The sequence below is a fragment of the Anopheles arabiensis genome, chromosome 2 (assembly GCF_016920715.1).
Source record: "Anopheles arabiensis isolate DONGOLA chromosome 2, AaraD3, whole genome shotgun sequence".
Taxonomy (NCBI): domain Eukaryota; kingdom Metazoa; phylum Arthropoda; class Insecta; order Diptera; family Culicidae; genus Anopheles; species Anopheles arabiensis.
Genome location: NC_053517.1, coordinates 14525894 through 14653259, shown reverse-complemented (window position 1 = coordinate 14653259; position 127366 = coordinate 14525894). Strand labels below are relative to the sequence as shown.

The 127366-nt window shown below is 48.1% G+C and overlaps 11 protein-coding genes across 17 annotated transcripts; 5 read left to right on the top strand and 6 right to left on the bottom strand.

Moving 5' to 3' along the window:
• The first annotated feature begins 23624 nt into the window (after positions 1–23624).
• Positions 23625–41081, top strand: LOC120896074. Of its 2 annotated transcripts, none has more exons than XM_040299904.1 (9): positions 23625–24025; positions 26180–26224; positions 28382–28546; positions 29117–29237; positions 30396–30543; positions 30884–31266; positions 34440–34595; positions 37058–37196; positions 37811–41081. In XM_040299904.1, exons 1-9 carry the CDS (start codon positions 23955–23957, stop codon positions 38692–38694), a joined length of 2112 nt encoding a protein of 703 aa, XP_040155838.1. In that variant the 5' UTR covers positions 23625–23954; the 3' UTR covers positions 38695–41081. The 2 variants fall into 2 exon arrangements, with proteins under 2 accessions (XP_040155838.1, XP_040155836.1); XM_040299902.1 differs by having other exon boundaries at positions 30881–31266.
• A 1867-nt stretch (positions 41082–42948) lies between these two features.
• LOC120896080 (sex-regulated protein janus-A-like) lies at positions 42949–43658 on the bottom strand. Its single transcript, XM_040299913.1, has 2 exons — positions 43535–43658; positions 42949–43460 (listed from the first exon to the last, which is right to left on the bottom strand). Exons 1-2 carry the CDS (start codon positions 43593–43595, stop codon positions 43066–43068), a joined length of 456 nt encoding a protein of 151 aa, XP_040155847.1. The 5' UTR covers positions 43596–43658; the 3' UTR covers positions 42949–43065.
• Positions 43659–43731: 73 nt separating this feature from the next.
• Positions 43732–45663, top strand: LOC120896077 (mitochondrial mRNA pseudouridine synthase Trub2). The gene is made up of 4 exons (XM_040299907.1): positions 43732–44087; positions 44166–44357; positions 44435–44788; positions 44859–45663. The coding sequence occupies exons 1-4, from the start codon at positions 43958–43960 to the stop codon at positions 45116–45118; spliced, it is 936 nt and encodes a 311-aa protein (XP_040155841.1). The 5' UTR covers positions 43732–43957; the 3' UTR covers positions 45119–45663.
• A 256-nt stretch (positions 45664–45919) lies between these two features.
• On the bottom strand, positions 45920–50416 carry LOC120896075 (heat shock 70 kDa protein cognate 4). The gene is made up of 2 exons (XM_040299905.1): positions 50280–50416; positions 45920–48624 (listed from the first exon to the last, which is right to left on the bottom strand). The coding sequence occupies exon 2, from the start codon at positions 48622–48624 to the stop codon at positions 46654–46656; it is 1971 nt and encodes a 656-aa protein (XP_040155839.1). The 5' UTR covers positions 50280–50416; the 3' UTR covers positions 45920–46653.
• Positions 50417–51026: 610 nt separating this feature from the next.
• LOC120896076 (striated muscle-specific serine/threonine-protein kinase) lies at positions 51027–53668 on the bottom strand. Its single transcript, XM_040299906.1, has 6 exons — positions 53439–53668; positions 53294–53347; positions 53149–53217; positions 52115–53084; positions 51931–52037; positions 51027–51858 (listed from the first exon to the last, which is right to left on the bottom strand). The coding sequence occupies exons 1-6, from the start codon at positions 53552–53554 to the stop codon at positions 51210–51212; spliced, it is 1965 nt and encodes a 654-aa protein (XP_040155840.1). The 5' UTR covers positions 53555–53668; the 3' UTR covers positions 51027–51209.
• Positions 53669–53710: 42 nt separating this feature from the next.
• Positions 53711–55034, top strand: LOC120896078. The gene is made up of 3 exons (XM_040299908.1): positions 53711–53803; positions 53899–54470; positions 54539–55034. Exons 2-3 carry the CDS (start codon positions 54048–54050, stop codon positions 54908–54910), a joined length of 795 nt encoding a protein of 264 aa, XP_040155842.1. The 5' UTR covers positions 53711–53803; positions 53899–54047; the 3' UTR covers positions 54911–55034.
• LOC120896079 lies at positions 55008–56491 on the bottom strand. 3 transcript variants are annotated; one of them, XM_040299910.1, is made up of 4 exons: positions 56286–56466; positions 56114–56161; positions 55971–56052; positions 55008–55906 (listed from the first exon to the last, which is right to left on the bottom strand). In XM_040299910.1, the coding sequence occupies exons 3-4, from the start codon at positions 55974–55976 to the stop codon at positions 55433–55435; spliced, it is 480 nt and encodes a 159-aa protein (XP_040155844.1). In that variant the 5' UTR covers positions 55977–56052; positions 56114–56161; positions 56286–56466; the 3' UTR covers positions 55008–55432. The 3 variants fall into 3 exon arrangements, with proteins under 3 accessions (XP_040155844.1, XP_040155845.1, XP_040155843.1); XM_040299911.1 differs by lacking the exons at positions 56114–56161; positions 56286–56466 and adding an exon at positions 56473–56491; XM_040299909.1 differs by lacking the exon at positions 56114–56161.
• Positions 56492–56549: 58 nt separating this feature from the next.
• Positions 56550–58349, top strand: LOC120896643 (E3 ubiquitin-protein ligase RING1). Of its 2 annotated transcripts, none has more exons than XM_040300910.1 (3): positions 56550–57786; positions 57877–58049; positions 58160–58349. In XM_040300910.1, the coding sequence occupies exons 1-3, from the start codon at positions 56730–56732 to the stop codon at positions 58202–58204; spliced, it is 1275 nt and encodes a 424-aa protein (XP_040156844.1). In that variant the 5' UTR covers positions 56550–56729; the 3' UTR covers positions 58205–58349. The 2 variants fall into 2 exon arrangements, with proteins under 2 accessions (XP_040156844.1, XP_040156843.1); XM_040300909.1 differs by having other exon boundaries at positions 56551–57786; positions 57877–58052.
• A 5116-nt stretch (positions 58350–63465) lies between these two features.
• LOC120908848 lies at positions 63466–77623 on the top strand. The gene is made up of 4 exons (XM_040320294.1): positions 63466–64013; positions 74492–74827; positions 76079–76259; positions 76364–77623. Exons 1-4 carry the CDS (start codon positions 63994–63996, stop codon positions 76802–76804), a joined length of 978 nt encoding a protein of 325 aa, XP_040176228.1. The 5' UTR covers positions 63466–63993; the 3' UTR covers positions 76805–77623.
• Positions 77624–77885: 262 nt separating this feature from the next.
• Positions 77886–93925, bottom strand: LOC120908847 (ATP-binding cassette sub-family D member). 2 transcript variants are annotated; one of them, XM_040320293.1, is made up of 8 exons: positions 93795–93925; positions 91019–91827; positions 83256–84087; positions 79864–80275; positions 78923–79800; positions 78758–78847; positions 78565–78690; positions 77886–78490 (listed from the first exon to the last, which is right to left on the bottom strand). In XM_040320293.1, exons 3-8 carry the CDS (start codon positions 83861–83863, stop codon positions 78370–78372), a joined length of 2235 nt encoding a protein of 744 aa, XP_040176227.1. In that variant the 5' UTR covers positions 83864–84087; positions 91019–91827; positions 93795–93925; the 3' UTR covers positions 77886–78369. The 2 variants fall into 2 exon arrangements, with proteins under 2 accessions (XP_040176227.1, XP_040176226.1); XM_040320292.1 differs by lacking the exon at positions 93795–93925 and having other exon boundaries at positions 91019–92184.
• A 1457-nt stretch (positions 93926–95382) lies between these two features.
• On the bottom strand, positions 95383–124822 carry LOC120896721 (RNA polymerase II degradation factor 1). 2 transcript variants are annotated; one of them, XM_040301087.1, is made up of 2 exons: positions 124159–124822; positions 95383–97439 (listed from the first exon to the last, which is right to left on the bottom strand). In XM_040301087.1, exon 2 carries the CDS (start codon positions 97421–97423, stop codon positions 96185–96187), a length of 1239 nt encoding a protein of 412 aa, XP_040157021.1. In that variant the 5' UTR covers positions 97424–97439; positions 124159–124822; the 3' UTR covers positions 95383–96184. The 2 variants fall into 2 exon arrangements, with proteins under 2 accessions (XP_040157021.1, XP_040157020.1); XM_040301086.1 differs by lacking the exon at positions 124159–124822 and adding an exon at positions 99640–99970.
• Positions 124823–127366: the final 2544 nt, after the last annotated feature.

Here is a 127366-nt window from a genome sequence, read left to right as displayed (position 1 = left end):
TAATCTGACCTCGGACCGATCGGACCTGAATATGACACACATACACGCGTGGCTGGGCAAGTGTATCTACCGTATGCAGATCTGGCAGTGTGCATGGAGAAATCGGGAACCAATATTTCTGGCGCCAACCTAACGTCAACATTGAACTCTCCGATGCATGGAATGAACGGCAACAAAGGCGAGAGATGATTGAACTGGATTATTGAATTGCGCATTTGTACAGCACGGAACAGTTGAATGCTTCTATCGCAAAGGCTTTTATTAATGTGATTTTTATAATCCAAATTAAATGTGAAGTCAACGCGTATCTGCCGTATGTACGGGTATACACTATTAGCAAACGACAGTCCGTTCAGTGATGATCCAAGCTCAACCAGCGCTTTAGCACACGTGCGAGAGCTTATGCATCTTTAATGTACCACTTACCACCGATAAAGCGGGTTTTACAGCTACAAGTAAGCTTCGGCTATAGGTTTTAGTGGTGTTTAACCCCCACCGGCTTTGCCGTTTGCACACTTTGGCATCAGCATTCCCAGCAAACGCCATCAGCTACCGATTCATTGATCAATAAATGCACTCTGCACCGTCATCACTGCCACGGGAGCACGAAGCTGCCCATAAGCAGCAGCCGTCGGCCATCGTGCGCCTTCGTTTAATTGGAAAATGCATTCATCCGCTGGAAAATGCAACCTGTCAGCTTTCTGCTTCTCCTCCTCTTCCTGCTGCTCAGTCAGCATTTCCTACACGGAAGCTTTGCTCGTTTGCTGGTGCCGTTGCCGCTGTAGGTGAAGTGTGATTTAATGGCATGAGCGGCTTTACCAGGAAAGCACAGTACACCACACCTCCCTCCCCTCGTGCTGTGGTCATTGATTTAATGGATAGGGTAAATTAAGTCCATCGCATAAGCCATTTTGTCCCAATTTTCTCATCGCTGTTTCTCGTACACGAATCTTCAATTGTGTTGGTGGTTTGCAAAATTGTTGGGAGTGCGTTTAATCTGTTTAATCACCTTGCAAACTAGCAAACAAAGCTACTGTTAAGCCGCACGGAAGTTAAAATGAAGCTTAATTTCCAGCACTAAGCGCCTACAGTTATACCATCCGCATGACGCCACTGTTGGTTTTCGTTCTTATTAGTGTGCTGTGGCGGTTTCATTTTCCAAAAGCACGAAAAACAAACAATGTCAAAGGGGCATCATGTTCGCGACGTGAACGAAATGTCGAACTCTCTCTCTCCTTCTCTCACCCTCCCTTGTTTATCCCGACCCAGTCTCCTAGGCCTACTATTGATCGGTAGCTTTTGACCTGCGTCACGGAAGCACCACTTACCTTGGCCTTTTACATTCTTCCCCGATCACGGTGGCGGTTCGCTTTTGTGGCCCGTTGGTCAGCAAAAGGACGAGGGGGGGGGGTGGAGGTGAAGGGAAGAGTGCCCTTCAGCACCACAAGTGCTTCCGTGAGTGAGTACGTGCTTCAAAATGCCTCCGTACCCGCCCGGTTGACCGTTGTCGATTGGTGCGGATAGACAGGCGGAAAGTGTAGAACCAACCATTAGGATCTCCATCAAGTGCCCTCGATTGGGAAACTTGCGACCCACTCGGGTGCACGGCAGGGAAGACAGGGGACACCAGAAATGTGTGGAGATTTCTTCGAAAGTCAGTAGCGAACGAGCAAGCGGAGGAGTGTTCAATAGCGCAGCAACTAGGCAGGGCAGGAAAACAAATCTGTTGCGAAAGCAACTTATTTTTACCGGTAGTCTATAGTAAATTAAATGACACGTTTTATAAAATTTGGTTGTGACAATAAGCTATAAAGAACGTGTCTTTTTTATTCCGATAACGATAGAAAAAGGGCGATGGCGTACCTCACACCTGTACTTATACCCTTCGCACTATAACCGTCTTCGCTTCGGCTTCGTGTCGCGATCGCGCGAGTCGACCTGCGAGTCGATGTTGGCCCATGCAGCAGAAAGCGTTAGGGCATTATTACACTATAATATTCTCCCCATCAGTGATAGAATCTCGTTTCACTCATGTTCCCGCGACGCTTTCTGTACCTCTTTATCCTATCCCTCACAATCCTTTGCTGAGATTACAGTCCTTTCATCGTTTTCGCTTCTCACATCCAAAACCGCGAGTTTAACCGCTGGACGCTCCAAAATTCCATTTGCGGTTTGCACTGTAGCTCGTCGTACTTGTCCGTCCCCAGAAATTTTTACTGCCAACACACGTCCCTTTGGCCAGCTGTTGCGTGGCAAGTTGGCGTCCACGATAAGGACGATGTCCCCTTCCTTTATTGGCCGGACTGGCTGAAACCACTTCGAGCGGCGCGTTAGAGTAGGTAGATAGTCTGCGACCCATCTCTTCCAGAAGACGTCAGCGTTACGTTGCGCCGTCCTCCACATTGATGATACCGCTGCTGGTGAATCTTCGAAAGGGGCGAGGGGCTTCGTACCGTCAGAGCTGCCCAGAAGAAGGTGGTTCGGCGTTATGGGCATATCCATCTCATCGTTGAGGGGAACGTATGTTAACGGCCTTGAGTTAACAATCATCTCCACTTCGGATAACGTAGATTGCAGCACTTCATCCGATGGGAGCCGTGGAAGGTTGAACTCGTTCAAGACTCGTTTAACGGATCGCACAAGCCGTTCCCAACATCCGCCAAAGTGAGGAGCAGCGGGAGGATTAAACGTCCACCTAAAAGTTGAACTGGAGAACTGAAGTATTAGTTCATCTACGTTTACCTTCGATATATCCTCCTTCAGCTCCCTTGATGCTCCGACGAAATTTGTTCCACGATCACTGATGATTTCCCTTGGTGAACCACGTCTCGCCACGAATCGACGTATCGCTAGGATGCAAGAGGACGTGTTAAGCGAATGCGCTACCTCTAGGTGAATGGCACGGGTTGTTAAGCACGTGAAGATAGCTCCCCATCGCTTTTCCGTCCGACGTCCCACTACCACGTACATTGGTCCAAAATAATCCAGGCCCGTATACGTAAAGGCCCGTTGTGCGACCGCTGTACGACATTTCGGTATGCTTCCCATCATCGGTGGATTCGGCGCAGCTTTGGAGTTTTTGCAATGTTGACAAGAATTCCTAACCCTGTTGTACTCCGCCAGCACTCGCGGGATGTAGTATCTTGCGCGAACCTCGTTGACGACCGTGCGGTGGTTACAGTGACGGTATTTCACATGATATGCGTGCAGGATTAGTTCGGTAACGTGATGTCGTCTTGGCAAGATAATAGGCCTGCGTAGCGCTTCGTCTGCTAGTGAGCATTTATCCAAACGCCCTTGCATCCTAATTAAACCATGCTCGTCCAGTTCTGGTGACAATTTATAAAGGGAACTATCTTTCTTCAACGGTCTCCGTAGCCCTTCTTCTAGTTCAGTTCGTTGGTTGAGCGACTTCATTTCGTCTGGGAACGCTTCTAGTTGAACTTGCATGATTATGAAGCATTCAGATGCAGCTAGCTCTTCCTGCGACAACGGCCCCCGTGTAGGCGGTAATCCAGATATCCGGTGTCGAGCGTTGTTGATGAATCGTACCACATACCCTATCGATCGTACGAGTCTCGTCCACCTGGAAAATCTAGCAAACGTTATTGTAGGTTGTGTGACAACGTGATGAAGTACACAACGCCGTAGTTCTTCCGATATGCCTTTCGATACGAGATTTTCTGCTGGCCACTCATCCTCGGATTTCCATATGAAGCTGGGTCCACGAAACCATCTACTAGATGGACTCATATCGGGAATTTTCTGCCACTTCGTTCCTTCGTCTGCAACGTTTGTTTTGGTGGAAAGCCATCTCCATTCGTTGACGTCCGTCTTTTCCAGAAGCTCGCTTACCCGAAAAGCTACAAACGGGTTGTACTTCCGATGGTCTGATTTTAGCCAGCTTATCACATTTCTCGAGTCCGTCCAGAACACCCTTTGCCCGATCTTTAGCCGATGTGAAGCTGCAATGCTCGTGGCTAGTCGGGCGCCAATCACAGCGGCTTGAAGCTCTAGCCGAGGAATCGACAGGAACTTCAGCGGAGCGACGCGCGTTTTCGATCCGATCAAGGCGCACTCGATCACGTTGTCCTCCTCGAAACGGAAATATGCCACAGCTGCCATCCCGTATTCACTGGCATCGCAGAAAACATGCAATTGTATGTTTGGAGTTGCGGCGGACGTTGACAGGCGATAGCAGCGTGGAACCATGACGGACTGAATCGTTGGTAAAACGTGGATCCATTTTCGCCATCTCTCCGCACAACCTGCATCGATCGGTTGATCCCAGCTGTAGCCTGAGCGCCAGATCTCCTGCAGTAAAATCTTTATAAACATTAAAAAGTTTCCAATGAGGCCAAGAGGATCATATATTAGCATTAATGTGCGCAATACTTCGCGTTTCGTTGGGATTCTCGCACCGGACAAGAGGCTTTCATCATGTTTAATGTTGAGGCGGAATGTAAAGGCGTCCTTAGTGGTTTCCCACCACATGCCTAAAACCTTTTCTGCAGAGGATGACTCTAGATCCATGCCTTTACTATCTTCGTTGTTAACTCCCCACCGTAGCTGCTCTAAAACTTCCTTCGAATTCGAAACCCAGTTCCTAATCTCGAACCCTCCCTGTGCATGGATATACCGAACATCCTTAGCCAGCTGTGCTGCTTCTTCACTTGTCTCTACGCTGGCAAGCATGTCGTCCACGTAATGCTCGTGCTTTATGCACTCAGCTGCTCGCGGGAACTGCTGGCTAAACCTGTCAGCATTAATATTTTTAACATAATGAGCAGTACCTGGTGAGCACGTTGCGCCGAACGTCATGACTGTTACTGCATACGTGGAGGGTTCTGCATGTTGCGTTTCGTCTTCGCCCCAGAAGAATAGTTGGCTGCGCTGGTCTTCAATTTTCATATTCACTTGAAAAAACATCTCACGGATGTCGCCTGCCACAGCTACACGATACTCTCGGAATTTATACAAGACGCCAACCAATCCTGAGAGCTGGTCCGGTCCTGAGAGTAGAAAAGAGTTAAGGCTGATGCCATGTACTTTTGCAGCTGCATCGAACACCATGCGGAGTTTACCCGGCTTGTTTGCATTAAAGACCGGACATATTGGCAAGTACCAGTCCCGTGGCCCATGTTCTGCTATCTCGTTTTCTTCTAAGCGTCGAATGTATCCCTTTCTTTCATAGTCTCTCATTTTTTCCGTAATGGCTTCTGCTAATGCCGTGTCCTTTCGCATTTTCTTTTTCAGGCACTCATAACGACGAAGAGCCATTTGTTTGTTACAAGGCAACCGAACATTGTCGTATTTCCAAAGAAGCCCTGTCCTATATCTCCCGGACTCATGTTTAGTCTCTTTTGATAGTATTTGAATTGCCCTGGTATCGTCAGCGGACATCAGCTTATGGGACTGACTTTCGATCCCCAGAGACTCTATAGCAAAGTGTCTCTTGACGGCTTTGGCCAGAGCATCGTCGCCGGATTCTTCGCAATCACATATGTGAAAACAGTGTTTGCTGTCACCCTTCGATAAAGAGGCGATCGAACAAGGACCATAAATCGTCCAGCCAAGTCTGGTTTTTAATGCTATAGGCTCGTCATTACTTCCCTCTTTAGTTCTTAACGGCGTTCCCAGTTTACTGTTATCCGTGCCGATAAGTATACGAGGCGCTTGGTTATAGTACGTGCTAAAGGGAACGCCCCGAAGGTGACCATAATTCGCTATGAGCTGCTTGGCGGACACTGATTGTACGGGAAGGGACAAATTGCACAGAGTGTGAGCCTTCGGTATATCATATGTCACTGCCCCTTCGTGTGTGCCGGAGATACGCAGTGATACTCTTAACGATCTTGTCTCATTCCTAGTTGTGTTTCCCGTCCATTTTAGACAAAGGGGACTGGGAGTGCCTTCAATATCAAGTTCCTCTATCAACGAATGATCAATAAACGTTGATGATGATCCGTTGTCTATAAACGCGAAAGTACGGATCGTTTTATTTGGGCCATGAAGAATAACCGGCAAATACTGGAAGAGTATACCATCACTCGTACCACAATGCGTAAAGCAATGCCCTTGATTTAATGCGGTCGCTGGTATGGTCTCACCTGCTTCATGTAATAGGGGATGGTGCATTCCATCACACCCTTCTCTTCCACACTCCTTCTTAACATAGCAGCCATTTTTATGAGATTTTAAACATTTTCGGCACAACTCTTGTCGCTTTACGAAAGCTCGCCTATCAGTAGGGGTTAGATCTAGGAAGCGAAAGCATTCACCAAGACTTCTGCAAGACCCACGACACATTAAGCATAGTCGTTCCGTTGCTACTTCGTTCCCGGGTGAGGTTTCATGAAGATTCATATACGCGCGTGTTCTTCTTGGCGGTTGTGATCGGCTGGTACTTTCGCGGTTAGTATAGTCGGAATCAGTAGTAAGACTCACCTCTAGTTTGGCACCTGCACCTACTTCTGCAATCCACTTACCGAACTCCATCAGTGTAACTTCGGGGAGCCGCAGTTTGTACCGCCCCCATTCCAGGCGAGACGTCGGTGGGAGCTTCGCCGACAGTTCCTTCAGCAAAGCCACATTGCACTGGTAATCGCGTAGACCGGAAACACGAATGGCAGCACACATTTTCCGCACTGCTGACCCGAACGCTGCCATCGTCTCGAGCTTCTCAATTCTGGGAGCAGGCATTTTCCTCACCTTTTCGATCATGCTGTCAACGATCAGTTCCGGCCTTCCAAATTCGGTCTCGAGCACACCTAACGTTTCCTCCAAGCTATTGGGGAGCAGCAGCAGGTCTTCCACAGCCTCCAGCGCAGGTCCACGTAGCGCCCTTTGCAACCGTAGCAAATTTTCCTCTTCAGTAAAGCCACATGCAGCAGAAGATCGCTTGAAGTGCGCGTAGAATATTGGCCATTCCGTAACGGTTCCAGAAAATATCGGTAGATCGTTTCCGATAGCTTGACGTGCATTTCCATGGCTTTGGTTCAACGCTGTATTTCTGAGACCACTGTTTAAGGATGTTGACACGCGACTTGGACCACCATTTTGTACATCGGTTGACTCAAGATGGTGTCGTCTGGGATGATGATTTTCGCGATCCTTTGTAAAGGAGTTTTCCACCGCACGCCGCCACACCACGTATTCTTGTTCCTGCGCCGCTCGTTGGTCACACATCCACGTCGGATCGTAGTGCGGGGGAAAACTCCCACGGCTTCCCGTTGGTGTAAAGGGGGGCTGACTGGGTCGAGGGTACCCGATGCCGCCGCCATCGCGTTGCGCCCCAGTCGCCATACCGACACGGTCCGTATCGGCCAGCCACGCTACTGCCTTCTCCGCCTGGTTCGGTATGCACGCATCTTGTAGAGCAAATTGCCGCGTGATTTCGAGCTCACGCTCCTCAAACTCAAGCTCCTTACGCGCCTTCTCTGTTTCAAACTGGAGCCGGTCGAGCTCAAGCCTTCTCATACGCACCGCCAACTCACGAGAAGCTACGATATCTGGGGTCGATGACGCGCCCACCTTTACCGGTGCAGCGTTCTTTGTCTCGCTGCTCCTTACTGTCGATCTCGTCGACGGTCCAGCTTGAGGCTGCTGCAGGTCAATGATCTGCTCGTGGTGGTCTTCTATTGCCGAACTGTCGCTCATCGGCGGTCCCGCTAAAGACTCCTGCTGATCAACGATCCGCTCGCGGGGGTCTTCTACTGTCGACCTGTCGTTTAACATTTTCACTTTGCACTTATTTAATGTTCGCGTCACTTCCGCACCGTCTTACGCCACGCTCCGGAGATTTACTTAACGTTCCCTAATTACGCTTCACTCCCGAGGCTAACACAACGTTTTGCGGTGACTTACTAAAGCGATTAACACGAGTGATAATGTGAATATATAATGTACGGACGCGGTAGAAGATTCCCTAACACACTGGGATACACGTTCTTTATAGAATGTTGCGAAAGCAACTTATTTTTACCGGTAGTCTATAGTAAATTAAATGACACGTTTTATAAAATTTGGTTGTGACAATAAGCTATAAAGAACGTGTCTTTTTTATTCCGATAACGATAGAAAAAGGGCGATGGCGTACCTCACACCTGTACTTATACCCTTCGCACTATAACCGTCTTCGCTTCGGCTTCGTGTCGCGATCGCGCGAGTCGACCTGCGAGTCGATGTTGGCCCATGCAGCAGAAAGCGTTAGGGCATTATTACACTATAATAAAATCAATATTAAATTACCCAATTAGATCGCAACACTGAGCGGTTATGCGGGCGCGGTAACTAAAATTCTTACGTTATTAAATCTTAACAGCTGCCCGGGTTTCGATTGTTAAAAGCCGCGGCACCCGAACCATAGCTGTGTGAAAGCTTTCTAGAATTACTCAGAGCTGGGGCCACTCAAAAGGAAACCGTGTTATATGGACGTGTTTACCGCGAATTACCAGCGATTTTATGCTTTCTTAGAAGCGAACTTTAAGTGCTTTCTTTCCGCCATTTTCCATTGCTGCAGATGTTGCTAAAAACATTCACATTCCAGCGCCGTTCTCTATCGAGCCTGGAAGCAAACGGCAGCTGATGATATTAATAATTTCACACACCGCATCGCATTGCACAAACGCTCTGGCAGTGTCAAACTTTTCCCATCGATCAACTGGGCGGCTCCACCAGAGCACCAGGAGACTTTCCAGCGGCCTTCCGGTCCAAGAAGTGTTTTTGTTCGCAATACATTTACACCAGCTCGTAAGCGAGGACGCTCCATTACGTACGTACCGTACCTCTGTGTGTGTATATTAAAAAAGTTCACCACACAGACAGTTCACCCGGAAAACAAAAACAAAACAAGAATTTGTGGTCCGTACAGCTCGGGCCGCTCATTAGCGAGGAAGAAAAGCTTTTGTGCTCGGTTTTGTTTTCTCAAACCATTGTGTTTGTGTTTTCGTAAGTGAGCTCTGGCATCAATATAGCAGTAAAATGGACCATCTTTAAGGATACGGAGGGAAGAAGGGGTACTCAAAATAGGAAAACAACTAATTGTTTCACTCATTTAGGTTGTAGAAAGGCAGTTTTGTTCCAAATCATTAAACTGTAGCCATTTCGATGTTTCCCATAGGAGCATTCGGTAGAGGGTACACCATTACTCTATCCCTTACATTGCCTACATGTAGCCCTAATAATTTACACCCAAAAATTGATAGGAGAGAGAGAGAGAGAAAGACAGGACAAGTATCGCTGCTCCATCAACGTTGTAGTTCATGTTAATTTTATAATTGCTACGCGTTCCATTCCATTACATTCGATTAAATTACAAATTAAATTACAGATGACAAAATCAAAGTAATAAAGCCATTAAAGTGGCTTAATTAAAGCGAAATGGATCCCCATTAGCTAATGAAATGTGTTCAATTGAACTGGAATTGTATTCAATTAGGCTGAACATTTCAAATTTCAACAGTGAAAAAACGCGTTTAAATGTACCGCACACAACAACACACTGTTTCACTCGTTTTATTCATCTTTTGAACAAAACTTTACGAACTCTCTATCCCAACACGACGGCAAATCGAATGGACGAACAATCATCCACAACGCTAAAATCGCACCAGCAGTACTGCAAATGACATGAGGCAAATTAATTTGTTTTATCGCTAAACCAAGCACGTCCGTTCAACAAGTGTTTGGAGAAACTTTTTTTTATTGCATATTTGTCCGGGGTCGGGCACGGCTTATAAGCTATTCTGTGTGTTTGTTTGACACGAACTATATCGCGCGGCACCTGGCGTGCGGTTAGAAAAACAAAACAAGGCCCCGACACATCCCCTTCAGCGTGTCACCTGTCCGCTTTCCCCGTGTTAGTGCAACAGGTGATGTTTAGCAAAGTTTTATAAAAAACGAACGAATTGCGAATCGCTCTCCCGTACCACGTTCGGATCGGTTGTGCAAGGCGTATGGGAATGTGTCATCGGCAGCGTTGCAGCTCCACAATTATCGTGAAGGAAAAACTTTGCGATGGGATTGCTTCTCCCCTTTTTTAATGAGCATTTGCCTAGAGTGGGAAAGTGTGCTTGTTTGTTCTTTTTGTCTGTTTTGATAGCGAAATAGTTGCTTCAGACAGCTTGTTACGCCAGTGCCATTGGTTGATGTGAGAGAAAAACTGTGTTATTCCACTGAAAATAATCACCACGTACTTCGAAGCAATATTTGAATTTCTTCCACTTAGAAATGAAAGCTTTTTCCCCATATCAGTTTCAATTTGTTGCTATGATGTAAAATCAATCCTACATTCCGTATCGCCTCCAGTACCCAGAAGTCAACAAACACATCACTTTTCAGTAAATTATTTCTCAGGCTCATCGACGCGCACTGCGATCCATGTGAGAAGTAAGGTTGAAACGTTCCGCCCACAGTGGAAAACATGTCCATTGCGCCCGTCGAGAATGCAATAGCTTTTTTCCTGCAAATGAGATGAAAGCAAAGTTTTCAACAAACTGCATGCTTTTTATCATGCCCCTGCTGCGGGCGTACCGGTCAGCGACCGTGCGCGAGTGATTCGATCGAATTGCGCAAAGGATCATAAGCACCGCAGTAAACTGGGGCATCGCATCGGAAAGTTTTTACCATCATCGAACTGCCAGGACAGTGAGATAGCGATTGCGAACAATCGGGCCAGGGTTGCTGGCCTGCTGTACGGAAGCTGTACCCCAACCCCACTTACTTTGCGCCCGTGCGCATCGCCCGATAGGGTCAAAGAGATTCCGAAACTTTACGATTATGTGATAATAGTGCCGAGTGTCTTCGTTTTGTCGTCGCTTTGCTAGATGCTTTGCAGCACGGGTAGAAGTGGCAGTGAGAACGCTTGCTTACAAAAGTCCCATCAAAGACGAAGGACGAGGATTCCATTACGCGCCAACCGCCCGGGATGGGAGGGTTAACAGGCAAAAGTTTTCCACCTATTTGACCGCCAACTGCATGTGACATGATACATGAAAATCCTTTCTCCTGCTTTCGGCGGATAAGAGCGCGCTTCATCGGTTCGAGTATCAAAACTTCCCGTCGGCAAGCTCCGCTCGCTTTCCTTTTTGACTGGTCACCTCCTGCTCGGCCTGGCCACCCGCCACTGAAGTGTGGCAAAACTTTCTCATCCCACCCGCGCACATAAATCGTGCGCTTTGGCCAAATTCTTCGTGGTAAAACAAGCGGTAATAAATTCAGTCTCGCTGCGCGCAGCCTGATTTATGCACCACGGGAAACGATCTGGGGCTCCAAAAAACGGGGAATCTTCCCTTACACACCCTCCCAATACCCCACTCCACGCCGGGGGGCAGTAATTTTTGACAGCAACCGCTCCAACAGGAAATGTCAGCTAGAATTATCAAGATTGATTATGGTCTCTAGAGCGGCCCGAGTTCGTGTGTGCGCGCGCCGGGATGCTCCAACAAAACTTCGCGCCGGTTGGGTGAACGGGCGAAAGGATTCAGGGCAGCAAAAGGACGCTCCAGGCAAGGGGTTTATGAAAACCCGCCGGAGCAAAACGGATTAGCGTTTTATTGCGAGCCGGCACCATAGGATGCGCTCTCCCGTGTCGGGTTTCTGAGGATGCTGCCCACTAGCTGGGGCGCGGTTTGGGCCGGGAAGTCACATCATGTGGTGATAGACATCCTGCCAACCCTGCTGCCGGGCGAACAAACCGAACCCGGTTAGACCCGGACCCAACTCCGATGATGGACGGGTGCTAATCCTATCGCGAGGGGGTCAAACTGCGCCACATCTCTCTGCCGCCAAAGAACGTTGCCTTCGTCATAATCGTGATAATAGTGCTCGTTCAAACAATGCCCCGAGCACTGCCACAAAATGGCGACGATTGACGGGGCGATAAAAACGGGCGCACATTGAAAGACGCGGGTGACGATGGCTAGATGAGTTTGTGTGTGTGTGTGTGTGTGTGACTGTTTGCGAACACTCGTGACAGCCAAATGTCAGCGTTCCGTGACACTTTTGGAGGCACTCAGCGCTCATCACATATGCCACACGTGCTTGCGTACACACAAAACAGCACACACACCCACACATAGAAGGGAACATAAAATCTTGTCATTAGTGTCTTTCGGAAGCGCATCTCACCCCCCCCCCCCCGTTTGGGTGATAAGAGACGCCGCATATGAAGTCGCGCATCGTATGGGGAGATGCTTTTAAACCGAGAAGTCATCGGTCATCCATCCATTGTGTGGCGTTGAGTTTTCAAGTGACGGTGAGCATGATAAATGATGTGTCGCCAGTGCGATAAGCTCACGCCAAACTGACAAAAAACATACGCACACATAAATCGAGACTCACATTAGCGTGGCTTTGGTACGGTTTAGTGCGGCCGATTTCACCGCCGCAACGTCCATCGAAACTGCACATTCAAATGTACGTTTTACTTTTAAGTATCTTCCGCGCGCAGCTGCCATTCTCACACCTGCCATCAGTCTTCATTAGGCAGGCGAACGTGCAAACTGACGTGAGACGAAATCTTGTCCGCGTGTTTACCGGTTTACGATCGAAAGCATCAGAAATCTCTGGTTTTTTGTTCATTTTTACCCCGCGCGCCATTCTGCATCATCCAAAACACACACACACACCACTAAACATGGGATGTATGTGTATGTGGTGTATGTGTTACTGTTTCGTTCGGAAATGAAACATATTCATCGAGAGCTTGTATGTAGCGCTTCCGGCGCAACGGCGGGAACAACACTAAACCACACGAGCTCGGAAATGAAACACGCAAAAGCTACGCGAGAGCACACCACCAAGCATCTGGTGGCCTGGCGTGTGAGTGTATGATGATGGATCGTGCCCCGTCAGTAGGGTCAATAAAAGCGATTCCGTCCCGGCCGCTCATGGGTTGCCATTTGGATGCCATCCTGGCCGCCACTTGTTGGGCAAGGTAACGCCTTCCCATGCGATACGGAAAAGACGGTGGTATAAATAGCTTTTGCTGCATAATAGAAATTAAGTGCATCGCTCGTCCCTCCCGGTCCAAGTCTACTCCAAGTTTTAACAGTCCGAGTTGTTTTTTGCGACAGGAAGTCGCTTTACGATTGGGAATTTGTTTGCTAATAAAGTCGTTCGAGCGTGGACGCCGCACAACACAACACAAAAGGCACAGTTGTGAATGCGAAACATGAGGCAAAATCAAATCCCTACCAAGCGTGCTTTATTTGCTCCTCCGTTGCTCCTAGCGGACCTATCCCCCCCCCCCTTGTTTGACGGGCTCGGGAGGATCTAATAAAACCCAGAACCATATTAAAACAAACAACCATTTTGCCATGCTTTTATGACGGCTAGTAAACTGTCCGTCGCTTGCTCGAAAAAGGTCGCAAGCGTGTTAGTGTAAAAAAAACCGTTTATCTACGATTACACTTCGTTTCGGGATTTCCTGCCCGTCTCATCCCGTTACTGCACTCACTCGATATTGGTAGCCTTTGTTTGTGCTGGCGAGTGAACGGTTCGTATACATTTCATCGATGTATATCGCCAAGTAATAACGTGTGTAACGGTGCGCGCGATACATTATTCATTTCGTATAAATCTAATAAAAAGTAATATAACAGTAATGCAATTCCAAAAACCGGGGAACGGAAAACAGTCCCTTAATTGAACAGTCTGGCAGCAACAGCGGCCTCACAGCGACAAGCGGACGCGTATCATATGGCATTAGGCAACCCGTAGGCACTTCAATACTTTCTTGTGATGAATTTCTTTCGCGTGCTTTGCGAGTGAAACAAAGAGATGATGGGTGCACAATGTTTACAGTGGTCCTAACAATAGCGAAAACATATGAAGCGTCAGAGTAAAACCTCTTTACAGCCTTCGGCAGCGATACGGCGGCGGGGAGTAGAAATTGAAAATAAATCAAATTTTCAAGCCCATTGTGTTTGCTTTCTAGGGGAGTTTTTGTTTTTCTCCATTTTGAAATTTCCTCCATTTCCTCTCCACGACAGAGTCCCCGCGTACGTAAGCGGCATCATGTGTAAAACGCGCCAAAGTTGCTGACTTGCTGCTGGTTCTGCTGCTCATTTTTTACCCCCTTTACGAGACGAAGAATAACAAGCAACGATGCAGTGAAGCAACGTTTTATCTTCTACCATCTATCTTGCACCCCTGAATCCCAAGAACAGTATGAAGGGAGTGTGTATCGATTACGGTCATTTAAAATTATGGCATAATTCCTTGCCAACGGTAGCGCTGGGAAACGGTCGGTTTGGATCAAGGCAACTGAGACGTTACCGCCGGTACCGATGATGCATGAGTCGCCGACGACGACGATCATGCCGATGATGATGATGATGTTCTTCCTCATCCTTGTGTATTCCACCCCATTTGCATCGCTCCGCACCCACCCGCGTGGAAGTAATTTTTCATCGTGCTCCACATCGTTTATATTAAAATGTGAACACGGCGACGGTCCCCAACCGACGCGGGCGCATCCGATTCCACACGGTGGTTGCGCTTATTGCGGTACGAACGGTGGAGGCGCCCGGTTGCTCTCTGATATGTGTGTGTGTGTGTGCGTGTGCCTTCCTCCCGCTGGTGTTTATTTTTAAACCGCCAAATTGGAATGCGACGTGCCGCTGCGATCCGAGCGCCGCACGTGACGAGTGAAGCGTCGGTGCATGTACCGGACGGGGGAAAACAGCGTAGGACGAGCGTTTTCTGTAGGTGGTTCCTTCTGTGCCGATTGGAGGTGCGCTCCATCGGTTGTTTTGTTTTGCCCGCCCCGTCACTTTAGAATGGGCTATATAGCCGTTCCTGGAGGATAGAGGATGAGCCTTACTGCTTCATTGTGCCACACAATGGATGAGTGTTATTTTTGAGTAATTTTCCGTCGTTTTTTTTGCGACAAACTTGCGGGAGACAAATTGCTTCAAAATGACCTGATTCTATGGCGTGCCAACAGCGAAAGCAGTACAAGCCTGAAGTAACGCAAACAAAAAATAATAATGCTCTTTCCCTGGTTCGCACGTAATAACGCATACCCGTTAGTCTTTCAGACTCATTGTGCGCTTATTGAGCGTGAAAAGAAAATTCAGATGAAATTGGCTCATACAAAAAATCAACTCCCCCCGAATGCTCGGTTTTCGCCACGGTGCATTTAATAAATTTAATATTCACGTTCATTTGTTTGCACGTTTTGTCCCTCGGTCTATTCTTTTTCTACTGCTGCTGCTGCTGCGTCACCACAAAAGAAACTAATTAAATGCTACCTTCGCTGTGCCACACGCTGTGACTTTGCGTTCTATTCTGCATCGCGCAACGAGATCCCGCCGAAACGACGCACCGACCGACGTTGGCGTGCACTGCGAAAGCGTCCCCAAATCAAAAAGCAACATCAACAAAAGCCAGACGACGCCAATTTACCGCAGCTCATCAGTGCCAGCGGCACGTTCTTCTGCTGCGCTTTGCTGCGGATGGTTGCTTGTTGTGCGTTTTTCTCTCGCGGCTAATTTCTTACAGATGAAAGCTCGCCCAGATTCTGAAACGGCAAAAGAAAAGCTCGCTGCTGCTTATCAGCTTCAAAGTTGGTGGAGTGAAATAAAAAAACTGAAACAATCTTCAGACAAAAACACACACACACACAGCTGAATTGGGGTTTCCTTTCAAGACCGTCTTGATGTCTTTTTATTTGTTCGTCACAATGGTACACACTACGGGAGCGTGAATTGGAGCAGCTTTTGCCTGTGGTCAGCTAGGGGAACGTAAATGAAAGCTGCTGTTTGGATTAAAAAATCGGCTGCTAGAAAGTCTTGTCCTATTCAGCATCAATGAAGAGTCATATATTTAGAACTATTTAAACGCGCGCATTGCAAAGAAACGCTCTGCTGAGCACAGTTTCAATCGATAATTTTAACGAAAATCTGTTGTAACAGATTACACTCACCACTTTCCCTCTTCAACCAACGGATTACGCTAAACTCGTCAAACGAAATGGGAGAAATTCCACAATCTCTTAAGAGCTTCAAGGTGATAAAAATATTATTGAACCATTCACACGCTTACAATAAAAAACAAGCCCCCTCGGAAGTCCCGGTCCAGCCTGTGGAGGCAATTCGTGTGCCTTCCGAGAAATGTCTTTTGCCAGAAATCGTCAATGCCAAAAATGGGTTGCCCTGTGCCGCGGAGAAGGTTGAATGAAGGGTAAAATGTTTACGTTTTTCTGCGAATTTCGGTTGTTACCGTAGACAAAGCTTTTTGTAAGAAAAGTGTAGCAAATTGATGGCCGCCAAGAAAGGCAGGGGAAGGAATTAAGCTGAACAATCTGAATTAATTTATCCAAAGAAATGAATAAAAATAAGACATAAATTCACACTAATCGAGTGCAATCGCCGGTACAAGCAGCTGGCTCCCCAGAATTTAAGCTTTTTACTGCTCAAAAAGCAGTTAAATTGTCCTTTCCATCGCTGTCGATGCTGCACTAATTGGAACAAACTGATGAAAAGCACTACCACTTACACGTGCGCTTTCCAAGAAGCAGAGCATAGTTTTTTTCTCTCTCGTTTTTGTTCAAGATGGGGTCCAGGTGAGCTATGTCACACTTTTTTCCCGGAATGTAGAAAACCCATGCCCACACATGCCCTGGATCGCTACACGCGACACGGAAGGGCGGGAGCGTAGCAATGCAGCCTCTCCATCGTCATTATGCTGTAATTATGCTTCCGAGTCGGCGGACACTTTTGCCAACGAAGCCACCCCAGACGCTGTCTTCATCGGCAAGCAAAAGGGGGAATAGGAGAACGCCGAGTGCCTATAACGGGCTTGCCACCCAGTGGCACGTACTCCAAAGCGCTGCCATAAATTCCACCGGAGTTAGCACCAAGAGGCCCAGATGGTGGCCACTGCTCGCAGCCACATCCACCCCGGGCAGAACGCAGCAGAGAGGCGTGCAAAAAAAGAATGAAACGCTGATCACTTTCACCATGGTGGTCGTGCGCTCGGTTTGACGTCACGCTGCAACTGCATCTCGGCTGGAATCGACGCTTTCCGGTACAATTATCAGGAAAAACACTTCCACACCGTTGCGCGAGGGTGCCGCCGCATTCGTTCGTGGTGCTTTTAGCAATTTGGGACGAAGCTGCCCACAGCTTCCGCAACAGGGGAAGGACGAAATAGGGGCTGAAATGGGGACTGGGGCGAGGGAATTTAATTTCCATACACCTTCTAATTGCGATCCTCTCGGTTATGGGATCGGCTAATTCACCCGGTGCATTCCCGGCCCGGTCCAGCTGGTGTAATTGGAAATTTAATCCAAACCGAAAAACACGCACACATACAAGTGACGATGGTTCGGATAGGTAGGGTAGGATTACCCGGCAGCACAACGGGGCTGTTAAATTGTTGAATGCTTTTGTTGGAAAATGTGTGAAAATGACCGCAATTAGAGGAGGTGCTGTGTTGGATGGATTATTCAGCTGAGTGGTGTGTAGTGTGCAACAATTTCCACTTGCACACACAAATGTTGGCGACTCATCGTGTGCATAGTCCATACAATATGCAACTGACCCATTACTTCCAATTTCTGAGTCGTTCTTGTTCTAAGTTCAAAAATTCAAACGAATCAAGCTCGTTTAAACACATTCAAATTACAGAAAGGTGTTTCTAACATTATTTTACGACACCAAAAGCGCCCAAAACCGTTCATACTCAGCTATCCAGCGTCGCCATTTTTGACTCATCTATAGTCCTGGTTTTTCCTTCAGGCAGTATCGATTCAAATTTTGAGCTTCAATGTTCCACAGCCACAGCCAAAAAACTTTGCAAAACAGATGTTTGCGAGCGATTACGCATTTTTGTTTTAACATCCAGCTTCTGCTGCTTGCCTGGAGCGTACTTTTGTTTGCTTTTGCTGCCAATCAGCATCCTAAATTTTCATCCATTCTCTTTTGCTTCAATAAAGTTCTTTTCGCGTGATTTTTCTTCCACTCCCGTTTTAAAATCAATCACCACCAGTTTCTGCCGATGCGCCCCAATTACTGCTGTGCGAAACAAATCAACCTCATCGACCGACAAAAAAAAACCCCTCAAGCAAGGGAGGTAAGTAAGTAAAAGGGAAAGACATGTTGAATTTTAAGCAGCAGGCCACCGCTTGTTGAATGATGATCAGTGTGTGCGGAAGCATTCATCCATCAACGGTTGGGGCGACATTTTTGGCAACCGATAGGGACCGACTTTTCCCGACCCATTACACCCATTACAATTACAACCTTCCAGGCGCTGCACGTGCCATCGGCGGCAACTCGGGTTTATTGAGTTAAAACACATCCCCATCCCCATTCGTACCACAGCTGGGCAACTTTTACGACCTACGGTTTGTTTATGCGTCGGCAAACGGGGGGGGGGGGGGGGGCGGTGGCGGTCGCATCGGCCAATATTTGCACAAAGCACACAGGTGCAGCTCATAGGAACATATGTATTTATTTGTGCTCGAGTCGTCGTTACACATTACATGCCTACACCTCTCCTGGCCGCCGCATTGATGAGCCATGGTGAGGCCAATTCGCACTCGAGTAGCCGTCGCCGCATCGGCAAAACACTTTTACCGCAGCGTGTATTGTTTTGTAATGTTTTCTTCGTCTTCTGCTTTGATTGTACAAGACTCTACCAACGGCGAACCGTCACGTGAAGGTTGTTCCGACCGTCCTACAGGCAACCTATCGACACTTTTCTATCGCTTTTTCAAGGGCCCTTCACACGCGCCCGATGCACTGAGTCAATTTGTGCGCGAAAGTAATCACATTTTTGCGATAAAAGCACATTTATTACTTCCTCGGTGCTGCTGCTGCTCGCTCGTCCGACCGGTGGTTGCCTCTGTGGTGTCGTGTCGTGTGATAAGTGGCATATGACAGCAGCAGCAGCAGCAGCTAGGGTCGACTCCAGCAAAGGGGAAAGACAACACTCACACCCCGGTGAACGTGCTTCAGCGATGAACAGACCGTAAGCAATCGAGTTGACACATGCACCTTTGGCAACGTTTAGCCAACGCTCTTCTGTAGGTAAATGGTGAATGGTTAAAGTTGGTTCTATTCAAAGCAGCTGGGTTGGTTCTATTCAGAGCGTGCCCAAACTATCAAACAAACTTGTTTATTTGCCCGAGCTGGTAGTGCTGGTGTTCACAACATTAGTCCACATCTTCCTTGCAATACGACAGCAAGCTTGACTTTCAGCAGCACAGAATTCATGCTGCCTTCCACTAACTGCTGCAGACTGTTTTACCGTCGGAAGCAAACGTGCACGACAAAAGATCATTTCCGGCCTGGGGGGCACAATCGTTTCTGCACAAAAGCAATGCTTTTCCAACGCAAAGAAAACACATCCACCCAACCAACTGCCACACACGCACACACAGAAAACCTCGCCACGATCGTCGTGATACGGCAGGAAGCAAATATGCTTCGCGTCAAGCGGTCCCCATTGAAACGTGGGAATGATTGAAACGCTCGGCTCTCCGAACGTCGAGAAACTATTCTTAGCAAACGGAAATCTCGGGTCGAACCGTGCCAAAGGGAAGGGGAGAGTGCACAGTTTCCGTCTTTCATCTCATTAGTCATTGGATTTCCCGTTTTTGGGCCGACGCAGCCATGGAGCGAGAAGGGTTTAATGAGGGATGGAAAGTGATGGCGCTCATTTCCCGAAGCATGGCCAGGCTTGACAGCTGTGTGTGATGTACGAACATTCGCACAATGAAAGTAACCGACAAACGGGGGTCAGTTTGGGTTCAAACCTTTGTTTATTTTGACAAACAGTTTGGAAGGTCCATTCGGTCTGTGTGTGTACTTTTGGTTTGGTTCTAATGCGTCTTCAAGGGCCGCCCGATGTTCAACTGACGATGACGGCACAACTGTATGACGAGCATTGCTTGATGCTGCGTTTTGTGAGTTCTTGCAATTTCATAAGATGTTGTATCTCGAAACACAAACAAAAAACCACACACCGAATACACCGAAACACAATTACGCTTACATTGCGCTTCAAGCGTGAACCGGCGTTTAACATCAATTGTCAAGTATGCTCCCCGCCATTGTCCCACCGAGCAAACCAACAGCGAATGCTAAGGAGGGGGGAGGCCGCTCTATTGATCGCTTGCTTTGCGAGGCTGTTTATTTGCACAAAAACCCCTCCGCCAAACCCCCAAACAGCCCCTGCCAAACCGAAACGACGGAGTGTACATTTCCGGAAACATCGGAAGCTACCGAGTCGGGTGGGCAAAAGTTTATCGTTGCCTCCTCGTTCACCGAGTTTGTCGCTGCTGCCGTTGACAAAATTCGGCATACTACCACCACTACTACTACTACAACTAGCACGACTGTTTGCCGAGAGAGAGAGAGAGAGACAGAGAGTCAGAGAGATGTCACAGACAAGACAAACTTGCTGCATCCTCACCACACACAGCACAATCGCAACAATGCACGGCGTTTAATGTAATCGACACAATCGACTTCCAAAGCACGTTTGATAACGTTCACCATCTGGTCGGCCTGCCGGTTTGTCGACCCTTTTCCCTCAGTTTCCATCACCCCCTGCCGTACGGCACAACGGTGACGCATTCAAGCCATCCGATCCATTGCGATGGGATTGACGTTTGCGTGCGTGACCACCGCCGGTAGATGGTTCGCAAAAGCAAACTTACCCCATCGGATGGTGGGGTCGATGCTTCCGAATGCCACTAACATGCAGGTGTTACTATGAATCGCAAACAGGCGGGACAGTCTTCGAAGGTCAGGCGAAACTCGGGGCCTCTCGTTCTGTGAAACCTTAGCGTGTGTGTGTGTGTGTCTGCGAAGCAAACGAGCAACTTCTAAGACCGCAATGGTGGTTTGCTCAAGCGAACTTTAGACGCTGTGGGTCAATTAAAACTTTCGCGGCACGTACTGGGCTGAGGGGCTAAAGAGGTTTGCGCGATGAGCGATAGTAAACTTTGGCCCACGTTTACGGCAACGCTGTCATCGGTTAGCAGATGTTTCTTTTTATTGTGATTCAATCGATCGATTTCCACGGTGTTGGAACATATACGTTGATGTTTGTATGATAGAGTAAGTTAATCTTTGTCATCGGTGTCGTGTGTGAGTCTATCATGCATGGATCAGTTAACGTATAATTTGTGTGGGAAAAGAATCATTCTCGTAGCTTTTTTGCAGAGGTTACACTCTTTCAGCTTTGAGCCAGTAATATAATCAGGCAATAAGTAATTAGCTTAAATCATGCTATGGATATGCAAGGTGCCCCGTCATACTGTTGAACATATCAAGAATCATTACCAAAAAACCCAAAATTTAACTTTTACTTTCAAGCTATCTTCAAGCACTCCTGTATACCGACGCTTTTTTTAACCACTTAAACAGAATAAGATTGTAGCGGAATTTGGGGCAAGTGTGCCACCTTAAGCATTTCAAGTTATAACTCACTAAAATGTGTTTTTCAAAAGCCGATTTAAATCTCATAACCATTTTACATTTATTTCCTCACTTATAAATGAGTTTCGCTTGAAAAAAGTGCAAACAAAACAGTTTTTGAAGCGTTTTAAAAAGGGTCCAAAAAGATGTTGTTTTTTGGGCTATGGGACAAGAGTGCCACTCGTATGAGGCAAGACGGCCACCTGGTTAAAATAACCGTATTTCTTAGATAATTGGAAATTATTACGTTTGTACCACTAGTGTATGTATTCCTACATGTCTCGAGTCACCAATGAACCCCTTTTCATCACAAATTGTATCGCAATATGGGTTGTTGCTGGTCTCTTTTTCTGGAGTAGAATCCGCTCGTAAAAGCGCACCATACCGCTGAACGCTACAACAAAGTTTACATTTTTGACAGCTCGCGCCTATGAAAGATGGTGGCACACTTGCCCCAAATAGAGATGGTTCTTTTGCCCCAAAAGTTGTAACTTTTTTGAAATTGAATTTTTAAGTGACAAAATAAAAGTTTTTTTCAACCAACCCCACAACAAATTTCACGTTTTCTCAGCTATACGGTGGTGTAAATATTTTCTCGGTTGATTGTTCGCATGATTTTTAAGAGCTTATTTGGTTGGATTCAAAAATTATAATATTCTGCTCAATTTTGAAACTCAACATAAATCAGTTCAAAACAATGGGAAATATCGATTAGTCTATAGGAAATTCGTCTCAGTATACTTAGTCACTGGAAAGCAGCCAATTGTATACACAATTGATCATTAAACTAAAGTTTTTAAGGAAAAATGCTTGGTGGCACTCTTGCCCCGTATGGCACACTTGCCCCAAATTTCACTACTGCTTAAAACGGAAAACATTCCAGATAAGATCCAGAACTCTCAACCCCCAATTAGACCGTAACGAGCACTTACCATGGGCCTCTGGTGCAAAACGGCTCTTTCCTAGTAACGCTGTAAAAATGTAATAACAACGTACATACAGCAAATAGACGTGTTGAACTGTGTTTCAACAAAACTCCCAAGCGCCTGTACTCCTGTACCGAATGAGTGTACCTTTGTGCCAAACCAGATGCGAAGCTTTCTCCTTTCACCATACGTTGCTATGGTTTTTTTTGGGGGGGAATATTTCACTCTTAATAAGCAACCCATTTTGCGGTTCAAATTAAACAACACTGATGGACGTGCCATAGCATAGATCCCGAGACCGAGCAGTTGCCTTATGACTGTTGATGTAAGTTTGAGCTAAAACCGATACCCAGAAAAGGCTCGTACGCACAGCAGGTTTACAATGCGACCAACCTTGTACAACATTTCCTCGAAATTCCACCGCACACAGCACAAGATTTAAGCTGCTGCTGGGAGTTGTTTGTGTCGGTTACGCATCCTAACCACGGTCCGGCTAGTACCACCCATCTGGCCCAGCAACTCACGGGAGCTCTGGTTTGGACTGGTTTGGTAAAATATTACTTCCAGCTGAAAGGCAAAATAACCGTGCATGCTCGTTGAATGATGCTATGCATTTTTATGTTCTGCCCCTTCTGAAACGCTTCTGGCAGTCATCAGCATCACTCAGCTCAGAAATTAGGCAGATAAATTTAATTTCAACCAACCGTTTGGCTCGAATGGCTAATAAATTAGTCAGCTCCCAGAGGCCTGGCCCTAACAGGACTCATGCTACACACCGTGCCCACCATGCCCACCCTCAATTAGAACAAATGGCAACGGGAGCATCGCGTTAATTGTGTTACGCCGGACGCATCGATCATACGAGCCGAACGGAGAAAGGCGCAGACGAGTGCCAGACGACCGTTCTGCAACAGCCGAAAGTGTGCGGGTGGGAGTGTCATCTTTCATCCATTCTTACACACTGTCACACTCTTCTCTTCCATTATCTTTACAGCTTCATCGATCGTCCCAGTCCATCTGCCGGGGTGAGCAAAATCGATACCGCTGCGATATCATCCTACACGTTTCCTGGGCTGCTCTGGCGGCGACTTCCTTCCTTTGGTACCTTTGTACCATCATGAAATGCTGACTTCTTTTATTGCCGGCAACTGCTGCCGCCTTTGCCGCTGCTACAATGGAAGCCGAGTTGTCCAACCATCGCTAGGCGGAAGAGCAACATAGTGCACCATACACACACACACACACACACACACACACACACACACACACACACACAAACCGCTATCCCAAAGGACGGCGCAATGCTGCAACCTGTACCGTCGCCGTGCACCATCTACCGACGCCTGCAAATGTCTGTCAGCATTTTATCGCGCCGGCATCAGCACCTGAAGCAACAGCACCGGCACGACGGTGCACGCCTCAGTTAATACCGTCTCCAGCAACGTGAACGTCGCGTGAAGGACACCAGGCCGGACCCGGCGGTAAGGCTGCGAAGAACGAGACGCCCTGTGCACCCTTGCGTCATCTACGGGAGAGGCCGGCACGCTTTAAAAGGCTATCCATCCAAAGCAAAGAAGTGCACGGCGCAACGATGTTGAAGGAACGGGACGACCAAGATCAGGAGATATGCAAAGCACCGTCACCATCGTCGACGGAGGACAGGTAAGGACCGTGAGATATAGGTGCATCGTTAGCGTCTAACGTGCCTATACCTTTGGGTGGGCCCAAGCGGGATGGTGCTCAAATTATGCTTAACCGTGCTCGCCGACGCTTGATGCGTGTTTGGAGAGGGCGTGTGTGTGTGTGTGTGTGTGGACAAGATGCTCGGTTGCATTGAAAAATGTGACCCACATTATCACACGGTCGCTGTGTCGGTGTGCCGCTGCGGCAAAAAGCGTACATTGCCCCATGCTGTACCAGGTTCTGCAGCCCGGTTGAAGCTGTTCTGCAAATTTGCTTTAATTAGCGTGGAGTGTTTCCAGTGCAACGGACATTATTTCTAGGGTACTAGTTTATCGCAGCATTTCCAGTGCAGTTTCTTACGGGATTAGTTGAAAACCATGCAGACACAGATGCCCTGGAGACGATGCACCGACGATTCTATTTCATTATTTCTTCGAAGAGCGCCATTCCGTAATCTCGCACAGCCTCCGGAGTCTCCAGCCGGCAAACAGTTTCTTACCATAAGTGTGCTGCTGCTCAGTGGAGCAGCTCCAAAGAAGCATTTATCCTCATTGCCGTCAACTCCCAGCCAGCTCGTTAGCCGTTAGCAAAACAATCAATAATGTATCCGACGCCCCCTTGAAAGCTTATCGCCGTCCGTACGCTGGTAACACGCGCCCTGGGAGCCCCGGGAACGGAATTAAGGACGCAACACATTCTCTGATTTAGACCAGGGCCACTTCGCAGCGGGCATACCGGTGCCATAAATTGCACTCGGTCGCTGTATGTGCCTGTGTGTGTGTGTCGAAGGACAGTTTCGATGCAATAAAAGCAGACAGTAATATTTCCTTCCCATTCCCCGGTGCTGAACGATTCGTACGTCCTTTCCCCTCAATAGATGATCATTCATTCTTGGGGTTCCCTTGGGATGGGGGGTACCGCGCGGGTGTTACCTCCACAACTCCACAGCCGGCAACAAACGGTGCATGTAAATTTAATTCCACAACACAGCGGCAAAGAGGACTATCTAAGGAGACAGACCTAGAGACAGGCCTTCCATATCGGATCGGAAGCAAAGCGTCACGTTTCAGCGTTGAACATAATTCTTGCGAGTGCCACCTTTTTGCCATTCCTTTCGCTCGCCGGATCGTTCGCATCCGCCTGCCTCCTGTGTATTGGACTGTGTGTGTGTCTGTGTGCGACTCTACCTGTCCCTTTATCTTGTTCGGCCTGCTTTTGGGCCCATTTCGGGATTCACATCCGGCAAACCGGATATAAAAGACACATATCTGTCTGTCTTGGCTGCTAGCGGAAACTTAGCGCCGTTTTGCAGACGTTCGACAGCAGAATACAACGAACAAAAACACACACACACACGCACACAAAACCGATGACAGCACAGGTGGTGTGGTGTGAAGGGCAGCAAAGGTTATGAGTAAATCTTCAAAAGGTTCGGTTCGGCGGCAATATTTCTGGAAGCGCAAACCACTCCGAGCACCGCCGTGCTGCTCGTTTTTACGAAGAAAGCAGCTGGGCAGAGTTTATAGGCTGCTCCCTGGCGACGTCTTCTTCTGCTCGATCTCGACCCATCTCAATCGCCAAGGGAAAGTGCCTGCTTCCGGTGGCCGACTTCCCTAATATCCTTCGTCAGCGAAAGCGGTGCTTATATTGGTGTGCGTATGCCTGTTCCATCGTCTTGAGAGTTTAACCTAATTCTTGCCGTTGGTTCGGTTTTCACCAAGCAACCCGTTTGCCACGATGAATTAGATTACGAAACCGTTTCGTTTTGCACACCGGCCTTGGAACGGAACGCTCCGGGTTGGTTTGATTTGTGTGCGGTGATAGCAATGATGACTATCAAATATCAAACACCGCACAGAGCCGAGACGAGCGCATTCGTTCGGCGCTGTGGATTACCGGTTTGTGCCACTAACGAGCAAATGGTTGAGCAAAACTTTCCCAAGGCTGTCTTGTTAATTACTGTAGAAGCATATTATTTATCCTTCTCCATACAAAGTGGCTCACGTTGAGCTGTTGGACTTCATTTTCACTAAGGAGCAAACAGAAAACCCCCCCTTTACCTAAACCGAAATTGAATCGGAAACTGTTTGACATTCTTTTTTCTTTCGACTTCCTTTCTTTTGTATCCCACAGAAAGCTACACGATGCGTCCGATGCGGATCCGGTTGGCTCCCAACGGTAAGTAAATGAAGCATCTGCGCCTTACCATCACCTTCTAGCCGGACGCCTCCTGTGCAAACCCAATTCCGGTTTGATTAAGCTCAAACAAATAAACCAACACATGGAGGGAACAGTTTCCCTTCGGGGCAAACCAATCTGACAGTAAATAAATTGTAATCCAGCTTAAATTCCTGATGCCACCTTTGCGGTAGCTGTGCGGGCCAAATGTGAGTGGGGACAAAACGTCTGCATAAATGCACCAGGAAACGCCACAAATAATGGAGAACCGACCACTGTGTTGAGCCAGTGTGTGTGTGTGTGTGTGTGTGTGTGTGTGGCAAATCTTTCGCTTACTGCAACAATGGGCAAACATGAAAAAACACAACATACCACCGCTGCACACCAGAATGGGCTGATATGCGGGCCAGCCACATTTGCCACCACTCGTCGTCACCCTTAAAACCATCCACTGCGCTCCTGCCTCCCGGGTGAAGAACCAAAGGAATGCAACCGGAGTCAGTGTTGATGTGTGTGTATGTGTATATTCCTGTGGTTTTGGGTATTCAAGGGAAAATGGTTTACTATTTTCCTAGAGCAGTAGCAGCGCGCGGTAGTCCTCGGCTCCCCATTTTGGAGTATCGGATAGGATTGGACACAATCTGTACCTTCCACGAGAGGGTCGAGGGTTTGGCTGGATTACATGCTTACACCACCCGATCGGAGTGAACAGCTTCGATGCTTGGCTTAAGCTTTCCCCTTCCCTGCTCATTCGGATAAGTGGCGTGTAATGCGGTAGTTTTGATAGCACACGCTGCACACGGGCGCTTTGTGCCATTTTTCTTCCTCAACGCTAGAAGTCACACTGGCGTTACCGCTCGCTGTTTCAGTGCTGCTGGTTGTGTTGGGTTACGTTTTTCATTTTGTTGTTTTTTTACTCATCTCCTTTTTCTACTCTATTTTACCATGGTGAACTTACCTTCCACTTCAACTGCAATTTACTGCTAGAATGACTAGCGAAGGTTGTGTTTTCCTTTTTTCCACTGAACTCCCAACCCAGTCCAAAGCACCGTAGATGGTGTGAGCTCTCGCGAGGGCTCTTAAGGTATGGTTTTTGCACGAACACGAACGAAATGAATGGAACGACCGGATGGGGGGAAACGAAATCTTTAAGGCTTCTCTTGCGATTGCAGGATTTAGGTTGGTTGGGCTTCGAAACTGGATTAATCCGTACCGAGCGGGAGTATCGGCGAGCGAGGGTAACATATTTCGTGCATTAGATAAATTGAATTGTGTGCGCGATCGAAAGCCGCATTTCGATTACTTTCGCATACGTTTTTTTTTTAATTTTGTAAATCCCATTTGAAACATTTGATGCTTTTATCAACGGCGAAACAATACAGCAGAAGCCCAATAACCTTTTACGCATTAAAAAAAAAAAACAAACTAATTACACTGCCAGGCACGGTTCGGTTCCAAAAATAAACTCCCACCGAGTGCCTTAAGCGGCAGCTTCCGGATTAGCATAAAATATCACTCCCCCCTCGATAAGCCAACCAGTTTTGCAAACACACGCACAGTAGCATAATAAGCTAAAGCTTATTTATGTGGGCGTTCGGCGTTAATTCGTTTCCGACACGCAACAAAGTCCCCAAACGGTATACAACAGTTTGTAATATGTGCGGAAAGAGCGATAAAAACCGTCCCATAATCCAAAACGTTAACTTATTCCCCAAGAGTGTTCGGTCCGCTTGGGAAAATGAACAGGTGCAACATGTCTCCGAGTCGCGGCTTAAAGCTGTTAAAGAGATTGGGTTTTAAAAACAATTGCTCTGTACAATCAATGCAGAAGATTTGTGGTGCCGTGACCAGGATACACCTATCAAAAAGGCTCTCCCGTAGAGGCCCTATCGACTTTTTTTACAATTTAAATCTACCCACACAAAAATTACTTCCCATTTCGTGCTTTCAATGCAATCAGGCTTATTGGGGACTCTTGACTGTTGCGGCTCACATAAAAAAGAAAGTAAAAACGAGACATCACATTTTTTCGATTTGCTTCCAGCGCGGAGCGGCAGACCAACAAAGCTTTCCACACCCAAACGATCGATTGCTTCGTACGAAATTGATTCCAACCCGATAATACAAACCACCACCGTTTTCCGTTTCCCTTTTCAGGGTGTACAAGAAAACTTCCTCCAACCAACTGCTGACGCTGTACCTGGGCAGCCGGGAGCTGGTGGCGCGCAAGGGCGTCATCGAGCCGCTCAAGGGCGTGCTCTACATCGATTCGAAAATCATCAACGAGGCTAAAATTTACGGCCAGCTAACGCTAACGTTCCGGTAAGTCCGTGGGATGGGGGTGTTGCTCATAAGCGGGACCAGCGGTGTTTTAATCGCTCGTCAAACCGACCTCAGCTTGTCCGGTTCAAACCGGCACCAACCGGCAGTGTTAGTCTGGGGGAAAGATTTCAACACCCTAAAAGGGATAGAACTGACGAACAAAACTTCCGCCATGCTGTAGTGTCCCGCATTTCTTTCACTAGATAAAAAACTTGCCCCGGAACGACCACTTCCGAGCAAGTTTGCCCTGTCCCGTCACTCCGCCCGGACCGTTCGGGTGACGCATTCGAGCCGGGGGGAGAGATAAGAACAAAAAGAAGATCTTACATCCTGAACAGCAACAACAACAAAAAAGTCACACAAAGAAAGCAAAAAACACACAGTAATTAATTTTCCCTCCAATACCGTGCTTTATTAAGTTTGTGTCTGCAATTTTTCTTCCCCGCTCTTTCTCTAACACGCCCTGTGCCACCCGATGGATCCATGCAATTACGCGCCCGTGTATCCTGCTTCTTCGGTAACAATAATCGCTCCCGAAACACAACGACCCCCCTCCCCTCCCCCACCCAGGTACGGACGGGAGGATGAGGAAGTAATGGGACTAAAGTTCTGCAATGAAGCCGTTATTGCCCTGCAGCAGTTTTGGCCACGACCGGTAACCGCCGAAACGGATTCGTTAACACCCCTGCAGGTATATGAGTTAAAGGGAAAAGTTATGCTATAATTAAGCGACCACCACCCATCGCACAGAGGGATGTAAGCAGGGAAAAGCATGATAAAATACAGCTTCCAGAAGGATTATAAGAGCGATTTCTTTTCCATGTTCTAATTTTGTGTACGGGAAAATACGTACAAATGGTTACATCCGTTCCACTTCGCTACAAGGAAATGCTCTTCAAACACACACACACACACACACCCTTATCGAATGTCTGACTTTTTTTTCTTTTTACCTAAAGATGCATCCTTTCTACGAGATCTGGAGCAGTTTTTCCAAATATTTTCAGTTAACTCTGGAGGGCAATATAATGTTCCCACCCTTCGGTTTAGTGTATTCATACGTTCCTTTTCGGTGCAAAAAAGCCATTGCTTAAGGCATGGTTCACAAATATGTTTTCCCATGTGAGGCGAGCAAAACAGATACGTTGTTTACCGTGCGCAGAGAGCGCAAACACAAACAGGGACCATTTCACGAAATTAATATTTTTTCTCCCTGCCCGGCGAGACTTGGCAGGGTTTCTCAATATCGCCCAACGCGGTGGCGCTTGATGGAGCTCAGCTCCTCAGCAAAGTCAGCTAATAGTAAGTTCCATGAAATCGAGCCGAGAGCGTAATGTTGGTTCGTTTTGTTTTGTTTCCTTCGAACGAATGTTTTGAGGAACCAAACCATGAACCAAAAAAAAATCCATACCACAACAATAGCATCAAGAGGTACCACGTTAAGTAGCTTCCTTTTTTCGACTTTAACAGAGTAGGGAGCGAGAAACAATTTTGTTTTGTATTTTTTGTATTTTTTTCGCTGTAATTGAACACTGGCTATGTAGTGTCCCATGCGAAGCTATGTATTTTTTACATTGAAATTTGATCAGTCTCTACAATCAACCCAAACCCCGATAAGCGCAACAAGCGCACAAGGCTGCCATTTTCGTTCCCTCCCCTGTACATCTCCTTTGTTGCGCTAAAAATAGCCATTCCGCACACGTACTGTTGTGCCTTTATCACTCACCGATAACCGAACTAACCTAACCCCTGTTTTGTCTGTGTCCTGTGCTTTTAACCTGTGCCGCCGGAATATCCGCCGGGCTGCAACAAACACCACCACTGCTGCAACGAAAAAAAAACGCCACAGGAAGCACTGCTCGAGCGGCTGGGGAAGAATGCGATTCCCTTCGCGCTGGAAATTGGCACGCTGGCCCCACCGAGCGTGCAGCTTTTACCGGCCAAGCGGTACACCGGCGCACCGATCGGGACCAGCTACGACGTTCGCGTCTACACAGGTAAGTGCTCCCAATTTCCGCCTCCATGCAATGTTGCGCGAAATGTGGCGTAAAGTGTTTAAAAAAAAAACAGAACCATCGCGCTGTAAATATGACGTGGCCAGCGTTGAAGGGCGATCCCAAAGCCATCGTGTGGCAGTCGGTCGAATGTGACACCTTGTGTCCTGTTTTTTTTGCTTTTTCCTGCACAAGGGCTAATTGATTTACGATGTCCCTTCCGGTGAGGTTGATTGTGTTTCGCTTTTTTGTTTCTCTTTGTTGCAAACAATTTCCCAAACATGCGACCGGGAACCGTCGGGACTGGGACGCGCCCGCACGCCACTGCAAAAACGCTCAGCAGCCGAAGCATCCGGTGACGAACGTGTCCAGCGGAGATCAACTGTGAGATTAGGTATAAGATTAATCCATAAGATCTGCCTTGATAGCACCAAAGCGCCGGCCGCACTCGAGACGGCCACCGTCAACAACTCGTACGGCGGCGATGCGTCCGGCGGGCCGGCCGGCCCGAAAAGCCCGCCGGCGCTCATCCCCCAGGCCTCGATCGGGACGGACACGAGCGCGCAAAGTGCGACCACCATCCCCCGGGCGCTCCGGTTGCGCCTGTCGCCGAAATCGCTCAAGCTGTCCTCGCTCCACCGGCACAGCAGCAGCGTGGACAGCACGAACGGGGGCATCAAGTCGTACGGCGATCATGCCATCATCGAGCTGACCGAGACGAACAAGGTGAGTGTGTGTACGTTTATTTACGTGTATGTGTGCGTGTGTGTACGTGTGTGGCAATGTAATTTATTGCGAAAGCCTACGAGGAAAGCCTTAACGGCTGGCTAAGCTCTACGCTTTGGGGTGTGCAGGATGCGGGAAATGAAATGAAGGATAAAATGAATCCAATACAAACTGCAATCAATTCTCGGCAAAAACAATAAAGAATACGGGAGGGGGAAGGGAGGAAAGAGACGTTGTCAAACCGTTGTCTCGGGATTGGATTGGAAGGTGTGTGTGAGGTCGGTGTGAGAAGGTTTAACTTACCCAAAAAAACCGGCTACCGAAGAAAGAAGTTGCTACTTCGGCGAATTGTTCGGTTTCGAAATGAGCCCAAATTTAGGATTTTTGTTTTTTTTTCGTGGCCATATCCCTTCTATGTTTTATTAACGAGAAATGTTTTCGTACACAGTTTAGCAAGAAAAACACATAACGGTTTAGTGAGAAGATGGATGTTTTATTTTTTTATTTCTTTGCCTTACGCTTTACGTCACATTACAGAGCTTTCTGAGGATTTTTGACACTTTTCCATGATTTCCAAGTATTGTTGAAGTAATGTTGTGGGGTGTTTTGCTTGAAAACCGGTAGCTTGAGACGCATTCAAAGACATGCAAGCAAACGATTGGCGCTGGTTTTTTGTTTAACACTCAGGGCGCTGGCATTTTGCATCAGCTTTCTGCAGAGAAAACAGTACAAGATAAGAGAGCGATGAGAGCGTTTCATTGGATTACGATCGTTCACTCTCTTTCCGATCCTCACATACGATGCCACTTCTGCACTATGCGCTCTCTCTTTCTTCCCGCTGCAATGCGCTCTGCTGAGAGTTGCTGAGAGACCAATCACAGAGAAGAGGAGTGAACAAAGCTGTGATTCCAAAGCGAGCCACACAGCGCCCAGAGTGTTAATTTTATGTCTCGCACACATACCCTCCTTAGAATCTTTAACATATCTCCACTGCCTCTGCCGAACAACTGTTGAGTCTGTGTGTATTTAAATATCGAACCGAAATAAAACGCTCCCACAAACATTGGGGACTGAGCAGGTAAAATGAGCCCACACACGCGAACAACCCTCGAAAAGGTCGTTGTCTAAAACACGTCGCTGTGTATGTTCTATGGCCGCAAAGTAAATCATTACTAGCTGTCAAAATGTAACCACACACTACCGCGAGCACACCCAACAACAATCACACACAGGGCCAGTGACGCAAGCGTAACGTCTAAAATTAAGGTGATTTTCGTAAACTACCATGCGCCTCCATGAAAAATGGCAATCATAGTGCTGCTACCGGAAACCCATACATTCTGCTACTTTATTGCCAAACCGATGGAATTGTGACGCAGGCAGGGAGACTTGACCCCGGTTGGGCAGCAGGCCAACAATGTACGGACATAAGCACGCAGATAGTTATCATACATCGGCCCAAATGAGATGCGACAGGAGATCTGACTGGAACGGCAGGTCAAAAATACCCGCTGCCCTCGCTAAACAGGATAAATTGATGACAAGCACTTTGGCCGACAGTTGCGTCAGTTTCGGGGAAATAGTAACTACCGTACGGGAAGTAGTGCTCGCGGGTAGTAGCAGCAGCAGCATCATCATCACCGTCGGTATGTGCTTGGCCCATCGCGCACAACGTTGCGTATCATTTATTCATGTCCAGTGGGACCAAATTTAGCGCACAAATGCTACACACGCTCGATAATGACAGTGGCATAAGGGACAGAGGCAAGGACAGTGCGTGCACGCACACACACTGTCACTTTTAGCGGTAAATGGTTGTAGTTTGTTAAGGGTGGAGCTATTTTTAGGTCGCCCGAATAGCACAAAAGATCGGCACAAACTTGCAATACGAACAATAGTACACCCGTACCGGATGAGGGTGACAGCAAACGAAGCCAGCCAGTCGGTTTTCTTTTCACTTTTGCTTTCCACCACATGCGACGAGATCCTGTGCGGCTTGTTTCCCCAAAATCTGCGGCGCTATCCAATTATGAAGGTCATTATTTGCCTTTATGATGAGGGATGATTCCGGATGCGTCCTCTGCTGGACATGCTTCCAGCCGGGTCGGGGCATCTCGGGCAAAAATGGAGGAGGAGCAGCAAAGCGTGTACCAAGAATAAACAAAAAAACAAACACTCCAATAAAAGCTGACCGCATCTCAAGAGGGATAACATTCCGGGCCCCACTACAAGGGCTCGATAGCCACTCGGAACGTTGGCACAAGAACAGAACATTGTCCCTTCTGTCCCTGGGTGAGATCTTCCTCTACGAAACACTAAGCCATCAGTGTTACCATGAGTACGGTACGTTCGAGACGTAAATAATTGATACCGAACAGATGCTTCTTCTTGGGTGGCTACCAAGTAAACCAGCGTCACAATCGACGCAGAACGGGTTGTGTTTGTAATGCTGTAGAGAATTGCTTTTTTAATTTACACACAATCTAGCATCTTTTGTGCTTCGCTTTCCTAGAAGAAGAGCCTGCAATACTTCAAACAAATGAACGTGAGAGAAGGTTGTGCTTAAAAGAAGAGATATGTTGATGCGAGAGGGTATGAAATTGAAGAGTAAAAATCAAGAGCTGTTCGAACGATCGGCAATTAATTCTTAAAAGGAATTTGGTGCCAGACTTAACACACACACAATTGCCAGAGAATCCATTTTAATCCTCACAAAATCCTACCCATCCTTTTTCATTATTCCATTCCAGTCACTAAGCCTATTACGAGTATTGTTTGCTGAATTGCATACTTGTAGGCGCCTTTTTTGTGAATGAATATTTGCAGTTTAGCAGAGCCTGCGCCATCATACGCTACATCAATGGGTGCAATTTTAACAATGGGATTATCTTTTGCGTTTTGAGCGGTATTTCCAAATCTTCAATGCATTTGATGCCGTAAATAGCTTTGGACTTTTTTAGTGCAAGAGTGTTAATAAGCAAAATTGCCGATGAAAGGGGACAATCCATCCAACATGTCGAATATTAACCTTTTACTATTTTAACATTTTATAGGATTTTTATTTATCTGCTAAATAAAAAAAAATACGTAAATTTTTATCGAAAATCTCTCTTTACTTACACGCATATTTTCTCCTTCTTTTTGCTGGATTGCTGCCATAAATTTTCCTGCAGGGTCCGCAAGTGTCCGTCGATAAGCCGTTCCTGTGGGCGGACGGACGCGTTAACCTGAAAGCATCACTCAACAAGGCTGCCTACGTGCACGGTGAAAACGTTACCGTCACGCTCGACATCAAGAACGACAGCAGAAAAATTGTGCGGAAAATTCGGGTAAGCAAAACCTAGAACACACACCCACACGCAGAGAGAAACGCAGAAAACGCAGAAAAACAGAGCGCAACCTGCAAAACCCACATCGTGTATCTTTGGCCGTTTTTTGCAGTTATTTTTTTTAAATGGATTTTTAATAGTTTCTGTACGGGGATTTACATATTCTACGCTTCTCTAACTGCCTATGATACAGCTACAGGTACAAACTCATACATATGAGCAGGATGGATGGGGTGTGGGACCATAGTTTAGTCGGGCTAGTTTTGAAACCGTCCTCAAAAAAAAGGTTATCAGGAATCGTTTTCCATCCCTCGAGCGAGCGTTACTGTGGAACATGATGTACAACGGTTCCATAAATTCAACACGCACACAGAGAAGCTCTACAGATTGTTCCTGCCAAGTGACAGAACAGTGACATATTTCTGCCCCAGCGTACTCACAGTATGACGATAAAGGCTAGTTTCTGTTAAATCGTTCGTACATCCCAGGAGTAAACTTGTTCTACGAAAAAAAAAATACACAGCTTTTCTGCAGCGCAAGCAGTAAAACCACAATTTATGGCTGATTTGTAACAGATTTTCGAAATTCACATGACTTTTTTCCGGGCAAACACGGCAACGCTGTGTTCGTTTTAACTATCCGCACATTGTCACGATACGCTTTGTCCAGCATCTCGGCATGGCACGTGCTCGTGGAACATTTATATGATTTAATTTACTCCAACAATGGTCAACAAGCTGAGCCAGCGCCACCCTTTTGTCCTTTTTGCTGCTCAGCAAACAATGCACGATTGTTAAAATTTAATTATGATACAAAAATCCATGCTACCACACTGTTACTGATACATTTTCGATCCACATTTCTGGTCTGCCCGATCCCATTGTTCGGTGCAGTTTTGTTCCCGCCAACAATCAGTATATCAGTTTCCATGCGGGTGCCGTTTTTTTTTAATCGAAATGCAATTGAATATTTGAACATGTATGTATGTATACGTGAATCCAATTGGAGGGTATTAAATTAAATTCATTACACGCATTTATCGTGCATATATGCGTGTGCGTGGCTCACGGCTCTGTTCGGGTTGGGGAAGGGATTTCCCAACGGACTATCGGATTTAATTTCACGTAATGATAAGATTAATGCGCTGCGTACGAACAAGCCCGAGACGCTATTTTATCTGCCATCTGCACCAGCTGCCCTTCCCTCGAGGAAGGTCACGGGGGTTAGGGGTCAGTGGACGCGTCCCAAGCGTCGCAGCCTGGACGCTGAACGTGTCCTGAAAGAATCGCTAATGATAAACCAACAACGTCTCGAATTAATTAACTACGAGCACAAGCGAACGACGAAACCCAACGACGGGGTCGGTCGGACACGACGAAACCGTCCTTAATGCATACTTAACAGCATTTAAAATTCCGTGCGCCGTGTTCGTAACGCTGATCCGTTAATGTGCTTTATTAGCTTTTTTTCTGCAGCTTTCCTAGGTTTCCGCTTTCCTTTCCGAACAACCAAGCCTGACCCTTTGAATTGACAGCAATTGAGCCCATCGCAAAGGCACACTTATGGAAGAGATTTTTCACTTGCTGCGCCTAACTCCCGGGCGTGTCTGTTTCCATTAACCGGAACGGCAACTATGTCATAATGTTGCCTTCGCTTTTCCGCTCTCTTTCACCCTATTTCGTACGTCATCTGTCATCCGGGCTAGTACATGCATGGGAGCCCCTTTGCCGCGCGAGGCAAAGCGACATGAATATTCATGAGAAACTTCATCAAAACGGACACCGGATTTAGACTTTGGAGTTTTGCAAAGAGCAAAAATGAGGGAGCGATGTTGGAGGCGTACCGGCTGGAGGCTTTTCACACTGCAAGTAGCAAGCATACTCCTATCTTCTTCTAGCGATCTTCCTAGCACGGATAAGCCTATTTTTAAAAAAAATGTTAACATTACGCCCATTACACACATTGAAGTAGATGTGAAAGGATTCTCTCGCCAAGCCTGCAAGCCACCACAGCCGGATGTCTGGGAGGATGCTGACCCCCCCCCCCAAGTTAATCTGGTTTACTGTATCAGCATGTTTATCCATTGCCGACAACAATAGACAAAACTACACCCTACAGTAATGGGGAAGGGGGGGGGGTGAAACGGTATTAATACAAAAAGGCAGAATGCAGCTGTAGTACACCTTCCCGGTGCAATAAAAGCGAAACGAATACACTGCTACACGGTGGAAAAAGGAATGAACGCTTCAGACCCTCGCACACACACACAGCAAACTAGGCAAACAACCTGTAAGCAATGTATCAAGCACCATCCTACAGGACATTCCTCGATGAGGGAGGGATTTTTGCTTCTTCTTCTTCTTCTGCTTCTGCGTACCTTCCTCTACAAACAACAAAGCATACTAATGCACCCTTCGTGCTTTCCTTCTTCCCTTTTCCGTGTCTTCCGAACGCCCCCTTAGCTGGTCGCAGTACAGCACGTCGACGTGTGCATGTTCAGCAATGGCAAGTTCAAAAACATCGTCGCCGAGGTGGACGTCAGCAAACACATCGGGCCGGGCGATACGCTTCACGCGTCCTACTCGCTGCTTCCGGTTCGTGGTAAGTGATATTTATGGGCAACAGCGGATGGGATGTGTGTGTGTGTGGGTTGAGTGTTTCGTAGATGTATCCAACGCACCAAGGATGGCACACTTTGAAAAGTGCTGGCGTGTTTGGTTTGCGTTTTGCGTGAAACGGGCAACGTGGAACGCGCCCGGAAGCGAGCAAATGTAAGCAGACATACTCGCCCCCCCCCCCGTTCTGGCGGCAATAATGCATGCCCCATGGTTTTTTTGTATTCTGCATGAAAGTATAAAAGCAAACTGCGTGCGTGTGTGTGGCAACAGAAACCATCAAAAGGTCAATCTTTGCGGTCCTGGAATATGGTCGATAAATTATAACCATCCGAGATGACGACGGTTGGGGATGTTTGGTTTGCAAACATTGAGGGGAGACCAGCAATAGCAGCAGTAGAATGTCCTTATTTAACTCCGCACCATTGGCGGCGTTTGTGTGAGAAAGAAAAACGACTGCTCAAGGGGTCGTTCCGGTTGATGTATGCGTTATAAATTGATCTTTCATGGGGCCTGGATTGTTGGGATTGGCGTTGTTGGGCATTCCTGTTGCTTTCCGTTCATCCGTTAACCGACACACACACACACTCCCTTTTGCAGGCACCACCAAAAACTGGATCGCTGTGGAAGGTGCCTTATTCAGCAGCAACAGTGCCGACCCGAGCTCCTCCGCCTACAACTCGAAGCTGGCGACGAGTGCGCCCCGCGGCATGCTGTCCGCGCCCGCCACCACCGCCGAGGAGAAGAACGTGTTCGCCATCTACGTTTCGTACTACGTCAAGGTGAAGCTAATACTCAGCAGCATGGGCGGCGAGGTATCGCTCAAGCTGCCGTTCGTGCTCGGCAACGTGGAGCTGAGCAGCGCGGACGCAACGAAACCGCCCGACACGCTCAGCGGGCTCAAGCGGCTGCGCGAGCTGCGCCGCAAGTCGTCGGCCATCGCGACGAACGGCGGCGTTGGCGGCAGTCTCGACTTTACGCCCTGCCGGTCACCGCTCTCGAAGGAGCTGAGCCTGCGGGACGTGGACGAACCGCCGCTGGAGGTGGACGAGGGCGGCGCGGCCAGGGTGCGAAACCTCAACCAGCACAATCAAAACCTCTCGCCCGGCAGTCGGCGGAATGTGTCGCCGACGATCGCAGCCGATCGCGCGACTGCCGGCGGCGGCGAGCAGGAGCAGCAGGCCACCATCAACAGCCGCCGGGAGCTGTTCAAGAACTCCAAGTTCAACGACAACCTGAACAGTACAATCGACATCATCACCGAGGACTTCCAGACGATCACGGCCAACATCTCCAGCCTGATCGCCAAGTCGGACTCGAGCAAATCGAACCTGAATGAGGCGGGCGTGTCCTGCTGCAACCAGGAGATTAGCGTCGAGGCCCAGATCCACTGTCCCCAGTCGGTGGGTCCGGAGCAGGCGCCGGAGGACCCCGGGCCGGGGGGTAGCACGCCGCAACGATCGCCCCAGCGGGAAGAACATTGATAGCGAAGGGCAGAGCCCGCGCCCAGCAGCAGCAGTACGCTCTACTCGTGTACGGTTTACGTGCTTTTCGTCGGTGTGTTGTTTCACTGTGTACGTGTAAGTGTTCGAAGGATCGGAAGCAGCGCACAAGAAGCTTCTGCAGTTTTCTATTACAAATCGAAATGTGACACAAACGCGTACTTCGCAACAACAGCCTAAGAGTCCCCGTTAGCCAGCGGCGTTGTACTGAACGGAAGGCTGATAGTGGAATTGTACTGTGTTTTTAAGATAAAATGTAGACTAGAGCGAAGATGGCAGGGGTAGAGGGTAGAGAAACACAGCAGCCAAGACAGCAGAACCTCCTTCCGCCAACCCGTTCCGCTAGACTGCCTGCGCCAAAGCAATCAGTCAAACACGGCCAAGCACCGAACGGAACCGTTCCCGTCTTCTAACTTTCGCAACGTTTGTCAGGGTTTGTAGGGCGCTGTAGTAGCTTTAACAGTTTACAATCACGGCACGCGACAAAACGTGCCCTCCTCGGTACAACACTATACACACATCCTTTACAGTAGAGGTAGCGGAGAGATCGAAGCACGTGCCCCTAGTCACACTTGTCTCCGGAGGCGAAAACGTCAATCAAACCCGCCAAAAAGTAACCAAACAAAAAAACCTGTAACAGTCATCATCCTGTGTGCCTACAATTTTGAACTGACTCTCGGGAGAAAGTACCGCACGTGCACTCCCACAACGAGGAGGCAAAGAAAGTGAAAGTATCTTACCCACCACCTCCCCGCTACATAACACACAACACGTACAAATATTGCTCATATTGGATCAAGCCACCTTCCCCCGGATTCCCCGAATCCCGGCAGCTACCGCAACACGCACCAAATCTGTGAGTTCTATGAACTTTTTAACCAACTTTTGCATGCGTCTGGAACAACACTGGAGGGAGTTTTGGGATGTTGACAAGAAACGTCCCGCAGAGGAAAATGAAGCGATATTGCGACAAGACAAGTCGACTGAATGCTCTCAAAACAGTTTCTTCTGTTTTCCCCCATTTGGGGCTGGCGGATGTTCCCCGGTGGAGGATCTTTACATACTTATAAAAGCCCACTACTGTGTGTCACTGATACATATCGATACATAATATAGAGAGAAAATAGAAAATAAGGGACTTCAGGCAAAACGGGAATGATAGACAGAACGCTTGGTTGAGTAATTATTTTTATGTTTTTTTACAGTCTTTCAACGTTCTTCGCGATCGCTTTCAACATTTAATTAAATTATTTTCTACCATTCATTCGTTGTTTCAGCAAAATCGAGCTGATTGCTATTACTAATGAAATTATTCCTTTATTTAACTCGGTTCGGTTTAATTCACTATCGATTGCCAATAATGTCAATGGAACGTCCTGTGCACAAAAGAGCCTCTTGTAACTCAATTGAATGTTTGTACATGTAATAAGTAGTAAGAGCATTATATGAAACACTAAACAACTAAAACGAGATATATGAAGCAGCAACACCGAGGACTGTATTGTCTGATAAGTAGTTTTGCTAAATGCTAAACAGCAATTTGATAAGTTGCAAAACCAGGGCATGCTAGACAAGTTTAGGCAATTATAAACACGGATGAAAGAAGGTAACTGTGAAAGGACGACTAAATAGGAATTAGTAGTAGCGCTAGTAGTAGCATTTAGCAGTAGTAGCAGTGGCGTATGGGAGATTGGTTATGTTACACTTGTTGCTTTATTTATGCCATTCCAGGTGTGTGTGTCTTGCACATGCATAGGACACAACCCAAGTTGGGACAAGCGGGCAAACTCTTCCACCAAGCTGGGGAAGTTCCTTAGATCGTGCGTGCATCATTGCGCATTACGGTAAGACATTGTAAGCAAAGCAGATTCCTGTGCTTAACTCCTTAAGACCATACCTTCCCCCTAAAAACCGGAATAGAAATAGAAAAAAAACATGTCGCAGATGCTGTGCGTCTTGCGTTAGTATTTAGTGTCCAGCGTGTGGGAAAAGGGTAGAAGAAGGTAACCTTCGCTGTACGTTGCTATATATACGATGCTCTAGACTAATGTTCGGGTGTATACTAATAGATATTGTGACACTATCATTAAATGTAGAGAAGCAAGTGTAGCGAGGACATACATTTAGACCGGTTTGGAAGGGGAAGAAAAAATGGTGGAGAAGAGGGGGGGAAATAATGCACCAAACCAGACGCAACTGCAGTGCAATCAGTGGGCTGGACTTTCAAGCATAAGCTTTCCCTCACTTCTTCCCAATGCCGTTTGTATGTGTGTGTGTATGTGTGTGGCTGCAGTGTGTACTAAAAGTGGCATAAAAGAGTTATTTAACACGAACGAGTAAATAAATCGATGTTTTGTATGAAAAACTAATCCCCTTCCGATCGTTTCATTGTTTGCCACCAAACTGGAATCTCCTCAAACAGGCATCGGAAAATAGATCGAATTATTTTAAAGGGCAAAAGCGTTAAGCTAATAGTACCTGATATTCGTTACACTAAAGACATCGGGGATTGAGAAAATCGGACTTGAATTGAAAAGATCATCCTTCTCGGATATGCAGCCGATAAACGATCATTAATACCCTCAACGAGCTTACGGCTCCCCCGTCCATGTGCTACAAAGGTATGTAAAACCCTTGCGGTGTGGTATTTGTTGTTTTTTCTGTTTTGTTTTTCCAATCCTTACTCACAGTAGGCGCTTCTATTTGCCATTCCTGTCGAGGCCTTTCTGCGAAACACAACAATCTTAAAACCCACACCCGACCCAATCCATCAGCCAACAATCGAAGCAGGCTAGAAAAGGGCAGGATAAAAAGAAAACCGTTCGACGTGAACGCGTTCACTGTTTTAAGAATTGCACGAGAGAGACCTCCTTTGCCGCTGCCAGTCGGCTGGGCCGGGGTGGGCTCGGTAGCAAAAGGGAAGCATGGCATCCCGTGAGGCATCCGCGTATAAATATTTATAGAACAGTGGAAAGAAAACCGAAAATCGAGCCGATGGGCGAGAAGAAAACGTGGGAAAAGCTCAACCTTCCTCCATCTCGCGTGCGCCCCATCTTTGGGTTGGGAGGACGAGAACAGACGAAAAACCCCATCGGAGAGAAGAAAAAAAAGGTGAGTAGCATATGAGCTTGGTGGGTTAACAACAAAAAAACGGATCTATTCCTCCTTCCCTTCCTACCTATGGGTGCCTGTGCGAAGGTTTCTTGTTGTTTATTTGAAGAATGTGCCGAACACGAAAACGACAGCGAGATACGGTGTCCCGGGTTCACGTTTCGATGGATGTTGGGCATGTTGGGCGGAGATATCCTCGCTAACGTGAGATATCTTCTAGTGTTTTCCTTTCTTTTCCACCATTACCACCGAACGCGGTGTTTATTCAAAAGGGTGGCCTTTTTCCCGAGGATTGTCTTTGTTAGTTTTTCGCGTGGTTGGTTCACCTTTTGCCACATTGTGATGCGAGTTAACGTTTCAATACCGTATTTGGGAAACGGCGATGAATCGGCCGTATTGAATTGTTATGTGCACCACCTTCTCGACAGTGTATAAGTAGATCAGCAGCTTACCATGGACAGTGTGGTGTGGATTCGAAAACAGGGTTAGCCGTTTCGTTAATATTACACCAAGTAAAGCGCCTGTAAATGCGCTTTTAATTTATGTCGCTTTTTCTGCTAATCGTTTAAACATGTTTGGTTTCGCCCAGAAGGACTGCTTAATGTTCCCCAGAAGGAATAGAAAATGCGTTGCGGGATTTGTAGCATATCCGATTGCCGACCGATTTAATCAATCGTTCAAATTCGAATAAAATGACCTTTCCCCATACCGATAGGGCTTCTTACCCTTTTTTTCTCCAAACCGGTAACTGATATTTAATGTAATCCCTTTGAGCGAAACAGAATCGATTTCCACTCCGCCTATCATCGTTAAGATGGTTACTTTTCATTGCCTCCTGGTCTAGTCGCTTACCCTTCTCAGTTGTGTCCGCTGGTCCGTGTGCTCGAGTGGTGATGTTAATTGGATTGAAAGGGTTTTTGTGATTTGTTTGATACAATTTTTAGAGAATTTTGCAACAAAAAAAAATGTTGTCTAAGTGCTATTTGAATCCTGATTTAGCTCAGGTATGCGAAGGCAGAATCGATAATCCCGGCTATCTCTAAGGATTACAGATTAACAGCTAATCGTAAGTTAATACCATCGGTTCAAACTTACCCTCAAGACGTGAATGCAACACAACTCCCATTTCGTCTCAGCTACTACGGACAAGTTCATTACGTGTATTCAGTTCCAAAACTTTTTGCATATAAATATAAAGCTCACAAGGTGTTTGGTTTCCACCCTCCCCTCCTCCTCCGTTCTTCAGTATCCTTCATCGGAGCAGGTTATGTTGTGGTCCGGGTACTTGGTCAGCAGTAGCATGCGCGTTTCGATGTGGTCCGCCTTGCCGTACCCCTGCGAGTACCCGTACACTTTGATCTGCTTCAGGTCGGACCGGTTCTCGATTCGCCCACCACCAAGACACTCCGTCTCGAGCCCGAGTCCGAGCAGGGCCGAGCTGACCTCGTCGTAGATGTCCGAATGCCACTGGGCCCGGTTGAAGCCGCGCACGATCAGCTTGGACGGTGTGGTGCCGTCCGTCTGCTCCTGGCCGTACACTTTGATCAGCACGTACTTGAAAATGCCCTCGTCTATGTCCACGACCGGCACGGCATCCAGCTTGGCGTCGACCATTTTGGCAAAGGTTCTGCTAACGACTGCAATCGGAACAGGGGAAAGTTAGGCCAAACGATCCTCCGGGGGTTTCACGCACGGCTGCGAAGATATTTACCGTTTCCGGGAATAGTTTTCCGCAAAATATGTTTGGCACCAAGCCGGCAAATTGGGTTCATTCTTGGCGTCAACTGTCAATCTCGCCTGTCAGCGGAGGGGTTTTATTTTTCTTCTCGCACGGCGCAACTGCCGCGCAGAAGCGTAGAACGAATGATGGAAATCATCGAATCAAATGGGGAAAATTCATACCATCGCATTTTCTCTGCATAAAGCTAGTAAAGCAAGGGGAAAACCGTCTGAAAACTCGAATTTCTATCATGGCGCATCCAACCCTGGGTGTATAAACACACGGTAAATTAGCTAAACGTCAAATGCGGCACATTGCGGGGCCGCGCAAAATGTAAACAAAACGCAGAACGGAAAATTACAAAACATAAACCGAAAAAATACACTGCACTACTCTCGGTAAAACTCAATTTCCATGGCACTGAAATTAGTCAAGGACGCTCCAACGGTATGGAACTATTTAAACGGTGTGGTGAATCTGTACAAACCCGCCGGAGTAACGGTGCAGCAAGTTCGGAACACCATCATTCACAACTTATGCCGAGGTAAGGTGTGTGTGTGAAACCTACCACAATGTGACTGTTTTTATGCAGTAAAAAACCATACTTTTGGACTTCTTTTAGATTTAAACCAACTCGAAGTGAGACCTTCGCTTCAGCGTGTCGTTATTGAAAACAATCTCGATGCGAAACTGGTTGTGCGAAAGGTAGAAGACCTTTCCGACAACGTGCTGGTCACGGGGCCACGCTACCAACCGGACGATATCAAGTGTCGATTTTGCGCTAATCATGGACGCTTCACTAGTGGTGTAATAGGTAAGTAAAGCTGGAATATTGCTGTCCTCTGTGTCCTGTGTGCATGATCTAAACCGATCCCATCATTCATTTTGCAGCGCTGGGCATCAATAATGGCACAAACCTTGCCTTCCGACTGCAACAGAACCGGCCGCTGCGGGTGTACCGGGTTACCGGATTCCTGGGAAAGGCCACGGAGACACACTTCGCCGATTCGCGAGTAACGGCACGGGCCACCATCAGTCACATAGGTTCGGAAAAGATCGGCCGTTTGCTGGCCGCAATACAGGCGTCACATCAGCGCAAAATGTTCGAGCTGAGCGGTATCGACATACAGTCGCAGGCCGCCTACGAGCTAGCGTGCAAAGGCACGATACGACCGGCGGACAATCGGCTACCAATGATATACGGCATACGGCTGGCAGAGTATCGGAAACCTTTCTTTACCATCGGTAAGAAGCAATTAGTTGAATGAAAAAGTTTCTACCGTTCTATTCACACGCAATGGTTATGAAATTTTAGAAATTCACGCAATCAACGAGACGGAAGCTTACCTCGGCGAACTCATCCACGAGATTGGCATCAACCTGAAATCGTGCGCACATTGCACCGGTGTACGCTGTATACGGCACGGCCATTTTCTGCTGGAAGATTCGCTGCTTAAAAAGGACTGGAATCTGCAAAACATCCTCAGCGGCATGGCACACACGAACAAGCTCGTAAATCAGCATCCAGACATGTTGCAGCAAAGTAGCTCATCCTTGCAAGGAATGGAAGAGTAGCCCAGACACCGATCGATAAGTGGTCGAGAACTAAGTCCGTGGACTGTGGGCGTAACACCCACGACAGCACACACTGCACACCATTTGTGCAGCTAGAAAGTTAATGGTAGCTCAAGGAAAGTGTGAGAACAAGTTTCTTTTACATGCGTTCATTGTTTATGGTCTTCTCTCTCGGTTGTATGGCCTTATTGGCTTGCGTCTGGAGCAAGTTGACCATTGTCACGTGCAATAAACGATCGAGGTTGCGGCGTCCGACCCCTGTGACGGCACGCAAAGTTGGCATTGAGTTGTAATTTAAACAGTTCGTTCATGCATTTGTTACAAGGTTCGCGCAGTTTGCCATGCCGACAATGTTTCGCGCGCACATTGCATCGAGTTAAAAATAGAAACTCCGGTGAGAAACTGAAATAAAGTGCCGGTAAGCGCCCAAGAACGAGCCAACACACCAACCACCCACGCCATTCACGGAGGTCACTTGTCTTGGAGACGAAAATTCCATAAAAGCAATCGGCAGCTCGTAAATAAACAGCGGAGACACTGTTGAAGGCCAAGCGTATCTTCTGATGTCCTGTTACCTCTATCCCATCCCATATACCGTGCTTGATGACATTCTTTCCGGCTATAATAAAAATAAATTAAGAGATTAAGAAACATCCTACGCGTTGAACAGTTCAAGATTTTAAACTAGATTAAGATTTCCATTCAATTTCCATTCAAAATTTCATTCAGATCCATTCAATCCCAATTCTTATTTGTCATCATTTCCCGTTTCCCCCAGAGCCCCAATGAAGAGAACTAACGTTTTTCTAATTTCGCTCCAATCGAGATGTTGTTCATTGGAGTGTTAACAGAGCTCTTTCTTTTATTGATCTGTTTGGTCTATTTCTTGTTTCGTTTGTTTAAAATTTCAATCAGCACTTACGCGCGCATATCATTATTGGCTGGGCAAGAGAAGAGCAAGTGTTCGCGTGTGCAATCGTGTAAACTGGGTTGCGCGACCTCTCCTCCTCCGCTCCCATCGCAGGAAGACCCGAGAAGCGCAAAATAAACTAACATTCAACATTAAAGTAAAATACTTGTCAGCATATATCACGCGAGCGCACGTGCGCACACACACACACTCTCACACAACGATCGCTGAAGTAATGCCTTTCCCTACCGAACTACAATGATAAATGGCCACTAATCGACTGGCTGCTGAGGTGGTGGTGTTTTGGTGAGAAGATGAAAAAGATCAAAAGAAGACTGGCAGAAGAAAAGAGGGCTGGTGCTGTCGGGTTTGAGTTTTCACTGCGAAAAAGCTAGCTTTCAAGCAGCGTACGACGTGAAAATACAGTGGGGGCAAGATGATGTGTTGTCCAGGGGGGTAGCGCCGCTAGCTGAGCCAGAGAGGGAAGATGACACTGGTGGTAAATGGTTTTGTTGAAGCACGGAGATGCGATGGCATTCCCGTACTTTTCCCTCTCTGCCGACAGCATAGTCTTGTGGTACACACACACGACGACGCGCCATCATCAGTCGGAATGTAGAGTGATTTAGTCGACCTCCTCGATGGTCGGTCCCGAGCCGGAACCGGCACCACCGGCAGCACCGCCGGCCGCTCCGCCCGCACCCGGAGCACCGCCGGGGAATCCGGGCATGCCTCCCGGGGCACCACCGGCGCCCTGGTACAGCTTGCTGATGATCGGATTGCACACCGACTCGAGCTCCTTCTGGCGGTGCTCGTACTCCTCCTTGTCGGCCAGCTGGTTGGCATCGAGCCACTTGATCGTGTCGTTGCACTTGTCCAGCACCAGGGTCTTGTCGCTGTCGGTGATCTTGTCCTTCAGCTTGTCGTCCTCCATGGTGGCCTTCATGTTGAAGCAGTACGACTCCAGCGCGTTCTTCGCGGAGATGGTCTCCTTCTGCTTCTCGTCCTCAGTGCGGTACTTCTCGGCCTCGTTCACCATGCGCTCGATGTCCTCCTTGCTCAGGCGGCCCTTGTCGTTCGTGATGGTGATCTTGTTCTCCTTGTTGGTCGACTTCTCGAGCGCCGTCACGTTCAGGATACCGTTCGCGTCAATGTCGAACGTCACCTCGATCTGGGGCACGCCGCGCGGTGCCGGCGGGATGCCGCTCAGCTCGAACTTGCCGAGCAGGTTGTTATCCTTCGTCATGGCGCGCTCGCCCTCGAACACCTGGATCAGCACGCCCGGCTGGTTGTCCGAGTACGTGGTGAACGTCTGCGTCTGCTTGGTCGGGATGGTCGTGTTGCGCTTGATCAGCACCGACATCACGCCGCCCGCCGTCTCGATACCGAGCGACAGCGGGGTCACGTCGAGCAGCAGCAGATCCTGCACCTCCTCCGACTTGTCGCCGTGCAGGATGGCGGCCTGGACGGCGGCACCGTACGCGACGGCCTCGTCCGGGTTGATAGACTTGTTCAACTCCTTGCCGTTGAAGAAGTCCTGCAGCAGCTTCTGCACCTTCGGGATGCGCGTCGATCCACCCACCAGCACGATGTCGTGGATGCTCGCCTTGTCCATCTTGGCGTCGCGCAGCGCCTTCTCGACCGGCTCCATCGTCGAGCGGAACAGATCGGCGTTCAGCTCCTCGAAGCGGGCGCGCGTGATCGAGGTGTAGAAGTCGGTTCCCTCGAACAGCGAATCGATCTCAATGCTCGCCTGCGTCGACGACGAGAGCGTGCGCTTCGCGCGCTCGCACGCCGTGCGCAGTCGGCGCAGGGCGCGCTTGTTGGTGGACAGATCCTTCTTGTGCTTGCGCTTGAATTCCTGTGCGAAGTGGTTCACCAGACGGTTGTCGAAGTCCTCACCGCCCAGATGGGTGTCTCCGGCGGTCGACTTGACCTCGAAGATGCCATCGTCGATGGACAGGATCGACACGTCGAAGGTGCCGCCGCCGAGATCGAAGATCAGCACGTTGCGCTCACCGGCGGTCTTCTTGTCCAGACCGTACGCGATGGCGGCCGCGGTCGGCTCGTTGATGATGCGCAGCACGTTCAGTCCCGAGATGGTACCGGCATCCTTCGTCGCCTGGCGCTGCGAGTCGTTGAAGTAGGCTGGCACGGTGATGACGGCGTTCGTCACCGTCTTGCCCAGGTAGGCTTCGGCCGTTTCCTTCATCTTGGTCAGCACCATCGAGCTGACCTCCTCCGGGAAGAAGCACTTCTTCTCGCCCTTGTACTCGACCGCGATCTTTGGCTTGCCCTCGATCGACTCCACCTCGAATGGCCAGTGCTTCATGTCGGCCTGGATCGCGGGATCGTCGAACTTGCGGCCGATCAGACGCTTCGCGTCGAAGATGGTGTTGGTCGGGTTCATGGCCACCTGGTTCTTGGCAGCATCGCCAATCAGACGCTCCGTATCAGTGAAGGCCACATACGATGGCGTGGTTCGGTTGCCCTGGTCGTTGGCGATGATCTCGACCTTGCCGTGCTGGAACACTCCGACACAGCTGTAGGTCGTACCCAGATCAATACCGACTGCTGGTGCTTTTGCTGCTGCCATCTGCGAACACGCAACACACGTGCGAGGGAGAGAGAGAGAGAAAAAAAGAAACCACAAACCATTTACAATTTATTCACAGTATGGAGTATACACATCTCAGATAAATGGGAGAATCGTGATGTTAAAATAAAAATGTACAACCCATGACCCTAACCTGCGCCTCGTTCAATCATTCGCAACACAACACATAAGCTTCAAAAAGCAACGGGGCATTTTGCCATATACAAAAAGGCGCTCGTCGCAATACAAAAAAAAAAACCCGGACAGCTGCAACCAGTCAGCCAACAGCTGCCCGTTGTCGCCACTGTCGCCGCCGTCGCCGCCTGAGACCTAACGCATGATGCGCGCGCGGTACTTCCATCGCCTTCTTTGGGCATCATGGAAACACACACGTTCCATCATCTTTTTGTCTCTTTCGCTCTCTTTCTCAGCAAAGGGTGGCCGGCCATGACATGTGCTATTCTTGGCGAAACATCTTTGTAAAAGTTCGTTGGAATTTATCCAGTCACCGACGCGAACAACGCACGTGGAACCATTTCTAACAAAACGCATAAGTGCACCATGAGAAAATCACTTTTCAACCAACATGTGAGATTTAGTTGCATAAGCCTCCATTTTGTTTCCGCTATTGCCCTTCACCGCCTTCTTCCAGTAAGTTTCTTCTCACTCCACCCCGCTTCTCTTCACACGACCAAAGCGGAAGCGCAAACCATGCGCTTGGGGTGCCGTAGATGTTTCCAGAATCGACTGGAACCGGGGTAAAACACTGCGCGACAGCTTCCAAATAACGTATGATTCCGATGAATTCGTAGGATAATTAATTTGAACAACCGAATCTATTTTGCGAAAATTGTGTGGTCGATTTGAACACCACGTTTTTTTTCTTCGATTTTTTTCCATGACATCTGTCAAACTCCCCAATGCGGCATGATACGGCAAAAAATTAGGACATTTCACACGCGCTCGGGGCATGGGTCCGTCCTATTTCCCTCGAATATTAGTTTAGTTTTATCGAAATGCATTTAAAAAAAACTATAACACTCTAGAGGGTATAAAATAAAAATTAATTCACTTCAATTCCATGCCAAACTCCAAAGCACGCATTTTTCTAAGCGCATGCAGCGTACTCGGCGAAATGGATGTGAGTCATAGGTCATCCACAAATTCCTACAAAATGTGCTTCGAATCATTGAACTTAAAAAAAATACAGAAAAAGGTACTAAATTGTAAACCTAACAGCAATGCTAAGAACTTCAAAATCCATACTGCTTTCAGGGGAGCTGACTCCATTTTGTTTCCAAGCGTTCCGGCTCGTTCCAGAACATTCCCTCTTGCTCACTCCCATGTACAAGCATAGCACGCTAGAACACCACGCGCTTTGCTTCTGGAATTTTCCAGAACAAACCGGTCACCATTCCGGTGACTCAGAGCGTATTTCGTGTGCAGTTTTGCATCAGAAACTTCATCATGCTACTGAATATGAAAGAAAAGCTACAGAAAGCAATGCTTTGCATAATTTTCACCGCCCCTTTCTCAACAAATTCCCTGAAAGGCACCACCCAAAAGACTGGATGCCGCAAGAAAAAACCGGCCCATTGGACTATCGCCCTTTTTGAACACACTAAATTGCTTTAAACTTCTGAATTATGACTTACCTTTGATTATAATGTGTTTTTTTCCGATTTACTGGTCACTGACTTGCACTTGGAACGAACTTCTCGCGATTTTCTGCTCGCACCGTCTGCTTCTTCTTCGCTTGGATGTTAAACAAGAATTAAACCAAGTGCCGCTGCAATCGTTCCAACTGCTGCTGGAAGCGCGTAAAATCCCTCCAAATCAAAATTATATGACGTTCGGGTTAGATCATTGCGCTACGTTTGACAGTTGAAAGGAAGTCAAAGAACGTGGTCTTGTGACGTTTGCTCCTAATCGATTAGCGTCGCTATGACCGTACGTGTCGCTCATAGCTAAATTCATAGGCCAACAGCTACCAAATGAGGGAATAATTTTTTCTTTAATTTTATATGCTGTTTATCTAATTTCCCGCGTAACTTTACTTTCGAATCAATTTCCGATGTCATTCGGTCCAGTTTGTGGAGTGATAGAACCTGTTCTTTCCACACTTTTCTAGAAAGGGCTGTTGTCTGACAGTTCTGCGCTGCGTTTATACATGCCCGGTTCAGTAGTTGTGTGAATGAAAATGAAATGTGTCGAAGCATTGCCCTGAATCAAAATTGAATTGTACAAAAGGGTTAAACGGATTCATTGGTTTCAAACCAACTCGGAGCAATTCTATCTTTCTTATCCCCGAAACTTGCTTATTGAATGCCAAATATGTAGATATTTTGAAGCATACAATAAAAAAGAGAATATGTAGTTTTGTGTAGCACCCAATACCTATGTTTTCGTTCGTCATTTATGTGGTTTATTCGATACAGTATTATAAATCCTCTTAATAATGCGCTACAGTTGTTAGGGTGAAAGTGTAGTATACATAAAAAAATCATCAACAGTATAAATAGAATACCAAATACAAACGTACGCTGAGCCAGCCAAGCCATGCCTGTGAAACATTTGTGACCATCCTATTTGTTCAGCGGGATAACCATATGATACGGATACTCTAGCAGATCCGCCGTGGAAGCACGCGATTTGGCGTCGTACCGTAGGCACCGTTTCAGAATGTCCAGCAGCATGGACGGATAGTAACTGGCCAGCGGTGGATACTCAATGACCGTGTTCGGACTCGTAATAACGTTCACCTTCGTCACGACGTTTTTGATGTGCGCGAACGGGGTCCGCTTGTAGAGCAACAGGTACAGGATGCAGCCCAACGACCAGATGTCGGACTTTTTCGACATTTTAATGCGCGGCTGCGAGTTGGCCGGGCTCATTTCGCTCGACGTGTCGATCAGTGCCTCCGGGCTGATGTAGTTGAATGTGCCGGCCTGGGAAAATTTCATAATACTGGTCGAATCGAACGAAATGCTGCTCGCAATGCCAAAGTCGATCAGTTTCAGCCGGCCGCGAATCATTAGAAAGTTGGCCGGTTTCAGATCGAGATGGATGACGCCTTCGCCGTGGATGTAGTGCACGCACTGCACCATCTGATACCAGATGCTCATCAGCGTGTACAGCGGAATGTCCGATGTGTACCCTTGCAGGATTCGATGCAAATCGCTCTCGCCCCGTTCCATCACCAGAAACAGTTGGCTTGCTTCAGGGATATGGGCACTGTAAAGAAAAAAAAGCATGTTCCCTTGTCAGTTGTGAAATTCTAAAAAATCGCAGGGACTTGTTACTCACTAATCGTAAAGAGCAATCACATTCTCGTTCGTCTGCAGCTTTGCAAGCATTTTTGTTTCGTTTAGATAGCCTTCGACCAGATTTGCATCTCCATTCAAATTGACGAGCTGTTGGGTGACAAATAAACGGAACAAATCAAGCATTTTGTGATTCATATAATATATCGGCTATCGGAAGCACATACCTTAACAGCACACTCCAATCCCGTCGCAACCTGTTTGGCAAGAAAGACGGAACTCGATCCACCAGATCCTAGCTTTTTCATCACCAGATATTCCTTCCCATTGATTACGATTGGCCGTTCCTTTGGTTGCTGTTGTTGTGCTTCGCCGGATTCAACCATCCTTTCGACCGGTACCGGGGCGGCCACAGCCGGTACGTTCGGCGCAGCCACCTTATCAGGCACGTCCAACCCGCCAAAGAGCTGGTGCGTCGATCGCTTGGCCATATTTTGCTGCTCCTTGATGGGTGACAAATGTTTCGATCCCTTCGCCCCGTCCGGTGTGTTGACCACCGAGTAGTTCAGACTATCGTCGGGGAGAAAGCTAACCGGTGGCCGTGACATTACCACCGGTGTCGCGAACAGAACCTTCTGCGACTTGAACTCATTTTCGATCGTGTTGCGTGATTTGCGCACCGTGGTTGAGGTAAACATCTTTGAGCCAGTTTCCCGCAGCTGCCCGAGCGGAAACTTGTCGCGTGGAGTCACGAACTGATGACGATTCTTTTCCACTTCCATCCGTTCAGGTGCTGTCTCCGGCGGTGTCGGGCTTTGCACGCCGGCCGGAACGGGTCTGTTGGTTGGTCTGCGTAAAGATCCCGCCAGCTCGCCGATCGTGTCGACTGTTGCGCTTGCACCATACCCGGAATCATGGCTGCGCGTGGACTTGGTCGGTGACGAATCGTTGATCAGCTTGGGATCGAGCTGGGTGCGTTCAACCAGCGGTGCACGCTTGACCGTTTTTGGATCGCCTTCCGGCGCAGCGTAAGCGGCAGGAAGCTTGTCTTCCAGCTTAATGCGTGACCTCGGCACAGCATCCGTCACCGTTCGGAGGGTTGCTTTGGCAGGTATCTTCTTGTCCACACTGTCATCCTCTTCGATGCACTTCGACGGCGTCAGTAGGAATGAATCATTCAGGATCGCACAATTTAAGCTGAAAGAGTAAGTTGGTCAGAGAAGCATGTTTGTTTGTCAGCTTCCGCTTGGTATTCGCTTACTTTCCATCTCCGTCGGAATCGGAATCCGATTCAAGAGGGGGCAACTCGGACACTCGCTTTGGTTGAAAGCTGAAACACAAAGAAAAACATTACCAAACGGGTACCGGACCAGACAGCATACTTTGTTTGTGATTGCGAAATTTACCTTCTCGTCGAGCGAAAGCACCGTGGCGATGTTTCTTCACAAGATTCCTTCTCCCTGTACCAATTCATAAGGAAAGCAAAGTTATAAACGTTTCCAGCATTGGCTAGAATGGTCATCGCACTACGCAAACCTGCTTTGATCGTACATTGTTATGTTTACGGCGTGTTGCTGCAACCCTTCCGCTGCATGTTTTTGGCTTTCCAGTGTGAACGACGATGCTGCCAGCGCAACTGCAGGTGCTTTAGTTTCCGTCTGCGGCATGCCTAGCGATTCGTTCCATCGATTTCGGATATATTGTAAATGAAAAATTTGTTTGCCGCCTGCAACACCAACTTGCCGCAGAAGTCCGCTAAAAGCTGTTATTATTTTGTAAAATTCAAGTGACACAAGGCTTTGACAGACAGTTGCGGCTTTTGAAAAAGAAAAATGGCTGCCGAGGTGGCCAAGGTGAAGAGTGTTGCGGTGATGAACATTCAATTTTGCAGACTCCAAATTCAGAGTGCGACATAGGTATGTTGAGGAGTTTCTGTGGCTGGAATTACAAAATATAATCGCGTAATTTAAATATCTTCATTTTCATTCGATTTACCCTTCTTTTGCGGTAGCATGAGGTCCACAATCAAAATCAAACAAATCAAACGGGAAGCTTTCAACTGCTTCGTTAAAATCGAAAATTCTTCGTTCAATCGAAAGTAAACAAAACAACCCTTACGAAGCAGCCCTGCAGTTGTAGGATTTGTTTGACGCGCTAACGATGGCTGCGAATAGTTTGCGCCAGTTTTATACGGAATTTATTTTATTGTACAAAAGTTTTCCCTGCCTGTGGGACATTACCTCGAAGGCGTACATCGATCGGGCGGAAAAGCAGAAAGCGTACGACCAGTTGGTACAAAAGTATAAAGAAATCGACAAGAATGCGACACGCCATACGGTTACAAAGAAGATCAACACTCTGCGAACGTGCTACCGCCGGGAGTTAGTCAAGATTAGCAAATCCATTCGATCCGGTGCCAGCGAGGAGAACGTGTACCAACCGACGTTATGGTACTTCGATTTGTTCACCTTTCTGGACGAAGGCAAAGGTCAGGATGAGGAATTGCCATACGATGGCTGTGATACAAGTGCTGCGGCACAGGATTCCGCTGTTGAAGAAATTGTAGAGCATATAGAAATAGAGGTGAGTGGACTGGCTGTTATACGATCTGAATATTAAACATAAGATTGACTGTTTTCTTTCCCATTTAGTACATTGACGATGAAACACACCAGGACAGAAACGATTATGATTCGACTGGAGATGAGGAACGGCTCCTTTCGCCGTGCAGTCTGGACTCCAGCAACGTAGCTGAACCGTCCTCTGGGAAAAGAAAATACTCTTCCATTGATCAGGGAGTAGATACACGCGCCAGCAATGGCAGTGCTAGCAATAATGTACCATTTACTTCGAAGCGGGAAGATGCATTTGATATTTTTGGCAAACACGTTGCGTACAAACTGCGTTCCCTGAGCAAGCAGCAGAATATTCTGGCGCAAAAGCTCATTAACGACGTGCTGTTCGAAGGTGAAATGGAAACACTGAACCGACATTGTAAAATATCCATTCCAAACGATCGGTGACATAGGGTAGCATGCACTAAACACGAAATTTAAGAGAGTTCAGAGAGTTAAGAGAGAAAAGAATAAGTAATATTTTGTAGAAAAAGCGAGAAAAGACTTAAAATTTAAACGTATATTCATTTATTTATTAATAAAAATAATTGTAAGCTGCCCAAGTATCTTCTTCTTCTGGAAGAGATGCGAAGTTCTAAAACGTTAATACAGAAACTCAATTTTAAGTTCGGCTCTAAAACGACAGTTAAGACACATTACTGGTACATTGGATGGATAATAATTTAAGTATATAAAACACTGACTGACATGCGCGTACTTTAAAGTGCTATTAAAGATGGAAAAAATAAAACGATTCAGTGTGATGCATCCAAGGGATAACGCTTCTTAATGCTTACAGTTCAGCTAAGTCTTCAAAAAGTCTTTGGTAAACTAAAGTAAAAATGCGAGTTCGAGACATAGTTTAAATAAAATAGAGAAGCATACTATCCGTAAGTATGAAGGGTATACACGAATAAAGCACATATTACATCATTTTTCGATCTTGAGCTTCCCTTCGTGCGCTTTGACTAACTTGCTTATAAACTTTTCGTAACACTCTGTCTCGCACAAGCGGTTACTATATTCCCGCACGATAGCTTCCAGCACTTCAGTGCGGTTAGCGGCAGTGCTTTCGTCCAACCGTTCGGCCAATTCCATGTCCATGTATCTATGGTTTGCCAACTCTTCGACAGCCTCATCGCTCAAATCCGCCTTCTTCATGAGCTCCTCACACTTTTCGATGAGTTCGAGGTACTTGATGGCCTGGGGTTTCGGTCTCTTTCCCACGGGGCGTTGCCGCGAGCCGGAAGGTTGTGATTCATCCTCCTCGGGATAGGTTAGTCTGCGGAAGACACTGCGTGCTGTTTCGTTTTTTAGAAAATCTTTTACACGATCCGACGAATTGATGATCTGTTCCAGTTCTTCCTTGCTGAGTCTATCGCAGCCACAGCTACATTTAAGGCACTGTAAATACGATGAAACATAGCATCATTGAATGGGCTTTCTAACATCGATGAAATATACTAACATTCATGGTTTCCGATAATGGGTATTTACGAAACTCTTCTAAATGGTGTGTAGGTCGCAAAATCTTTGATCATCCAGTCACGCTGCAATGGTTATGGTGTAGAAGAGAAACAAGTTTACAATGTTGCATATTATATCATTAACATTTATAAAACGAGCACACCATGTGCCGGGGTACATCGCCATATGAGGCTGCAATAAAAATAGTACGAATCAATCTAACTCTCTCTTATCTAATGTCCTTATCTATGTATAATAATTGTATGATTCTTATCTATAGTTCAGGAACATGTTTTACACTATTCCGTACACGTACCACATTATGTAGAAGATTAACCAAATTTAAACTTTTAACACTGTACACACGAATACCGTACACGAGGGAATCCGTAATATGAGTAAAATTCAAGGAACTACTTAAAAAAGCCACCAAACGATACGTGCATTTTTATCTAAACAATAATATTCACACGCCGGGCTCACAGGAGCAGATGTTTTTTTACCTTCCGTTCATCACCACTCGATCATCCGTGTTTGACTGCGAATGTCAAAGCACACTCTGTCACCCCGTCTGTACATACCTTGTGCTTTTGGTAACAAATCTTGTTTTGATGCCATTTTTTCTCTTGCCTTGTTTGTTGCTGTTTTCGTCACAACATTAGTGAGGGTGGTGCGTGTAGAAGAATAATAAAAAAAACTGCACCCGTGCGTGCAAAAGTGACCAAGTTAAGGGAAGTGAACTGCACAGAACCCGCTAAGCATGGCGTCCATCGAGCCCTTGCAAAACAAAACGTGGGATCTGTCGCTGTACGAACTGCACCGTACACCGCAGGAAGCCATTACGGACAACACGGAGATTGCGGTGTCACCGCGCAGCCTGCACAGCGAGCTGATGTGCCCGATCTGTCTGGATATGCTGAAGAAAACGATGACGACCAAGGAGTGCCTGCATCGGTTCTGCTCCGACTGCATCATTACGGCGCTTCGGTCCGGCAACAAGGAGTGCCCGACCTGTCGCAAGAAGCTCGTCTCGAAGCGTTCCCTGCGGCCGGATCCAAACTTTGATCTGCTCATTTCGAAGATCTACCCCAGCCGGGATGAGTACGAAGCGCACCAGGAGCGTGTGCTGGCCAAGTTCAACCAGAGCCATTCGCAGCAGGCGCTGGTACACTCGATAAACGAAGGTATCAAGCTCCAGTCACAGAACCGACCGAACCGGAAGCAAAAGGGAGAAAACGATGGATTGGCACCCGCCAATCCAACCTCATCGTCCAATGCAGCTGCGGCCCCAGCATCGGCGGCTGCCCCAGCAGCGACAGCGAACGGTACCGGCGAGCCGGGCAAAGATAATCAGGTTGCGGGAGGTAATGCCGCCCCGGCTGGAGCAGGTACGGGCAGCACTGGATCTGCGACAACCGGTAGTGGTGGTGGCGGCAATGGTGGAGGTGGAGGCGGAAGCGGGGGTTCAACAGCCGGTGGAGATCAGATGCGCCAGTCGTCGAATCCACCATCGGTGCGGAGCACCCCGTCGCCGGTCCCGTCCAACATAAGCTCCGCCAGCAAGGCCAAGCGTGCCCGATCGGTGCTGACCTCGGAGCGGTCGGAAGAGTCGGAAAGCAACAGCGAGATGGATATGCGGACGGAAGAAAACGACTCGAATCTCGATACGGAGGGCGAGGGCAACTCCGAGCATGGTAGCGACGAGATCGAGCTCGTCTTCAAGCCCCACCCGACGGAAATGGCCGGTGATAATCCGCTGCTGAAAGCGTTGAAGGAAAATTCGATCCGATACATCAAAACTACATCGAATGCCACTAGTAAGTCATTACTTTTATTAACTTTATAATCCGTGACACACACACATACAAGCCGACCTTTTCACTTTAACACTCTTCTTTTGCTTACAGTTGATCATCTCAGCAAGTATCTGGCGATGCGCCTTACCCTGGACCTCGACCCAGCCCTGCCAGAAACGTACCGGTTACTGAACTTTTGCATCTACATCGCACAGCAGCCGAACCAGCTGGTCGTGCTTAGCGGCAATCAGACGCTGCAGCAAGTGAATGAAAAGTTTTGGAAGGTAGTGGTACATAGGCATATAGCGAGCACAACTTTTCCTACCAACCAAAACGGCCAACTAACCGGAGTTTCGCTTTCCTTTTTCTCTCTCTCCCTCCCCTTCTACCGCAGGTCAACAAGCCGCTGGAGATGTACTACTCCTGGAAGAAATCCTAGAACAACCGCACATGAAGGTGGTAGCAGTAATTACTGCTATTTGCAGATGACCATTCTACGCTAGCTATTAATCAGATCGAACCTTATTATTGTGGGATAGTGTTAAGGTAATGAGTAAATAAACAATGAGTAGTTTGCACAAGTACGGCACTTTGCGTCCTGTCGTGCCTTACCCCGGCGGCCCATTTCCACGAAAGAACCGAAGCCGAGGCGCACGCGTGAGCTTAATTGTGGCACTTGGCACGATTTTTCCCACCCGTTTGCAATTTTTGCACCATCAATCAACGATGCAACCGATTATAAAATGCTGTAAATACTTAGAAAGAAACAAATTGCTCCGAAGCGAAATGTGCAGCGATGTACCCGTCATACCCGTTGCGGTGCAAAATGCAAAAAAAAGAAGATGAAGCAGACAACAACAAAAAAGTCCATACACACCCGCGTGAGAAAACTCTTTCTCTCATTAAATTTTTGCTTATATTCAAACGCACACGACGAGCGGCGGATGGTGCAGCAAGCATTCGAGCATACGCGGGCGGCCTTTTTGCCCCTTTTGTCTCCTTAGACCTTAACTTTGAACCAGTTTTCGTTTCTAGCTGCAAATAGTAATAAGTTTGGCTTTCTCCTCGTTGCCGTTTATGCGAGAAAAAGGTGGCTTTTTGCCTTTTTTCCTCCCTTCTTTCTACTTGCAAAATCTCCCTACTGCTATGCATTATTCAGTAGCAGCAGCAGCAGTAGCTCGCGGGGTGCATTATGCATGCTGCACGGTACGAATGCATACGAATGCATCCCGGATTGGCGTTACCGTGCTGCGGGCGTGCGGGAACTAAGCTGCCATTTGTGTTCGTAGGGGGGAGGGGGGTGGGGGTAATAGGGGAGGGTGGGTGACCTAATGGGAAGCGGATGAAGAAGAGGTGTCGTTGACTTGCCGGCGACATTGACTGATATATTTTGACTTTCATTGGCGGTTCCATTCGGGGACAAGGTTGGTTGGGGCTAGATAAAGTGGGTTGCGTGTTCTTTTTTGTATTTGGCCAGATCCGGTGAAAAATAAACAGTTACACGTTGGATACAAATTTAAATGAATTATCACACAATACGGTGCCGGCTGCTTTGATACAAACTACAAGATCAAGGACCAAACGCAAACACGAATCCGTAGCTTGAACTTAATTAAGCCGTAAATCAACAACTGCCTCTGCGTACAAAACTACCTACGGATCGTATAGAAATAATGAGCCATTAGATGGCCACACGATGTACGCGTACGCCAAAATGGCACATAAAAATTCGCAAACTCGCCCCTCAAACGACTCAAAAAATGCTGTTCCTCATTGTCAGAATGATCCCACCATTCCCCCGACCATTCAGAACCTCATTTGCAACCCCTCCCCATCCGCGCACGTGATTGTAATGACGCCCGGGACGCATCGAATTGCAATTAACGCGCGTTGGAAGGGGAGCGGTCAAACCACCCTTAAAAGGATTGAACATTGTTGTGAACTAGGTGTACGGGAAAAGAAAAGGGAGGAATGCCGCAGCCCCGCCTGCCTGTCTGACCTCGCTAATCAACCGGGGCAAGAAGTTCTCGTGACGCTCGCTCTCTCCACGTTCGCTTTTTCTACTTGTTTCTATTTTAGTGCGCCAAATCGATCGATGATCGTTCGAATATGTATGTCCTTAGACTTTTACCACAGATGACCACGTCGGGTGCACATCATTCCATATAATCGCACACGCGCGCATGTGTGTGTGTGTGTTTGGCAGAAAGGTAAAGTCATTCCATATTTCAAACCCCATTTGACCTTTTGCTGGCGTACACGCGCACTGTACATGCGGCCACACGAGCATCGTGCGCGAGCATAGAAGATGAACGAGGATCGAAGTGTCGGTCATATCGATCAATCTTTGTGCGGTGGAAAGGGAGCCCACGGTGGAGGAGAACCGCGGGTAGGCAGAAGAAAGCACACACACACATACAAGCGCGCGCGGCAATCCAAACAACCGATCAGTTAAGGGTTGCAAAGCGTACCAACATCAGCATACGGCAAGCAGAATCGCACACGATCGATGAGGATCGTCACCCGATAGGGGTAAATCCAACCGGAGGAAGGCAAGGGGAGTAGATAGAAGGTATGGCAAGAAGTTCCATCTTCAGTACGCTGCTACACCTTGTTTCATTGATCCAACGTACAGTCGGGAGGGGGTCGTTTGGCGCTCCCAAGTGGTGGCGAGAAAGTTTTGCCTAACCGTGTGTCGAGCGTCCGGCGTGTTCTCGTCCGTGTTCGACAGCTTCGTCGAATCATCGCTTCTTCACTTTTGCAACTTGTTTCGGAATGGAATGGTAAGCCTTCGCTTGCCTTTCTCACTCACTCTCAGTGTGCTTCGCTCTTTCCGCGCTCTAAGCCCTATTCTTGGCGACCGTTTCGTGTCCAGCGCCCGGGAAAGACACTGCCATGCGCGGAGATCGCTATGAGAGGATCGGGGGCTAAAAGTCGTACCTCTTGGGAAACGAAAAATTCCTCCACCACCTAACCTCCCTAACCCCTTTTACACACTCCCCCCATCGCAATCGGATAATCCTCGCAAATCATCCCAAAACGCCATTCTTGGAAGCGCTGACCGCATTTCGTGATCGCTTGCGCTGCACCTAAATGCTCATACATCGGTGCCAAAGGGGGAAGAGGAGAGGAAGCTCAATCTAACCCCCCCCCCTCCCTGTACGGCAGCGGTAATCTAAGCCATTGGCAGCACCCAACCACTTGGTGCCCACTCGGTACTTGTCCTAGTTTTGTGGGCTTCTCCAACCATCCCAAGCCGCAGGAAAGTATTACAATGGGACGTCTTGTCCGACTGCGGGGACAGTGGGGTGGCCAGGTGCGGGGGGACGTGCGGGGAGGGGGGTTGCACTCCCAAGATGCTGGGCGGTGGTGGTGTATGAAAAATGCAGAAGCGCCATCGTGTTGTTCGAACAGCGTGCTGGATTGTGCATCGCGCTGCGCGGGGGCTACTTTTGGTTTGTGTGTGAGTTTTTCTTCAACCCCCACTCCTCCTCCTCTCCCATTGCCCTCTCCGTGTCATCCCATGCCCTGTGTACGTGTGCGTGTGTGTGGGCCTACGCGCTTGGGATGATGCATTTTGTTTTCGGGATGCGTTTACTTTCCTTCTCACACACCTCTGGGCGCTCTGCCGACCCCACCGTGGCTAACCCACACCTCTCCCGTGCCGGGCAGTTGGCAGCAGTGTACGCGTTAGAAGGGATCGTTTGTCTTGCGTGGTGTGATCGTTTGCTTTTCTGGGATGCTTTTATGCCACCCTTGCATGCCCACCCCCCCTCCCCCCCTCATCCACAGTGGGTGCAAACAGAACGACCGAACCGGAGAAGCGGAGAGCAGCGGAATCAGAGAGAAAGAAAAGCGAAACATAAAATTGGCCGACTGTCGACGAATGGACGGAGCGGAGCAGCAGGGCGATGAGAACAGTGCAAAGCGCGCTAGAAATATATATGTATGTACATGTGAAGATCGCGAGCGCGCGCGTCTTTTTTTTACGCAGAGGAAGATGATGGCTGGTACTCACCTGCGCCACGGTCATAAACGACCGACAGCGATGATGATGGTGATGATGATGGTGATGATGTACGCGCCCATCACATGCGCCCAGGCTCGTTCGGTTGGGCTCTCACATTTCATTCCCCGATGGACGGGCGGAGAGCCACCTGCAAGAGTCAGCCTTGGCCCTGGGAACGAGTTGCATGCCTGCCATGTCCGTTCGCCGATGGAGGGGGCTTTGGAGCTGAGTGGCTTACGCTCCTCACTATGGGAAAGATGCTGCTCAGTGGAAGGTAATATGATGTTTCAATTTTAGTATTATTCTTGGGTACAGCTGTGGAAAAAGATCAAAGCGTTGTGTTAAGTAATATCCCAATATATACGAAAACTAACTAGTTTAAACCTGGGGCATTTGAAGATGTTATGATCATCATTTTGCTAAGGCATCAACTGTGCAGGAAGTTGCCTTAGCTATCCGTTACAACTCTATGTTCCAATACTGTATAAGGGTTAGAAAAGCGATATGATCTGACCGTTCTTCTAGAATGGCGAATTGGATCGAGACTAGAGCGAAACAGATAATTTCTATTGTATCCTCTAGGAAGTAGGAAAGCATGAGACTGTTGTATCAAATCCAGTGGCGGCTTAACACGATTGGAGGACCTAAGCTGTCACACGAATGTAGGCCTTTCTGGCGTGTTAAGCGAGAAGTTGTACGAGTAATTTTAAACTAGAGAAGGATTGAGAAGCAAATTTACTTATGAGCGAGTGGTGGGTTCCTTTTTCGGGGCCCCACGCGGCCGCTTAGTTTTCGTAGTGCTTAATCCGCCCCTGATCAAAGCTCTTGAAATTCAACGACTTGCGAACTCAGTAGAAGGTTACGATTATCTCCCCCAGAAAAATATTTAAATATAGAAGTTACAAAGTTTGGCGAGATAAAATACATAACTTTAAAATACCTTCAATTCCACGCATATTTAAATTCAATTGAGTCTTATTGATTATGATGATGATCCGATACTTCTTCTTCTTTAGCACAACAACCATTATCCGTATCAAAGACTCTGCCTGTACCACTAGTGAGCTTGGTTTTCAGTGACTTATTGATTTCCCATAAAGCAGGATAGTCAGTCCTACGTATGGAGGCACGGTCCATTTGGAGCTTGAACCAATGACGGACATGCTGTTAAGTCGTGCGAGTTGACGACTGTATCACAAGACCGCCCTAACGATGAAACGATTCAATAAATTTTAAACCCTACAGCCTTAAGCTTCTGCATTGTAGTGTTGAAAACGATGAATCGAATGCTCAAGCGGATCCAACTTTGAACAGATTATTATTTGAAGTACAACATTACCAATTTTAAACAGGATAAGACTAAAACTGAGGTACAATCAAAGATTTAGTAATATTGAACCTCAACCAGAACAGCCAATTCCTTGAAATCTCGACAACATTCCCCTTATGTTGAAATTCATTTTGAAAACGCCAATCCCATTGTGCATTCTGCGGGAACTTACCTTCCCGATGACTTTCGCTCGCTTTGCCGATCACTCGCCACTCGTTCGGGACTCCACATCACCCTTTCACCCTCAAACGCACCCCTATAATAACCCCTCACATCCCCCTTGCATCGAAAACCCTCCGCGCAGCATCACGGTGGTCGCCACCCGAAGCTGACCACGGCCACTCACGCTCACTCACCGCGCTCTCTCAGTCGTCAGTCGTCGAGCGAAACTTGATCCGTGCACGCCGAAACGTTTCTACGCGCGCCGAACGTTACGCCTGCTATCTGCGCATCACCATCGCCACCACCACCACCGACCCGGCCGGTGTGCGTTACCAGCGAAGCTTTTCCTGCGCAGACCAACCAGTGCGATCACTTCATTCTGTCCGGTTCCGTCAACGCGAACGGATTGCACGATTGCTGTGCAGAGCGCGATTTTCCATTCAATTTTTCCGCACGTGAGCGACAGCAAAAGAGAGTGTGCAAAGAAAGGTGTCTGGGTAGCTTTTTTGGTAGGCTTTTTTTTAGAATTGCTGTTTAATTAAAGTGAGAAAACAAAGTGTTGGCAAGTGGTTTGCAAACGGTTTGAAGTGCAAGTGTTTTCCACCGCTTGCTTCGATAGGCGAGCTGAGAGTTTTGCGTGTGCTTTTCCTGTGCTTAGTGACAGTAACGTTCAAGCAGAGCAGCGTGGCAGCTACTGGGAGCAGTTACCCATCTTCGGCACGACACGATGTTTGGCAATCGATTTTCGTAAGTACCCGTTTAATAACCGTCCAAATCCAGGAACAGCTTGCACGGAAAGAGGCTGGCAAAGGGGGCAACTGTCTATTGTGGGAAGCCACTGGAAGAAGAAGGCAGCTTCCGAGGTGCGTGCCTGCTCGACCCGAACGCGTTCTGCTTCGCGGTGGTCGAAAATTCCGAGGAAATTTGGTTCCCTCCGTCCGTCCGGCCGGAGATGATGGTGATGCTGCGCAAAAAAGCAAGTAAGCCATCCCATCCTTCTACCATCCGTCCGGCGTGGCGCTCCACACACACACGTACACATGCACACACAAAAGCAGATGATTCATTGGTCCACGAGTTCCAGTGGACCCAGGTTCTTATGCTTTCTCACTGTGCTGCAGTGCAGCGAATCATCTCCAGTGTGCAATGGCGCCCTCGGCACAACACCAAACACACACACGAAACAGAAAAACACAAAACTCGAAAAGCAGGCTTTTGCGCAAACCGGTGGTAGTGGACGGGGCGCCGCACCGGAACAGGCCACTGGCAGAAGAAGAATTGGCGATTGCACATTTCCAGAATTTAATATTCCAAAACGCAACGCCCCGGAGTGCGCCTGCCCCCCCCCACATGCATGGTGCTGCACCAACGAAATGCAACAAACGAAATCCATAAATTTTGCGGTCCCAACGGTCAGTCGGCGGAACGAATCGGTCCGGTGCCGCGAGGGCATTAGATCTTTCCTCGCCCCCCCTTCGCTTGCCCCCTTTTTCTCGAGGGCAGTTTTGGATGCTTGCATCTCGAGCCTTGAGGACGCATGCATCGGTTCTTCCCTTCGGGTGGGTTATTCCGAGAAAAGCAAAAAAGCAAAAAAACAGATTGCAAAGAAAGGGTAAAAACGCCACACACACATGCATGCAAACACACGCAAGAATAGACGGTATATGCAGAATGGTATGCGCAAAGGCACCCTCTCGTTGCGTATTTGCCATTTTCTTTTGCATTCCTAAGGGGACCGAGGGATGGCGGAGCGACCGGGAGGAAGGGAGGCACCATACCCAACGGTACCGTTTAGAAGTGTGCGGTGGACGGCGGCTTAATGGTTATGACCGGTGCAGCTACGGACGGGTATCAGGTTTTGTCCAAGCCAAGGGAGGACAGGTTGACAAGTTAAAACCCGGTTCCTCCAACGAGAGGAAACTGATAAGTGCGAGGGGTAGTTGGGGGGGAGGGAAGGAGCAACTGGGATGGGTAAGGCATGCTTGGGCAGAAGAATGTGAAGATGAGCCAACCCCGTGGGGTCGACAAGTGAATTTTGAGCTGCACTGCCCCGTGAGTCACATGAGCCAAGAACTTCCCATCGGCTGGCTTGCCCGGGCTTTCTTGCCCCGCGGGGTGCGTGCGTTTGATGGCGTTTTGATAATGGTTTTGCTTGCGCTGCTCGTCAATTAGATAAGCGAGCGGCCTGGGCCGGCCCCCGCACCGACTGTGCCTCCGGAAGTGTGCGGAAATAGCAGCACTAGCAGTTGTGGTAAAGAATAAAAACGGCACCGCGGGCGGGCGGCTCCAGGGTGGGAAAGCGGTCGGGTTTGAAGGTTGCAGGTTCACACGCCGCGTGCGCCAAACGTACGAGGGTCATTGTGAAGATGCGCCAGTGTGATGGCGATGATGGCGTGCTCTAACGAAAGATGCGGAAGCACATCTTAGCCCGCTCGCGGACGGGTGAGAAATCGCGGCTAGAATAATGCGCTCGTTTCGTTTGTTTGTGTGCCGTGGAGGACGCATTCCGTGCTGTTGGTGTTGGTGTGTGACGCATCGCCCAGCGCCCACCTTCCCCCGGAGTCCGGAGCTGTTGATGGGTGTTTGGATAGAGACTCGTATATTTTGGGCGTTGTGCTGTCTGCAGCGTTGAGAGGAGTTTTAAACATTTATAAGTCTTTCTCCTGCATTGCACAAGACGCAACCCGTCCCCAGGCGAATGTTACTCGTTTCTATTATTCATTTTTATTATAACAAACTCACATACACAACCACCCTCTTTTATAATGTTTGCACAACAGAGTGATTGTGTTGTACAGAGAAAAGCGAAATTTATAATTTTTTTGCTTCCCTCAAATAGTTTTTCATTTTAAACCCACCAAGTGTAACGAACAGTTTGCTTCTTTTTCCCCCTCTCTCTCTCTATCTCCAACTTTATCAATTATCTCCTCTGTGCGGACATTTTCAGCGAGTACTGTGGCACGCATTTGTAATTCCAATTGTTTTACTAAACGTTTTATTTTGTAAATAGATACTTCCTTCCTTTCTTCTATTTTGTTTTTAAATTACGGTTACATTCACTGCTGGAGCCGTCGCTCCTTCCTTGTTTGTTTATTTAGAATGAAGCAAAAACGACAAAAAAGAGCAGAAAATTGACGATCTGTTTGGTACGATCGCAATCGCTTCCTTTCTCATCAGTCAGCCTACATTCTGCTGCCTTCGTTTTAAATCTCCCTCGTTTGCTAGTTCCCGCGCATTAGTTGCTATGATTAATCCGTCTCGTCACTTCATTTGGTGGCCTTTAAACACTCACCACCACCACCACCCTTTTAACGAGCTAACCCCATGCACAGAGCTAACGGGATGGATGGTGCGGGACACAATCGGAAGTTCCGATCGAGGGCTGGGCGATGAAGCGACCAGCGTCACGATCGCTGTCCACCGGTTTCGGGACGCTAGAATTAAATAGAAAATCGTTTTCGAGAGTTTTAGAAACACGAAAACAACCCCCTCGGACCGTGCTGAAGATGAGGCTGATGTTGCTGCTGCTGCTGCTGATGATGATGATGATGATGGGGTATCTCCCGCTTCGGTGGCTCCCGATCCCGATAAGCGAACCCCATTCCGGCCGCTCGCTTGCTCCGGCCTCCCATCGCAGCGGGGGGTGCTTTTATCCCAAGGGGAAAACGGGAGCAAAAACTCGACTCGGCTCTTCTATCCCTCCCGGGGGTAAAGGGGTACTACCCGATTTGCCAATTATTTTCTGCGTCTAACCGGGCTCGATCAAAACTCGTGATTTTTCAAACCCTCATCGGCAGGGGCAGGGAACTGCATCCCAAAGCGTCCCCAATTTGTGCACATTTGCACACGCACCGCTTGTGACCCCTGAGGAAATGGGCCGCAATTGCAATTTAAGCCACGGGATCACGATCAGCCACGATCAGCGAATGAAAAAAACAACACAACATTAAACCACCCAAACCCGCCCCATTTGGAGGAATAAATTGGAGTAAAACAAACTGTGCAAAGCTGTTTGCTCTCTGTATGTATGTGTGTGTGTGTGTGTCCCGCCGTATCAGACAGTGCAAATTAGACGCCTGGTTGTTGGTTTATTTTTTTTTTCTTTCTTGTTGCTTTTGCGTAGTCGCGGGGCGCTGAATTTGGGCGCTGTGAATTGTGCTGTGCTTTCACAGGGCCATCACACCCCGCGGGAGCTGGGAGTGAGATAGGAGCAAAACAACAAAAATCGAGAATCATTATTTTTGACACCGAAAATTTCACCCGCAAAAGCATTAATCATTGGCACACTCAGGGTGGGTCAGGAGTTGGGTGGTTTTTTTTTACGTTTTCGTTCAAGGAAGGTACGATCCACCGTGGGGAAACGTGAAAGAACGCGCACAGCATGATCGCAACATAGTTTTTTTGTGTGTGTGTGCTTTCGTTTTAATGTTGCCGTTGTTGGGTGGGTTCTTCACCTGCATAAAGGATCGGGCAATTTCGCCATCCGTGTGTTTGTGGTCCGCAAGGCGGTGGACGCGTGATGCGCGATGGAACAAATTGAAAAACCAGAACGTTGGGCTGTGTGTGATGAATATTTATCGTCCGAATCAGGCAGCTGGCTGACAACGAAAACGGGATTGGGAAATTAATTGCATTCCGGTTGATTCTTTTGCACGATAAACAAAACAGACCCAATCTGCGTATCAGACTTCAGACGTATGATTTGTGCCTTATTATTTAAATCATTTAGCTACAAAAAGTTGCATAATTTGAAACAAACATTCAGAGTGACATTTCTTTAAAAAAATGGAGAAAATGATTAATTCTTTGCTTTTCAAATTGATGCTCATTATGTTATGGGCGATCTCATCGTACAATAAGCAGCAAAATGTCGTAAAATGCAACCTGTAAGAAAATAAATCAATAAACATACGTAAGATCGATCAAAATGTCCTATTTAACAAGCAATTCCGGATGTACCGATTTACGATGTGACTATTAGCGCTAATGATGCTCGAATGATGTCTAATTTGAGGTTTAATGGCGCTCATTAGCTATTTTCCTAAGCATAGTTATTCACACGGCTCTGTCATGTCCAGCCACCGCTTGGTTTATTGTATACGATTATACAATATATGATCGTAAAATTTAAAGAACGAACACAAAAATTTACATTAAGTTTATATCAATATTTCATATAATGGAAGTCATTTCATAAAAATAGAAGAATCATCTTCAGTGTCGACAATATTATCCGTTCCGTTCCTGTTCTGCTCGCTCGTTGAAGTCTTTCGCGCGCTCAAACCGCACCACACTGATCGGCGACCTCATTAGAAAGCTCGCAAAGGTAATTGCGCGTTTATTGAGCCGCATGTAGGCGTCAGCTTGTAGATGGGTGCAGGCCCCAGCCCAACCACCCCAAAAAGGGAGCCAGCCCGGTAAAGAACCAGCTGGTGACGATGACGATCAGCAAAAAGTCCCATTAACGCACCTGCTGTGACGCGGCTCGCTTGTATGCTCATCCTAATTTCATCGCCTAATTGCAACTAGCTTCCCCATCCAGCCCTTTCCTGCCTGCCATTCTGCTCCCTGTGCCAACCCTAATAGCTTTACCACTCCTTCTCTCCCCCCACCTGAATGGATCTATTTTGCGGGTTAAAATCGTGAATCTTTCCTTGGGGTTTTTTTTGTATTATTTTCTTCTGCTTTTACGTTATTTTGCCATTATCTCCCGTTTTACTGACGAAGAAGTAAGTGGCTGCGCAAAACGGGAAGGTTCTGCCTGGCTTTTTTTTGCTTGCCGGCCAGCGAGATTTTACACGAGATATCATGCATAGATACCCACACACACACACTCACACACTCATACACTTGAGAACGTCGCTAACGGTTTAGATTTGGGGGTGCGTTTTCGTAACGGCAGGCGGCGACATACAGGTGTGCCGGTGCCGTGGTAAAAGATAAGAACGAAAGATCTCGAGCCGGCCGGCGAAGGAGAACGAACCGGGACACGACGGTTTCCCCGCCGTGACGGACGATTTTATCCACACTACCCGGTGGGGGTATTCGGGGGGAAGGGGACCCATTTTTTTACGATCACCAAGATTCATTAAAAGCATACTTATTGGGGGGCTACGGCGAGAGCTTCAACATCTCCCATCAAAACCCCATTGACCCGTTTTCCCGACGATCGCTTTATTTGTTCGCCATCGTGGTCGTTTTTTTCATTTAATTTATTGGTTCGGAAGAGTAAAATGAGTCATTAAAGTGTGTGATGGGCTCGGTTAGGATGCACGGCCAAGTGCATCCTCCGAGAGATGGAATATTTTTACGATCATGCCGATCGTTGGATCGTTAAGTGAAAATCGAAGGAAGAACCGACGAATTGATGTTCCGTCCCGTTTCGGCGGGACGTTGTTTGATTTAATGGCCGTCTTGAGATGAGTGGCCGGGGCGTGCCTCAGTGTGTTTGCTCTCTATTACGCACGGAGCCATACGAGAAAGAATTTCGGTAGCACTCGCTGCCCTTTCGTAGCTATCGAAAATCTGTCATAAAACCGACAACCACCGCCACTGGGAAGCTGCGACGCCCTTTCATACTGCGTCTGACCGCATTCTCAGACAGGAATGTAACAGTTGGTTAATTGTGAACTTAATAATAATAAAACAACTCACTCTCGCCGCTAACGCTAATGAGAAAGTCACTAAAGCTTCGGGATCGATTGACCAATCGAAATAAGTGGAGGGTTTGGGCCGCTTGTTACCCATTTAGCGCTGGAAAGCTATTGTTCGCCGTTTTCCCATTATTTATTTGTCTTTTAACCGGTGGAAATCTGTGCCGATTGAGGGATGGGATTGGTTTGATTGATTTTTCCTCCTCCAATTACTATTACCTTCCGCTCGTGTGTGTCTGTTTGTTTGTTTTTTTGTTTCGTTTGCTTCCACCGGCAAAATAGCGAATAAAATGCGTACGAAAATCATCGCGGCACGGCTAAACATAAGCCACAGTAAAAGTGGAGTGATGGTTTTTTTTCTTCTTTCTCCAGCATCGAGCCGTTTTTTGATGTTTGCATTGTTTTGCAAAACCGCAAAAAAGTGAGTGGAAAAAAATGATTTATTTAACGGAAAAGATTTCCACTTTCTGGTCAAGCTTGAAAAGCCCAATTCCGGAAAAAAAACCTTCCTCCCTTGCTTCCTATCGGCTTAGCTTTCTCTATCGATCGCGTTCTCCTCCGCCGCAAAGGAAATTAGAGCCCCGAAAAGAAAAAAAATCCAAACTAGCTTCTCGCAGCCCCCGCTCCAACGCCCCGAAAGGGTACGGGGAGTGGACCCCCGAGCGTCTACCTAATTGGCCTAATGAATGAGCTTAGATTAGCTTAGCATTGGTTTGGGGAGAAAAGTAGTGGCCAAAACGGCAAACAAACGAAAGCCAAACCGATGTGTCCCAGTGTCGATGTACTTTTTTGGCCTTTCTTATTTTTTTTTTCTGGTGTCCCCAATTAATGTGAACGCGACACCAGAACGGGCCGTCGGAGTTGATATTGGAAGAACTGTGGTGAAATTTCTATCGTCTCCTTAGTTCACCATCGTACCTCCCCTCAAGGGTCGATCGTGGTGGTGTCGAATTAGGTTGGGCAGCTAGATAGAAATGTTAGTTTTCGGGGCCGTGAGACAATTATTCAAACAATGTTGACAGATGTAAATTTCGCACCGGGCGCTCCCCGACCGCAACAGGGTGGGTTGGGTGAATATTAGCCAACGGGCCACCGGTGGTGTGTTTGAAGTAGTCTTTCATGCATAATTAATTGGCGAATGAGATTGCCGATTTTTCTTGCAGTATTAAAGGTCGTGTTTACATCGGTTCGGCGATTAATCTGTTGATTTTAGTGAACCAATGTGTGCAGGCACACAAACGATTTCGGTTAATCTTTAGCAAGCTTTATCGGAATCTAGTTTCATTTTTCCATCAAGTATATCTTGATTAAGTTGATATAATTCAGTTTGGACATATCGTTTTTGCTCCAGAATTACGCCATACTTCTGTAAATGTGTTTCTTATTTGCGCTGCTAGGCTTGGAAGTATTAGAATTATGTTTTCTTCAGCTTTTTTACATCCAATCTTGTAGTTTATATTAAATTAGACTCTTACTCAAAAGAAAAGTTTATTTATTGCATGATCATGATGTAAAACATTACAAGTAATATTTCGCCATCTTAGCTAGCCATCTCTTCCAACTAAGGTCGTTAAACTTTAGCGGACTGGTGGATCCGTAACTAATGGTTTTGCAAAAGCATGCAATTAGAAGCCATTTGTGGCTATCCGAACACAAATCTTTTCAGCTAGTTGCCTGAATAAACTGTAAACTGGATATGATCTTGTGCTCATGCCCTAATATCTACTAAACAACATTCATTCTATTTCGTGAACAAAATCATACTATCTACTCTAATTTAAAGCGATCTTTGAAGTTTGAATTGGAAAACTCCTCAAGCAGTGCCCGTTGAGCGTTATCGTTACAAATTTATTCAAAAGCATTACTCATAGGGTTTTTTTTGTTGGTGGCTATTCCAATGTTAGTCGACAAATTCCGATCATTCTGAATAACTGAAACAATCATTGCAACGAATCGGTAAAATTCCATCATCCGTACTTCCAGTGCGCAAATGGGAAGAACTTTTGATTTGCGCCAAACCCGAACGAAAAAACCTTATCCCCGCTCACCATATTACTCATCAGCCGAAGCAGAGCAACTTAACAATGATAAATTTTTATCGCATGACATCATCGCTGTAATTGCACCATAAAACGCACAAAAATAAAACTTCAGGACACGGCACGGCAATTGCGCCGCACAAATTCCAGCCCCGTCAGCGTAGCTGTGTCGTCGTTCAAATTGATTCCTCACCAAACGCTCGGCGAACCGAAAATTGGGTTCGGTGACGATGACGGGTCAGGTTTTTGTTGCGGAGCTTTCGTGAGGCAATTATCAAGCAAACTTCACTTCACCCACTGGTCACCATTTACAGCATGAGTTCATGCTTCCCGTAGGTTGTTCTAACTGTAGTAGCATCGGCCTGACCGGGCATGCCGCTGGAACCACCCAAGCAGCGCTAGCAAGAATGATGAACAGGTTTACCGGGCAGGGAGACATGGCTTGCCAGACAAGTACCGGACCAACAGCAAAGGTCAATAGAACGGAGGCACTTCCGAGCGTTCTATTATTCCGAGCAGACCGCAACCACAAGAAATGAAGACGACCCCAAGACAACAAAAGCACCACACACAAGACCGCACAATGCGGAAAGCGCAATAAACAAAAAAGCAGAAACAACAAAAAAAAAAAAACATTCCAAAATAGAAGCAAACGATGACTGAAGCTGTTTTCTAGCTTACAGTGGGTAGAAAAGCGTACAGAGGAAAACAGCAATTCCCCCTGCAACCCTTTCCCTTCGGGCGGCTGGCGCGAAAGCACCTCGCACGCGTCCAAACAATACACCCAGTTCTCCGTCCCATGGCCCAACACTTGAAGAATTTGGCCCGCTCCAAGAACGCCAACTCGTTACGGGGTGATTTCGCGCAATCCGACCGTATCGCGATAATTGCCAGAAAAGCGCGAAAATCCATCCGCACGGCGTTGTGTGCAGGGTACGTTTGGGTGGACGATAAAAACAAAATGGTCCAGCGCCGCGCTTCGGTTGAGTTCGCTGACAGGTTGGGGGGGTGTTGATGTGTTCTAGTAGCGCAATAGTAAGGGGAAGAGAAGGGAGAGGATAGAGGGCGGTAGAGAGCGACCATTGTGAAGTTTGCCGCTAGAACAACGCCGCTCTAGTCGGAACAGCTTTTTTTATGACCCTTTGGCTTTGGTTTTCTGGAACAGATCGATCCGATCGATCCGAACAGCATTGCAGTAGATCCGCAATAGAAATGAGTCCACAGACGGGGTGCACGGGGGTTTATTTTTTGCTTCTAACTTTTCTCACTCCCAGTTCGGTATCGAACAGATATGGATACGCGATGTACACCGCGCCCTAGCCGGTACCATACCTGGACAGTATGTGGACAGAGTGATCGTGATTCCCACCCCGAATCGAATCGGGAACCAAAACTGGGACCTCTTCCGCAATAGGGTGCCTTCCCACACACACACACACTCATGGGCGGTATTATGACCGCAAATGGTCAACCCCGTTTGGAATGCACACATCCATCTCGGGACGTCCTCGATTTACTGTTTTCCTCCTCTCACATTCCCATCTCGATCGTGTACCGAAGGAAACAGGAGGGAGGCCTAAAATCCTCCCCGATCCGATCAACTATCGACGCACGATCACGATCGCGATGCTTCGACTCTCCTTTGCACGATCTCGATGCTCCAGGTGCTAATGTCCTGTGCGACAGCAGCTTATCAATAATACATAACAGCTACGGATTATACGCTACACGGTCAGTCGCGTATTATAGAGAGCGAGAAAGAGAGACACACACACGCGCGTGCGCGATCTTGCCGTAGAACGCAATACGGTTCTGTTGGCGCAGGTTCTTGCACCGTAAGCGGCAATCCATTCCGGCTGATTTAATGACGATCTGGGCACGGCAAGAAGCCAGCAAAAAGAGCAAAAACGCACACGCTACAAAGAAGAGCGCAAACAGCGAACCCCTTATCGTCGGGCAGCGGGCAAATGATACTAACGGTACCGGCCCGGCCGGTGTGTGTGTGTGTATGGGGGGAACCAGCGACCGTGTCAGTGTGCACTGCACGAGGCCCCAGCCCAGCGTCTCCAGCCTATCCGACAGTCGGTGGACATCGTCTTGCGTTCGTCATCGTCTCGCATGACGCCATGCTTCACGACATATTGCCGGTGTTCCGTGCGAGTGGCGTAAAATGGCAAATTTCCCGTCCTCCGGGGCGAATGGCACGCACTGATGAGATGCTTCTTTCGCCCTCCCGACCGAGGCCTCTCCCCTTCGCTAGCCCGTTTTGCCGTGCTCAGAATTAACCACACCTGCCCGCTGCAGGCGGACCTTATTTTCTCCCGCCTGCCTACCTACGAGCCGCACTATTTAGTACCATTTAAGGCCTAAAGACACTAAAGTATTCATTTCTCATCCGTTTCAGTCCCCTTCCGCTTGGGGACGTGGGGACTGTGGGGTCGTTCGACAGCCGACAAAATTTATTCATACGCGAATAACTATTTATTTTCCAACTCAACTTTTCTTTTTTCCCATTTTCGTGCCCGCCCGGCAGACTGTTGCTGCTCGGCGCTTCCCTCGTGCTTGGGTGCGCACTGGCGGAGAAGGCACCGGCCACCGTCGCTAAAACCATATCGACCGACCACGACACGAACGCGAGCCCCGGAGCGTCCCTGGTGACCGGAAAAGCTGTCCGGCTCGGCAAGGCCAGCAAAAAGGCCACCCCGATCACGTACATCAAGACGCTCGCGATGGACAGCAGTGCAGCGCAGTCGAACGAGCTGGACGCAGGAGCGCACCATCATGGGCCGCACAAGAACGCTAATCGGTTCGCGCCGAAATCGCTGGACGTTTCCTCCAAGAAGGATCTGAGCAATGCGGAGCTGTTCGGGTGAGTAAAGTGGGCGATCGAACGGCTTGGGGTAGGGGAGATCTATTAATAGAACTCGTATCGTTGGCGAACAAGACAAGCAGGCATAGCGTGAAACGCCGATGGCCGATCGCGATCGCTGCGAGATCTGTTCAATTCGAGCTGATTTTGGAGATCATCATAAACCTATCATTATGACGCCTTTGATGAGAAGATCCGATGTTTAATGCAAATTTGGGAAGGTGATAGATCTACAGTGGTGTGCAAAACAGTGGCAGCTGTTAGATGGTTTAATATTGAAAGCCTGGATAATCATCATACGCAAGGCTCTTATGATAATAATCAGGCAGCTTTTTATTGAAATCGTCTGAGTAGAAGACAATTTAGTCTAGAATTCTAGAAGGAAGTGTTACTTCTCGAATGGTCCAAGTGTAAATGTGCAATAATTAAGAAAGGAGGCCACTCAAAACTAGTAATAGGCGTAAAAATCAACAAAAATGATGGACGTGAATCAATCATAGTTTTATTAGGAGAACAAGCATTTCGCACGTGTAGGTAGCACAGATCTTGTACAGCATATTTGCAGCCAAAATCGATCAATTCATGTCATAAACTTGCATTTCCTTCAATGGAATTATGGGTCAACTCTAACAATACCAACAGTGAACGAAGAAACTGCCACTGGAATTATTTTGCACACAGCTGTACGCAAAGAAAGACGCACAGATATACCTGTTTTCGTGGTGGCACATATTTGTTTCACTATTGGAAACTGCTCAAAACACTCCGGCCGAATCGTGTTTGGTGTTGGCCTTTTTTTTGGAGCTCATCTTTCATGCGCAAAAACCTACCCTGTAGCAAATTATCGATCAACGCCACACGGCCAGAGAGCAAAGAGCGAGAGATAAACACAAGCAAAACCCCAAAATCACATCTCCACATTCATGCACACTCATGCTTATTGTATAGCTATGGCTTCAAGACGTCGTTTCGGTAGCGAAATAGCGAAACAATCTTCGCTTCTGCAGCACACCCGCCGTCAGCATCGTAGAGCTATGCCTCGTCTGCGTCTTGGACGAGTCTTTAAATATTGATTTTTCGATTGATCGAGAATCCTCATTCCCCGAGTACCCCGACAACAGAATGTGCGTCATTTCTTCCTGACGCTGGCTCGTGGGCGAATGACAGCAATTGTGAATAGGTTTCTCCAATTTCGAAATTGCGCGTTGCTAACGCTGGTTCGACATTTCGTTGCATGTACTGATTTTGCAGCAAGCTCGGTCTGGGCAAGGTACGTCCCGCGACCAACCACCACAAGAAGCGGCTGGCGGAGGAATCCCGCCACTACGGCCGTCCGGACGATTCGCACATGTATGTCATCAAGCTGCCCCCGAATCCGTACTACTACACGAACAACGCCCCGCTGAACAGCATTTCGGACGTCGGCAAGCAGGTAAGATTGGGGAGCCTCGGCTGCTGCTCTCTCCCGCACTATGTCCTCATTTGCTAACCCTGCGGTCTGCGGTCACTGTGTGTGTGTGTGTTTTTTTTTTGTAGGTCCCGGTTGGATTCAAATCGAACGGCAAACCGGCACGCATCTACCACTGGAACATTCCGGTGCTGAAGAAGATGCTCGGCGCGAAGCAGAGCCGCCATCCGAACTCGCGCCGCCACGATGACATCGACGAGCTGATCGACATTAAGGAAATTCCGACCTGGAGCAAACCGTGGGAGGCGGCACCGCGCGAAAAGTCGCTGCTGAAGATGGGCTCACACGAGCGCGACGGGTCCGATGGGTCGGGGCGGCTGGGCAAGCGCAAGTTCCCGACGTACTACGCGCCGGCCAAGAGGCAAACCGGCGGCGGCAAGTCGAAGAAGCACGCCAGCGGCAAGTACAGCACGGGCAGCAATGGCAAGCCCCAGAGTTTCTACATTCTGGGCGACAAGGGCAGCAAAACGAAGATCGTGAGCCACGAGAAGGCGACAGCGGGGGTGTAGTATGGGGCCGTGGATAAGCGATTTAAGCTTAGCAATAGGTATTAAGCTTCATACTAACTAAGCATGAGGAAGAGCATGAAGGGAAGATAAGAAACAGTAGGGTAGATCGGAGAGAACCTCAACCAAACACCAAGCTGCTGTGGCGGGTGGCTAATGCTTTCAATTGCTTCCAAAGGACTGTCACATTTCTTCGACATTTATGTATGAAATTGCAAAGATATATTTGTTTTTAAACCATATTCAAAGGAAGACACTTGTATCTTACACAATACTCCTACACTATCGCAAGCAATCAAAATGAAAAAAAAAAGATTAAAAAAACTAGTTATAGGTTTTAAAACGATCCACCGTGCGTGTCTCTTCTTACACGATGGTGGAAGTCAGGGTAACGTCGTCTCCTTTGGAGGAACTTTCGCTTATCGCATTAATTCTAACGCACTTGGTGCTGCTACTGCTTTACTATTTACTTGTACTTAATTTATTGTTTAGACCAGCATCACATTCTTCCCGCTATGCTGCACTTGGAGTCTCGCATATTGCGAACGGCACGTGCACAGCGTAGGGAGCGTTATTCATAAAACGCACGGCATATGTATGTTAATGTACGATTTTTATACTAGATCTATTCTCTTGAATCAAGCCAGCAACCAGCAAACAATTGATCGTATTTCCAGGTGTTGAATGTTTAAATTAACGATTGTTTTTAAAACGAAACAACATTCCAAACGAACTGTGCTGGATTGTGCGAACTGCGCAGAACGTTGTGGTGCTTATGGGTTGATTAAGCAAGTGCTTGTAAATAAACATATCTTAATCTTATACGAAAGGGTTGATCTGTACGTAAACCACTCATCCGAACAGAATATTTCAATGGCGGTAGAATATCGGATAAGCTGTAGTTGCCATGCGGACTGCATAACTGTAAGGCGTTTTCCTTTAAGCGATGCTTACCCTAGACTCGATTCGATCTAGTGCGCTTGAGAGGTATGCAATCTGCTATACACATCCATAAGGGGTGAGTAGTAAACTTGGACAAACATACTTACCGACCATCCAAACATAAAGTATTGAAAAGCTATGCTTACAATTCGTTTGGTTAACTTTATTTAAGATTGCACTAAGTACGAACAAATTAAAAAAGTAACATTCAAATTGACATATTCACAAAAAAACAGTGTCCAACTCGATTCTGCGCATAGCCTACGTAGCAGTAGTACACGTAGTCGTAATATTTATCCCATCCTACTCCCTTAATGCTGCACTGTCCAGCAAACTCACAAATTTTCTTTGTTTTTACCATTACAACCACTTAAAATAAACCTCTCCTGACATCATTATTATATATTTATCCACGGCTTCCTTCCAAAACAACGTTTTGACTCATTTTTGGCGTGATGCTTGTCTGTTTTTGCGTTATTTTTACAAAACCGAACGATATAGAACGATGCTAAACGCAAACACTTTCAAATAATCTCATCGTTCGTATGTCTGCTGCTTGCTCTGCTCTGTTTGTGTTTTGCTTTTCTGTACAATTCTGTCCTATAGTTTGCACCCGAACAGACGATCTAGCTGCTGGACGTGGGGTTGGCTTTCACCGTAGGAACTTTTTGCTGGGCACCTTCCTCTAGCTTCTCAAACACCCATCCACCTTGACCATCGAACTGCAGGATGTGCGTGTGGAATTTCCTGTTCAACAAAAACGATAAATGGGGGTTTGTGGTTAGAATGCATTCTAAGTTTGGTTCTTAGCCTCTACATACCACAGCGTTGGACGATGAGTGATGGTTAGCAGCGTGATATCCATCGATTTGGCCGTTTCGTAGATACAGCTCTCCACATCGATCGATACGGCACTGGTACACTCGTCTAGCAGTGCGTACTTGGGTCTGTAAGGAGTATTTCAAAACGTTTGTCAGGATCTCGTCTAATTGACATAGTGCACGCTTCTCATACCTATGATAGAATAGTCGCGCAATCGCCATACGCTGCTTCTCACCGCCCGAGAGCGTATCCTTCCAGTCCCGTATCTCATCGAAGCTGTCCCTGTAGGAGTAAAACATTAACCATTAATGTCAGTAAGCTTCCAACCAATGCATCCTTCCCATCCCCGAAACAAACCTGTCAAGAATGTGCTCCAGCGACACCATGCGCATAATTTCCCGCAGTTGCGCCTCGCTGATCCGCTTCGCCTCCATGTCCTTGCGCGTGTCCGGATAGATCACCTGATCGAGCAGCGTCCCGCACGACATGTACGGCCGCTGGGGAATGTAGAACATGCTCGGCCTTCCGTCGAACGATTTCGGAATGCGCAACGTGCCCCCGTAGATCGGCCACAAGCCACTCAGGATGCGGAACAGGCTCGATTTGCCGCAGCCGTTCGGACCCGTAATGAGCAGATGCATGCCGGCCTCGATCGTGAGGCTGATGCTTGGCACAACGATGTCACAGTTTGGCGTCACCACCGGCACATTCTCCAGCGAGATGCTGCTGTCTTTGGCGTCAACGGAGAACACGATCTTGCCCTTGGCGACGGGCTGCCCGTCGCGGAACTCCAGTATGCCGTTCAGGTTGCGCTCCTCGGTGTACAGGGTCGTTTTGCGATAGATGCCCCGGTTTACCTCGTCGAACACCTCGAACATGCCGGCCACGCGGCTCGTGTATCCGGCCAGTGCTACAATCTCTTTGTACGACGACATCAGCCGCTCGATCGCGTCCGCACCGCTCAGGAGCAGGTTTCGGGCGGTGGTGAAGTATTGCGTTCGTTCGCTCACGCCCTGCTCGTCCGATTTGATCAGATTGCTGTGCTCGGGGCTGACGGGTGTGGCCGTTGCTCCGACGGTCAGGATCGGCAGCGACACCATCACCATACCGGTACCGGACCACACGTACTTCATGAAGAACTGTTCCAGCATGATGAACCACAGCTTCTGCGTGAAGATCGTGTTCATCTGACCGACCAGCCGACCGTAAGCTTCCTGCAGCTGTGTATGTTCCACCTGTGAGGGAAAACGAGAGGACATTATGAGACTGCACGCGAGTTTCCGGCAGGATCTACTCACCTTATGACCGCCGTAGAACGCGATCTCCTCCGCGTTGGTGATGATCTTCGAGTGTACGTGGCGCAGATAGCCCGTCCGGTTGGCTTCCTCCGCCACGAGCTGGCCGAACTTGGGCGACACTATCCGCAGTATGTGAGCGGTCGTGCCGATCACGACGGTGGCCAACGCCGGACCCATCACAATGTTTGCCTTCATGCGGCGGGACGAACGGGCCATTGCTATGCCGATTAGCAGCAAATCGAAGCAAGGCTTGGTCAGGGAGCTGTACAGATGGGCCACCGAACTGGAGAACGTCGAGATGTCGTCGGTCAGGCGGTGGTCCGCGTTTTCGATACGCCCGTCCAGGTTGGACACTTTGTAGTAGGTTTCGTTTTTGAAGTACATGCCGTACGCATGCTTCACTAGGCGTGTGCTGGAAGGGAGGTAAGGATATGGAAAACGTTATTGATTAGATCATCAATCAATCATGAAGATTATGTACAAGAGGAATATTGTACATTGAACTCGTTTTTATAAGTTTCAACTCGAAAATGAAGAAGTCTTGTACTACTTCTTAGACAGTCATTGCTATCGTACTACGTCGAGGCCATGTAGAAGCTGTCCAATAGATGACGAGGCTGTCCTTGAGCACTCACTGAGAAGATCATAAATGAATTGGAAGCGGTCAACGTTCTGGACATAATCCTGGCTTTGACTCCCGTGACTGTCTCTATTTTATTATTCCAATTACCTTTTAATTACATGCTCTTGGCCTTGAACTTACTTTCAGTTTTAGTCTGAATTCATTGTATTCCCTGATTAATATTGCTTGGTCCCTTCCTGATTAAAAGTCTTACAGAACCCTACTATTCCCTTGTTTTTGAAAGCCCTGTTCGGCGATTTATTTTTGTGGCCATGAACACACAGGGTTCTACCTCCAATGTATTGGTGTTTATCTCGTCAGATACCTTCGAATTTTCTCTCAATTAGAAAAGAAAATTAGAATGGTAATTCACAGCATGAAATTAGGAGAAATTTGTAAATAGGTACCTTATTCACCTTTCAAACCCTGGAACACCCACCGCACATCAAACAAAGCATTAATTATCGTACCGATGTTGTTTGAGGCAGTCAAAATTTCCCTTTTTTATAGCGCCTCCTTTCGTGAGACATCAAAAACGACCTTCAACGGTTTCCCTAAACATTCTATAACCTCGAACGGTCACCCGTTCCATTACCACTGACCTAATTATTGCTTTAACCGAGTCTCGGCTGTGCCTACCGAATACCGTTGTGCATAATTATCATCCCAGCAGAAGCGAAAGTGCTGCCGAACATAAGCTCAAGCTTGATGATTTTAATGCAATGTCTAGATTCATTCACACCTCTCGATTACACCGGCATTTCCATTAGTTGCGCGTGTGTCGCCACATTCATTTCTTTTGAAAGCTTCCGTCTCTGGCCGCTTCCAAAACATAAAGCCCGACTGACCGACATCAAAGAACAGCTGTAAATCGCTGTATCGCCTCAATCCGACGCACCAAAGTCAAATGTCACATCACACAAAACGTGCCTCTGTTCGGGCACCGTGTGGCATTAGTGAGAAATTATACACCGGGCTGGTTGGCCGCGACTGCACATTTAACACCCACCTCTCCGAAAGGAATGTCCAGTGGACGTCCTCATTCATCGTACCGATCGACGAAGAGTGGCAGCCGGTGGTGCGATGGCCATCAGTTCATTGGCGTCCGTGTATTGCCCAATCGGTAAACCCCCAGAACGGGCTGGCCGGTCTCGCCGTGCCGAGCCCACGTACCGCGCATAGAATGTCGGGCGCTACTTCATCTTTGGCCCGCTGCTCGTCCGCTACTCAGGCAAGGTGAGCCAGATTCTGGTTTGGCGAATTCTTCTGCAAACGGTTGATTGCGACACTTCTTCTGCACCAGTCACAGTAGAGGCGGCTTTGGTTTGGTTAGATGAGTTAGATGGGTTAGCCCCGAACAAGCAATCATAATCTGAACCGGAGAAAACCGGCGTGCAGAACTGCAATCGATGCGGCGAGAAGAATGTGGACAGCCTTCAAGAATTTATGGTTTCGATGTCGTTTATGACCAAGCGTTAGGATCATGTTAGCAATCGTTAAGCAATCGGGTGTCGGGAGGGCGATACGGCAACCCCCTCAACTCGACGCCGTTTTCATCCGGTTAAAATGCCAAAGGCAGTGGCCACACACAAGTACGGAACCGCTTACGCTCTCCTTCACGGCCCAACGAACAACCGAACCGTTTGGGTGGAAAAGCAGTTCTGCGTGTTTTTTTCTCGTCTCTCTCTTCTTTTTGCAAGTTACTGCACGTTTTCGCTTGGAAACCAGCTTCGCCGCGCTGCTTTGCAAGCGAACGGATTTTTCCCATGCAGCACATGCATTTGTCCCTCCATTTACCTACCCCTTTACACCCACCGTTCACCGCTGACAGTCTGCAGTTGTGCAAACATTCGTGAGTGGTAGCCAGATTTGTTTGCACAGACAAACTCTAACGTTACTTTGGCCGATCACGATCCATGTCTCCCTTCTCGCTCCGGGTTGCAGTTTTTGCGCTTAATGAAATAAACTCCCAGATAAAGTTAACCGCAAAGCTGCACATAAAAACATTACTAATCTAAAATGAAATACGCAAACACAAAAGGAACGATTAGCCTTATCGGGCTGATACGCAACAAAACGCATCATCCGTGCGCGATAAGATAACCGTAGCCAAATTTACGACCAAAGCACACGACCTGCTTAATCACAATCCTTCTCTCCCCCCAAGCAAAGCAGTGCCCGATTTAAGCAAACTGCGCATTGTTTGCGATCGGTCTCTGGGAGGTTTGAGGTGAGTTTTATCTCACCAAACTTTAGACTTTGGATGCGTGCAGTGACGTGCAGTTTTGTACACGGTGGCCTTCTGCGACCACAGGCGCATGGAAAATACCGGGGCAATAGCTCGCTTGTGATTAGTAGATAGCACCCATCAACTAACAACCGCACACCACACTTAGCACTGATTGCATCCCACAGCTACCTCATTATCCTTCCCGTGTACGGAGGTGCCCCGGAGGCATGAAAAGAAAGGAAAAAAAAACAATCTCCATGCGTGCTTCCCTGTCACCCCGAGGGGCAGAAGACTTTCTCTCCGTTTGGACTTTCTAGCTAAGGAAAACCGCATCTTTTTTTTGCACACGTCCCGTGCAGTTCCCTAGGCGTCAAGCAATGTGCACACGTGTTTTCGCATCGTGGCTCATTATGAGCTGAACCGCAATTTGTGCTGCAGATTCAATCCGACTGTTGCGGTCGCTGTCAATCGCCTAATTCCTCTCGGGTTCCAATTGCAGCTGCAAGTTAATGAGTGGTTCGTACATACGGTGGCACTTACCGGAACGCGAGGGCAAGCTTGTTCTCCAGGTAGCGGATCATCGAGTTGATGAAGGTGGCCGGAATCGCGATGCCGAACCATTTCAGCAGCATCAGCACGAAGTTGCGCACGTCCTTCCGCACGATGAACTTCACGATCGCACCCTCCATCGAGGCGACGTAGATGCTGAGAAAGGTGCGCGACACCAGGCAGAGCGTGTGGACGGCCAGCAGGCCAGACTCTTCGCACAGCAGCCGTGGCACCATGATCCGGATGAGCTGGCGCAGCTGCAGCAGAAAGTCAATGTTCAGTCCCGGCTGCCGGCCTGCCTGCCGCTGCCGGTTCCGCTTGGCGATGATGATCTGCTCCTTTTTCGCCTCCGGATCGTCCGGCGGTGGCTGCTTGGTGAGGTTGTTGTTCTCATTGCGGTGGTTGTGGGCCGGATCGGTCGCACTGCCCCGACCGACGTTGGCGGTCAATTTGTCACGCACCACGGGATAGGTAAGGCGCAGACAGTACAGTGCGACCGCGCCCGTTATCAGGCCCTTCGACACGAGCTCCCGGGAGTAGCCGAGACCCTCGAGCGTGTCGAACGATCGTTTCGCGAACTTGGATATGATGGTTGGCATGGTCGCGGGGTGTGTGGGGTGTATGCTTGCCGATAGTGAATAGAGAGGTGTGATCGTGTCTGGTTGCTACCTGCTGGATAGGTTGATTTTTATCACAAACCCGTCATTCGATCTCGAAGGGTTGGGCCAGCAGGGTGTGCTATCGGGTTTTGGTATTGAAGTAATCGGAAGAGGCGGTACGTTTCTTGTTTTGTTTTTTTAATGCGCACCGTTCAACCCATCATCTGGAAGATAGTGAAAAAGCAGACAGATACAAGCATTAATCAATTGATTGATCTCTTCTTAATATTGGTTATTAATGGATAATATTGCTTTAATGAGGGAATTAATTATTTAATACTGATCAAGCGGTGAAGAAACGGATCTGGATATCAGTAATACGACGACCGTGAAGCGAGGATCACTTCTCATCCAACTCTCGATCAGACGGAGTGCTCTGTCTCTGTACTCTCTTTTTCCAAAAACAAAAACGAACAAACAAGTAATAATCTGCACGAGATGGAATTCCCTTCTCGCATTAATTGTACGATTCGGCAAGCAGCAATTGGATCGAAAATCCACACACCCTTGACACAGATCTCGGGACCTCAATTGAAGTGACGTTCGGTACACACCACAAACAAGAAACCTTGACACCGCCAGTACACTTCAGAAAAATGTCTTGCCTAAATGTCTCATTTCGCCCCACGAGGGGAAAAAAGACCCTTTCTCTCGATGTGTTGAAGCCCGCCTCGTTTCATCTTTCTTTCGGGCCCGGCACTGCTTACTGACCTTGTGATGCACGCGCTTCGTGCTCTTTGAACCTGTACATAGCTGCGTCTGTGTGCTCGAAGAGAGTGCTCAATGAATGTGATGGCGCATTAAGTGTTCCAGCTGGAGTTGTAAAAACGCGACCGCGCAATAAATAAGGGCTTGAAGTTTTGTTCCACAATTGTGGAGAACGCTAGGCCGAGAAGAGGACAGTGAGTGAGGTGAGCTACGGAACAGAAACAGTCAACATTGTCGGCTTGATCACTATGACTCACACACAAGCACCAACACACACACACCTACTTGTAAGGGGGGGCCCCTACTTCCTGCGTCACCCAGAATGGAACGGCACGTTCGTCGCCTGGTCCACATGGCCCACATGTATGCAAACTGCCCTTGCCGCTGCTGCTTACTCTCGCTCTTTATCTTTCAACAAAACGCGCCCCACACAAAGGTGGCATTGTTGACTCCAAAAGAGCTGCCTAGCTGTCAACATGCCACGCGGACGGAACTTCTGGTTTTGACTCACCGAAGGGTTTCTTTTCTTTTTTGGCCCGCCAGGGTTTGTCACGGCCGCCAAAAAGTGCATGTACTTTGCGGAAGCAACGATGAATTTTTGCCTACCCGATTAAATATACAACTAAACACACACCGACAAACAACACATAGACACTCGTATGCGTATTCATAAACAATAGGGAAGATGGCCTTCCGATGGTTGCGACAAGATTGAACCGAAAGCAGCATGGTCCGTGGAGTCACGTTTTTCGTGTGGAAGGTGTTTTTCGGTTGGTGGTGGCATGTTCTTTTATTTCAGTTCCTCCTGCGCCTTCCACCCCTTTCCAAAATGCCTCTAATTGAGCCGTTTTTGGAGGTTTTACGTTGTTTTATGCCCGTACGCTTATGCTGTGTTTTGTTTGCTGCTCGGTGAACATTATGCAACAACTCGCCCAGCGTAATGCAAATGCGCGAATGGGATGCCCCGCTCGGAAGTGACTATCTTACGTTACGGAAAAACGGGCCGCGGTTGTAACGGTTGGTTGGATGGATGTTCGGATTTGTTCAACGAGTTTTTATCTGAACTTGCACGGGAACAATGAAGCCCACGAAAGACAAGGTGGTAAAGGTCAGTGCAACGGGCAATAATTCAACAGGTAAATGGTTGGATGTAATTTCTGTTACAATTGTAGCCAGTTGGGCTAGCGTCAATCGTAGTCGGTATCTTTTTTTCTCTTAATTTATTATGTGTATGTATCCGTGTGGAGAAACGTAAGTGCATCGTTTTGTAATCATGGGAATTGTAATTTTATTATTTATTGCGATTATTATTGCAACTTTATAGCTTTAATTAAAGTTTCATTGTCTTCTGCAATAAAATTAAAAAAAAACCATAAGAAATGTATCATTACATTTTCTTGAGCTTCATAAGTGTTTCATGTATGGTTGTTCTACATTCTCTACATTCAATTGTCTCAGGGTAGAAATTGTACTTTTAAAAGTAAAAGCAACATTTTAACTACCTTCAATGCAGACTTTAAACCACAACAACTTCCATTCCTACCGGCCACCGACAAACAGTTATCGTTACATTTGAACCCCGTACAGCATTTCAACATTGACACGACGAAAAACAAAAAAAAAACAACACTCATTTCCTGAAACAGACACGTACTGGCTCATGTCAAACGGCTGTGAAATGTGATTGATTGTACGATAATAGCTACATACAGCTGATTACACAATCGATCATACAACGCGGCATTAATGAACCAACGAGAATGAGAAAAGATCCACGGGCAGCATACCACATGCATGCATGAAAACACCATCCAACTAGTGTCGCTTATTAATTATCATTTTCCATTCGACCGCCCGCTGGGTCCGGTCAGGGCCGAACTTGTACAAAAAGGGAACCCTGTGCTAGAACAGAGAAGCGGCTGGAAGCGCAACAATTCCGGTTTGGCTGGCTGGCTGCACTCGGCAGAGAAATGGTCACTGTCTAGGTCAGTAGCCGGTTTTTCGGGCTGCCTGGAAGCATCACAATGACCTCTTGCACTCAGAGATAGATGCACTGCGTTGTTTACTTACGCCAGGCACGGCGCAATGACCTCCCTCGGCTCGGTGCAAAACGGTCAGGGACGGTCATGGTAAGGAAGATGCGAAAATTAACGTCTTCCAACATACGGTAGCACCTTCCAGGGGAGAGTTTGTTTTGTACGGGTCGTGTGGAAGTTGCCCGTCCGAAAGACGCGTATAGTAGCAACATTAATTGAACGCACCGGTTAAGCTGTTTTCCTCTGAAGCACCCTGAAGCACAATAAAAACGGCAAGAAACGAAGGTTGAAAAGGTTAGCGACACGTGCGAACGCTTCCAGGATTTCCTCCTAATTTAGACAAATTGTATCGCTCGCCTCCACGTTGCGGCAAAACATCCAGTTAAACCGTTCAATGAAGCCATCGATTACTCGCGAACAATTTATTAATACCTGGTAACCCCACCGGATTGTGCAAAGGCTGGGCGGCAGTCAAAGGTCTCACGCGCCTAGGTGAAGCGGTTTATGGCGAGAAAATCGGTACCCCAACGTGATTGTATGCAGGCAGGCAGTGGTGGTAGCAGTCGAGCAGGAAATCTCATACTGGGCCACTGATAAGGTGTAATTAAGCGAGCGAGTTAAGCTATTACCACTGAGGCCTTGCTTCCCTGTACGTGGCCCGTTGGATGACGTGAACTACGGTTATGACGGTGTTGGCTGAGCTGAACGCGTAGCGAACATACACAAATATGCCTCGGCTATGTCTGGGTTTTTAGTTAATTTCTATTCACTGTATTCAACTGACCTATTTTTAAAGGAGGGGGGGGGGAATTTTCTATCATGTTTGTCCCGGGAAGACGCTCTCATTGGACTCACTTGAGCCAACATATGTCCGATCGACACTACCCACAGCAAAAGATAAGAACCTCAAGTACCAATATAAGCGATAACGCTCTTTCCGGTATGAGTTGTACAAGAGGGGCGAAATACCGTGGGGATGAATTTAACGGGCAGACTTTGTACTGCAGAGGTTCTGTGTAAACGTATTCACATAACACGTGCCTGTTGAATGGATCGCTTCGCCGAGTCAGTAGGGTAATTATTGTCAATGTGACTAATGGAATGTTTTACTCGCCAGACGACGAGAATCGGCTAAACTGGTCGATTTATTCTTTGCTGAGTCTTTTGTTTTGCTACTCAACTGTAAGATGCAATCGCCTGAAAGTATGCAAATATTCAATCAATATTCTATTATTAAGTCGATTCCTTGACTTAAAACAACTTTATAACACATTGTTTGTATGATTCAAGCAAAGATGATTATCTTTGATGAATCGGGTCACTACCACTGAATCATAGAGACAAAGAACAACGATCATTCTTTCTTTCCTTTGTCGTACGCTTCAACAATCAATAGCAAAAGCTCATGAGCATGCATTTGTACCATGTGCTACATCCATCCTCACACACTCTCTCTCTCTCTCGCCCTCTCTCTGATCCTTTGCCATCGGATCGAGAAATGTCCACAATCCACTTCACCCAGACCAATAACTTCAATAACCAGCAAGACCATCAACAACCATTGTTAGGCCCACTCGCGGGTCGTCAGCTACGTGATTCAGCACCCAGCGACTGCTTAATAAGTATAATTGATTTATGTCCCCTTGTTGGGCTAAGTACACACGGGTCACACCTAAAACCTCGCCTTGTGGCCGATGCAGGTTGCGATAGACTTTCAGCAATGTTGCTCGCCCTATTAAATGCAAATCGGGGCGTGTGGAGCCTTCGCTTCCAAACTGTGCGCTTCACTGTGCCAGTGTGCGTCAGTGAGACGAGAACAGTTTTGCTAACGCCCGTTTTACATAGCAATTAGTCAATCCGAGTGTGCGGTGTGCGTACGGGCTGCAGATCAATCGAGCAACCAACTCACTCCAATTCACCTTCACCCCGACCCCGTACAAAGAACGGTCGACCATACGATTCGTCCAACGGTCGTTCAATGTCGGATAGCTCTTGCTCTCTGCCCTGGCACTGGAGTAGGTAATGGAGGCTGCATTTACCCCGTTTTGTTCAGCACCGATTACCATTACACAGCATCGAACCGCCGCCAACATGCTGCCCGGGCAGGCAGGCTCAAGAGGAGAGCCGTTCAAGGTCTAACGTAATTAGAAACTCACACTACTCCATCTCCCATCAAACGGCCACGGAAAGCTTACGTTTTTTTTCCAATCATCAACAGCATCATCATCATCTTCATCCGTCCTCGGTGCTGTAAAGGCACATTACAGGACGCAGTATGTTCAAACCACTCTTGGCCACGTGACGGTACGCGGAGGCTCCACCGGTGCGCGATTAGCCTTACGCACCGCCTTCTCGAGGCGATCCTTCTGCAATGGAGCGCGAGCCAGTACTTGTGCGTTTTAACGATGGCTCTAGAAAGGCCCCTCCCCGCGAGAGAGCCGCAATGACTTCTAACCTTTTCCGTGCGCCGTGGGGGAAATTAACGTGCGCAAGCATTTTGTACCTTCGTCCACCATCTGCAACTAGCAGTGTTTTTACGTGCGTTTTTTTTGTATGTACACACGTTCGCCATTATTACCGTGCAGTTGTACGTACTGACGTGTACTTCTTGTACAACGTGCTGTCCGCTGTCTGCGTCGCTTATCGTAACGTTGCTTAGCCGTTCGGCAACGTTATGAGGCATGTGTTTGTTTTAAAGCTAGCGTCAAATTTTATTGCTTTATTTCTGTGATATAATGAGTCCGATGCGAGTTCAAAGTAATCCCAGCTCTGGGTTCGCTTTACCATTTCAAAGTACATCCTTCACGGATCGTTCAATAGTAATCGTCACTTCACCGCTAAGATTACTGAAGCTCTCGTGATAAGCCAATCCCTTGGATGGAAACACTCTTTGGAGGCACACAAAACAAAAACACACACTCGGTGTGGTTCGGCGATAAGCGCAACGAACTTTACTCTCGTTCCGGATTTACGGCCCCGTAAGAAGGACGTTTCACTTCAGTCTCGAGTGGACCCTACATGTTTCGAGAATGTTTTTGGTTTTGTTTTTCTTCAGGTTGGCATCGCAGTGTTTGCAGCTGCGTTGGATGAGTTTCGTACCGCGAGGACTTTTCCTTCGCCGTAATGCCACACGAGGGCCATAGCTCTCTAACGGCTGGAAGTGGAACCCCCGGTGAGTGGGTTCGTGTTGCGCAAGCAGCTAAGCAACCCAACACACTAAAACCGGAGGAAGCTGGTGGGCTGCAAGAGATACATTACCCCCATCGGGTAGTGCCGGTGGTACCCAGCGTCACTTCTACATTACGGTGGCCTGCCAACTGCAAACGATCGTTAGTTAGGCCTGGCATGCAGGAGGGGAGCTAGATGACTGTCTGTTGGCACCTATGCCGAGACCCTGCGGCTCTGATCGTCTGATGGTAAATAGCATTACACATGTCTTGCAATCCGTTACTCTCCTCCATCCGCCCCATTTTGTTTGTCTCACTGTGTGTGTGTGTGTGTGTGTGTGTGTGTGTGTGTGTGTGTGTGTGGGACCATTGAATGTTACCCAGCACAACGATTATTCTATTAAAACGATCCGTGCCCCGTGGAGTGAAGCATACCTTGCCATAATGGAAGCCCCGCAACCACGCGTTGGACTTCCATTACCGGGCCGGGAAATGGGAGCAAGAGTGGCTCACTTTCGCCACTAAATCCTTCTGTCTGCACAACTAATCCGTTTGCTGCCAACTAGCAACGGTAAGTGTAGCAACAAAATAAACGATCTGCTCAGTCGTACGATCGCGATCAACACGGCGTGCATTAACTGCGTGCATTCATTCCAGTACGGAGATGTGTGCAAAGTTAGCATCAAGATACACACTCCGCTCTGGCTAAAATGGGGCTTCACACAACGGATGAGGTAATCGTGCACTTCCTTATGGCTGGTGCACCAAGAACAGCTGATCCCTCGTCTCGTGTACCGGGTCAAACTGCCCAACTGGCGAACCTGTTCGCATTTACAATCGATTGTGCGTGTGTATGTGTGTGTGTGCGTGTTGCTGCCATTGCTGCCCCTGCGGACTACTGCCACAGCTGAATGAAGCCTTGGGGCGGTATATGTACCATAAACCAAACAAAAACCCGTCCTCCCGTATCGATTATTGGTTCACTGTACGCGCGACTGGTGAAATGCACATCGCGGCCTACTTTGGTGTACGCACCGCACACAGGAACCAGCCAGTGGACAACTTCCTGCCGCTTGCAAGGCTAACTGCGATGCATCCTGTAGTAGGTAGAGGTTTTTCTTGTATGTCAGGGTGAAATTGATTGCAGGGAGTTGCAAAGAAACAACAAACAAAACGCTGCTTACCCGTTTCATTCGAATCATTTCTGACACAGTCCAATGCATCGACACGAAGCTACAAACAATTCAGCACGACGCAGCACAACAACTCTCACTCTTAGCACACTTTTGGAACTTGCTGGATCGATTCTTCGGTTGCTGTTTGTGGTGTGTGTGTTTTTTTTCGAAAGGACCGTCAGTACTGGCTGTACGCACCTCAGCATGAAGCTTTTGCTTTCACCTGACCGATTCTTTGTACACTCGCGGCACCAGCAACAGCAACAGCAGCAGCACCAGTACCGTCTTGGCACATTCTTTGCACAGATTTATGCAACGTCGCGTTGCAAACCACTACCTTCGGCTGCCTTCGATGCAGACACCGCCGTAAAGCGAAGGAATATTCGGCACGTCCGCTGGCACGTACAATTTGCGGTAGCACTATCAACGGCAACCTCGGACACCTCGGTTCTAAGGTGGTACGCGTTCGCGTTATACAAACACTCCTCCCGTGCCGAATCGGCAATGTACGCCAACTCGCGAACACACTGTGAACACTATGATCGGCCCGTGCTGTAAAACCTTGAGCCGTGGAAGCGTTGCCTAGTAGTGGCAGGATCTTCCAGAAATGCGTTCCAGTGCGCACTAAACTCAACACCTTTCTTTGCTTTCCACAGCAAGCACAGAACGGATAAATTCACACCTTCACCTTCTCGGACGAACATTCACCGAATCACTTTACCACTCATCCACCCCACATGGAGCGGGCCGTGAGTCGAGTTAGAAGTTAGGCCCGTGCACACTTCCTTCCTGGATGCTTCTAACACGGCAACTACTCACTAGCAAACAGTCACACACATGGAGAAGCACACAAAACAAAAAGAAACACGCGTTACAATTTGAAGTCAGTCGGGCAAATATTTATATTTGCAAAGAAGATGCTTCCTTCACCAGCGAGCGCAACACGCTTGGGGTTGGGTGTCCGGGTGCTGCGTCTCCACCGCTGCGCGAAACTGTCAGATGTGCGTTACACTGCTGCTGGCCCGGAGCACACACGCGAACACGGTCGACCGCGCTGAAACCACTGACGGAGGACCACTGGTTTCTCGCTCGCGCACTGCACTGGGTAATGGTCGCGGTGCGCATTGAAATGGTATGTATGTTACTTTCGAGTCAACCCCCTTCGAACATCATGCTGCTACCCCATGCAATGAGTGTAATTGTACGTACCCCCGTACTGGTGGCGCAGCCAGCTGCTGCGTACATAGGCGCGTCGACCGTACGTAAATAGCGTGCGCCAGTGGGCGTCTACTGCTGTGCTGTGGAGGGACAGTGACTGCGTAATCGTCTCGTTAAGCGATGTTTTTGTAATATAAAAATCAAAAGTATGTTTAATAAAAATCTCAATTTAATTTATAGTGATTTCCATTTTACAGGTGAACTATCAATTCGTATCTTTGCCACTGTATCAATCTGTTCAAATCACATAAAAAACTGAATTATTACACACAACTAAACATGAATCGATTGGTTATCTGTATTTGTATTTTTATTCCTATCATATGTAAATATGATAGGAATAAAAAATCATGTTTAATGAAACAATAATTTCTAGCGTACAACAAAACCACCGTTCGATTGAGTGCCACTGGCATAAACAACATCTTTTCACAACCACCATCACAATACCCGTCGGTGGATGTTGTCGTGCGGGAGCAGCGGGAGGGCTGGGGTTTCGTTGGTTTAGCACTGTATTGAAGGTTGCAGCTCCACCAAAAACGTAAGGGCAAGAGCAGGACAGGCTGTGTCGCTCTTTCGTGAATCAGAAGCTACGCCGAAGGACTCCAAAACGGACAGGGAAGATTAGGCACCGAGCGGCCATCCTAGCGGTGGAGGGTGGGCTATGAGTTGTACTGAAGTTGGGGTTGCTCGGGTAATTTGTGTGTGCGCCTCCAAAACAAATCGTACCCTTCGCTGCGCACTGCTCATTACCGCACCACAAACGGACGTAGCAGACACCGCTGCTGCTGGCAGCATCACCACGCTTGACAAAGGGGCCGAATGGTTAGCACAAACACATTACAAGCTCACCCACAGCCGTTTACACACAGTAACATTACTGACCGAGATGCACTTCTGCATGTCGTTCTGCAAGTACGTGTGTGTGTGTGTGTGTGTGTGTGTGTGTGTGTGTGTGTGTGTGTGTGTGTGTGTGTGTGTGTGTGTGTGTGTGTGTGTGTGTGTGTGTGTGTGTGTGTGTGTGTGTGTGTGTGTGTGTGTGTGTGTGTGTGTGTGTGTGTGTGTGTGTGTGTGTGTGTGTGTGTGTGTGTGTGTGTGTGTGTGTGTGTGTGTGTGTGTGTGTGTGTGTGTGTGTGTGTGTGTGTGTGTGTGTGTGTGTGTGTGTGTGTGTGTGTGTGTGTGTGTGTGTGTGTGTGCGTGTGTGTGTGTGTGTGTGTGTGTGTGTGTGTGTGTGTGTGTGTGTGTGTGTGTGTGTGTGTGTGTGTGTGTGTGTGTGTGTGTGTGTGTGTGTGTGTGTGTGTGTGTGTGTGTGTTTGCGTTTATTTACAAGATGCAATTATTGTGTCCATCGTTGCAATGTGTGAAGTAACCGAAAGGAGATTTTATTTGTTGGCGGTTTCTTCCCGTTTACTTTTAGCGCATTAGTAATGCCACGCTACCGTTTTATCGCTGACTAATATTTATCAGCACGTTACACCGTCAACGGCTGAACACTTTGCTACACTTTATCACAACATCGCACGAAAATGAAAAAAAACCTACACTAACTCCCCTATCTATCGCTCACCGTCCGCATGGTCACTAGTGAAAGAATCACCCGGCACGCGTGCAATCACGAGCATGTGGGGCATTATTTTTAGCCCGGCCAGTCAGGCGTCGCTTCGCACCAGCACCACCACCAGCACTGAACGGTCCGAACGCAATGCGAAAGGCGCCTTCCATCATGTGTGCGGGAGGCAGATTGCACCAAATAGGCGTTCTGCGCAAGCTCCGGCCAAACCGGCACGCTCGAAACTGCGGCATCGGTTCCACCAACAGAAGCGAAACAAAAAAACATAGCATCCGTTCTCCCACAAACGGTGTGCGTCTGTGGTTGTGTAAAGTGTTTTTGGAAGGCAGCACAAACACGCAAAGCGAAGGCAAAACGCGCAAAAATGTAAAAACAGAGAATGAGGATGGCAACGGCAACGAATGGAACTGCCGTGGCAGCATGGGAAGCGAGCACGGTTTTAACGTTTGCTGGGAGCGATAATAATTACATGCGTGGGGCGTTTGTTTCCTTCCTTGCTTTATGAAGGTATGTTGAGGTAAGAAGAATGTATCAGTTAGTTCCCGTAGCAAGAAATATGTACTTCGTATTCAATAAGACACTAATTCAAACATGATTATTTATGTAACATAGAAAAATGCAATTCTAAAATAATTAGTTTATTTGCATTTGATAGGTAAAAATAATATAGAAAATGGCATATTGAAAATTTTCATTAAAAATCAAACGGAAATTTGCAAAACTATTCAATTTATTCGCTAATTCTTTGTACATCACTGTGCCCTCAGTTAGTAGGAGTTATGCAATCTGCATTACAAGCCCTTCACTCCCAGAAACGCTTCAGGCTCCAGCTGGTAAAGCGTTTTGTTCTAATGCGACTTTCTTGCACTATCTAACTTCAGGGGCTAAATATTATCTACTTTCAGGCGTGTTAGAACAGCTTGCCGGTGGTGAATTTTTGTGTTTTTTTTCTCGCATACAGTAGAACGCCGTTTTTATCAGTACCCTTTTCCGGCTGTGCGGTTATCCGTGCTATTGAGAAATGCCAGTTCAATACAAAGAAGGCATGACGTACCGGGAAAGAGTTTTGAAAACCACTTCTACAGACCATAATATCATAACAGAAAACAATAAAACTCATTTGGAATTTGGTAAATCTAAGTTTTACCAAAACATAGTGAATCTTTAAAATCTTAACGAATGTTTTAATTAAAAAACCTAATGAAAAGTATAATAAATTTTAGGAACCCATCAGCCTTGTTATTCTAATCTCCGGGCGAGGCCAAGTGTCGATAAGCCCGGATAAGCCCGTGGGACCCCGAGGTTTGTAGGAGCCCCGAAAAAGGGACCCCGCTCATAAGTAAATTTAGTTTTTAATCCGTCTCTAGTAATCCTTTTACAATTGATCGCTCAACACTCCAGAAAGGCTTACAATCGTGTGACCGCTTAGGGCCTCCCTTCCTGTTAATCCGCCACTGGTTCCATTGTATTCCACCGGAGTTGTATTCGGTGTGGTGTACCAATCTTTGGATTTACAATTAAATCTTACCAAAATCTCGTTTCAGCACACATTTCTTTCTCAATACAAACAAATTCGTACGCCGAATGCTTTCTCCATTTGTTGGCGTTGTGCTTTTTATTTATTTTTAATTTATTTTTACTTCTTTAAATCAAATTTACTTAACCCTCCGCTAAATCACTAGTCCCGATTGCTGTCTAGTCGTTTGACGATCCAAGTACGAGTATTGTTTTGCATTCATTTCGCTTCTCGTTCTCGTTACATTACTGATAAATACCGTCGTGTCGAAGAAACGTTCCATCGATGGAGGCCTTCGCGCGGGAAGATGGCAATACGTCTTCCGCTAACACCTTTTTAGCTAAATTTCGATGCTTAGCACCTCGAAAGTAGGTAGCTCAAAAATGATTGTTTGCATCACTGGTAAGTAAGGATGCAGCAAAAAGCTTCTCCCCCATCGATGAAACGTTTCTCCAAGTAAGTCATTTTACACCACAAGCATCCTCTAGTGGGCCGGGTAACCGAATGGTACGGTACCGAAAGTGCCTAGCGACGCTTAGTCTATTCCTAGTATTTCACTTTTTGCTTCCTTAAGTGGCTAATCCACACTAAGCCTAATCGAACAATAGTATGTATGTGTTATCGCAAGGGGGGCCACCCACCTCGATCAGTTCCGATCGTTCAAGTATCGATCGCAGTGTTGTATAGTGTATGTGTGAATGTGTTTGTGTAAAGTTTTGCATGATAATCGTGATATTGCAGTAATGCCGCTAAGCTGGCCCTTCATTGCCAAATGCGTTTGCTATAACCATCCCGGACACTCCCCCTAAGTCCACATGGCGGATGTGAGTGTTTCGCGCTGGTCCACCTGCACTCTCTGGTCGCACGCTCATTAATAGTACGAGTTCAGTGGACTCTGGTAGAGCGGGTTGAAGGTGTTTTGCAGCAGGAAAATCTCCTCCGGCCGGCCGTTGAACAGGAACGGTCCCTTCAGGTGCGTAATCTTCGAGTCCTGGATGAACGGTGACGGTGCGAAGGCGGGTCGCTGTGGGCGCGGGTACGGCAGGGCAAAGGCTGGCTGCGGTGGTACCGCCGGAGCAGCCGGCGCACCGTTCCACTGGTAAATGCCGGAGGGTTTGCCGTTCGACACGAAGTTAATGGGCAGCTGGTAGAACGGACTCATCGTCACTGGCGGTGGTGGTGCGAGCTGCGGATACTGTGGGACCGGTGCGGCCATCGGCTGGATCGTTGGAGGTTGCGAGATGTAGCCAACACCGGGCACGAACATGTACGGCGTCGGGGGCAGTCGGATGTAGTAGATCGGCGAGTTCTTCACTGCCGGGCGACGACGGCCAGCCTGGCTGTGGCGGGACAGGATGTCTTCATCGTCCAGCGATTGGAAGTTGTCATTACCGGCCGCGAAGCTGGCGGCGAGACTCTGGAAGCTGCCGAGCGCAGCCGCGTTCGCATCCAAACCAGCCAAGTTGGCGAGCTGCGGGTTCGTGGCCTGTTGTTGCTGCTGCTGCTGCTGCTGTCCAATCTGCTGCTGTTGCTGCTGCTGCTGCTGTACGAGACTGTTGAGCTGCTGCTGAAGGTTCGGCGAAAGGTTACTCATCGTCTGGTACGAGCCCATTCCGTTCGCCATGTTGGCGTAGACATTCTGCGGGTAGGTTTGCATGTTGGCCAGCATGTTTAGGCTGGGATAGTTGTCCACCGGCAGGTAGTCGTCGTAGTAGTCCAGCATCGAGTGATACAGCGGATAGCCGTAGGGTTGAGCGTAAGCCGCAGCTGCTGCCGCACTTAGCGCCGCCGGAGAGTACAGCCCAAAGTAGCCCAACATCTTGTTCTTGCGCAGATTCGGCAGCGGTAACGTAATCGGAAGTAGTGGCTCACGAATGTTGGAGTCAGCGGTGCTGCTCTGTTCGGCTTCCCCGTTCGAAGACACCTTCCCACTTTCTGGCTCCTGTCCGGTGGGCTCAGCTTCCAGCTCCTGCAGGTAGCCCGCTTCCTTGGCGGCGCGGGCCTCGTACTGGCGCTGCATCGCCGACAGGAGCTGACTTTGACGGACGGGAATGGCCGCCACGGTGGACAGCAGGCAGACCAGCACTATCAGGCGACTCGTTTGCGTCATGATGGATAATTGTTTGCTGTAATTGGAAGAGCAAGAAAGGAAGACGAAAAGAGCATTTGTTAGTTGCCGTTTGATGTAGTTTGTGTGTGCGCGCGCGCACACACACCAGACGGAGTACGCCCTCGTAAATCCCAAGTCACTCCATTTTCCCATGGGAAGCTTCATGCGGCTGTTGCGTTGATTTTCAACACATTCCATCCCCGATGGTTCAACATCATCAATAAACCGTTTTTCAATAAACGCGAACGAGCAGCGCGTGGTGATGCTCCAGTTTATAAATCTTGCCATAAACCGGACACACCACGTGGGCAGAGCATGCCGCCGCTACGCCGGGCTACGGTTGATTGATATGGACCGCGTTGAGGCATGTAGACCATGTGTTTCATTCATTCGCTCGGTGGTCAACAAATTGGATTCTCGCTTCGCGACTTTCGCGTTGGCTTTGCAGCTTGCCAATCGGCTCCCGGTCCCGTAGCCAAGCTTCGATCGAATATATTTACGATAATTGATTACTTTAAAATATTATATTTCCGCAGCCAATTAATTGTGCCCATCATCATTAGCGTAGTTTGCCACCGTTTGTGCCTAACTCAGCTCGATGGCACCCCGGGACCGCATTTCCCACCGAGCCTTACCGCACATTTCCATCATCATTACGGCGGTCGAGTGCATCGACGGCCGCAACGTCAATTTTATAGCCGAACCCCCCTCCCCGGAGCCTCTGGAGCCCATTGGATGCCCCGATTATGACCTCAGCCGTAAAATGGCAATTGTGATTTCGATTTATTTTTTGCGATAAAAGCAAAGAACAACGACGTTGTTGGGAGCTTCCATGCGACGGAACAGTGTGTGTGTGTGTGTGTCTGGTGGAGCATCACAAAATAAATATATATTATTCCCATTCCCGTACGGCCGGCGGCATTCTGTGGCAGAACCCTTTCGTGGTCGTGAAGATTCCGTAGGAAAATAATGAGGAAAAAAGACAATAACAACACACACACAGTGAGAGTGAGCACCAAAGGGGCAGATAACATCACACGACCATAACAACCTTGGCGTGACGTGACAATTGAAATCAAGTGTGATTGAATTACCTCCAAACCGCTCATTACGCCACCGGAACGGATTGGCCGATGAGCACGGAGCGATGCAGCAGGCCACGCGCGATGGCGCCGTTGCCCTTTTATATTCTATTTATTTTTATACCATTCGAAAGTGCATTTCAAGTGCGGAGAGGGTGGAATTTTAACCACCCGCTGCGGGGTGTGCCCCGATGAGCCACACGAACGCGATACTCGGCGTGGCGGCGTGTGATCCGTTTATGTTTTTATCTCCGATTCCGTCCATCATCATCATCATCATGTTCATCATCATCGGCAGCTGCAGCAGAGCCGCTTCGTTCCATTCTTGACCCGGCTCCTCCTTAGCACGCGTATTCGTGCCGGTGATGATGAGCGCAAAACCGCCAATAAAGCCAGACCGCTACCTAATAATTTGCCACATTCTGATTAATGAGATCGTCCGTAAACGTAAGCCTCTACATGGTATGTGTATGTGTGTATGTGTGTGTGTGTGTGTGCAGGCGCAGAAATTATCACCAAGCCCATGCGGCGATGTACCAGGCGATATCTCTTCCCCGCACCGTTCGGATTTAAGGGCTTAATGACACCCGAGCGAACGGTGTACATTTCGCGGTCCCTGCCCTCTGACGCATTGTGGGCGTGTGTTGTGCGCCGTTGCCCTTACGACGATCTGTGTGGTGTGGTGTGAAGGAACAGGAAGGACCCGGATCGCTGAGCCCCAGCCCGGGCATCTTAATCTGGAGCGGTAAGTAACGATTTAGTACCCTATCTGCTGCGTGCAATCATTTCCTAGCAATGAAATTGCCACCTCTCATCCCGGCACTAAAAAATACGGTAGCGCCATCACACCACCACCCATCGAGCGCAACTGAGCGCGCGTGTGTGTGTGTGTGTGCGGGCACTTTAATACGTAACCTTTAAACGATAAATCGAAGCCAAAGTTCAATGCTACTAGCCCATGCGATCCAGATTCATCCCGCACCGTACCGTATAATTTGCGTTCGACTTTAAGCGCTCGCGGGCGAAGCTGGAGAGCGCTCTACGGCTCTAGCCAGAGGAAGTGCCCGATCATTAGGCCGGATGTTGTCCGGCTCGCGAAATAAAATACAATTTTATGACTATTTTGCTACCAACCTCGAAAACGGTACGGATCGGAAGAGCGATCGAGCAGCAGTGCAGGAGCGCGCGCTAATCGTCCAATCTTGGTCTCGAGCGTCATCGAGCCCCACCATTATCTTCCGGGTTGCTTTTTGGTGGAGTGAATTTTCTTAATTTCTTTTAATTGAACGGAGCTTTTGTTGCACGAAAGCAGCCACCTCATTTCAATGGAAATCGGTGCACCAATAAAGCAGCGAGAAGCAGAGCCTAAGTAGGGAAGGGGAAACAGTACAGTTACAGCAGCAGCAACGAACTATCAATTGATTAATTTAGATAAGCTGACCAACCGTGCTGGGAGTTCTTTTGTTTGCATCTTTGGGAGACGTAGAAAGACAAGGGATTGAGTGGGAAACGGCTAACAAGGTTCTGCACCCGCCCGGAATTCAGATTTCTAGTTCAAGGTGATCATCATTCGGCCGGTGGCTAATCTTAGCTAACTGCTCGAAAAAAACAGCCCCCGAAAGCCCTACATTTCACATGGCAAGGCTGTTGCTGCTACTGAAATGAGCTTGTATTCCACGCTTATCAACTTCTTCCTACCACGGGTGAGAAAATGATGCTTCTTCGTTTGGTGGATCGACGTTGCTGACGCACGCTCGAGCGATTTGTTTCATTCCAAATAGCAGTGATCGCGCCCTCACGGTAACGCTTCATCATTCACATCCTAATCCAAATACCGAACGGTGCGTGTGTGTGGAACAGGGAAGCCGTAAGTGAAGCGTACCGCGCGACACATCTATCAACCAGAGCCTGTCTGGACCTCCGGATATGGAGGAACTGTATGCAAATACGCATTCAAGGCAACGCGGAGGGAGTTCTCGTATTCCGAGAATCATACCCGAGGGCCCGAGCGGATTAATGATTTCCGGATGGGACGAATACAACCATCATTAGTCTTTGCAGATGTCTTACAGTAGCATTGAAGTCTATTGAAGACCCCTTAATGAAATTTCTAGCAAAATGGAATGACACTGACACCGGTGTGATTAAGTGCATCCAATGACAATCCGACCTTCCTTGGACTGATCTAATTAATACTCTGGCAACAAGGAAATGTCCTCAGCATCTGTCACAACGTCTGACAAAATCTGACAAGCTTTTCCGCTCCCAACAACTTCCTAGCAGAGCCTCCTAGTGATCTTTCATTACCGCGAAAAAGTCACTGAACTGTTGAAAGAAAAACGGCTACAACTTGTACAAATTGTGTACACGCGCTCGCACACGAAAGCTCACCGTACCGTACCTAGCTCGCACGCGCGTTTCTCGGTTTCGTGCCAGCGGTTGTGCCAGTGCGTGCGTGCAACAGCATTCCTGCCGGACCTGCCAAAAGTGGATCATGCCACTATCAATTACCACTCAACGTCCCGAGATTCATTACTCTTTCCCGACATAGTTGCATGCCTGCGTACCATACGATACGGCCCGGGAGGAGCGACATTGATCCTCCATTGATCCACACTCCCCAGCCTACGGTCCCGGTAGGGATGGACGCACTTCGCGCGCTAAACGTCTCGCGCGCTGTCCGAGGTTTTGCACCCGAAGCTCGGGCGCACATACTTATCCAGCCTCCCGGACACGCTTCAGCAGTGCATAAAATAACACATGTTATTATGTGTTGCATCCCGCAACGGCCCCTTTTTTCACCCGGGTAGCTTTGAAGCAGCCGGTCCCAACCATCTACCACTCCGAAAGTCGGGCCTCCACAGCACACGGTTCGTAATTAGCATGCCGACAGCCCATTCCCCGATGCTGGCCATCTTCCTGCTCTATGCACCTGATGTAGTCGTTTTTTCCTACTTTCCGTGGCTAATGTTATCTCCTCCTTCGTTCGTTTCGTTCTCCGCTTCCTCCGGCTTTGGTTCTCCCTTGGGTAAAGATTCATCTCCAGGACATACGCTCGTAAATGTCGCGTGCATTGTGAAATATTTGATTACCCCTGATGCTGCTGCTGCTGCTGCCAGCATCGCTCTTTGATTTACGACCAACGTCCAATGTTGAAATGTTGAACATCAACATGCGATACAAGAGCGCGCGGACAGCATTAAACGGTCATCACAGCGTCCGTGCGGCCCCCGAGTAAAGGCCGATCGTTTCGATCGTGACCTTTCGCGTAGTTTAGGTTAATTAACTATCTAAGCGCTCGGAAACCCTTCGGCCATTCAACTGTAATGTCTTCCGCTGGCTGGATCGCGGCGTCCTCGTGGGGCAGGCCATGGGCAAACATCCAACGGCAAAGGCCTGATCGTTTCGTCGCGCATTGACGCCTCGAGAGCAGGGTAGCTAAATATATCAGCGGCACAACCGAACCGTAACATCATTTCACCGAGCGTCTTGGGTAATACAAATTCATAAGCTTCCCGAAAAAAAAGGTAAAACAAAGACCTTTGATGGGATGGATGGTTGGAATCCAATCGCTTCGGAATCAAGATACCACACCGTACGGGTTAAATGATCCGTTTTGGGGGAGGAATCCGTGGAAATCCAATTTTAGACTCTAATAATTAAGTGTTATAAATCGTTTATTCATTTCCAGACTAGCTGGCAATAAATCATACATGATTAATGGTGGAAGAGCCGGGAGTCGTCTTCCCGGGTGCTTTCGTGAAGGACGGTCGAAACGACCAACATCAGGCAGTAACTGTCAGATTAATGCTTCTGACACGGGACATGGGAATTGAAGCAGCAGGCAGCCCATCAACCTCGGATCCCGATCGACACTTTGTATGATGATTACCTTTTGTTGGTATAACCGTTACTGGAATGCCGCCCGCAAAGGTGCACACACTGGAGGGCGTGGGGTGCATTCAATTTTCAGTACAATTCTTCAAAATTTGTCCATCCGGACGACACTCCAGCACACTGGACAACAGGGCAATGTTCGTAAATCCTTTCACTCTGCCCGCATTCTTGCGTCAGCCACGGCGCCGGAGACGAGAGTGACAGCTCTCCGGACCGGGGGCGTACGAACACGGTGACAGCGGGGTGGCAGTTTAATCACCCGCCGGAATCGCTTCCCGCGGCCCATTCTGGCGGCCTTTCAACTCACCTAGCTCGAAGGGGCTCGGTTGTTAATCGTTCCCGGGCACCGGTGGTTTCCCGTTGCACATGCACCTGTTGCTGCATTTTTTTTCTTCTCCCGCTTTGCTGCCCCCATCTCGTTATCCCAAGGAGATCAAGGGATTACTTAACCACTTGTAAGGTGTCGCTTTTGTGTCCGGTTCGCTTAGCCGAGCACCCGCCCCGGTGTGCTGCTGGGGTGGACGGGTGCGATTGAGGTTAAGCAGGAGTAAACGAACGAGCAAATGAGCTGTCATAATCGTGAGGGCACGACCGACTGGTGGCTGACACCTTTCACACCCGTGTACCCTCAACCTCGCCGGTCCCCGCCAACCCCGCACGGAAGTCAGCGATCCTTCATAAACTGTCATGGCATCTCGGGCCTTTGTGTTGGCGCGTTGGGGGCAAGAATTTCGCACAAGAATTCGCTGCACTTTGCCTCGTTAAATCTGACCCGCTGGGTCTTTCCCTTCAAAAGGGGGAAAGGGCGGTGGGATGGGTTTGCACTCGAAACGAACGCAAATCACAGGTTAAGCAGAACTGCATTCGTAATCGAAAATTCTCATCTTCCAGGCACGATCTGTGCAGGCTGGGCTGACGCACGGACGGGCGGCACAGGCTCATGCACAAAGCGAGCACGAAGCTTCCCACAGCGGGAAGTGAAGCGTCAACCAGCGCAACCACCAAACCCCTTCCGTCCGGGGACACAGTCCCCCATCCTCCTTCAAACAGCACATTACCCGTATCGAATTCGAGGCTTTGCTCTGTTACACGTTCGCTCGGCTAAATTAAGGCAATTAGTTTTTCCCACTGGACAGTGGAATCCCAATTTTGTGCAAAACGAAACCAAAGCGAAGCGAAAATCCCAATGCGGTCTTGCGGTCGGTGCAACGAAGCGGAGAAAGTTGTGCAAAACGCCACTGACGAGTGAATGGTTCGGTGGAGCGTACCGCTGTACAATAACCACTGACGCAGAATGCGCGCAAAACCGACCATTTGCACACCAAACCGGGGCGAACTGAACTTGAGAGCAGTATTGAGAATGGAACAAAGCTATGGGACAATTCAATTTCTAGTAAGTTCAGAAGTAAATAATAGATTAAATTCAAAACACAGATTTAAGATCAACTGTCAACTTGTGCTTGTATCGCCGGATCTCGCTTTAAAACGGGCATTTCGTAGAAAACCGCCGAAAGGGAAACTTCTGCTCCAGCCCTATCAAAAGCTTCCCAAGTTTCACTCATTATCTCCCAATTGGAAAGTACATCACCAATCTGTCGGGCTAGCCAACGCGCGCCTAGCATTCGGCCCCAATCAGCATCATCATCATCCAGCCCAGACGATTTTAGGCTTTAGCTGCAGCTACTAATAAACACCACCCTAATTGGTCCTTCGATCGCGGTTAATTCCCCGCGTGCGGATCACGGATCAAGGCGATTATAGTTTCGATCTGACAGCCCCCTATACCCGCCCGAAATGGGATCCAATTGTGTGCGGTGCGCAATATTGCCACTAATTCGTATTAATCGACACAAATCGTGGTACCGCGGTGGCCGACTTTTTACCCCCGCAAACCCCGTTGCTTATGGGAGACTTACGTGCTTTTTTCTATGTGCGTTGCTCACGGACGGCGCTACTCAAAGCCCTTAAAACGAGAGCTGGTAAATTTCGATCCGGCGTGATGATTATTCCCAGCCCACTGGTAGGGGTCTGATGGGGCCGAGAAAGTTTGATGCAGGTTGGCACTGGGCACTACCAGCGCCTTTGCAGGGCTAATGTCTGGACGTCTCGGAAGTGTGTGTGTTTGATTAGCGAAAGCGAAAATGCGTGCAATTTGTGGGGAAGATATGAGTGGTTGGGGGGTTTTCCACGATCGGCAAGCAGGAATTCCAATAAACAAAGGTAACAACACTGATTGTTATGCAGGAAGTGATCCCTAGATGGATCAGTAAAGGGAAGATAATCCAATAAGCTTTATCTCCTTGGCGATGATGAGTTGCACGATCCGATGGTAAATCGATTGCGCAACAACAGCTGTACGCAAATCGAGATAGATGGAAAGAAAATGGGGAAAAAGATACAGTAAGACCTTCGGTCAATCAATGATCGGTCGGCCATGCAATAATGGATCACGATTCAATTGAATCAATAAGCTGACGATGCTTGAATCGATCGATTTGCTCGCAAAAGGGAAGAAGGTTTAATCTAATGATCGCTATTTAATTTACATCTGAACAATATGTCTATTGACGGCCAACCGGCTGGCTGAAGTCTGCTTGGGCCGCCGACTACTCGTCTAACAATGGCAAGGTCGCCATACAAAGCAAGATTAGCATCATTGACTGGTTCGCTTTAGCTATCCTTCTTCCTGTGGTTTGATGAATCTAAGCAATCGCAATAAAAAAAAACACACACACACAGTATTGATCCTCACGATCTTCACCCGGTTGAAACCGAGTGCCCTTTTCCACAATGACCACAATGGTAGGAGTTTTAATGCTCAAATTAGAATGTGTTAGATATCGATCGACGTGCGGTAGGAGGGCTATAAAATTAGGATTCCCATAAAAATCGCACCACAAGTGATCGTGTCCCCCTGTCCATCCAGAAGCTCCATTCGCCGTTTGAACGTTGATGAAGAATTCACCTGGTCGGCCAGACCTACCGGTACCACGTCGGGCTGGAACCACTAACCCGTCTCTTGACGGATGGATGGCAAATGAAAAATAAATAATTTCAGCAGCACACACGGCCCCCGTAGACCAAAACGTGAGCATCTCGAAGAAGATGCTCTAACCTCTATTCGCGAGAACATTAATACCGGTCCATCGCGCGTGGGGGCTTCGCGTGCTGACGAGGCGAAGATTTATTGCAATCAATCTCACCGTCGTCGTCGTCGTCGTCGGTCTGACAATAACACGCTGATGACGGGTGCCCGATAGCGAACAAAAGGATGGTGCTAGGGGTTTGAAGATCGGGCGCGCGCTCGCCATTTGACGTGGGACCGTTGGCAGACGTGTGTAAACAAGGTGTGTGTGTGTGTGTGTTTGTGCGGAAAAATGAAGCATTCAATCGTGGACGTGTTCTGTTGAAGGAGTAGGGTCAAGTTTTTTCAGACGAGGCTCTAAAACAAAGCCACAGCAAAGTATCTATTGAGCTAGAGATGCCTTTTGAGAGCTGTGAGGCCAATGTGTGCCAAATGGGTGCCTTTGTCCCGAGAGGGGTTTGATACGTTTGACGCTAAGTGGTTGATAGGGAAACAATACAGAGAAAAATAATGCTTCAACTCAAACGCCAGAATGTATGCAAAGTGTGTAGGAAAGGTTGCTTATTAAGCCTTTTTTATTGCACATTTCACTTACGTTTAAATTACACATCAAACACACCCGCCCGAATGGGTCGATCGACGCTCTAACGCGCCCTACTATTACCACAACTCAATAAGATTGTTCAACATTAAGAACAAAGTAATCCGCCATTATTGATCCCAGAGTGTGTTTGTTTTGTGTATCGATTTTCCCATGATCTTCTGCTATTTAGCAAGCAAAGAACATTGGAATTTGGATTCCGCCAAACCAAAGCAATCTGCACCAACAGGTTGAATCAATATTGTGCCAGCAAAGTTAGCGCTTGTTTCATTCTTTCTCGGCAGTAGATTTGCGTTGCAAAAATACCGCTGCCCCAAAAGCACAAACACACACACACATACACTCTTTAGGTACTCTTTGCCGCCCAATCGGATAACCCAATTCTATCCTCATATGGGAGAAGCAGAGGCTGACAGAGGCAAGGAAAGGCACACGTTTTCCCACATCTTGGCGTGTCTGCCTCTCCCTTTCGTTCGACCGGAACCAATGCGCCCGAAGATAATAGAATCGACCAGGCCTAACAGGACCATCATCGAGGGCTCATTAGTAGTCGTTTTGTCAAAATTGCACACATCGCTCGCATACTGTGTGTTTCTTTCTGAATTCTTGTGGCCCAGTAGCGCCACTCGGTGTGCATCCATCCGGTGGTACCGTTTCCTTCCATCCCCTTGCACCACCCACGTGCGGGCTGTGTGTTTAGATTGCGTAGACACTCACCGGTCATTGGGCCAAACACGAAAAGAACATACGGTTGGCGCCCTCCACTCCACTCGCCTCGTCGCCACTTCCTGCCCATTTCCCTGAGCAGCGAAGTGGGCCATTCGAGCAGCGCTAGAAATAAATCCGGGCCGATCGCGCGGGTGTGGGATGATGGGCCCTCGCGTTCCCAATGAGTGCTGTTCCAGAATTTCCAAAGGGAATCGCGCGTGTGTGTGGGGTAGCGTCGGGAAGCGAAACCGAACGATTCTTTCATCAACAGAGTGGCGGAACATCGGTAAACAAGAAGAAGTTAAAGAAAGCGTCCACACACACACACACACTCACACGCTTCGAATACGCTTTTCTTCAATCGATGGTGAAGCTTTTTCTCTCCTCATCCATCACGGTTCTCCCGCGTGCGCTCGCAGTATGATTGATTTATTAGGTTTGTTCTTTGGCGCTCGGGCTGCTGCTATTTTGTACCCATCATCAGCAGTAGTAGCCGTTGTTTGCAGCATGTTTCTTTGCAGCACATTCTTCTCGGGGTTGAGCGCGGGCGCGGTAGAATTGGGCACGGAAATCGGTACCGCTTGCGAGGCGTTTGGATGACCGTATAAGAGGCCCTCTTTCTGGTTGATGGGTGTAAGAAGTAGAAGAAACAACAGCAAACAAACAATCGGATCGTGGTCTGACACACACACACACACACACACACACACACACACACACACACACAATCCATCGTCGGGAGAGATAATGACGAACAACATTGTCCATTGTGGCGTCTAATTTCGTCTTTGAACTGGCGAAGGGCAATCGGGAGGGCCATATTGGCCAGCGCGAAGGCAATGGGACTGGGGTAGGCGTCGGAGTTGAAGAAGGATGCGGTTGGCCAATCAGGCATGTAGCGGTAGAGCCAAACCAACCTAGTAAGCCGCTAATCAGTAAGTAACCTTAAGGGAAGGAACCACGTTTCACGTTCAGCCGAGGCCATTGTCCTAGTTCTTCTAAAAGGGTTCTTCCGCTTGCATTGCGCGCTTTGGAATTTGACGTTGGAATTGCAGTCGTTCGGTGAAGTAAATGAGGCATTTTCTTCACCCGGTAGCCATTATCCAGGTAAACCTTTGCCTTTGTTTGTTTACCAATTAATTGCTCAATTGCAAATAGCAATTCCAAGTTCTTGATTATGACCTTATTGGCGTTGCGATTAAATCTTCCAATAATAAACTACCCAAGTAATGAAGTTGTGATGTTCATTGGTGAATTGTCGAGTTCTTGTTACATTTGTTCAGTAGTGTATCATCCCCTCGTGGGAAAGGCGGACAATCCTGCACGCTTCCCTGACCTTGATACACAACGTGTCGATCCATAAAAACGCAACCCCAGCCCGTACGCGAGTTGACGTGTGGCGCATAAAAATTGGGGGTGAATTTCTTTCTTTCTCACCTCGTTGCAGCGCTACACTACCTTTCGCCACATTAAAGAAAAGGCATCAATAAGTGCTTCCCGTACCACTTCCCGTACCACGATCGCGAGCAATGTACGCGCAAACCACATCACACCATTCCTCAACCAGATGTGCATAAAGAGCCTGAATTTTATTTCATTACATTTGTTTGCCCCTTTCCAGCAAGCAAGACGATCGCTAGGAAAAGAAACAACAGCAAACCCAAGGCCATACCCATGCAGGGCAGGGCAGATTGTAGCAGCAGCAGTATGTGGTGGACCCGCAACCCAAAACAACGAGCATGTGCTGCCTTAAACTGGAGCATACCGAAATGTGGCGATCTTGTCCAATCTCAGCCTCAACTAGGTATCGTTACGAGAGGGTCTGGGGGGGGGGAATGCAAGGTTGGCTAGCGGCTTCGGATGACTAAAAACAATGAGCCGGGAGGGAAAATGAAAGAAAGCAACCGAACCGAGCGCTGTCTAGCCATTAGAGCGGTACGGCCCGCGGTTGGTGGGAGGAGATAGGGCGGTGTTGGATTAACCATGAACAAAAAAGAAGTTTGGACCCCATTCCCGATGCCGTGCATAAATTGAGCGCATAAAGATCAAACGGGCGGGCCAGGGAGGCCAAGCCGTTCGAAAGCCTGGCCGTGGTACCGCGGCTAGATATTTTTAGTAGCCATTTTAAGGGAAACGGCAGTAAAAACCTGTCGAGCACCGGAACCAATCGATGAAAATTTGCGATCTTTCTGGGCGATCGTTTAGGAAATTGGGGTGAGCATTCGCTTTCGCTGGAAACTGGTCAAACCACGACGGCAGGTTTTTTTTGTGCCGGTGTTTTTTGTCTCGCCGATGGTCAATTCTTTATTGTAATTTATCTGCACGCGGGCGAGCAGTTTGTGTGGCACAGATGGAGAACAGAAATGTGGGCAGGTTGATGGTGTGTGTGTCACCTGTGGGAAATGAGAGTTGGCCAACTGAATTGGATTGGACGAATATAGACATTCAAATTAGATTTATACCCATTGAATGAAGTCAACCGTTGGGATTAACGATGAACATCGCCAAACCGGATTGAAGACGGTACAACTACACTAAAGTTTGCAGGCAAAAATGCATCAAAATGTTGTTCACTGCATACTTAGTTAATTAAACCACAATTTATTATTTTTTTCAATTATATCCCACAGCACAATAGAAGGACATCAATTATTGTCTCATTATGCACCATATTTAGCAGAATGCATGGTCATTCGTTTCCGAAGCTCATTATCTGGACATTAAAATAATTTTAAATCACCTTCATTAACATACCGACGCTTGAGCACGATGACGTACGCCCGGGAAGCGGTAATTTGCATCGCGTCCTCGAGCAACGGCCAAGTGCAGCGACACGCTACGTACGGCAAACGAATATCACTCACACGAGATGCATTCTATTGGAACGTCCACAGAATCGGACATAAAAACAAAAAAACAACCACCGAAAAAGGTAGGTCAACCACAACACTGATTGATGGGCCTAATTCGCCGTAACGAGAATCGAACAGGCTTGTTGAACTTTTAGAAGAGAACAAAAAATGAGAAAAAGAAAAACAATCAGCCAGCCGTGTTAATTTACCAACCCGATGAGGGTACTCGAAAATGGTTGTTACACCGTCGATCGCATAAGACACCGCCGCGACCTATTGGCGAGGATGTGCCAAAAAAACACTCGAGTAACGGGTTTCGCGGGGATGCGTCGTAAAATTCTTGCCAAAATTTGATCGATCGCTTGGAGTGGAGGAAGAAAGGATCGAGAAAAAGAAAATGCCGTCTGTCTGTTGGGGAAGTAGAGGATGAACGCACCTACATTCGCTGGGCGCCAGTTCCTCCCGGTCGCCCGCTGATGACTGTAATGAAATTTGCAAAAACAGCAAAAAAAACCTCACTCCAACGATCACATAAAAAAGGCGAACTCATAAAATAGAAAAGCAATAAAATTAAACGTCCACAGCGACACCACGCGTAAGCATGCCAAACGCCAAAATCCTAACCTGGACCGGAGATGTTTTCTTTTTGTTTCTCCTATAGCTTGTTTTACTGCGGTTTTTTTTGTTGCATGACATCTACTTTCCAAGAGATCTTTCCTAAAACAAAGCCGGCCCCAAAAAGACACCCAATTGCCATCTTTTATTGAGTGCCAAAAGGTGGAGATATAGACAAGGTTTTGTTGTTTCATTTCGCGCAGGCCCGCAAGCAGTCGTCGTTTAACATTTTCTAGAAGATACCCTAAATCCTGCCTAACCGCTCCAAATAAGCTACGGGGGAACCCTGTTCTATGGGAACATTTCTCGTTTGAGGGAGGTTGAATGGTTACAGCCATAAAGTAATAAGGTTGTAAACGCGTCCATCGGCCTGTTTCGGATGAAGCCGGATTAGATGTCTGTTTGTGTGTTTTATTGGCCTCCCCCCACCCCCTTTCAACTACATTCCGATCGACAGTTTACACACTCCCTCGCTACTCCCACCCGTGAGTGTTCTCGATCGCTTGTTCGCTGACAAGCGTTTACATAATTGTTAACCTGCTTGCGCTTTGATGTTTGTCAGCTTGTTGGACACTAGACGGCCCAGTAAGCTCGACTGCTCCAGTTCCCGGCACTGCTCAGTCTGCTGTGTGGCTTTTAATAGCTTCCCCTGTCCGGAACTGGATCACTCGTGAGAAAAGATCTTCCCAACGCGCGTGTGTGTATGATTCGGTTCGGTTAAGGATGTAACCGAGACGGAAGCAATGTCTGCACTTACATTGCGGAGAAAAAACACGGGAACGAAACATTTTGTTACTTAAAATGCCCCTTTTTTTGGCCGTCATACACGTTGCAGCACGCATCTGCACTCCGCCAACAGGGTGAGGGAAGCGCGGGAAAAGGGAAATCCACGTGGGAAACTCTAAACGAGCGATTCATTTTTTTGCTGCCTCCTCCAATTTCCAAATGAGTCAATTAAGCGGTCAATCCTAGACCGCCCTCCGCACCGCACACTCGCCGTGAACTTGCAAAAGGGTCGACTTTCCTCCAACAAATGCACTAAGCGAAGCGGGGTGCGACAGGAGGGTAAAGGGCTAAAGGAAAGGTGGAGCTAATCTCACCCGCCGAAAATAGGCGCGTGGGTACGGATGGCCCCACGGCAGGCCCCGGAACCACCGACAATCATCATCATGATGATGATGATGATGATGGAGATGAAGATGTCGGCGTAATGAATTGGACGCTTCCCGCCTGCGCGATCATGCAACACGCCGAGGGGATGCTCATTTAGCCGTCAACCTCGACCCCGGGCCCCGTTTTCGGAAGTCGGTCAAATTCCGGACCGGGCCGTGCCGGGCCAACCTCACGCCCCATACACACCTCCCGCCCTCGGTGGGAAGGGCAAAGGCGGCTTGCTTACGTCAAACGAGCGGGCGAAGGACGGACCGACCGCTCCTCACGATCACGCGTGATCGGTGTTGATAATGGAGTGATCGATTCCGATGTTTTCGGTTTGGCCCGTTTTGCCAGTTCTAGCCCTTCTAGCGGAACCGTACCGATTCGGGAGCAGCCGATTCCCGCCTGTCAAAGAACCGAAACGGTAGCTGTAGCGAACAGCACAGATGCTACCAGTAACTTACCCCGCACGAGGCGACGAAACTCACACCGAAGTGATTTTATGTTTTTTTTTTTTTTGGGAGGAAAATTACAATCCTTTTGTCAAGCGAGCCGGCTCTAGTTTTCAGATTCTTTTCCGCCCCACAAACGGTGTGAGCAAAACTTGAAGCGTGAAATGAATTTAACGGCTGTTTTTAGAGTTCATCTTTGCGGCCAGCGCGACCCATTCTTGATGCCGTGCTTGCTGTCCCGTCCCTTTTCCACCCCGCTGCAATGGGAAATCGATGGACCGGTATTTTGGGGGGGCGAAATTAAAAAAAAATCATTAAAACCCCCCCCTCCATTCTAGGGGCAATTGGACGGACGGGCACAGATGGTCCACACGTCGGGCGCGTTTCTGAAAGAAACGTTCTTGATACCGTTCTAAGCGTTTCGTTCGGGGCATCGTACCACTAACCCTTGATGGTTGGAAAGCACATGTTTGGCAGTGTTTTAGGTCGGGGTTGCGTTGAGCCGAGATGCTGGCAAGAATTGTGGATGATTAGTTGCTTGGGCTCCCTTCTGTGTTTGGTATTGATATGCAATTATCATTTACATTTCCATTCTTCTTTACCATTCACTGATATGCTGCTAATTTCTGAACAGAAACACTAAAAGATAATGGTTTAAAATAACTCTTTTACGGACAAAAAAGGAATTTAAAGCGATTAATCACATTGCTTACATAGTTCTCAAGGGTTTGAAGAACCATCGTCAACTTTATTCCTGTCCCATCAGAGATCATTGACAGACAGATCATTCCCTTGCTGATTGGAAAACCACAGCATCCTCCACAGCTCATGAAATAAAAATTAAAACCAATGCTTCCATCGCTTACCTTCCTTCCCAACGCCAGCAATGGGCGTGCTGTTTCGATCCAGCGATCATCTGCGTCATCATTGTTGCATTCAAGCAAATGCACCGCTCTGTGTGTGTGTGCCGTACTGCTCATCACAGCTCCACCCGGCAAAAGGCGAAGAACATAAAGTGTATGAAGCCAAACCACAGCAGCACATCAGCGAAGTGGTTTATTGATAAATGCCGAACGCCATTTTCCCACACACACACACACACACTCCCAACAGTGGAAAGAAAAGTGGATTAAATCGTGCGTTCCCTCCTCCCTCTTCGGTTTTACTTTGCAATGCGGGGAAACCGGTGAAGCAAAGGACTATTGGCGGTCTGATGGCCTTTCAGGAAATACGTTTCAAGCGAAAGCACACACCGAACAATAAAAAAACGAAATACTCCTCGCTCCCGTACAGGGCCGGAGCGGATTGGGTGAGCGGGGGGGCAAAATGTAATAAATAGAAGAAATTACGATCGGGAATGGTTTATGATGCGGGAACTATGCGGCATAATGGTTTGCGATGGGTGGGGTTTGGATGGAGTGAAGGGTGTGCGGGTAAAAACGGAACATCATGTACCATCATGTCTGGCCGCGAGAGAACCGGTAGCCGGTTGCATCCCGCGCCGCAGCGAGCGAGTGGAAAGAAGAGCGACTAAGATGACTAAGCGCAAAAACGGAAGCCATCTGCGTGCGTTTGCGCGAAGCATTCCGGTATGAATGGACGGCACGATTGAAGCGTGAACCTTTCCCTATTCCCATACAGAAGGTTGTTTTTTTCCACCTAAAACCGCAACACCACACCGATCGGGACACAACGGACACTGGGATGATCGTGCTTCCCGCGTGATCCCGGCTGTCTCGGTTTCGGAACATGATCCGATTTGCTGTCTGCCGGACGGACGTACGCGGCCTGTCTCTTTGGTCCGTCATATCAAAGGGGGGGGGGGGTAAATTGGATACACAAAACCCAAAACCCTTTCGCGCAATCTTGCAACAACGGAACGCTCAACGCAACGCTTCCGTCTCGCGCACCCCTTTTTACGATTTATTCAACCTTTTCAACCCACACCATCGGTGGCCGGGGCCGGCCCGGGGAGGTTAACAAGCGACCGGCACTGTGCCGTATGATTACACGTGCGTCATACGCGAGGGCGACCTTTCCACTGACGCCGTGATCCACTGACATGGAGAGCGTCACGGGATCACGGACTCCCCCTTTTTCCCCCCATCCATGAGGCCGCGCTCCCGTAGAGAACGATTTATTTTTAGCTGCAATGCGGCGGATGCTGCTCTACCCACGAGGAGAAAAGAGCGAAAGACCCAAGGCACGAGATAGCGGCCACTGGTCGAAAGGCAAGGAGGCGCACACGGGGGGCGCGTTCCGTTAAACGCGCAGCGAACGTACCAGCACAACGATGGAGCGTAATGGTACGGCGCAAAAATCGCACTCACAAGATTGGCAGCATACGTAGAGGAAGCGATAGATAAACGTAGCACAAGGTAGGAAACTGCACAATGGTTCCTGAGTGTATGTGTGTGTGTGTGTGTGTTGCCAGGAGAAAAGATGAGAAGGAATGGGGTGGGTGGTAAGATAAACACAAACACGAGTTTTAGCCGTCCAAACGAAATTATACCCTATCTTGTACCTTGTCCCTGACCTGAATGCATATAATCAAACCACAATCGCGGGGCAAATTCTTCGCATCCCCCCTTCTATTTTTCCCCGATATCATTTGGCACGCCATTGCACGCGGTCGCGAACATTTCCTGTCTGCCACCGGGCCGCTGCAAACGAGCGTGCGAAAAACGACGTGAGTGTGTGTGTGTGTCTTTGTATGTGTGCTTGTGTGTGTATGTGCATGATTGTCCGGCACGATAGTAGGCTGGGGCCGATGGTGGTCGCAGCAGAAGGATGGTGCCCGCGAATGCGGCCAAATAAGTACAAACGACTTAAACGCCGGTAAACGAGACGAACCCGGCATTTCTCTATACAGCAGAAATATGAAATTTTCAGCCATAAAGGAGGTTCATTCATTATTATTATTATTATTATTATTATTATGGTTTACATTGACCATACAAAAGTTTTTGGGGCTTTCTTTTTTTTCTCCTGTAGCTGTTTCTCCTCCTCCTACGAGCTGTTTTTGAATTTCATGATTGGAGGGTTGCAAACTGCGGGCGCTGTTTGGTGGGTGTGTTTAAGTTGCTTCCGCTGTTCAGTGCTATTTTTTTGCGCTAGCTTCACCAAAAAAAGCACCCAAAAGAATGCGCTATAAGTAGACTTTTCCTTCCCGCATTTTTTGTTGCTGCTGCTGGTGTGCCTAGTTTAGTTTAATGCCGCACGGGAGTTCGCTGATCGGTAAAATGTTTCCATGATATTCTATCATTACTGTGAGCCGGCTCTTTTGTTTCCCTGCGTGCGAGTTTTTTCTTCTTCTTCCTCGCTCACTACAGTGGTTGTAATGTACTTAAACGTCTCTCTTTTTTTGCACTCCAACAGACTGCAGACTGATTGCTTAACTCTCTTTTTTTCTCACCACCCCCTTTGGTTTACGCACGGGGGCAGGCAGGCAGGCAAATTGGATATGATCGAGATTGGCTATTCGATTCAATCTTTACCACGGCCGAGAGGTCGTACGCCGATAGGACTTGGTGATCGTGGTAGTAGTCGTCGTCGTCGTCGTTGCGGCAGACGATCGTTTGCGCTCCGCTGGTGGTGCTGTTCATCAACATTTCACCATTAATTAATCATTGCACGTATCTACACCGTGTAGCGCGGTGACGGGTTTCCCTGTGGCTCTGTCCCATGCCCACGGCATCTCGGTGGGGGCACCCAGGGAGCAAGATGACGACCTGTGAACAGGTAATTTCTTTTTTTATCCATCATTTTCTCTCCACCACTTCCCGCTGGTCCACTCAAGAATGAACGGCTCAGAATGTCCGAACCGGGCGACGCTACATTCCTGCCAGCTTCAGGACTGTTGTGCTGTTGTTTCACTTCACCTGCCAGGGCGTGTGCGCTAAGTGAACCGGTCCACGCTTGATGTGGAAGAACCAGGGAGAGTAGAGGAGGAAAAACAGCGTGTAAGATTCGCCCCGAACGGTCGCCACTTTGCGCTGGCGAATGGTAAACATTGCGGTAGGCTATCCCCGGGACAGGCGTATCACATGACTGCGACACGGTCCCCTTTCCAGCCGGCCCGCCTCCGGCTCTCTCTCTAGTCTCTGGCTCAATTCGTATAATTTAGATCCTCGAGCACGATCTAATATAGATTTTCCCCCCGGTGCACTCAGCGCCATGGTTGTGAGCGAGTGAGCGAAACAAACCGAACAACCAGCCCCATCCAGTGCAGATCGTGAGAGCGTCTTGGTGCGGAATAAATTTATCCGGCGCAAGAATCCGCTACCTGGGCTACAGGAAATGGGCAATCGATCTCGCTATCTGCACCACATAGCACCAGCCGCAAGCCGGCGCGCACACACACCGGGCGGCACCAACAACAGCGCCGTACTTGCGCGGCATCGTTTCAAAACTGCGCGCGCGCACCTGCACCATTCTCGGGCAATCAAACGGAGGTGATCTTCCACGGGCCCGTTCACATGGTTGCGGGGGAGGGTACCCCGGGTTGGTAGAATCGGTGGTCGTAAAAATTCCTAATGTATCTCGGAAACGTTACGCGAGCGTTAGACATCTTCTGGCGTGCTAAAAGGTACAGTTTTGTGGTGCTCGCCAATCACCACCTCTTTCACTATCGCTTCGAAACAGCATTGGGGATGGCGGTTGGGGATACAAGGGAAGGATGGAGTGTAAAAGGGAGGAAGTCTGTTTAACATTCCCGCACTTTCTACCAGCCCGTGGTGGTTCGTGCGCTAGAGTGTCGCGTCGCTTTACGGCCGCTAATTTCAGCCGCTTTGTCAGTCGTTTTTAAGCTCTGCCCTGTCCCCCCTGTCCACTGGGTTGCCCGAGCAGAAAACATGAATTAGACAAGACCCCTTCCACGCGCTTGTCCGCTTTGGAAAGGCGGAGAGTAAAAGGATTAGGACGTGGAAAGAGTTGTTTCCAATAAAATCGTTTACAACGAGCCACACTTTCCTGTCACTATCGGTAATCTCGCACTGGAACGCCTTTATGGGGCAAAGGAATGCTCAACCGATAGGCTAATCGCTCTGCTCGAAGGAACATGTGCATTTTGTGCGGGTTGTAAGCGGTATTGTTTAAGTGAGTTCCAGCTGGTTCCATTTACAAGCGATCGATTAGATCGTTTGGAGCATGCAAATTGTCATACACTCTGCGGACGTCGGAATGGCGTCCTTTGAAGATACTGCATACTTTTTGAAGATAAGGAATTAAAAGTATCAGTAAATCTTAGTCAACAGCGATAAATGCACAATAATATAGGAAGAGTTATATACAAGGGTAGTATTGATTCAACCATATGAACAAGAGTATCATACAAAATTATATTGTTAAATGTAACAGAGCAAAGCTTCTATTAAATCAAATTAATTTTTTAACGATATCCCATCAAAAACCAATTAAAAACTGCCATTTTATTGATGTTTATCCTTTGATTCATGTTAATGCACATGTGTTAACCAAACACACACAGGGTAACTGCGCACACCAAGGTCATCAACGTGTTGAGCCTGACCGAGCCGACCGTTGCCATCATCAATCAACTTAAAACAAACTAACAAATCGACGCGCGGGAATAAACCGCACGTCTCAATTACAGATGCAGAGGGGAGAGGGGGAAGGCAATATAAATCTATGCTTTATGATTCCGCTTCAGCTACCCGTACGGGCCCCCACTAAAGCTCCAATTAGCACCGCGGCTAAACGAAACCTAATTAGTGCCGCAGCTCTGCTTCAGGTGTGAAAACGAACGTGACGGATGCGTGAGGAGCCGAACCTCGACAGCCTTCCGTTTAATGCCACCGGGCAGCGAAACATAACGTGTCGTGAAATATGAAATCCAAAGGCCTGGACTCCGGGCTCCGAGAAAACCCCTACGTTCAACCAGGCTAAAGGAGCATGCAGCGTCTTGGCCGTCGTTAAACACGATCGCTTTTGCGTGGAGCGAAAATTTTGGTACAAAAATTTAGAAAGTGTACAACCGTTTTTACTACCCTTTCCCCCTCCTCACCTCCCGAAGTCTGTCCCAGTGTCCGGGGAAAAAACGGATCGGGCTGGTGTGGAAATTTTATCCCGTTTGACGCGATTGCCCCAAAGTTTGGCAAACTGAACCTGGCTTAACCAACAACACAACGTCTTGTCACGAACCAAAGCGGGGATGTTATCATGCCGATGACATTATCCTATGACAAGTGATCTCAAACCGTGATGTATGCGGTTTGCGATTTTTAAAGTGGTCCAGCGGTTTGGGGATGAACAAGAAGTATCGCGACCTTGCTCTGCGGGCAGGTGTTGTTGAGTTGTGCTGTTGGAGCAGTGTTGTTCCGCGATACGATCTTGCACCGGACACGGTAATGTACACCACCGGCAATTTTGCCTTAACGGGACCGTGCACCGTGTGGCGGGCGGCTTAATGTTGAGGCGGTGTTTAATTGAGTGGACAAAGGTTTGATTAATTCCTATCCGGTGCATAAATCTTCGCCTGCGAAAGATATACGATAAGGCATTGGCACGCTAGCCCGAAGATGGTCTGTTTATCTGGCTAATTGAACGAAATTAATCTACCTGAAAGGGGGTAGTTATGGGATGATAAAGTACATCATTTGGCGGTTGTTTTTTTTTTTGTTGCAATGGCATTGAAGCGTAATGTAGTCGGAATGGCGGTTTTTCTTTGTACGTTCAGCTAGCTGCAAAACGGTAAGAGGAATGCATAAATGATATTAGGAATATTTTGTTACGATTCAACCTATCTGGATGGTAAATCTGTCTTCGGGGGTAATTAGAGTGGCAAATCATTTCGATAACATTAATCACGTATCACGTTTGCGCGTAGGAAAGGAAAGACTCAAAACAACAAACCTGATCTACGATATCGTTTATAGGAGGAATATTTTAAGAATAGAAGGAACATAACATTGTAAATTAACTGATCTAAAAATATCGTTCTTCTGACGTCATAATCATCAGCCTCCATTTATATTACCCACGCAGTACAACAACAGTAATTTATTGAGCAATTTGTACAATATATAACTTTAACCTTTCAAAGCACCGAACGACACATTCCCGGTAACAAAGGTGCCATAATCTTCCGGCATTAAAATGAACAAACAAGGTTAATTTGTTCGCGGCCGCCAATCTGTCCAATATGCAACACATTACATTCCATTGCGGCGGTTTCCGTTAATCGGGGCTCACCGGGCAATGCAATCTCACTTACCGAATTATAAACATTTTCCGGTTTGCTGGTCGGATTTGTATTTCGGTACGGTTTTGGTATTGCAAGCAGTATTGTGTATTGTTTCCACTGCCGCCGGTGCCGTATGCCCCGCTTCCTTCCATTTAAGCAGCAGCTCACTTTCGGCGGGCGACACCGTGGAAAGTGAGCCGATTAATGAGCTCTTCTCTACGACCGGGCCAAAAAGGAAGGCGCGCAGCAGCAACAAAAGCAGTTTATCGCCTCGTTAACGGTGTTACTTTCGGTGTACGGTGTGTTTCGAGGGAAAAAACGGGGGCAAAAACCAATTTCCATTCATATGCAACCGCGCACGGGCGCGTGGCACGGTTGGCTGGTTGGTTCGGCGCAAAGGCGTTCCGTAAGAAGCAGCGAAGCCAGCTTAGCCAGGTACGCAGCACGTACAATGCGGCGGGGATCTTATCGGATTGCATCGTAAGTACAAGCGAAAAAGTTGCAATAGGGTCAGCGTCTGAAACCGAGTTGGGTACGTGTGTTTGTGTGATAAGCCATTCAGCCGTTTTCAGGATTGCAATTCGGAAAGTCCGGTTGAGACGTTCTTTAAAGTCCACTAATCGCTTGAAACGGGGAAGGGAAACCGGAGCGTACAGTTTTCTCCGCCCGATTGCATTCAGAGGCCTTATTTGCTTGTCCCAAATCGACCACCGTCCCAGCGTGTGGCTGTGCCGAGGCTTTAATAGCTTTGTTCGCTGCCGATCTCACCAATCAAAAACAAATCCCATTGTCTGTGGTAGATCACCCTTCTTCCCATCAAAAAGGGGCAGCATAGTCAGGAGGATCCGGCACCACCAGCAGGTTAGTAACTCATTAATTTTTGCACCTAATATTATCGCCTTTTCACTCCCTTTTTTTGTGTGGACTTTCGCTTCCAATCACTATATGGAGCATGGCGATGAAATTACTATTTTCGTAAGGCAGCAGCCGACCCGTTCGTAAGTCAAGGTGTTCTCGCTCCCGTTCAGGGCTTGTGCGTCATCATCCATCTTCAGTTCAGGGGTTCAGGTTTGGTTCGGTTTCGGGTAATTTATTTTTCCCCTAACACAAACCACTTGTGGTGGTGTGAAAACATTTTTAAAAACGTAAATCTTCCAAGCCCAAGGCGAAAACAAACGAGCGATCTAATCAGGTTGGCGCACATTTGCGGTTCGATTTCGTTTCCTGATTTGAAATTCACACTCGCAAATTAGACTGCACAAGGGTGGGAGAACGTTGTTGTTTTTTTGTTTCGGTTGGGAGTGCGAGAAATGGGATTGATTTCACTTTCCCCCTCCCGGCTAGAGTGGTTAATATATTTCGCTTCAGCGCGCTTCGATTCGTTTTGTTGACTAATTTTGGGGTGGAATGGGAACGGGCGGCTGGGTTTTTTCGTTTTTTTTTACACTTTCTTGTGTTCGTTCCCGTTGCTAATGTGACAGTTTTGATGACGGTATCATCCAGTATCGTCACGTCGGGCTGGTCAGTCCTGGGTTGTAGCACAGCCAGCACTACTAACGGGATCTGCCACCACCTGCTGTCTTTCCAGGCCGAGACTGTACACTATATAGCGTTAAGCGACGAACCCGATTAAAGCGTGACATCTTCGCCGTGGCCTGATTGTACTGCCTACCGAGCAATCCCGCAACGCGTGCAAATTTAATCGCGTCTGGCTGTTGATCATAATACGATCGAAGGTATTGCCAGAATCGAAGTTCGTAGCCATGTCGATTAATTGAGCTATGATGGATGAAATTAATCGATCGTACCACGGCGCAGATAACACCTGTGGCGAGTGACTGGAGCTGGAGCGTCCCAAAATTATGCACAGGGTTCAATTGGGAATGAGATTCAAATCGATTCCCTTTTTTGGACCCGGGAAAGATGATGCTGCGGGTCTTTTTGGCACACTCTGTCTGTGCAAAACCTTGCTAGCGTACGAGGTACACAAGGTCTGCCCCTGGTGGCGTCGTTGGAGCACGATTGCGCAAGCCACAAGAAACGATCGCGTACAAGAAGCAAGCAGCGGATGACATGGATGGATGCAAGGAGAGCAGAATAAGAACGGAGAAGAAATACACTTTAAAAAAAACTATAGGAAACCCGCTCCTCAGCACCAGCCAGCAACGGGACGGATGCGACACAATAACTCGAGAACCACAGAAACCAGTTTTAATTTAATCGTTTTTGGATGGACCCCTTGACTGGGGCCGCGCTTGGGAATGCTGGCACCCTGTGCTTCACCAGCTCTTTTCCCCCCCCTAGAGCTCATTCCTCTTCTGCTTCTCCTCTGCTGTGTGCTTAGAGCTGCTGCTGGTCAAGTTCGTCCTGGTTCGAATGCGCGGGGTCATTTAACTGCTCGGTACAGATTTCAGCAGGCGCACAGCAGCGTTGGCTCATTATTTTGTGGTCATCGAGCATCCTCAGTTGATGCCTTGTTTTTTTTTTTTTGTTGTTGCACCCCTCAAAGACCCAGTGGACAGTTTGGTGGAAAAACGATGGGCTGTTCCTTTTTGTCACATTATCACGCATCCACCAGACCAGTTCCCAAGTCCAACGCTCTCCGGCGTTTCTGTCGGCTGTGTTCTGCGACTTAAGATTGCTGTGTTTTCGTGCCCCCCCCGTTTATTCCCAGTCCCCGTCCGCTTGAGAGTTATCCGTTCGCGTTTTATTTTTATCGCCTTCTTCGCTGAAGTGTTGCAAAACAGGACGTCGAGACGTCTTGCGAAAAGGGGGGCCTTTTTTCCAGAACCTTGACCGTCGTTCCACGGGCAAGGTCATTCGCGCAGCTGCCTTGGCTCGCGAGGACGTTAATTAATATTTTGCGCCGCCAAGATCGAGTGGCATCGATCGATCCCGTGCCCGCCCGAGCGAGAACGGGGAAAAGGGTCGATTAAATGTTGCGTGTTTTTTTGTTGCTCTTGTTGTGCTTCTTATGAACGTGTGCAGAAGATACGTCGCGGAGCTGAAAGCGTGACGATTTACTAAACACTGCCGATCTGTCAAACAACGGGGAGTGGCGATCTGTCAGACGTTTGGATGTGACGATCGACTGCAGATGACACTTCGTGACGAGCAGCAGTACGTAAACAGATGCTGCACTGATTACAGTCGGGATGTACGCCCATCTTGCCGAGTCTTAAAAACTCGTCGATAAAGTTCTTAATGAAGCCCATATTTATCATTTATCTGGACCGTGAATCGCGGCTGGGTGTGTGGTTCTGCTTAAGAGAGAGAGAGAGAGAGAAAACACAAACAAAACCACACCCTTAATGGTGCGTTAATGAGCTAATTCATATGCGTGCCAAAAATCCTTATCGCTTCGGCCAACCTGATCCGATCACTACATGGGCGCATGCATGTGTGTGCTTAATTTTCGCTGATCACCAGCAATAGCACCTTGGCCCAGGCAGAGCGCGTTAAAAGCGATTCCGTGACCAACGTCGCCGTCGTGGTCGCTCTGTTGTTTGAGATGTGATCTTGGGCGTCCGTGTCGTTAACCCTACGGCCAGCAGGGAAAAAAGCAGGATTCGTGTCCCGCCCTTTCGCCAGTGCTGTATCCCTCCCCATTCCTTTGGAGGCCCAGAAGTGCAATTTTTGGACGGGTTGGTACGTGTGTGTGTGTGTGTGTCTGGGGACTCTTGTGCGCCAATCAACACGAAATAAAGGGAGGAAGACATAAAGTACTGCGTGTGTGTGTGTGTGTGTGTGTGCCGGTTGAGAGGCTGTTCGCTTCGGGGACTTGGCCGTTGTCGAGTGGCGAAATATGGCAGAACGGATCGGATACAAGACAAATTATAAGAATCGCTTCTCTTGGATGCGCGCATAACAAAACCTCATCCCTTTGGTTCGATCTTTTCCCAGACCATACTGACCATAATCACGGCGCGCGCGCGCTCGAGACTGTTTTGCTCCCAGTTCAATGCCCTGGCGACTCCGTTCCTTCCGTTGCGAGATCGTACGTGTGATCGGGGCGATATGCTTCAATGACCTTGGGCAGTTTGGCGATGGCCGTGAGAGGCATTCTGCCCGCAAGCATCTCCCGTACCCCAGCGATTCAGCCCGTTCCCGCAAGATCGATCGATCGACCGACCGGCCAGCGGGTAAAGCACGCTCGAGCCTGATGAATCCAACGCCACAGGTTTTGTTGTTTAGCTAAACACTCCCTGCCCACCGAAAAACGGTTGCCAACGCGGGGTGGTAGTTGTTCTTGTCGGTTGTGGGAGGTAAGGAGATAACAAAAGTAAAGCTATAAGAACACCGATAGCCGAGCCATCCCGGGGAAGGCGGATCTCTGTTGCGTAAAGTTGCCGCTGCGAGGGGCAAACAAACGCGAGCGGCAAGGGAGAGGATGGGGGCAATCGAACAGCGCACACCCACAAAGTACGTACGGCTTCTGGCTCGAAAAATGATCTAACGGCACTCCCGTGCCGTACAATGTGGCCGGATCGATTCCAGCATCTCTAGTAGCGCGCGTGTACCTTCTTCACTTCCCCAATCAACATTGGTCGGTTTGGTACATTTTGCGCCCCGCTGCTGTATTTCGTTATTGTTTCCTTCTAGTGCACGTTGCTGGAGCAGACACACTACAAAAAAACAACATCAAAATCATCCCCTAAAGCAAGTAGCCGATCATCTTTCCTCTCGATCAGGAACTAAAACCAAAATACACACTCACACACAAAAAACAACGGCGATTGATGATTGGAATAGATCTTCAATTCAATTCCCCCAAAAAAAAAACTAAATGTACCCTCTCTTGCGCCCCGAACGTCCGGTGTGTAACTTTCTTTGGCAAAACTACACACTGCCAAACCCCCAGCCCGTTGCGTGTGTCCGCCCGTCCGTGTATAAAAGCCAGCGAAACAACAACACTTACAGTTCGCAAGCAACTCATCTGCATGCTCCCTCCCGAAGGCTTTACTTTTCCAACAAAGGCACCACCATTATTAACCCCCATTCCGAGACACACTTCCCCCGCGGGTGGGTTTATCTAACGCGGTGGGAAGGGGTTGTACAGGTAAAGTAAATACAGTATCACATACCACTTGATCGATTCCGGTCGGATTGATGCTAATGTTGCAAAAATATGCTGCTTCTGCTACTGCTATCTGCGCGGATCTGCCTCTCCCGTTGGAGTTGGATGCAAATTTGCCCTCCTCCGAAGCGGGCTTGCCTCGCCGGGCCGGATGCTGTGTCACCGATTCACCGACGCGTTTGACCCGCACACCACGCGGTAATGGACACACTGGCACACTGGACTGGTGCGGACGAACGAACGGCCGAACAAAAACTGGCACGGACGCACGCGAGACCACGATTACTCAACGCGCGCGCGGTTGGTGATCACTATGCCACAATTATGTCTCGCTCGCCTGTCCCGGGGATGCGCTACCTGGCTTACACCGCACACCGATACGACCCGATTCTCATGCACCGACACACACGCAAACGCACATACGCACTTTGGGGAACACGCACGCCAAGAACGGGATCGAGCAGATGTCTCCGATGGGCGATGGGAAGCGTCGTCGAGACTCAACCGAGACTCTGGGCGTACTACTGCGTACGAATCTGTCACCGAACGAATCCGAACGAACCTTTCCAGGCTGGAGGCTGCGCTGCGCACGTTACTACAACGACGGCTTTCTTTGCGTCTGCACCGCTTGATGGACGGAAGTGAAATGATCGCTCGCATCACCCGGCCGGTCGGTAATATAGCAGCGGGCCTCGTGTGTTTTCGCACCGCTGGTACCGCTGGCGCTCTGGCGCTCACTCTTCGGTTCGGCACGGGGAGACAGGGTACGGCGGCAGGCTGGTTGGGCGTTTCGCTGGTGAGCTCCAGATCTTCCGCGAGCGAACGATCGAGACCCGTCGATCGGTTCGTTCTTAGCGCATCTCGCGGTTTTGGCTCTCGCTCGCGTCTTTCACCATCATTTAAGCTAACTGCGCTTTGGGGTGAGTTTTTGTTCGCTCTCTTTCTCACTCCCCCCCCCCTTCTAGAGTTCGTAAGACGGTAGGGAGAGGGGTAGCTGGCTTCTTCTTGTTTGATTGGCGTTTTTTTTTGTTGGTGTTTGCTCCCCGTTTCCCTGCTTTACATTCTCCCCAGTTGCTATTTGTTTTAACGCAAACTCTCAGCTGATCGGACGCCTTTTTGGCAGCGTGAACAGTGAAAAGCTTTCAGGTAAGTATGAGAAATTGCATGATCGCGTATGATGTCTATTAGAAAGAGCTTGTTGGTTTTTTTGTCTCTTTTTTTTCGTCGGTAAATATTACAAAACTTTTTGCCCATACGGTAACGATCAACGGATACACGATGGTGCAAATACACTTCGAAAAAGTATTTTTTCCCCATTTGCAACACAAAATACCAAACGAGGTATGACGAGGCTCTGTCATACGCAGCGTCCTTGCAGCACAGTCTCAGAGTTGATGGTGTTGGTGCGCATTTTTTGTTACAGTGACACCGCTATTGCTTAATTATTTTTGATTCTATTTGCAAACCGCTGTAAACTGGAGCTTAAGGGTGCGTAATTAGTGGGATAGATGAATTGGCTTCCCTCTTCTTTTTTTCGACAGTTCTCTCTCTCTCTCTCTCTCTCTCTCTCTCGTTCCCAACCACTAATTGCGTCCTTCATCTCCATTCTAACGGAAGATGAGCTCATTTCGGGCGATGGAACGCGGTCGTGCATTGTGGCGAAGGGTACATCATCTTGCTAGTTATTTTCAATGTTTATCCTCACTCTTTTCGTTGACGTTCATTCATTTTGACGGTCTATTTCAACGTGATAAAGAGAAGAGACGGAATGTGCGGAATGTAATGAATGATGATAAAGTCAAATCTAATTAGCTACCCTGAAGTGAAGCGCAGTTAGGCGTGTTATCGTGGTACACATTAAATTTGTATAACTGCACTAACGCAGGTGCTTGTCGTGATGTTTGTAATAAACATTTATATCAAATGAACGAGATGAAGATAATAATATAGATAATTTCATGTGCACAGATTCATTTTAAGTGTGAGTTATAAGATTTTCGAAAAGATTTATCGTCGAGAGTTCGGGTTCGTCGCTTGTAAAAGTAAAGTCATACGAATCTTTCGATTATTTCGTATGTTGATGTAGAACATTCTAAATTTCTTCAAATTGATTCAAATTCATACTAAATTTCTTGTTGATTGTTGCTAATGGGTTTAACAATAACAAAAGGTTTCCGTCCACAAAAAAATGAAGTTTTTTTCTACAGTCTCAATGATCGCCGCATAATGTTCAAATAAATAGTTTAAAAAAATACTGCCTAACGGTTGGGCACTTTCTCACCGAGGCTATGACAGATACAATTCTACACAAAACGTGTTGCGATATTGTTTAAGCCTAAACATCACAACAATGCCTTTAACGAGCCCGTTCTTATCATCGCGATTCTTTTGAATGCTTAACCAGCATGGTCCGAACAGCATGGTCACATCTTTAACCTCAAAAAAAGAGAATGCGATCCTTAGAATAAGCACAATTGCTAGCAGTTTCGGCATTCGAGTGCTATAAAAAATCATTTTGCAAATAAAAGCCATCATCACACGCTCAACACCATCCCGAACAGTGGACCGTCCTAAGCAAGGCGCACATTCCTGCTCAAACATAAATCTCTCCTAACATAAATTTCCCCTTTTATACACTTTACCACACAAACATTTTTATCCCACCGGCACGATCTACTTTGATGTGCAAAAATAGCATAAATTCGCAGTGAACCGCACGCGCAAAATCATTGCCCCCCCCAAAAAAAAAAAAAACAAACGAAATACAGCATCGTTTACTTTTCCCTGCAACGACAGTTCCAGCTATTGTGCAAAACCCTTTGCCCTATTTCTCTATCCTGCCCGCGGATGGACCAGTTCACGGGTTTAACCCCAAAATGGCGATCACCTGCCGCGTCAAGCCAGGCAGGGTGATCAAAACTCTCAACCCGCCACTTCGCGGTGCGATTGCTCTCGATAGTTTCAGTTTCATTTGCACACCACACCCCGCCCGAAAACTGCACAATGACAAATCTAAATTTCAATGAAGCGAAGGTGGAAAAGTTTTCCCTCCCACATACAGAATGGGGGTGAAAGAAGAAGAAAAAAAAAGAGCGATTTCAGATGCCCGGCCAGATTCATGGGAAGCGCGATGACCCGCGGAGGTGTGAGGGTTCGGGGTGAGAGACAGCAAGAACCACGGCCACAATGGGTCCGACCCGGTCAGACGAAGACAG

Excerpts from the sequence above, each read along its gene's own strand:
- LOC120908848 (XM_040320294.1), top strand. The coding sequence starts at position 63,994 with ATGTTTGGCAATCGATTTTC. Across the intron at positions 64,014-74,491 it reads ATGTTTGGCAATCGATTTTC|ACTGTTGCTGCTCGGCGCTT; the intron begins GTAAGTACCCGT and ends CCCGCCCGGCAG. Across the intron at positions 76,260-76,363 it reads TTTCGGACGTCGGCAAGCAG|GTCCCGGTTGGATTCAAATC; the intron begins GTAAGATTGGGG and ends TTTTTTTTGTAG.
- LOC120896643 (XM_040300909.1), top strand. The coding sequence starts at position 56,730 with ATGGCGTCCATCGAGCCCTTGCAAAACAAAACGTGGGATCTGTCGCTG. Across the intron at positions 57,787-57,876 it reads AACTACATCGAATGCCACTA|TTGATCATCTCAGCAAGTAT; the intron begins GTAAGTCATTAC and ends TTTTGCTTACAG. Across the intron at positions 58,053-58,159 it reads ATGAAAAGTTTTGGAAGGTA|GTCAACAAGCCGCTGGAGAT; the intron begins GTGGTACATAGG and ends CTTCTACCGCAG.
- LOC120896080 (XM_040299913.1), bottom strand. The coding sequence starts at position 43,595 with ATGAACCCAATTTGCCGGCTTGGTGCCAAACATATTTTGCGGAAAACT. Across the intron at positions 43,461-43,534 it reads GAAAACTATTCCCGGAAACG|TCGTTAGCAGAACCTTTGCC; the intron begins GTAAATATCTTC and ends TTCCGATTGCAG.
- LOC120896074 (XM_040299902.1), top strand. The coding sequence starts at position 23,955 with ATGTTGAAGGAACGGGACGACCAAGATCAGGAGATATGCAAAGCACCG. Across the intron at positions 28,547-29,116 it reads CAGCTAACGCTAACGTTCCG|GTACGGACGGGAGGATGAGG; the intron begins GTAAGTCCGTGG and ends TCCCCCACCCAG. Across the intron at positions 30,544-30,880 it reads CGACGTTCGCGTCTACACAG|CAGCCGAAGCATCCGGTGAC; the intron begins GTAAGTGCTCCC and ends AAAAACGCTCAG.
- LOC120896077 (XM_040299907.1), top strand. The coding sequence starts at position 43,958 with ATGGCACTGAAATTAGTCAAGGACGCTCCAACGGTATGGAACTATTTA. Across the intron at positions 44,088-44,165 it reads CATTCACAACTTATGCCGAG|ATTTAAACCAACTCGAAGTG; the intron begins GTAAGGTGTGTG and ends GACTTCTTTTAG. Across the intron at positions 44,789-44,858 it reads GAAACCTTTCTTTACCATCG|AAATTCACGCAATCAACGAG; the intron begins GTAAGAAGCAAT and ends ATGAAATTTTAG.
- LOC120896075 (XM_040299905.1), bottom strand. The coding sequence starts at position 48,624 with ATGGCAGCAGCAAAAGCACCAGCAGTCGGTATTGATCTGGGTACGACC.
- LOC120908847 (XM_040320293.1), bottom strand. The coding sequence starts at position 83,863 with ATGCCAACCATCATATCCAAGTTCGCGAAACGATCGTTCGACACGCTC. Across the intron at positions 80,276-83,255 it reads AAGCTTGCCCTCGCGTTCCG|CACACGCCTAGTGAAGCATG; the intron begins GTAAGTGCCACC and ends CCTCCCTTCCAG. Across the intron at positions 78,691-78,757 it reads GCGCGACTATTCTATCATAG|ACCCAAGTACGCACTGCTAG; the intron begins GTATGAGAAGCG and ends TACTCCTTACAG.
- LOC120896078 (XM_040299908.1), top strand. The coding sequence starts at position 54,048 with ATGGCTGCGAATAGTTTGCGCCAGTTTTATACGGAATTTATTTTATTG. Across the intron at positions 54,471-54,538 it reads TAGAGCATATAGAAATAGAG|TACATTGACGATGAAACACA; the intron begins GTGAGTGGACTG and ends TTTCCCATTTAG.
- LOC120896076 (XM_040299906.1), bottom strand. The coding sequence starts at position 53,554 with ATGCCGCAGACGGAAACTAAAGCACCTGCAGTTGCGCTGGCAGCATCG. Across the intron at positions 53,348-53,438 it reads CACGCCGTAAACATAACAAT|GGAGAAGGAATCTTGTGAAG; the intron begins GTACGATCAAAG and ends GAATTGGTACAG. Across the intron at positions 51,859-51,930 it reads GTGATTGCTCTTTACGATTA|TGCCCATATCCCTGAAGCAA; the intron begins GTGAGTAACAAG and ends TTTTCTTTACAG.
- LOC120896721 (XM_040301086.1), bottom strand. The coding sequence starts at position 99,737 with ATGGTGGGGCTCGATGACGCTCGAGACCAAGATTGGACGATTAGCGCG. Across the intron at positions 97,440-99,639 it reads CGATCCGTACCGTTTTCGAG|CAAACAATTATCCATCATGA; the intron begins GTTGGTAGCAAA and ends TTCCAATTACAG.